The 132887-nt window shown below is 44.6% G+C and overlaps 1 protein-coding gene across 1 annotated transcript; it reads right to left on the bottom strand.

Annotated features, from left to right (window-relative positions):
* Window positions 1-25821: 25821 nt before the first annotated feature.
* SPAST (spastin) lies at window positions 25822-96613 on the bottom strand. The gene is made up of 16 exons (XM_078785109.1): window positions 96256-96613; window positions 85008-85091; window positions 63915-63998; window positions 61458-61786; window positions 61198-61343; window positions 60987-61080; window positions 43811-43885; window positions 43371-43442; window positions 39516-39591; window positions 37538-37629; window positions 36383-36462; window positions 36162-36204; window positions 33682-33761; window positions 28628-28698; window positions 26468-26508; window positions 25822-25950 (listed from the first exon to the last, which is right to left on the bottom strand). The coding sequence occupies exons 1-16, from the start codon at window positions 96611-96613 to the stop codon at window positions 25822-25824; spliced, it is 1854 nt and encodes a 617-aa protein (XP_078641235.1).
* Window positions 96614-132887: the final 36274 nt, after the last annotated feature.

Here is a 132887-nt window from a genome sequence, read left to right as displayed (position 1 = left end):
GTTCAAGTACTGTTGTTGCCTGGGCTGGATTAGCAGAACTGGCTTTTTCTGACCTTCGGTGAACCGAACTGCAAAGCACCCACTAGGCATAACAGCCAGGACCTTTGACAACATGAAAGTAATTCAAACAGTATAAATGCTTTATTAACAAAGTCACCAGTGCATCATAGCCCCAAGTATAGTAGTATGGATAATGCACAGTAATTACATGACAAACATGCACCGATTCAAGTGTACTTTCCTTATTACTATCCAGATGAACACTACTTTAAAACATGTACCGCATTCACAGCTGAAGCACCTTTTTAAATTCAAATTCACAAACATACTTTACATCATTTTACAAAAATAAATTAAAGCCAGTTTCCAAAAAAAACTAGGTCGAACACATACAGTAACCCCTTTTCACAACTTATAAACATCATGTGAAGTGACGTCGGCCTACAAGTAGACATATTGCCCAATCGTGTGAACATCATGTCAACTTCACATATAATTGAGTTCCTCGCTGTGCTCGTTTTTTTTTTTTTTTTGGAAAACTACATATAGAGAATATGAATTGCATTTGTGATGTCACAGTTTGAGATTTGCCCGTGATTCGTCAGCTAAGATGGCCAAAAAAATTGTATTTCCCTCCACCGCCAATCCTACAATATATGCTCCATACATACCCCTTCCTTCCACTTAATCCAATCTATAAAAAAATTCCTTATACGTCAAAAAAAAATCTAGTATCTCTCCAAAACCTGTTTATTGAAGATCTCAATAACACTCGTTAAGACAAATTTGTGCAAAATGTAATTAACATTTGTTATTAATTGCAGAAACAATGTGAATATGTGTAAAAGCAGCAAATGTGCCAGCCACTCAAGATGTCCATTAATTCGCAAAAAATATTGATGAATGCAAAAGCCGGTTTAAAAAAACTCGAAATGGCCTTTCAATTTCCATGTGTCAAGATGGTCATGGACTGATGGCCACCAGACGTTGGCCATCGGAAACCAGATCACTTTGTTGTTTGTAATACTTGATGTAAACAAAGAACCTGTGTGAGCACTTAAGGTATGGCTGTAAGTATCATGGGTATCCTGAAGGTGTATAAAATGTGACGGAAACATCAAGCATCATCTTGCGGCCAGCTTGAATGGTGGCAGATACCATGTTCAACCTGCCAGAGTATACCCAAATTATTATATTAATATATGGGGTTGGCAGGATAGTGTCGGCCCTAGAGGTATGTAAACACTCCCTCTGAGCACTCTAGCCTGGGCTGGAATCTCACCCCAGCTATAAACTACCATCCTGGTGTTTTGCATGCAGGGCGAGGCATCGATGTGTGTGCGTCCATCAGGTGGATGTCAAGCCAGAGGACACATCTGCTAGTAATGGTCGCTGATGGATGTTATGGATCCCACGGTGTCTTTCACGCAAGAGTAGGTGAGTTATCACCGGAATCCTGAACAAATTGCTAATTCCTGCCATAATTCTCTCATCCCGCCACACTTGACAAGTCTGGCGATTAGGTCAATACCCCCAATGTTAATTGTGGGAGGCCTTCATCCTGCAGTGTACTGAAAACAGGCTGAGAATGATGATGATGAAAAAATATTTCTCTGCCACAACTGTCCTTGGCTTTGAACAAAAAAAAAAAAAATTGATGAAAAAATAATCAGATGCCAAATAATCCTGCTTTAGCCTTTTCAGGCCAAATCATTTGATCAATGGAAAACATGGATACAATTTGTTTTCCATCTGAAAGTATTTACAGCAGTTAGAAACATCTTAACTAACTGACTACAAAGGTATAAATTGACCTTTTTAAAAGATTCTTTAAACATCTTGCTATAATTCAACAAATGTCCGTCTGTCCATCCGTTCCCAGGTACCGCAAAAACGGCTGAACCGATCGCAACGAAATTTTGGGTGGGTAATCCTGGGACCCCCTGGAGTAAAATTGTTTTTCCCCTGGAGTAAAATGAAAAGGCTACATTGTTTTTCAAAATTTTCCCCAATTTTCCAGTTTTTCAAACACTATGGAATAATATTTACCGATATGAACAGTGATGTGGCTTTTATTGAAATTCTACAAATACTGTTAAGATTTTGATGATTTGCGTGTGATATGATTTAACGGATGTTTATATAAATCGTTTAAAATAAAAAAGCCTTCAATTTCTGATATTTTGCCTTTTCATTTGGGCCTCCCAATTGAAGCCCCGCCCATCGGGTGGGTACCGTTGCTGGTGTGATAATGACTCAGGTTCATCATCATCATCATCATCTACATACTATACTCTTTACAGGGCATCGATGCTGCTGAAGCAGTATCTTAGAAAGGGTTATGATAGGTGGTTTTGTCATTCTTTTCCCAGTTAGGACAGGAATCTGGAATTTATCCACATTGCCAGTGATAATTTGCCTACTTTTTGCAAAAGACACCAAGGAATCGTTGTGATTCACCAACTAGCGCGAGCACGGGGGTAGTCCGGCTTAACACCTCTCCGGTGAAGGGCACACACACTGATGTCTCGCCCTGCCTGCGAAACACCAGGGTGGCAGTTTGTAGCTGGATCGAGATTTGACCTCAGGTTAGACAGCTCAGAGGTGAGTGCTCATACATCAATGCTATCTGGTCACGCCCTTCTTTGTTATTACAATGTCAATTACAAATTCTAAATTATATTTTGACTTTTTTGACAAATTTAGTGATTTAATATAACAAATAACCAGCACAATGAAGTAACACACAAAACGTATTTGTGATAATGTAATACGAGTAACAATATATGAATTATAAGTTATAACATAATACAATAACATGCAATAAAAAACAAGTTATATGATTTTCAAACAACCTGTTAGTATCAATGTCATCATTCCAATGAAGTTCATGACTACCTACCTGTACAATAAACAGCTTTAAAAATCGATCCATTTGTTGATGAAATAATTTAGTGCTTCTGTCTGTTTGTGAACAGGATATCTCAAAAAGTTGATAAACGAAATTTGGTGGAGAGGACGAAATGAGTAGATTTTGGTGAAGATCCGGATGCAGATCTGAGAATTTTTATAGCGATTCTTCACCATTGAGAGATGAAGCTAAAAACGATACATAACATGATATCTCTAACATTTGTGCTCGGATTCGGGCAAAACTTTGGTGGATGAATTTGTTAGGTGACCAGAACAAGTCGATTCGATTTTGGTTCAGGTCCAGATCCGGCCTATCAGTGGGATACAAAACATAAACAGCCTGGTGGAGGTATGTGCTCTACCAAATGGCGTCATAGTTTTGATTTGTATTCTATTTATTGACACAAGCTTGCACTACTTGTTTTATGACACGATATTTGGAAATGTTGCAGAATTATGCAGTGCGATCCTGGTGTTTATGTCTGTCTGAATAAAATGAACACTCATTGTAAACAAACTTTATTTTAACAATCTGTGAAACAAACACAATCAAATGGAATACATATATTATTATCGAGTATCATGCCATTTGGCAGCTCACAGTACTTGAACCTGTGAAGTCATCAAATCAATAATATTCTGAATGTCACCCTGATCCAGATTTTTCCAAATGTGGAGTACATTTTCTTGCAGCTCTTGCATATTACTTTGGCTTAGCGGTTAGGGTGCCGGCTTGGGATCATAGGATCCTGGGTTCAAATCCCGGGGGGTGCCGGCTTGGGATCCTAGGATCCTGGGTTCAAATCCCGGGGGGTGCCGGCTTGGGATCCTAGCATCTTGAGTTTGAATCCCGGTCGATCGCTGAATTAACGCCAGGGGGGTTGACTCAGCCTGTCATCCTTCCGAGGTCGGCAAATTGAGTACCAGTTCACCGGTATTTCCCTGTGTGTCTCAAGAGGCGACTAACAGGGTTGGCGGCAGGAAGGGCATCTGGCCATAAAACATTGCTTCAAAAAGGGGACCACGGCGCCCGGAAAAGGCCAACCCCCGCCCTGCGGGGAAAAATGGCCTCTAAAGGTGCTTCTTCTTGCATATTACTTGCGGGATGTTGGCTTTTCCATGGCTTCTGAACCATGTTCCCAGGTGTGTTTGATGGTGTTCATATCAGGACTCTGTTGTGCCAGGTTAAGAATCTGCAGCACACTCTGTATCTTCCAGGTAGCGGTGGTTCTGCACATGTGGTATGTGACCCCATCTCCCTGGAGTAAATGTATTCCATTCAGCAAAATTCCTTGCTCATATAGTGGTAAGATATTGGTTCGACACCTTCCCTGGTTCAAGCACTGTCTTGCCAAAGGACATGGCACAAGATACTCATGTATTCTTATTTAAAATGACAGGGGTTAATTAGTTAATTCATAGTAAATGTTAGAATAAGTATTTACCCCTATTATTGCTGTCAGGATCGAGCATATAGATAGATCCTTGTTTTCCCATAGTCCTTTGTATTTTTCCTCGACTTATATGTGCTTTTGTAGCCCTTCCCTTTATTTCATTCCCAAGCTTTTGCACCTGGGGGTAATGGCATCTGAGTGGGTGGGGCCTGTGGTATTTGGTATTGTGACGTCTGGAGCTCCGTGCCCGGGAGACAATGTGGATGGTAATGTGGCCAAAAAAGAGTGGTAGTGACGTCAGGCATGGCGTTAATGAAAGCCGCCGCAAGAACATGGTCCGTCAGTCCAGTTGAGGACAAGGCCAGTCCGAGTTGGCATGAGTCGGCAGACAGAAACAGTCGACGTGCCAGTCTGGGTGTGAGTCATGATACTGGTCAAGGTTCTTCTACCTACCCCATGTTTTCTCTCTCCCTCTCGTGTCCTGTGTTTCCTAAATGAGGCTGTGTGCCTAAGAATATTGAGATGGTATTTGTCTCGGATAAGCGGTATCGACGGGTTCATCTCTATCCCTCATTGCGCTCTTATTTTAGGTCTTTTATTGTGTGTCCCGCCCTCCCCTCACCCCTATGTTTAAATCCCATATTTTTTATTTACCCCCTTGTGTGTTTTTTGCGGTCACAACCGGGTTCTCCAGTGTGATTAAATTACTGACTGGGTGCACCAACCACCATAAATTAAGCAAACTACCTCACACCCCACCTTACCGCATTTACACAGTGGCGTCTCGGCTCGGCATCTTGGGAGATCATCTATGGCGAGACTGGATATGGTTCCTTCGGGAAAGACCAGATTCACTATAATATTCAGTCCATTTAATTGAATTAATATCACAGTCCGTTCAAATTAAGTTTGTTTCCAATCGGGGGTGTTCACTTTATTCTGGTGGGGCACAACTGTACTTGTACTATAAATGTGTACACCTGATATCAATTAAACGTTAAAATGAACAGCACACATAATTCCAGCACGTCGGGATATATTGAAAGGAAATAAAATGACCAAATCTGAAATATATGAAACCACGAGAAAGTTATTTGCATGTTCTTCAATAATTGCATTGAGAAGGTTTTAAAATATTCCGTATCTTAAAGTACGCGTACGTACTACTTCCTGGAACTCTTGCATTGTGAGGCCAGGAGTGAGGTTTGCACTTGTGGCAATGTCTAACAGACCAGGGATGATTAATGAGCACCAAGTCGGTTACACTGTGAAGCTGGAGGAGAAGCCAGCTTGATTTCTCGACAAAACAATACAAGCAATGCTTTGTGGGACAGAGAAAACAACTTCGACAGATTTTACTGAAATCGTTCTATACATGGATGTTTTATCAAAAATAATGTAGATCTGCTAAATGTTTGCCTCCGCCGACAAGGTCTCCGGAGGCATTATGTTTTCGGGTTGTCCGTCCGTCCATCCTTTCGTCCGTCCGTACGTCTGGGCTAAACCTCGTTTTTCTCAGCAACCATATGTCCGATTGAGACGAAACTTTCAGGGTAGGAGTGACACCCATGCAGAATGTTTTTAATGATAATTATGACGTCATAGGTCACGTGGTATGGCAGCCATCTTGGATTAAAAGCAAATAATTAAAATAAATTTCTCGGAAACCGCTGAATGGAAAAATTTGAAACTTGGCACATTGTAAAGTACTTCCAATAGGGAACAAAAGCATGATAATGATGACATCATAGGTGAAGTGGTATACCAGCCAAAAATGTTTTAATCAAATTCCTTATCCTAAAAATCTGAAATTGCATGCACATTATCTATGACCCATTTGTATTGAAATATTAAATTGATGACATCATAGGTCACATGGTTTGGCAGCCATTTTGGATTGAAGGAAAGTATGAAATAATTATATCTCTGAAACCGCTCACCCTATTGTTGCGAAATTTTACAAATATCATGCAACAGCAATGTTGCATGTAGTTTGAAAATGATGATGTCATAGGTCACGTGGTTTGGCAGCCATCTTGGATAGAAAAACGAACCTTATCCGATCAACACAAAACTTCACAAACGTGATCCCATACCCATACATATGCAGAGTGATGGCATCTACCCGTTATGGGACTATGCGGAGGCATATTGGCGACACAGTCGCATTGTTGTAGTTATTCTTGAAATCTCCGATGGCTGGGATTTCTTGAAAATCACACTTCACTTGAAATTAACATTAGTTAATTAAAATAAATATTTTATATGCATGTTTATTGTGAAATGATCAGAAAGTGCATGTTTCAATTACAAACCATCTATTTATAATGTATGCATCTATGGCAGAATTACTGAGCACCCTTCCCCCTCTACCCTTTTATTGCATTTATTTCTTATTTCATTTTTTTTTTTTCGATACCAGATCGAGGCTCAACGATGAGCAAGGTGACAACAAATTGATAGCGGGGCAACAGTTGGACACAATAAGCAAGGGAATGAACAAACAAGAAAAGAAGAGAGAGAGAGGAGGAAACAGCAACTTGCAAGCAAGAGTTGTGGTAGGTAGTGTTTGTGGGGGTAGAAAATGTGAGAATGGATTGGGAATGGCAGGTTGTATACCATTTCCTTGAAGCCCTAGATAAAAGATTGAGATTGTGAATGAACAAAGGAGTTGAGGTGTGCAGTAAGTCTAGATTTTGGGGGTTTAACTAGAATGCGGTTACTAGAAGGATCGGGAAGTTGCTGGGGAGAGACAGATGGTTGCGAAAGGAGAGGGAGCTAGACCGGAGGAAAGGTATTAAAAGAGACAGCAGAGAGAGCATCGGCTTGTCTGCGATGTGGGAGTAAAAGGCCTCATTGTGAGAGATTCCAATCATGTTGAGGGCTATAGATTGTACAGATTCCTGGAAAGATGAATGCATTGCTGGAACACCAGCACATAGGGGAGAGCAATACTCCATTGAGGTATGTATTATGTATGAAGGCCTTCTCGGTTGTGTGTAGTTCTGATTTGTTAAGGAAAGACTTGGAATAATCCCCCCAGCCTCCCCCCCCCCCCCCCCCACCCTCCCTTTGCACAATGTTGTCACTGTAAGTTATTACAGTGCTATTGACGTTAACAAAATATTAACTTACAATTAAAAATGGGATTAATATATGTAGAAAAAAACCTGATAGATCACATTAGTGAATGACTATGCAGCACAGGCATGGTAGGCCAAAAGATCGCACTAACTGGAAACAAAATATAAATTTACCCTTTTGAGATTAATTACAATTTAACTTAATATGAATAATAATTTTGCACATACTTTAGACATTCAATAACAAGAATGACCACACTGTGGTCACAATCTGCGACAAAATCCAGTAATGGGCCGATTGGGAACGCGCATTTAAATCCCTCTTAAAATATGAACAGCATGATTGGGAAACACATTTAATGTGCTATTAAAATATTTAATCGAAACCTCTCAGTTATGTCAGCCTCCACACGGTTATATCAGAACGAGCATATTCGTCACATGGTCACGGATTGCTTAACCCCAATATATGGCTGTTAAAAAATTATGAAACGTTATTTTTAAACTACACATTATGGCCATGACAGTGTAGTTGGCACGAGTTTTTTTTTTGGTAATTTGCGTAACATAACGCTTATTTACGTAACATAATGCTTCAATACTGTCATTTTGTCTCAGTGCTATGGTGGGTGGAGTCAAGCGACAGATGTGGGTGTGGTTTGGCAGCTGTCTGACCAATGGGTGCACATTTAAAAAAATGACCCCCAGCACGAACCCCAACAACAACACCGTGAACCTCTGACATACACCTGCGATATGTCGCAGGTAGAAACAATATAATAGAAGGACATAAAATAAACCAAATAACTTTGTCAATAATTTTAATTTGGGAAAGAAAATCAGGAATAATATTTTGTAAATCTTAATTATGATAAAATATTAATGACAAATAAATTGAAAATCATACCAATTCAAGTGACCCCTTCTTCCCCTACACAGCAACTTTGCCAAATATGGAAGCACATATCCATATAATCAAACCCCGTTTCCCCTTTCCCAAGTATACATAACAAAAGTGAGAATTGCTTCGCAATAAATGTCCCCTACCGAGTGATAAGTTGATAAGTGATAATGTGATAAGTTCAAAGCCCAAAAAGGGGATATCTGTGGAAAAATTGATGAAACGCCCAGAAACTCGAATTGTTTCATAATTTATCATAATAAAGCCATGTTCCAAGTTTCAGTTGAATATGTTAAAAGGTATGGGGAAAAGTCTGAAAAACCATAGGTGGGACAGACAGACAGACGGACGGGCAGAGAGCAAACCTATAGTCCTCTCTGGTGAAACTGGTAGGAGACTAATAAGCATGTGAGCCTTAAGCTAACTTCTCTACCTTACCATGGCATTAAGATTTTGATATGAATTACCACAGTGTTTTAAGGATCATTAGTGGTGGGGTTTTTTTGTTTGGACGTGCTCAAGTTGTTATATTTCTCTTTAATGTCTTTGATGGTTTTTTTGAGGGAATGATATTTGTGTGTTTTCAGAAATCAAATCTGTTCTGTATATCGTGGGTATTCGTTGGTGATTTTTTTTGCATGTGGTGGTCTCGAGGCTATTGAAAAGCAAGGTAGTTAGTTATATGTACCATTTACCTGGCCCATTATAGGTTAGCTTCACAAGTGCATTTCATTGTGTGAAGTATCTTATTGTGAATGCCTTAAACCATATTGGTTTGAGGGATTCAGAACAAGATATTTTTGGGTGAACAAGTATATAGGAATATGAATCATGTGTAAATAATAGTTGTGGCCAAAAATATTGGCACCCTTGCACGTTTTTCAAAGAATACAGCATTTCTTCCAGAAAATTGTTGAAATTGAAAAATCTTTTGGTATCCACAGATGTATTTCTTTGGTTTGCAGTGGAACAAAACAAAAAAAGATGAAAAAATTCCTAAACCTTAGCTTATTCCACACAGAAATCCTAAAATGGCCCAGACAATATAATTGGCACCTTTTAGAAGTTGTTAGAAATAATTAGATTTCAAGCAGGTGATTCTCCTTTACTTTGAAATTGAACTCACCGATAGTGAGTTGCAGGTGCTTGCAATATAAAAATCACTCATTCAACCAGTTTGAAGAGAGAAAAGGAGTCATTCTGCTATTTTGTGTCACCGTGTGAACCACAATGAGCATGGAGAAAAGAAAGAAAACCACAGATTTGTCTGAGGAGGTCAGACACAATATTGTAGCCAAGCATGGACAATCTCAAGGCTGCAAGTCCATCTCCAGAGACCTTGATGTTTCTGTGTCTACCGTACACAATGCTATCAGGACGTTTAAGGCCCAAGGCATGGTAGCCTACCTCCCTGAACGTGAGCGCAAGAGAAAACTTGATCAAAGATTGCAGCGAAGGATTGTTTGAATGGTGGAGAAAGCACCTCAATCAACTGCCAAACAGATTCAAGCTGACCTTCAGACACTAGGTACGACCGTTTCAACTCGCACCATCCGTCGCCAACTCAATGAAAGGGGGTTCTATGGTAGGAGACCCAGGAGGACCCCACTGCTGAGAGAGAGACATAAGAAAGGCTGACTTGAGTTTTCCAAAACACACCTGAACAAGCCAAAATCCTTCTGGCAGAATTTCCTGTGGCCAGATGAGACCAAATTAGAGCTTTTTTGGAAAGCACATCATCTCTATGTTTACAGAAAACAAATTGATGCTTTCAAAGAAAAGAACATCCTCCCTACAGTCAAACATGGAGAAGGTTCAGTGATGTTTTGGGGTTGTTGTGCTGCCTCTGGCATTGCGTGCCTTGAATGTGTGCATGGCATCATTAAATCAGGAGATTACCAAGGCATTTTGGAGCACAATGTTAAACCCAGAATCAGAAAGCTGGGTCTCCGTCGAAGGTCATGGGTATTGCAGCAGGACAATGACCCCAAACACACTTCAAAAAGAACCCAGGAATGGTTCAAGACAAAACGCTGGACTGTTCCGAAGTGGCCAACAATGCGTCCAGATCTAAATCCGATTGAACACCTGTGGGGAGATCTGAAAACAGCAGTTGCGAGAAGGCACCCTTCAAATCTGGGAGAACTGGTGCAGTTTGCATAAGAAGAGTGGGCCAAACTGCCAGTAGAGAGGTGTTGGAAGCTCATTCATGGCTACAGGAAGCGCTTGACTGCAGTTGTTTTGTCCAAAGGCTGTGCTACCAAATATTAAGTCTAGAGTGTCAATAATTTTGTCAATGCCATTTCTTTTCATTTTCTGATTTTAAAGGTTATATTAAGTTCTGAATGAAAAACAAAGGTTCTGTAATATTAACAGTGAAATAAAGAATTGTGGAGACCAAATACTTTAGTCAATTTCAATTTATTTTTAGAGAAAATTGTGAGTTATTTGAAAAAAGTGCAAGGGTGCCAATATTTTTGGCCACGACTGTATAATATCTACACTATATGAGAGCCATTTGTGTGTTTGTCTGTCTGTATGTGTGTTTGTGTGTCACCATTTTTGTCCGAAATGTTCAAAGTCTTTGTCAAACTTTCAGAGGTTCCTCAATTAGTGCCAGCGAGTGTTTTAGGCAAAAACAAAATTGGAAACAAAAGTTGGATTTCTTTTTTAATCGCTCGATAGTGCCTAAATCTTTGTAGCTACCGTACGTGAAAGGTAATATTAAATGATTCCAGACCCCATTCCTTAGTGGGTGCCGGGAAGTGTTTCGGCCGCCGCAAAAAAAGATTTCTTCAAAATGTCAACAGGAGTAGAACAGCACAGAGCATTCCCGGATACCCATGCAAATAAATTATATACAAAACAAAATAGAACTAAAATAATTGTGTGTGGATACAATTCAACGATATGTACAATATATATACATATATATATATATATATATATATGTATACGTATGTATGTGTATGTATGTATGTATGTATATATATGTATGTATGTATGTATATATATGTATGTATGTATATGTATATATGTATGTATGTATATGTAAAGACTTGGCATTTAATATGGAATTTTTTTTTCTTCTTGACTTGGGTTTACTTTCTGAACTCGGTATATCAATCTGGTGAGTTTATTTTACGCTTCGGTGATTTCTTTGTTGAAAGAACCATGTCACTGATTGTCTTTCGCAGCAAGAAGTCAATAACAGGATTATATCACAGGTGGCGTGACAAAATGTAAGGACAGGTACATTTGACGATTGGCTTCACAATCGTGTATATAAGGGTTGTTGCGTTCTGTATTAGTGGAAAACAACTGCTGCACGTCTACAAAAGTTATTGCCGCTTCCTCTGGAGATGGTCCGTCAACTCGACAATGCTGTTTGTCATGGAGTGGTGGCTTTACGAAATTCTGGCATGAAACAGCGTGCTATTGCTCGGCAGTATGGCATCACTCAAAGTCAGGTGTCAAATATCCTGAAACGAAATGCTCAGAGGGGTGTTCCTACTCCAATACCGAGGCCAGGACGTCCCCGCAGAACCACAAGTAGAGATGATCGCCAGCTGCACCGGTTAGTCTGCAATGGCCGTACCAAGTCAGCTAATCGGCTTCGGACTGAGTGGCAGCAACTGACAAATGTGCTTGTATCCAGAAGGCTAGTCAACCAACGACTGGTTCAAGCAGGCTATCATGCCAGGTGTCCCCTGAGAAAGCCACGCCTGACCAGACAACACCGCCAGCGTCGATTGCAGTGGGCCAGAGAGCACCGTCAATGGCAGCCAGGACACTGGAATCACGTGACCTTCAGTGACAAGTCTAGATTTCTGGTCTATCGTCAAGATGGCCGCAACCGAGTGCGCAGACAAGTGCATGAAGCCTACAACGAAGATTGTATTGTGCCAAGAGTCCAAGCTGGAGGTGGTGGGGTGACCGTTTGGGCTGCTTTTCATGCAGGGGGCAAAACTGATCTGGTTGTTCTGAATGGAAACCTGAACCAGTTCAAGTACAGGGCCATTCTGGAAGAAACATTGCTTCCATTTGCTCGTGCAGCCTTTCAAGGAAACTTTGTCTTCCAAGATGACAATGCACGGCCTCATCGTGCTCGCATGATCCAACATTTTCTTGCTGACCGTGGTGTCGAGCATATGGAGTGGCCTGCCATGTCCCCGGATATGAATCCGATAGAGAACTTGTGGGCAGAATTAACGCATCAAATCGACAACTTGGACCAGCAGCCGACCTCTGTGCGTGAATTGCAGCAGGCTATTTTCACTGCATGGCAAGCGATTCCTGTCCAAACCTCGGCAAATCTCGTGAACAGCATGCCTCGACGTGTACGTGCTCTCCTGAATGCTCGTGGGGGTTACACGAAGTACTGAACTGTAATTTTACTGTCCGTAATCCCAGTCATAACTTAACTTTTTCTTGTTGAAATTTTTTTTGGCTAATGTGCAAAATAAAGAGATACTTCTGGAAAACGTACAGAAGTTTAACACAGTACTGTCCATGAATTGAGTTTGATATCAGTTTACATCACTTTCAAGGATCAATTTATTTACTTCAAAATGTCAAATGTGGTTTTTGTTTCTTTTAAAGGTCACATTAACATTATCGAGAATAATTTCAACATAATTCAAATGAACTTTTGATTCTAAGTCATCTTGAAAAGTAAGTTCACCCCCACAAAAAAAATATTCCATATTAGATGCCAAATCTGTATATATGTATGTATGTATATGTATGTATGTATATGTATATGTATATATGTATGTATGTATATGTATATATTGTTGCGGATATGAGGATTGCATTTTTTTGATTGTGTGTATTGTATTGTGGTAAATTGTTGTGTAACATTGTTGATTATGGTCCCTCCTGCCTCCGGAGTTGTGTAAAGGTAAAAAGGGCATCCCGGTAGTTAATTCCATGAAACACCACATTGAAGGACACGATAAAACCCTTGTTCAGTAGTTTATATCCTTATTATGTGTTTTAGAGTAAGGCCTTGTCTTCCATTAGAATGACACTCCATTGCACCAAGTAAAAGAGATAGATTCCCTTCATTGCCATTCCCAAAAACCTCCATTTCCCCCTTTCGTCATTGCCAAGCCTCGATTGCCAATTACATCCCCTCCAATTGCCGCCATTGACCACGAGGCAGGGTTGGGGAAGAAAGGCGGGTCCCCACCTCGTCAGAGAGGGGAGGAGTGAGTCAGCCCCACTCAACCAACCACGAACAAGGGGTTGGACTTGGAGAGGGTGTGGAAAGTAACAGCAAGGAGGTTCGCGAAGGTTGAGGGGCGGGGCCTATATAAGCCTCCGCGGGACGTTCCCGAAAGAGACATGAGATGGGCTGAGAAAGGAGAGGAGCTTTTACGAGAGATGAGCTGAGATCTGAGATGAGCTATGACAAGAGCTGAGTTGTGAGGTCCCAAAAGCAGAGGTCATCCAGGGAAGCGCAAAAGCCTGCTATTCGTCACCTTGCTCGCCAGCGGCAGCGTCTACAGCAGCAGAAGCAGCAGCGTCCCCAGCAGCCACCACGCTCGCCAGCCATTTGGGGCCTGGACGGCGGTTTGGAGCAGGGCCGCGGAGGAACGGCGGCTGCCCAACGCGCCGATTCGTGCTGCCGAACCAATTGGACTTTCCTCTCCTTCCAGCCAATTCCTATCATCATTCCCCGTGTGAGTCGTCTTTGTTTGTTCTGTCCGGGGTAGGTAATTAAGTCTGTATAAGCTAGTAATTTGCACTGTGTTACCTGTTTTTTTCATGTCCGCTGTAAATACCCGTGACTGCTCTTTTTGCTTATGTGTGTGTAAATAATAATAAACCCCGTTACTCTTCTGTACGTCTTCTTCTTCTTCCTCTTTGCATTCGTCGTCTTAGTCTTTTCCATATTGAGTAGCTGTGGCGCGATACGGCCAACGTCTGGGTGAATCGGGTTTAGTCGGGGAAACTGTTAGGTCGCGGTGCCTTCGCTCGGCAAACAACATCCTTAACCGCGGACCGTAACAATATGTATGTATGTATAATGTATATGTATGTATGTTTATATGTATATTTATATGTGTATGTATGTATATGTATATATGTATGTATGTTTATATGTATATTTATATGTGTATGTATATGTGTATATATATATATATATATATATATATATATATATATATATATATATATATATATATATATATATATATATATATGATTATATATATATATATATGATTATATATATATATATATATATATATATATATATATATATATATATATATATATAAATAAATATATATATATATATATAAATAGTTACGTTTGTCGGGGTTGGGATACTTTTGTACAGGTAGATTTGTATAGGTAGGTGCTCCGAATGTCGTGTAGAAACCTTGATGTAATAAGTACTTGTTTCGACCGTGTGTTCGGATTAAGCTTGTACAATCGTCCCAATCACGGGGGTGGGGTGCGAGTTAATTAGCTCAGGGATTATGTAATTCAGTCATTGTATGTTGTTCCCTCTGTGATTTATCCCTATGTCCCTTATGGCACCGCATTAGACACGAGTTAGAATCGCGCAGTTAGAATCGAGTTAGAACTCTGCGAGTTAGAATCTCACATTTAATGGCACAACAATAAAACATACCGGAAGCCGGGACGTTGAGCCCTGCCGCTGACAACCCTGACTTGGGAGGCACACACAGGACGGGCAGGCCGAGGCCACGCCCCGAGGAGCCGTGGTTGCTCAGGGTTCTTGATTGACAGGAGGACTGGTAAGAAGCAACTCACTGATTGGCGAGGAGGCCAAATGACGTAAGAGCCTGGGTGATAAAAGAACGCGCCAGCGGACATTTCGCTCTCTTCTCTTCTTCTTTGCTCTGCTCTTCGCTTCTCTCTGCTCTCTGCATCTGGTCTGGATCGCGGCTGTCGGAATTTATCTCTCTCATTCTGGACAATAAAGTGAACGATTGTGCTTGGACGATGGGCTCCAGGAAACGATCGGACCGACCGTGTTCGGAGACACCACTGATAGACGTGCAAAGGCAGTGGCAGAGCCGCGGACTGAGGGCTGCAGTTTCCCACCAAAGACGACGAAGACAGGCACGGCTGGAGGAGCGAGCTGGACGTGGCCCGTTCGATTCGTGCGGAAGGCCTGGTGCGTGCCAGCAGGCGCGGCCTAGTGAACGAGGCCGAACGGAGGCCTAGCAGCACGGGAGCGAGCGGTTCCTGCCAACGACCGGGTGGTTCCCACTAATGCCCCGGACAATTTTGACGACCCCTGACGAGACCCCACCAGTGATCAGAGTTAAGTGCACCCACACACACATTATTTTCAGTTATCTTTCCCTGTGTCTGTGCTTCAAGTCTGTTTGTGGGGACGTCCCAATTTAGGAAATAATTTGATCGTGCGTTTCTTTGTTACCGGCATTTCTTTTAATAAACCTGTTTCTTTTTGTACATTTTAAATCCATTTTGTGTGAGTTATTCTCCGCAGGTTTGGGGACTGCCGGTGGGATCCGTTCAGGTAAGTGCTCTTCGGCATCCTCCTCCTCCTCCGTTTTTCAAAAACATTGCGTTTTCGAAAAATTTCAATTGATTTTTAACTCAACTGGACTACCGTCCTATTGAGTTCATCACATACTAAACCCTCCGGCGTCCGTCGTCTGTTGTCGTCGTCTGTCGTCTGTCGTCTGTCGTCCGTTAACTTTTCGACGTTAACACTCCAGCGTCCACAAATATCAACCAATTCTAATCAAACTTGACAAGCAGCATCTTTACCCCAAGGACCAGGTTGGTATTATATTTCAGCCCGATCCGTTGAAAAATGGCGGACTTAGGCGACCATTTTGTTTTTGGTCATGAAAACGACGTTAACACGCTAGCGTCCACAAATATTAACAGATTTTGATCAAACTTAGAATGTTTAACCCTTACCACACAAGGTAGGTTGCTATTGCATTCCAATCCGATCCTTCACAAAATGGCCGCCATAGGCCGCCATATTGTTTTCAGCTCCGAAACAACGTTATGACTTTAACGTCCACAAATATCTATGGATTTTGATCAAACTTGGTGTGTGAGACTCTTACCACACAAGGTAGGTTGCTATCGCATGTCAACCGGATCTGTCACAAAATGGCCGCCTACACAACTATATTTCTGCAACATTGTTGCAAAGTGTAACATTGTATCAATTGTATAACAAGGACAAGTATAAGGATACAAGGACCTTGAAATTATTACACAAGGTTGTTGGCTTTTCATTTAAGTCAAATCTAGTACAGACAACTGACCTACTTTAAAGTTGTCCAGTCAGTTCAGTTGAGTTCTGCTTCCCTGGAAGCTCTAGTTTTTCCTTAGATAAAAATACGCACGTGGGGAACTACTTTCTCAAGTGAGCCGGGGATAGAGGGGTATGAGAGTAGAGTTGGAACTTGGAACTTCCCCCGTTCCGGAGCGATCGAGCCAGGAAACAGACGCGATGGATTTCCAGGCCAGGATAATAAATTTTATGGGTGAATTGAAGGCTAAAATGGATGCCTAAAATGATAAAATGGATACCCAAAGGAATGAATTGAGGGGAATGGAGGAACTAATGGAAAATAATAGGAGGGAAGATATAAAGGGAATGAATAACAAAATGGATGAACAAAAGAAAGAAACGGAGGGAATGAGTGAGAAAATTAATGCTCAGAAGGAGCGTGAGGAACGAATGATAGCCACTATGGATAGAGGAATGAGGGGAGAGAAGGATGGAATGAGTGCCCATAGAGAACAAACGAATGAATTAGGGAAGAACAAAATAATAATACGAATGGGGCACAGGAGCAGCAGGTAATGGCAACAGAATTTCATTCAAAACGGGAAGTAAATGGGTTCTTGTCAAGAGGTAAAAGGGGAAAACTCAAAAGTAAATGGGGAATTTTGGGAAGAAAATTTGGAATGTTTGGAAGTAGATCGGGAATATTTGTTAAATGAAGACCTGGAAGATTATTGGGCTGGTGTGGATGCAACAACAGGGAGAGGAATTTGTAATTGTGCAGCACCCGGGCGGTTGTGCAGAGCAACATGGGGTAAAAATATTGGAGGTCCGTGTAACGGAACTGGACCAGGTATTTTTGGGATGAAGACCTGTTGGGGCCAGGATTTGTTGGGGATGATGAGAGTAATGAATTAGTACCGGAGCGGCTGGACACCTGTGACAATACCATCAGGGAGGACATTGATCAGGTCCAAGAGAGTCTGGGAGTTGAGGTGAGTTGGTCCGTTGATGAGATTAAAGGGACCGAGGGGACCCTCACCACAAACCACAATTGGGCACCAGAGGCTCCGAAATTGGATACCCAGCAGGGCGGGTGTTTTGGCTCCGAGCTGGATTTAGACATGGAAGAGTCGGGAGATAGAGCCTCTGAAGAACTGGTCCCCATAGGGAATTTGGAGCAGCTGCAGGGAGGGGCAGAACAACCCGAGGAAGGCGTTGTCACCTGCATTTGCGGTTATTGGGCACACGAGGCCAAAATCTTTAAAAAAGAAATTTAAAATGAAATTTAAATGGGAAATTGATGTGGAACAGCCTTGGAGGGAATTGGTCCCTGGGCTGCGGAATGGGGACCAGGAGAGGTCAGTGGGAATGGCCTCGGGGAAAAATTGCCCCTTGCAAAATGGGTTTATGCCAGTCTGCTGGGGGGCTGGGCTGGCAGGATGTGGACGTGGGGTCCGACCATGGGTGTCATGGTATGACCTGAGCCCCACGGGGGTATGGTGGAGTGTGGCGTCCCCTGTCCATAGGGGCACCGCCCGAGCGTGTGTCTCAGGCCAACAGGGTCAATGGACCCTGGTGGTGGGCAAGACCTCCGGGGGTCTGAGGTGGTTTCTCACAGGTACCTAGGATGGTGTATGATGAGGACCAATAGGGAGAGGTGTTGTGGTCCGCGCTTTGGTGGTGGCACCACGGACAGGCAACACAGGCCTGATGTGGGGACCGCCCGGGCATGCGGCCTGGCAGCCTGTCCCTGACTCCTCAGTCACATTTGCTCTACGGCTAGGATACGGCGGCCGTACCCCCCCTAAATTGACAGAAACGTGCGGCGGCCGCAGAGTTTCTGAGGTGGCCTCAGGGTAGCCCTAGGGCGTATGGCTATCTTTTACAGGCCGTAGGGGTCGCCGTGGAATTATGGCGTGGAGTTATAACTTTTTTCATTTCTAGGTTGGCCGTAGCAATTCGACAAGCCGTAGCCATGACAACTGTAAGTGCTGTTATACATATGAAAAAGAACTGGTATATATACCCACTCGTTACCGTCCGTCTGGCCGCACGTTCGCCTTAGGGCCCCCCTGCGGTCGCCTTGCGGGCACCTTGAGGCTACCTTGCATCTGCCTTGAAAATTCTATGGCCGCCGCAGGGACGCCCTAAGGTCACCGTGCGACATCAAATCAAAGACCGTACGGCACCCCCACGTTTTCGGTCTCCACAATTTCTAAATACCCCGTGCGGCTACCTGAAAAATAAAAACATATGTGACTGCTACATTGTGTGACCGTGGAAATACTGCGGCCGCCCTATAATTGCTAGTGGCCGTAGATTTTTTAGACCCTACGGCCGCCTAGCCAAATGTGACTGAAGCATGAGACTCTGGGACAGCCAGCATGTGATGACCTGCCATGCTGTGCTGGTCTATGGACACGGCTCGAACCGCATGGACAGGGATGGATTATAGCCCACCGGACAACCATTGCGGCATCTATGGAACATGATGGTGTGAGAATGATCTTCCACAGATATTCCGTTATGATTTGTGGACTCTCGGCTTGGGAAGAGAGCCATGGGTTTGATTAATGGGAAGTTGTAATGAGCCGAGCATACAGGGCCATGCTCGGCTGGCAGGTGTATTGAGAAGCACCCTTCTTTGGTGAAATTAGTGAATTGTGAAGAATATTTGGCATGGGTAATCTGAGGGTTAGATGTAAATTTAAGGGAGACTTTTATGAAGAGGAATGGTGGACACTGCACAGTGGCACCATTATTGATCCAGGTGTGTTAGACCAAAGTGTTGGAAGCTGGGATAAAATTGATAGGTTAGCAGGACACAGCCTTCAACTGGCAACGGGGGCGACGGCGCCAATATTTGGGAAGCAGATTTGTGGTGATGTAGTTGGATAGTCTGGGGGTCGACGTGGTGCTGTGGGTGTCCGAGGTGTGTGGACAATGTCTTCTGGATGAGTCTCCTGGGGGGAGCATGGCTGCACACTAGACCTTTGGCATGGTCAAGTGTGGGTGAGCACTGGGGGCTGCAGTTGTGTGGACTGGGGGATATGAGAGATGCAGGGGACATGGTGTGGATGCCACGCACTGTGACCGTTCCCCCCAGGTCTGAGGTTTTGATTTTTATGAGAAATAGAATTCTATGAAAGCAAGAATTTGTTATTTGAAGTAAGTTTTAAAAGTTGCCCTTGCTGGATGTTCCTGGGAATAATAGCTTCTTGCCTTCGTGATGTCGGAGAGCTACTCTTACAGTGATTCATATGGTTTTTCTAGTGTTTGGCCTCATTAGTTGACTACAAATATGTGAACTGAAGCTACATGCCACTTGTAATCAAAGCAAAGTGTAAACGTCTAACAATTAACAATCTTAGATACTTTGGAACCATTCAGCCGTTTACGATGATGTACAGTCGTGGCCAAAAGTATGGGTACCCTTGCACTTTTTTTCAAATAACTCACAATTTTCTCTAAAAATAAGTTGAAATTGACAAAAGTATTTGGTCTCCACATTCTTTATTTCACTGTTAATATTATAAAACCTTTATTTTTGATTCAGAACTTAATATATCCTTTTAAATCAGAAAATAACAAGTACATATACATTCAAAGTACACCGCCCCCATGCCAAATAATAAATATCCTCCAGTGCGGCATTGGTATTTATGGATGAAGACCAGTTGGGGCCAGGATTGGTTGGGGATGATGAGAGGAATGAATTTGTACCGAAGTGGCTGGACACCGTGGCCAAAGGTGCCTGGCAATACAGCCATGCAGCTCAAAGAGACTGTATTGGGTGGGATAGGTGTACAATAATTGATTGATTAATTGCATAATTGAAATCAATAAATAATCATCATAAAATGTTTTCTTAATCAATTGGCTAATACCATACCTAAACTGAAGCTGTAACTTTTGCCGAAGCTGTAACCGAAGCTGTAACTTTTTCAAAATTAATTAAATCAGCTTCCTAGCTCAAAAGGTGCCTAATATATTGCCCAGATGAGAAAGGAAATAAATAAGTACTTAATTAATCGATAATAATTAAATAACGAATCAATTAATTGATCAATCAAAAAACAAAAATAATGTTTTTGCCAAAGCACGTGCTCTCTATTGTACCAACATTTCAGCCTCCTAGCTCAAAGGGTGGCTGAGATATCACCCAGACAAACATACAAACAAACCATTAAACAAACAAGCACAGATACATTCAAAGTACACCGCCCCCATGCCAAATAATTAAATATCCTCCAGCGCGGCATTGCCGGGGTGCCTCTGGCGCCCGGCAATACCACCGTGCAGCTCATAGAGACTGTATTTGGAGGGAGAGGTGCACACTAATTCATTGATTAATTGCATAATTAAAATCAATAATAGATTATCATAAAATATTTTCTTAATCAATTGGCTAATAGCAGAACTAAAACACTCGTGCTTCATCCGAAGATGTAACTTTTAGAAACGTAATTAAAGAAGTCATTAATAAAAAATTAAATGACTAATTTATTAATTAAAAAATAATTAATCGATTAATTGATTAATCAATAAATCAAAAATACCCTTTACAGCCAAATCACTTTGTCATTGTCATGTCCAAATATCAGCTTCCTCGCTCAAAAGGTGCCTGAGATATTGGCCAGATGAGAAAGAAAATAAATAAATGATTAATAATGGAAATAAATAAATCATAATCGTAAAAAAAAAAAAATTAATCAATTGCCTAATAGAACACATAAACCACCACCATTTCATCCGAATCTGTAACTTAAAAAACAAAATTGTAGTCATTAATCAAATAATCAAATAATTAATCGATGAATTGATTAATCAATTAATCAAAAATAGCCTTGACAGCCCCCTTTGGTGCCCGGCAATGACGTTATGCAGCGCCTGGTGATGGCATAGGAAAGGTGCGGTGTACAACAACCAGAGTGAAAACTGAGTACTCCCTTTCAACGTGCGTCATTGCCGAGCCTGGCAATGATGTTATGCAGCGCCTGGAGATGGCATAGGAAAGGAGCGGTGTACAATATCCTTACAGCCAAATCACTTGGACATAGTGGTGTCCAAATGTCAGCTTCCTAACTCAAAAGGTGCCTGAGATAACGCCCAGAAGAGAAAGGAAATAAATAAGCACCTAATTAATCGATAATAATTAAGTAACAAATCAATTAATTGATTCATCAAAAAACAAAAAATAACGTTTTTGCCAAAGCACTTGCTCACTATTGTGCCGAAATTTCAGCTTCCTAACTCAAAGGATGGCTGATATATCGCCCGGACAAACAAACAAACTAACAAGAAACCTGAGTGAAAACTGAATACTCCCTTTCAGTGTGTGTCATTGCTGGGCCCTCTTCGTTACCTGGCAATGACATTGATGCAGCGCCAGGAGATGGCATAGGAAAGAAGTGGTGCACAAAAAGAAATGGCATTAATAAAATTATTGACACCCAAGACTTAAAATTTGGTAGAACATTTGGTAGCACTTAATATTTGCCTTTGGACAAAATAAATGCCGTCAAGTGCTTCCGATAGCCTGGTGTTGGCTTAGCGGTTAGGGTGCCGGCTTGGGATCCTAGGATCCTGGGTTCGAATCCCGGTCAATTGCTGAATTAACGCCAGGGTGGTTGACTCAGCCTGTCATCCTTCCGAGGTCGGCAAATTGAGTACCAGCTTGCTGGGATGAATGATCACGGTGTGTACCCCGATTTAGAATAGGTACACCGTATCCCTGGGCATCGTAAGAGCATGACCAAGGGTTGGCATCAGGAAGGGCATCTGGCCATAAAAAAAAACATTGCCTCAAACAGGGAACCATGATTGTCATGGGGCCCGCAAGGCTAACCCCCGCTATAGCGGGGAAAAATGGCCTTAAAAGGATCATTCATTCATTCATTCATTCATTCAAGTGCTTCCGATAGCCATGAATGAGCTTCCTACACCTCTCTACTGGCAGTTTGGCCCACTTTTCTTATGCAAACTGCACCAGTTCTCCCAGATTTGAAGGGTGCATTCTCCCAACTGCCTTTTTTCAGATCTCACAACAGGTGTTCAATGGGATTTAGATCTGGACTCATTGCTGGCCACTACAGAACAGTCCAGCGTTTTGTCTTGAACCATTCCTCGGTGCTTTTTGAAGTGTGTTTGGGGTCATTGTCCTTCTGCAAGACCCATGACCTTCGATGTAGATACAGCTTTCTGATTCTGGGTATAACATTGTGCTCCAAATTGCCTTGGTAATCTCCTGATTTCATGATGCCATGCACACATTCAAGGTACCCAGTGCCAGAGGCAGCACAGCAACCCCAAAACATCACTAAACCTCCTCCATGTTTGACCTTAGGGAGGATGTTCTTTTCTTTGAAGGCTTCATTTTGTTTTCTGTGAACATAGAGATGATGTGCTTTACCAAAAAGCTCTAATTTGGTCTCATGTGTCCACAGGACATTCTCCCAGAAGGATTTTGGCTTGTTCAGGTGTGTTTTGGCACACACCTGTCGGGCTTTCTCAGCAGTGGGGTCCTCCTGGGTCTCCTACCATAGAACCCTTTTTCAATGAGTTGGCGGCGGATGGTGTGAGTTGAAACTGTCGTACCTTGTGTCTGAAGGTCAGCTTGAATCTGTTTGGCAGTTGATCGAGGTGCTTTCTCCACCATCGAACAATCATTCACTGCAATCTTCGATCAAGCTTTCTGTTGCGGCCATGTCCAGGGATTGGCTACAGTGCCATGGTCCTTAAACGTCCTGATAACATTGCGTACGGTGGACACAGGAACATCAAGGTATCTGGAGATGGACTTGTAGCCTTGAGATTGTCCATGCTTGGCTACAATATTGTGTCTGACCTCCTCAGACAATTCTCTGGTTTTCTTTCTTTTATCCATGCTCATTGCAGTACACACAGTGACACAAAATAGCAAAATGACTCCTTTTCTCTATTCAAACTGGTTGAATAAGTGATTTTTAGAGTGCAGGCACATGCAACTCACCATAGGTGAGTTCAATTCCAAAGTAAAGGAGAATCACCTGCTCGAAATCTAATTATTTCTTACAACATCTAAAAGGTGCTAATGTCCGGGCCATTTTAGAATTTCTGCGTGGAATAAGCTAATATTTATTAATTTCTTCAGATTTTTTTGTTTTATTCCACTGCAAACCAAAGACATACATACAGTCACGTGGAAAAGTAAGTACACCCCATGTAAAGTTTTGACTTTTTCAACATATTTCAACATACAGCTATTTGATCTTCATTTCAACAATATTGATAGATAAAGGTGATATAATATAACAAATATCATGAAATATTTACATTTTGTAGTTCATTGTATAATTTAAATAAACATAAATGTAAATTTCGCATGTGGAAAAAGTAAGTACACCGCGACATTTATCACTACTTCAAATACCTAAAATTAGAATTGGGTGTACCACCTCAGGTGCAAATGATTAGAACATCGTTAGAGAGGATCTTGGAGGAACCTGTCTTATTTAAACCTCAGACATTTAGTTTGGTTTGCTATTTGTTGTTGAAGTGTGCGGCGTCACCATGCCTACATCAAAAGAGCTCTCTGAGGCCTTCAGAAAGAAGGTTATAGATGCCTACGAGTCTGGGAAGGGATTTCAAAATATCTACAAACAATTTGAAATCAATCATTCGACTGTCCGGAAGATCATCTTCAAGTGGAGCAGATTCCAAACAACTGCCAACTTGTTCAGGCCAGGCCGCCCCTGCAAGTTCAGCCCAAGAGCAGACCGCAAGATGCTGCAAGAAGTCTCTAAGAACCCCAGAATGTCATCACGGCACCTACAGGTAGCTCTTGCCACTGTTGATGTCAAAGTGCACAAGTCTACCATTAGAAAGAGGCTGCACAAATTTGATCTACATGGGAGGTGTGCCAGGAGGAAACCTTTGCTGTCCAGAAAGAACATCAGGGCAAGACTAAAGTTTGCCAATGAACACCTTGGCAAAGACCAGCACTTCTGGAACAATGTGCTCTGGACAGATGAGTCACAGGTAGAGCTATTTGGCCACAGTACCAGAAGACATGTTTGGCGAAAACCAAAGACAGCATTTGACCACAAGAACCTGATACCAACTGTAAAGCATGGTGGTGGAAATATTATGGTTTGGGGCAGCTTTGCTGCATCAGGGCCTGGGCAGCTCACCATCATATAATCCACTATGAATTCTTCATTGTACCAGAGGGTGCTTGAGGGTCCTAAACATACCAGTAAATCCACCAAGGAATGGCTGAAAAGAAAGAAATGGAGGGTTCTGGAATGGCCAAATCAAAGCCTGGATCTAAATCCCATCGAGATGTTGTGGGGGGATTTGAAACGAGCTGTGCATGCAAGAAACCCCTCAAACATCGCACAGCTGAAACAATTCTGCATGGAGGAGTGGGCAAAAATTTCTCCCAGTCGATGTCAGAGACTGGTAGACAGTTATAAGAAACGCCAACTTGAGGTTGTTTCTGCCAAAGGGGGCAATACCACCTATTAGAGCCAAGGGTGTACTTACTTTTTCCATTTGCGAAATTTGCATTATGTTTATTTAAATTATACAATGGACTACAAAATGTAAATGTTTCATGATATTTGTTATGTTATATCACCTTTATCTATCAATATTGTTGAAATGAAGATCAAATAGCTGTCTGTTGAAATATGTTGAAAAAGTCAAAACTTTACATGGGGTGTACTTACTTTTTCACGTGACTGTGTGTAGATACCAAAATATTTTTCAAGTTCAACAATTTTCTGGATGAAATGGTGCATTCTTTTAAAAAAGTGCAAGGGTGCCAATATTTTTGGCCACGACTGTACACATTAATTGTAGATAAATAAAATGAAAACAAATTAAGGGTAGAATTTTTTTTAACGAAAATGGACTCTGCAATTGTCCCCACCATTGCAGACGAACTCATCCTTATGAAGACTAAATTTCTCATTATTAACTTTTTGTGCATTACTGTACTTTGATCTACATATCAAAGTACTGCACAGTGAGTGCTTGGTAAAAATAAAGTCTCATTAGCACAAACCCAAACAAAAGGAAGCCAGATTCTTCAACCAATAAATTTGATTGTAATTGTCAGCTATCTGTGAACAAAGGTTGGCTGGTGTTCGGACATCTCTCAAATGAAAGCAATATGAGACAAAGACAGCAGTGATTACACTCTGTCTCTTGTGCAGCATCCGCTGTGGTTTGATGGTCCATCCGGGCCGAGAAATACAAGCCTTCATTGGTGTTGCCACATCATGCCACAGCAGCTGTATCACCATAGTCACTGTTCCACTTTATGTAAGCTTCCAGAGACTGAATGTTCACGCTTCGTTTGATCTTCTTCAGTGATTCCAGGAAGTCAGACGTGTCTATCTTCCTGACCTGTAAATATGTACATTTAAGTAACCTTTACAGGTGCAATCAGCATTCGGCTTTGTGCCCCACAACCTCTCAATGTTGACTAACATTAATTGCATGTACATTTTAGTAAATACAGTAGATTCGTAGGAAGCTTGGCCCGAGTCTTCACGAACCGCCTGGCCAGACCTGACATTCACCCGGTTCGAGCAGGGTTTTGGAATTTGGCCATGGTGCCGGCGATAGCTCACCTCCTCTTTGCGAAGGACACCATGGGATCTTTGACGTCCACCAACAAATGCTGGCAGACGGAACTCCCAGTTTAACGTCCATCCGAGGGACGGCACACACATTGATGAATCACCATGTCTGTGAAACACCGAACTGGCAGTTTATATCTGGGCCGAGATTCAAACCCAAGCCAGACACCTCAGAGGGGAGTACACATGACTCAAAGCTATTCTACAAGGCCCCAAAACATCAATGATAAGCATCAATAGCACATCTCAAAACACACTTCTGCATACAAGTTGGGACGTACCTCGTGAGCAGACATGTTCTTGACTTGCTCTGTATCTAGTTCTGCCGAAATACCAATTGTAAACCAAATTATCGATTTTAAAAACAATACAACTTCAATTACTTCAACAATAAATCACAATACAACATTATAGCTGACATTGTTTTATAAAACAAAGCAGTGAGCATGTAAAGGAATACTCAATTGATCAAATTAATGCAAAATTCATCAAAAACTATTCCAGTCCATCAAAGCTAAGTTTTCCCAACCAGATCCTGTTGTGTCGTACTGTTATATTTTCATTCCTTGTCGTCCCGGCCCCTCTCAAAGTCCCCTCATTCGGAATCCTCTCAGCTGCTTCCTCGTTCTGCCCCACTCAACTTGCCTCTCCATATTCTCCTGCTGTAACTCCCAAAATCCAAAATCACTGTTCACCTCCCCTGATTCGTTCCTCTTTTTTCCCTCCTGTGGAACCAACCTCAACATTTTCTTCATTCTCATTCTTCCCTCCAGGACGTCCAGACATCTAACCCTAACCCTAACCCTAACCCTAACCCTAACAACTCAAATCATCCCCATCCAAAACCATGATGTCTTATACCCCCATTAGCCCTCTCCAAGCCCACCACCTCTTTAAAGTTTACAGTTTTTCCTTCCTGAGAGCATATTACTTCGCCATTGCTGACAGGTCGGTGATCTCTCTTTCTTCTTCCATCGCCTTTCTTCTTCCATCTCCTTTCTGGTTTTGCATCTTCTGCTCTTTCCGTACTTTTTCTACCCCATTAAACCACCCCACCGAAATTCCCATTTCTCTTTCCTGAGAATTTGCTTCTGCATACATCTTCATCTTGTCCAGCTGTGTGTGTTCCCCACCTTTCTTTTTCCCCACATCGCTTATTTCTCCAAGTCTCCTTCTCTTTTGTCCCTCAACCTGTAGGTGTATTTTCCCCTCTCTTTCTATTGTTCCTTTTGTTCTATTATATCCTGATTTCTTATTGTTCTAGCTCCTATACAAGTCTCAACCAGATATCAATCCTGACAAATCTCACACTCTTACTATGTCTCTCCGAAAAGATTGACTGGACAACCCTCCCATCTACTTTCTCAACATTCCTCTCCAAGAAGTTCTGTCACTCAAGCTTTTGGGTCTCACTATCTGCCATGATCTTTCTTAGGAAAACCACATTTCCAAGCTGGCCTCCAAAGCCAGTCGCCGACTGGGCATCCTCCGTCGTGCGAAGTCCTTCCTCGGCACACCTGAGCTCCTCACCACATACAAGGCTTTCATCCGCAGCTCAATGGAATACTGTTCTCCCCTATGGGCCGGTGCTCCTGCTTCACACCTAGCTCGGCTTCACGCTGTTGAAACCAAAGATTTCATAATTATTGGAATCTCCCGCGATGAAGCTATCTCTGAGGGCCTTTCACTCACTCACCGCAGGCAGGTAGGTGGTCTTTCTGTCTTCTACCGACTCCTCTCCGGCCTTGCACCCCCAGCTCTCTCTGTGCTCTGTCCCCCAAATATTCCTACAGGTCGCACAAGATCTGCCAGCAAGCCTCTGATGGTTAAACTGCCGAAATCTCGGCTATCTGCTCACCTTCACTCTTTCATTCCTCTTTTCTCCCGCCTCTGGAACAAACTCCCTCACTCCCTTCAATCCCACTCCTCCCTCCAGGTCTTTAAAACAGCTGTTCACCACCATCTCTTATCTTCCCCCATCCAAAACCTTGATCTTTTCTACCCCCGCTAATTCACCCCAGATCCACCTTGTTTGAAATTCCAACTTCTTTCCTGGAAGTCCTGGCAGTGTCAATATGTTTTATACCTCTCCCACCGCCCCCTTCTCATGCCCCCCCCCCAAAGCCCTCGCCCTCTCTCAGATCTCTCGATGTCTCCATGTCTCTCGGTCCCTGCTCTCAAATGTTGTGTTTGTGTCCTTCCCCCTCTCTCCCCATCTTGTCTACCGCTCCCGATGTTATATGTTTTATGTGTCGGTTTGTCTTTTTGTGTGATTAATGTTCGCTCTTTCACGAGCCTCGATCTTGTATACAACAAAAAAAAAAAAAAAACCAAAAAAAAAACCATGTATACAAAATAAATGCATGACATCATAAGAGCAGTGATATCATAAATTAAATGTTGACCCAACTACCAATAAATAACACCCTTGTGACTTTTACCTCTGATGGGACCAAGAGCGGCATCTTTGGCAAGAGATGTGAGATCGCTTCCCGAGTATCCTTCCGTTATCCTGCACACAAGTCATCATCAAAACACATGCATTGTGATCATTGAGTATGTGGCATATCATAAAAGTAGGGAAATAAATTAGGGATGGTTGTTTAGTTAAAGATTTCCAATTGAAGACCATAGAATTATAACCAGGCTAAGTCACATTTTATTTTATTTTTCCCGTTTTTCCCGTTTTTCCCGTTTTTCACGTTTTTCAAATTATTTTTCACGTTTTTCTCGAAATGACTATAATGTGACTTAGCCTGGTTATAATTCTATGGTCTTCTATTGATATTAAAGACTGTAAAAAAATATCTCATTCATGATTTTCATTAAATTATTAAGCCAGGCTGGACATTTGATAATTGCTAAACTTATTACGCACTGTTAAAAACACCCTTCTCACAACAGATGTTTGAAAAGTTCAACGAACTAGGTACTCACATTAGTCCAAACCACCCCAATAGGTTTTTATTTCTCAATAAACAGAGTTAAACGAATTTAGCAGGCATTGAAAGTTGTTGAAAAGGTGGTTGAAAGTAGACCAGTAAATGTGGTATCGACAACAACCAGTTTGGTTTTATACTCGGAAGATCAACAACAAAAACGAATTTTATTTTGAGCCAATACCAAAAGAAGTATGTATTTGTACCTAGTCAGATCAAAATGGAAGTACCTATTTAACTGTTGTGGAAGTACCTAGTCAGCCCCCCACCCCCTAGAAAACGGAAGTACCTAGTCAGCCCCCCACCTACTGCAAAACGGAAGTACCTAGTCAGCTCCCCACGCCCTGCAAAGCGCAAGTACCTAGTCAGCCCCCCACCCCCTGCAAAACGGAAGTAACGAGAACCACTCACCCTCTGCAAAGCAGAAGTACCTAGTCAGCCCCCCACCCCCTGCAAAACGGAAGTAACGAGTCAACCACTCACCCTCTGCAAAACGGAAGTACCTAGTCAGCCCCCCACCTCCTGCAAAACGGAAGTACCTAGTCAGCTCCCCACCCCCTGCAAAGCGGAAGTACCTAGTCAGCCCCCCACCCCCTGCAAAACGGAAGTAACGAGTCAACCACTCACCGTCTGCAAAACGGAAGTAACTAGTCAGCCCCCCACCCTCTGTAAAACGGAAGTAGCTATTCAGCCTCCCACCCTCTGCAAAAGGGAAGTACCTAGTCAGCCACTCACCCCCTGCAAAATGGAAGTAACTAGTCAGCCCCCCACCCTCTGTAAAACGGAAGTACCTATTCAGCCTCTCACCCTCTGCAAAACGGAAGTACCTAGTCAGCCCCCCACCCCTCGCATCCCCTGCTCCAACATTCCAAATAATAGTGATATAAGAATTGTCATGGGGTAAAAGGTTGTGATTCCCATGTGAGTTGTTGTATGCTGATGAATTAGTATTGAATGCTGAAAATGCAAAAAAAAAAAAAAGCAAAAGATGTTTAAAAATGGAAAAGTGCAATAGAGAAGAATGCTTTGCCCGTCAACATGAATGAAACGGTTATGATGAACGGCTAAAAAGGAGAAGTATTTAAAAAAGCAGAAAAGGAGTTGGAAAGCCTTGTCCCATATGCGGAAAAGGAGTTTGAAGGAACTTGATTCAATGTAGGCAGTTTAGATGGTGTAAGAAGAGGTAGAGTGGTTAACTAGAAATTTGGAAACAAATTTGGGATTTTTACATGTGAAAGATATGAGGATCAGTAACTTCAATAAAAAGAGGATTAAAAACAAAATGAAATACCCCTGAGCTCAGAATTAAATTTAGAAAGGTCACTTGTTTCTGTTACCTATGAGACATGATAAAGGCATCAGGTGTAGCAAAATTAGCCTTTAGATCAACAATAAAGTCGGCCTGGAATAAGTGGAGCCAACTAGTTGATAGCATGAAGCACAGAAACATTCTATTACCTGTAAAAGTTATAAAAACCCTGGATCAGGTGGAAGCGAAACGTCGGCACTGCGGATCAAATATGTCAAAGGAATGGAAATAACAGAGATGTGAAATGTGAATGGCAAGATGGATTTAATGCATTTCATCGGAGTCATGAAGTCTCTCTTGGTTTCCTTTCAGAATTCGAAATAATGAATAATTGGGGCCCACTTTGTACCCCTCATGCATCACACAACCCCAGCTGCACATCCACCTCTGCCTTCCCCACAACACGCCCCACTTCCCTTCCCTCCCCACTCCACCTCCCCCACCATGGCTCCCACTACCCTCCCCCCACCACACATCTTGTTCCTCCCCCCACCTCGTGTCTTGTCCATCCCTCCCCTATGCATGTCCCTCTCTTTCTCCCACTGCCAAGCATCCTGCTCCCTCTCCCCGTGCCGTGAGTCACCACGGGTCGCACTCCACAACTACTCCCTCTCCCCCCGCACATCCATCTTGCTCCTTCTCCCCGTGCCGTGAGTCACCACGGGTCGCACTCCACAACTACTCCCTCTCCCCCGTCCATCCATCTTGCTCCTACTCCCCATGCCACGTGTCCTGCTCCCTTTACCTCTCCACACGTCTACCTCCAACCATAGTTCTTTATGAGCTTTGTCCCTTCCAGATATCTTCAGAGCGCACGTGGTACACCATCAACCCCCTTTTGGTGAGTCTCCCTAAATCCGGAATCACTGCTTACCTGCATTTTTTTTTTCCTGTCTGTGGAATCAACATCCACAGTCCCTTCAATCTCATTCTTCCCTATGGGTCTTCAAAACAGCTGTTCATCACCATCTCAGATCATCCCCTTTCCAAAATGATGATCTTTTCTACACAATGTTAACCACCCCTCCCTCCCCCCACCATCTTCAAGCACACCTCCTTCCAAATTTCCAGTTTTTCCTTCCTGAGAGTTTGCTTTTGTATCCATCTTGTGCATCCCATATGTCTTTCCCTACCCCTCATTCTTCCCCGCATCCATTATTCATCCGCCTCCCTCTATTTCGTCCTTAAACACTGCTGCTGATGTTTCCCCCTCTCTCTACTGTTGCTTTTGTTCTGTTGCATCCTGATCTGTTCAGTGTTAAAGCTCTTCGAAGAGTCTTGACTCTCTGTATACAAAAAAGGTCATGGAAATCATAATTGCTTCCATAACGTATTCCCTTTTTTTTCAAGCAACCTGATAAGTTTGGATTAGTTCCCAGTCGCTCAACTCCGGTCATGGCTCTGTTCCTCTCTCAGAAATGGTTTGAGGCCCTCAATCTCAAATAAGAGGTTAGGATCATCTCTCTGGACATATATCAGGTATTCAAGATAATCTGGCATCTTTCTTTCCTTGCCAAGCTCTCCATTTGTGGTATAGAAGTCAAAATCATTCCTGGAGTTTTGACATCCTCCATTCATGCAGTCAAGAAGTGGAGGCTGGAGTTCGCCAAGGCAGTGTTTTGGGCCTAGTCTTGTTCCTCATCTATATGAATGACCTCTCCGATGCTCTGGAAAACCCTCTTATTATTGCAGATGACTCCACATTGAGTCATACAGTACACACATCCCTCTATTCTTAGACTGTACTTTGATAAATGGAACAAGTTTTTAGATCCTTGAAAATCTCACAGTCTCACCTTATCGCTTTGGAATGATGGTAAAATGAACACACCTATCTATTTCCTTGGTCATATACTGGAATAACTTATTGGCCTCATTCTGATCCATGAACTTTTCTGGGCTGAGCATATACAAAGTCCAGTCACAGATTGGGCATCCTCTGTCGATCCAAGTCTTTCCTTGGAAAATCAGAGCTACTCAGTCCACAAGGCCCTTGTTCGTAGCTCACTGGAGTACCGCTTTCCACTATGGGCTGGTCTCATATGTCTGTCTTACATTCTGTGGGATTTAAAGCTCTCAAAATTATTGGAAACTCCCGTGATAAGGCGGAAGCATACGATCTGTTGCTCTCAAATCACATGCAGGTCTTGGTCTCTCTGTTTTAAACCGTCATTCTACAACATGGCTCCCTTTGCTTTCCCAGTGCTCAGACCCTCCCCAGAAACACCAGAATGCGCGTTTACTTCCAGGAACTCCCTCCTGGTTAAACTTCCAAAGTTCAGGCTGACTGCACACCTCAATTCTGTTAATTATCACTTCTCCTGTCAATGGAACCACCTTCCAGAGCTGCTCTGCTTCCCTCTTCCCTCTCGGCCTTCAACCTGGTAGTGCACCACCACCTCGTGTCTTCCCTTATCCTGACCCATGATCTTTATTACCGCTATTAACCCAACCCTTTTATTTGTTGATTTTAGTGTTTCCTCTGTCTCTCCCTCTCTCTTTCTCTTTTATTTTCCTGTTTGTTTATCCCCTTGCTGGTTGTGTCAAATTGTTTCCCTGCTATCCCACTGTCAATTTAACCTTGCCTTGTCCATGAGACTTGCTCTTGCAGGAAAAAAAGAATTATCTCTCAAAGAAATAATTGTGTTGTCAGAGATCAGGAGGAAAAAAAAAATCGATGCGTGAAGAAGAAGATTTAGTTTGTATGGTCATGTGTTGCTATGGTCAGAAGATGAAGCTACAAGGACATCCTAAAAAAGGCATGGATTGAAACTGTCAAGAAGGATATGGAATGTTTGGATTTGCACAACGATTCATTGGATATAACCGTACGGAGGAATGACATCATTCGACTAACCCCCTGAAAAAAGGGAAAATGGTCATAAAACATTTGTATTTTGTTGTTGTTGTTGTTGTCACTGTTATAAACTTGCCATCACAAGAAAGATTATTATAATAAGAGAAAATGTATAGAAATACCTCGTTAACACTTTTTGCCATGCCTTGGATTATTGTGAGTATCTCATTTGAAGAATGTTGCGAATGTTCCACATCACTTATTTTCCTGATCTATAAAATATGATGTACAAAATGATCTGGAAACCCAATGAAAAAAGCAAGTTTCTAATTTAAAAATATTTTCTCAGAGTACCAAAAAGAGGTTTCATATCCCTTTGTTAACTTACAAAACTGCCAGCTTTGTAACAGACTTCGAATGTGCAAAGTTTTCAAGATGGTTCTGACTCACCGAGCAAGGTGGGAGAGGTCCTTGCGAGACAATGGATTCCCATGTTTGGCCAGCAAATGGGACAGCAGTTTCAGTCGGGTCTGCAAAGGGTTAAATTTTAAACTTTGAGTTCATTCATGAGCAGTAAAAATGGAATAAAAAAAACCTCAAATTAATATCTAAAACCCATGAAGTTAATGAAACGAGATTTAATCTGACAGGTGATAAATTTGATGTAAGTAGTGGTTTTTTGTATACTGAATCGAGGCTCGTGAAAGAGCTAACATTTATTTCACAAACAAATCAACCAAACAAACAAAATATACAAAAAGAGGGAGCGGAAGACAAGATGGGGAGAGAAGGGGAAGCACACAACCACAACATTTGAGAGCAGGGAGAAGTGTGGGAGGGAGAGGGCTTGGGGGCAGGAGGCGTGGTTTGATCACAGATTCACAGACACAGACAGATCACAGAAGGTTTGAGATCACAATGCCTGTCCTTATACATCTATGGAGAGCATGGAAGGTTCAAAAGAAAAATTCAGCAATCCTCATTTCCAAAAACGATATTTCTAAATCGGAATTGATTATTCGACACCAACTTTAATCAATTTAGAAATTTATATCGAGAGCTCGTACAGAGCAATTAGTGCAAATAACACTTATTCCCTCGGAAAAATGCATTTAAAACAAATCAACAAGAATTGCATGCACCATGACGAAGTGTTTAATACTACAATGGAGGAAATCAACAGATTGAATGGGGGTTACACCCTCTTTTCCCCCTGACGAAGGGTTAGCACCCGAAACGTCAGCTTCTCCTTGCTTTCTATGGTGGTTACTCAATCGATGTTTCATCCGTTGTTCAACCTGACCTGTCCGCCAATGCAGATCAACAACCCTCATCAGAAAGACCACTTCTTAAATTTACATTTAATACTAGAATTTCTTAGTTAGATCTTCAAAGACAAACCAATGTAAACTAGAACAGCACTCGGTAGAGCACATACCTCCGCCAGGATGAACAGTTTGTTTTGTATCCTACTGACAGGCCGGATCTGGATTGGGACCTGAACCAAAATCGAATCGGCTTGTTCTTGCCACCTAACCAACTCGTCCACCAAGTTTATTCATAACTCGTCCATAACTTTTTTAAATATCATGTTATCTATCGCTTTTCGCCCGATCTCTCAATGGTGAAGAATCACTTAAAATTTTAATAATTCTCGTATCCGAATCCATATTCAGATCTTCACCAAAATCGAACCAATTCTTCATTGTAAAAACAAAATGTCCACCAAGTTTTGTCCAAATACGTCCACAACGTTTTGAGATATCTTGCTTTGCATCGTTTTTCTCCCTATCTCCCAATGGTGAAGAATCACATAAAAAATTCTAGTAGCCGGATCCGAATCCGGATCTTCACCAAAATCGAATCCTTTTGTCCTTGTCACATACGATACATCTCTGCTAAATTTCGTCCAAATCCGTCCACAACTTTTTGAGATATCTTGTTCACAGACAGACAGACAGACAGACAGAGGTGAAAACATAACGTCCATCCACCTTCAGGGGCAAAGGTAACAAAGAATTGTGAAAACATGGAAATGATATTGTCCATGCCTTTGTGAAGGAGCCATGCGTTTAAAGTGTGTCCATGATGGAGAAAATGAGGACTTCATGAAATTAGTCACGAGTAGGAAGAGGAGATGAGAGCAGGGAAGAGGGTGGATGAGTGGGTTTAGGGTTAGAAAAAGTTAACAATGCAAAACACATCTTTTTAAGGACTAGTTAGCAACAGCGGAAAAATAAGAACGATTTTTCTCAACCAAATTATGACAGAGGTATGATAATCGTCATAAAAAATAAAGTGGTGACTCCCTGGGCATGTGTAACGATGAAGCTCTTCCTTTGAAGAAGGGTTCATGCCCGAAACATCACGTCACTTTCTTTCCCACAATGGTGAGAATACCTGGTGAGAATTAATGGCAGGCTGAGCAATTTCGTTATCCTGCGATGAAGTTAAGCAGATTGAGAAGACTTAAAAATGAATGGTAGCGGAAGGAAGGCACTTGAAGGGAAGGAGCAGAAAGTAAATAAAGTCTGCCATTTTTGAATATGTCATATATAGACAGCTCATTATTTATGGTTCCAGTCTCTTAGACTTAAATCTTCACAGGCGTTACCACAATGACTTTTTTCAGACACTTTGCTGCTTATTATCGACGTATTGTCGAGTGAAAAATAGATTTTTTTTTAATTAGGAAAAACATGTAATGCAACTTCTTCATTCTCCTAACAATAAGTCAGGGACTCGATCTACATGCTCATTGAAACTGCTTCGTTAAGTGATAACAAACCATCGATGCTGTTCGGTGCAGTATGAAATCTGTGGTACGATGAAAAAAATCAAGATAAATTCTCAGATAAATCTAAATAAATGATGTCTGGTGTTCTCAGATGAACGTAGAAGACGATGAAAAAGCTGGGGATTTCACTTACTTCTTCCTCGGGAAGTGACACATAGATCCTCTTGGAAAATCTCCTGGTTGGGATAATAGGGAAATTAAAATGAAGAATATCCCATTGAATATTCACTTGCTCTTCCATGAACCGTAGATATTATGTAAAAGGAATGAACTGCATCACTTAATCAAAGAGAGTGATGAGGAATTAACTCCAGTTTCTGCAACACAAGAAACAAAATCAACCTGGAATCTTACCTCAACACTGCTTCGTCCAACTCCTGGGGCCTGTTAGTTGCACCCATTACCAGCATTCTCTCATCACTATCGAGCTGCATCTGCAGGTGAATTATCAAAACATGAAAGGCACTGCCATACATTGATGTCATTTTCTACTAGGGCCTAGAATGAATGATTACCATAGCGACACTTTCCTACAGCAACAGTCATTCAACAGCACTATGTTTAGCCCCCCCCCCTCGCCCTCCTTCCATATGTCCCCCCATTCTGCAAGCATCCTTCCTGCTAAGTACATGTTGCCAAGTACCTCTACATCCAACCCATTACATTATAAACAATAAAAAGAGCAATCAGAGATTGCAAACCCTCGCCAGGATGTATTTTCAGTGGTTTTTAAGGCTTTCGTGTTAAAACAAATATGGCGGCCGAACCACGTGACCGATGACGTCATCATTATTTTTTTCTCCACTAAATTATTCCTAGATTATGCTCAATAAATTTCATCTTGATCGGATGACATTTTTTACTTGTCAAATTATGACGTCATAATGGAGGCACCTATGACATCATTATGACGTCATAATGGAGGCACCATCTCACCAGATGTTATTCCACATGGAGAGTTCTTTACAATGAGCCATGTCTCAATTTTTTCTATTCAGCACTTTCGGAGATATAGAGGTGCAAAGTTTTTCGTTTTTCCCAAGATGGCGGCCGAACCACGTGACCTATGACGTCATAATTATCATTAAAAATTCTACAGGTGGAGTTTCACCTATGGTGAAAATTTCCTGTCAATCGGACCAACAGTTGCAGAGAAAAATCATACTTATTCTGTGCAAACAGACAAACAAACAGACTCTAATGCAATACCCTCTCCTCAGGCGAGGGTAATGAATTACTTTCCAGATTAGTATACCGAAGATATCACTTTGAGGCATTGTTTTCAATAACGCAAGCAACGTTCTTTCTTCCTCACCAGTTAATGAACAATTAGAAACTGTCTGTAATGTAATGAAAATATTGTACCAAAACTGACTGGACGTGCCACTTCAACATGATCACAAACTATGTTAAAGTTCATAACTCTCATTAAAGTCAGAGTTCCACCATCCAAGATACTCATTCAAGGACATCATGCATTATCCCACTTCTGAAACCAAAATTTCTCACCCCATCAAACTCCAGTAAGAATTCGGTCTTGAGCCGCCGGCTCGCCTCATGCTCACCCTCACGCCGCTCACAAAGCACACTGTCGATCTCGTCTGCACAACATACAATTCTAGAAGATGCACAACAGCTTTACAATGCATATAAAACTGGAGCAACCTCAGCATTACTGCAGCGGTTCAAATGAAATACAGTACTGGATGCGCTTTAAGATAACAATGAAAATGAATGTTATGTGTTGTACAAATTTCAAACTTGTCTCTCTCTTCTAAAACCTGGTGGCACCTTGTTAAATCTGCCTCTGAAGTAGTGCGCTCCCTTCGCATCCCTTCCTCTGGAAGCCTTCAAATGGCACCACACAGCTGACTTCGCTCGTGAGAAGCCTGAATGACTCAATTCTGTGTTTACTTCCAAATATTGTATATCGTCCCATCCCCTCACTCTCGGTACCTATCCTTCCCTGTCAAACCCAACAGCTCTTTTGCACCGGAGAAGGTGGAGAAGGTTCTTTTAACCCTCGACACTGACTCTGCTACTGGACCAGAAGGCATCCGCTAATGTGTCCTAAAAACCTGCTCTGCTGCTCTTGCACTTCCTCTCTCTGCCCTTTTCATCCTGTCATTTGCACGAGGTCATCTTACATCTGCTTGGAAATCTGCCAACATCACTGCACTACATAAAAGTTGCAAAAACCGATCGCCTTAACTACAGACCTATTACTTTACTACCAATCATCATCAAGATCATGGAATCCATCATCACAGTTGATATGAAATCCTTCATTTTCTCCAACAACTTCATTTCACATCACAAATTTGGTTTCAGACCAGGTCACTCCACCTTCGACATGCTGCTTCTACTCTCACAACGATGTACAGAGGCCCTCAATGTCAGCAATGAGATCAGGGCCTTCTCTCTGGACATATTTCGTGTTTTTGATACAGTCTGGCATCCCGCCTTGCTCTCCAAAGCCTCTGCCTGTAGCATCCAAAGCCAACCCCACACATGTCTCAATGACCTCCTTTACTCTCTTAGCTAATGTGTGGCTCTCAACGGAAGCCTTTCATATCCTTTCCCTGTCAAGGCTGGAGTGCCTCAAGGCAGTGTTCTAGGCCCAGTCATATTCCTGACCTTCATTAATTATCTTTCTGATTCTGTGGAAAAACCCTCTTTATCTATTTGCTGATGATTCCACCCTCTGCCATGACACCCGTCATCCTTCAGACAGGCAGGCTGCAGTGTCTTCCCTCTCTCCAGACCTTGAAAAAAATCACCAGCTGGTCAAACACTTAGAAGATATATTTCTATCCTGACAAATCTCACACTCTCATTCTCTCTCCGAGATAACTACTTAGCAACCCCCCCATCTACCTTCTTAACAATCCTCTTGAGGAGGTTCAGCCATTCAAACTTCTGGATCTCACGATCAGCCATGATTTGTCTTAGGCAAACCAAATATCCAAGTTGGCACCCAAAGCCAGTCACTAACTCAGCATCCCCTGTCAAAAAACCCTTCCTTGGCACACCTGAACTCCTATCCACCTACAAGGCCTCCATCCGCAACTTGATGGAGTACTGCTCTCCCCTCTAAGCTGGCTCCCTTGCCTCATATCTTGCTCACCTTGATTCTGTGGAAGCCAAGGACTTTAAGATCATTGAAATTTCCCGTGCTGAAGCTGAGTCTATGGGCTTATCATCGCAGACAGTTCGGTGGTCTCTATATCTTCTACCGCCTTCTTTCTTTTCTTGCACGCTCTGCCCTTTCCATGCTTTGTCCCCCTCAGGTGTATGCAGGGCTCACATGGTCCACCATCAACCTCCTTCTGGTGAAACTACCTAAATCCAGCGTCACTGCTCCAATCATTGCACCATTCCACTCATGTGTTCCTCTTTTTTTCCCTCATATCTACCCCTCACCTTTATCCACCTACTCCTTACATTCTACAAAGAAAGAGCACAACATCAGAATTAAATAACTCACCAATGAAAACAATTGAAGGCTGAAGCTCTCGAGCCACAGCAAACATCGCACGAACGAGCTTCTCACCTTCCCCAACCTGCAAAATAATCATTACCGCAAGCGTGTGAACGAACACCGAGGAGATCAAACGATAAATGTTTCGTACATTGTCTGGAGTCACAAAACTTCATAGAACGCTCAGTATCTCAGCTTCTACTTTCCACACATTGATGTAACAATTAAACCGTTTAATCAGCACAGGTAGCGCAATTATCTTTAATTCCTGACCCAACTACAACCTGTCAGATTGGTGCTGAGCATGCAGTGCGTTGCCTCACAAAGTGTGTGATCCCTCAGATGGCGTCAATCCGGAATTCCTGTCTAAGCATTAGTTGGCGGACGTTTTAAAAATCACACGGTGTCTTTTTCATAAAATAGGCAAAGTTATCGCTGGGACCCTGAACAAGTTACAAATTCCTGCTCAAATCAGTTGTCGTCAAAAGTCAGGATTGGCCAGCCGGTTTATAAAAGACTTGGATAAAACCTCACCCTCGGTCGACCACACCAAAATGTGGGATGAATTGGGGCAGGTAAGGTAATAGTAGTAATGTCAAGGCTTGAAGCACAAATGTGCCCGTGAGTGGTCAATGGAGTGGTTGCACTCAACTACCTTTTGTCTCCTGGAAGGTCCATGTATGTTTCCAATGATTAAAACAGAAAATAAAACAACACAGTCGGACTGAATGATTATTTTGGTCTGTTGGTTGCATTGTTACTGAGGCCCAGCAGTGCTGCAGATGCAGCTCACCTCGTTATAATGGCAGGAATTTGGAATTTGATCAGGGTGTTGGCACACAATGGCCTACTCTTCAAAAACGGGTAGTCGGCGACTAAACTGACTACCCTCACTGGCTCGCCAGTGGGGAGGGTGACTAACACCCTGCAGGCCTAAAAACAATACCTGTCAAAGGGAGGATGAGCTCCCTTCGGGAGCAAACATCCATCCAGTAAGGAGATGGTGTCTCCAAAAAAACATCCAGTTGGACCGGTTTCTTAGGTAGTAGGTTGTAGACAGCAACCGCTCAGAGTGGTACTACCGTTCTGACCGAGGAGCATCAAAGTGGTGCCCAGAACCATCTTACAGTCTCCTTGTCAGGATTGCTGAACTTTCTTTCTGTCTCATTCAAACTATAGCTACCAGGCTAGCTTCAATCTCTTTCTCTTGCAAACAAACATCACACACTTTTCATCAAACACTTTTCTTACTCATTTTCACTCCTCACCTTTACATTCTCTCTTCTTTACTTCTCTTTCCTCTAATCTCCTCACATCAGCCACAATTAAATATGAAAAAGTCTGAAAGTTAATGGCCCCTAGTTCCCGGCATTATGGGGTGCGAAGAATCTCCGATGACCTGCCTGGCTCAGCTGCCAACGAGAGGGGGGGGGGGGGAGAGGGGGAGGGCTCAGGCAGTAGTTGTATCGGTCCCTCCCAAGACCCTTGCCTGTTGAATCAATGTGACTTTTTCAATGAATTTCACCAACATTCGTGGTCTTTCTTCAAATGTTTCCTCTGTTGAACATCTGGCATGTTCTCTCCTAATATATTGCTTCTCTCAGAGATCAAATTGTCACATGACGTTCTTCTTAACTTCTTTAACATTTAAAACTACAACTTTTACTCACGAATCTGCTTCAAAGGAGGAGTGTGTATCTACTCCAACATCAACACACCTGCTGTACGCCTTGTGGACCTCGAATCTCCAAACTTTGATGCCAACTGGCTTAATATTTGTCTCCCGACCATCACTATTTTTCTCTGTTTCACTTACTGCTCTCCCAACTCTACAAACTCACAGCTTTCGTTGACTATCTTAATTCCTGCCATGAGGCCATGACATCCGAACCCCCTCAAGCATAATTCCTCTATCTAGGAGACTTCAATGTGCACCACAGGGAGTGGTTGGAATCATCCCACATGGATGTTGGGGGAGTTGAAGCTCTTACAATTTCCATTCTCAATGATTTGGAACAAATTATCACCCACCCTACCCATATCCCAAATCGTCATGACCACTCTTCCAATACTCTGGTTTGTTCCTCACCTCCAATCCGTTGTGTTACAGCTACACAATTTCACGTCCAATTGGATCTTCTGACCACAATCTTGTGAATACCACTTTACTTACCACTCCTTCTCCTCCGACTGCTCTGACTAAACGCCAGTATTGGCATTTCAATAGCGCTGACTGGACTGGTTTACGAAACTTCTTCTCTGAATTTCCCTGGAAAGACTACTGCCTCTACTCGGGCGATGCCTCTACTCGGGCGATGCCTCTACTCGGGCGATGCCTCTATGTCTGCTGAACGTATAGCTGACGTTATTGTTGCAGGAATGGAGGCTTATATCCCCTTATCTTTCAAGTCTATCTCACCAACCAACTCGAGGTTCAATAATTCCTGCTCTGCGGCCATTCGTGCAAGAGATGCAGCATATCGGACATGGAAAAACTCTTCCTCCGACTCACATTCAGCTTTCATATCTGCTATAAATCATTGCAAACATTTTATTTGTGAGGCAAACCATTCCTTTATCCAAAATAAATGTGACAACCTCTCATCTTCTTCCACTAGTAGATCTTTCTGGTCTGCAGCTAAAAGTATCTCCAACAACTTCTGTCGCTCTTCCTTTCCTTCGCTGTTCCGTTCTGATGATACTATCGCTGTCTCTCTGAATGATAAAGCAACTCTTTTTGGTTCTCTTTTTCTCCTCAAATTCCACACTGGATGACTAACATTCCACCTCCCTCCGATGCACCGCATACCAATCATATGTCCATCCCTATAATCTCTTTTCATGCAGTCAAAAACGTACTCCTCTCTCTGGACACAAGCAAGGCATACGGACAAGATGGCATTCCTCCTCGTGTCTTGAAGGAGTGTGCTTCAGAACTTGCTCCCATGCATGCTCGTTTGTTTCACTTTTGTTTAAAAACCCAAACTTTTCCTCTTTCCTGGAAACATTCCTTAGTGCAGCCTATGTTAAAGAAGGGTGATCATTCAAACCCTTCCAATTACCGTCCTATTGCTCTGACCTCTACTATTTCCAGTGTTTGAATATCTTCTCAATTCCCATTTCCTCAAGCATCTTACATCTCACAGTCTTCTATCTGACCATCAATATGGCTTTCGCAAGGCAAGATCTACTGGTGATATCCTTTCTTACATTACAAATGTCTGGGCCTCTTCTCTGAGAGACTTTGCGGAATCCTTTGTTGTAGGCCTTGATATCTCAAAAGCTTTTGACAGAGTTTGGCATCGGGGTCTGATATCCAAGCTTCCCTCTTTTGGCTTTCCTCCTTCATTCTGCTCTCTCGTATCGAGCTTTCTCTCCGACCGCTCTATCTCTGTAATTGTCCATGAATCAACTCCCTCCTTCCCTATCAACAGCGGTGTCCCTCAGGGTCAGGGATGATCTCAGGGTTAAAGGTCTAACAAGAGAGCTACCAGCAGATCCTACAGCCTGGAAAGCCGCCATTAGGTGAATCATGGCCGACACATGCAAGCATGGAAATGGCTGTAAAACGATGACGATGAAGTTTAACTTGCATAGGATGATTCCTTCATGGTTTGGGGGAAAACCTTTTGACTCCTCGTATTCAAGAATATCCACGAGGGGTAACAATAAGTTTTCAAGGAAGCTAACATGAGGAAAAGTTGTCGGAATCTGCCATTGAAAATAACACTTCAAGTGATCTCTTACTTACACCAGAAATGCGTCATCGGTGCGATAGAAAGTCAAATGCATCAAATGCCCAAACTACTGCAAGCATTCCATGGAAAAGCTGAATAAATCCAGTGCAGCTCCTGTACTTACATATTTTGACGTCAGGCTGGCAGCACTTATGCTGAAAAATGTCGCGTTCGACTCATTTGCAACAGCTTTAGCCTATGGGGTCATGATGAACAGAATAAACATCATCAAACAAAATCAGATACTTCCTTACTTGAAGGAAAACTGCAAGGACGTAGACAAAACTCTCATTCATCTCTACTTCACCTCCACAGTTTGGAACATTGTCAAATACTAACACAAAATAACATCGCCCGGCATTTAAGGTGACATTATGAAATGGCACTCACTAAATTTACAATGTTGAGTAGATTGCCATGAGTGTCGTTTTGCAGTATGTTGATGTAAATGCAAAGATTCATGTTGATTTTACAACAAATTTTGAAAAAGGATAATATATATAACAGCTCAATGCTAAATTACAAGTTCTGTGACTGTGGCATTTGATGTCTGCACGTCCATACCAGCATGGTTTTTCCATTTCCTGGAGGTCCAAAAAGTAGCAACCCTCTGGCAGGTGCTCGTAGGCCCGTGAAGAGCTGTACGGATAGGCACAAGTAATTTCACTCATATGTGACTTGGGATAAAGTGAAGCTGTTCCTGGGTCCAAGTACACACATTTATGAGTTGCAGTTGGTTTATGATTAAAATCAAGGTATCTTCAGCATGAAGCAAATACCTGGTAGACAGTATTTGAACCGGTACCATGAGCTCACCAAACCGGTGCCTGCCTTGCTTTACACGTGTGGACTTGTCGCATGAAAACAAATGGATGCGGTTAATTTGACAAGGTGGTGGAGCTTATAACGCGTCTTCAGGTATTTCATGCTCTTGGACAGCGAACCCAACAACATGGAGGATGGACCAAAAACTGCTAGGATAGATTAGAGGTATGTGAAAAACCAGGACTTAGGAATTAAATGATACATTTACTTCATGCCACAAGTACATTAGGTACATCAAAATGCAACAAATAAATTTCTCTGAAAGTATATACTTACTTCATAGAGAATTAAAAACGGATTAAACGTGGCCGATACATTGATTACACATTAATCATCGTTCCTTACGTCATAGTTCATTACCTACTGATAAGTAACATGAAATACCTATCAGAGTGTTGTCTCCTTCTACTATATAAGAGAGCTGTTGGTCTGTCTTTCTGTCTGTGTGTGTCGCATTTTTCTCAGAGATCGCTGAACAGATATTCGTCAAACTTTCAGAGGTTCATCAGTGCCTGGGAGTGTATTAGACAAAAAAAAAAAAAAAATTAAGTTTTATTGATTTTTTGGACTTTAAAAAAAAATTGCTTGATAGTGCCTAAGCCTTTTTGATTAATAACAGTTGTATACAAGTACACATTCTAATAAATATATATAAAACAATCACCAGACATTTGTCCACAGATAAATCAAACATATCCGGAAGTGTACGAAGTTGGTGGTAAGGCGGCTTCTTCTTCCTATCCGGCATCACACTTAACGCAGAAACGTGATGAACGACACATACACCAGCATATATTCAACAAAGATGAAATTCTGATTTGACATTTGTGGTGTATTCTGATTTGGATCGAATTGCTTTACCATTATATTTGCCTTCATTTCAAATATGTTAATGTTTCTTTTTCTCTTGAGCAATGCTGGGAACTCCAGCTATAAACACTTCTATACTTTACTCGGTGTACAAATACAAATACAAATACAACTTTGGCTGGGAGGGGGGTGGGTGGGGGGGGCGGGGGGGGAGTTAACATAGGCTATGTGGCCGCGGCCTCATGCTTGTCCCTTCAATGGCACAGGGTGTGGGGGGCCAGGAGAGGCGCATAAATTATTTATGTAAATATGTACGGTGTAGCGCCACCTGGTGATGGTGGCAGACGATATTACAATTTCCTTTTTTTTACCTGGGCAACACTGAGGTTAAAGCACTCTTTGCACGGGTAAATTTTTTCTCCTTCTCATCCCCCCTCCCCCAAAACGGAGGGGCCTGTCAAAGCCACCCCCCCCCCAAAAGATGTATATGTAGTATATCTTTCCCCTCCCTCTCCCCTCACCTCTCGCATCCCTCCCCCTTCCACCCTTCACACTCCCTTCCTCACCCCTCCCTCTCCTGCCTCCTGCCTCCTCCCTCTCCCCCCCACCCCCCCAGGCAATGCCGGGTACTCCTGATTGTATTAAATAACTAAATAAAAATTCACAATTTATGTTATTCCTACATAACGACAACACTGTTTCGCATGATCTGACAGAAAGGAAGGCCAATGACTATAAAGAGCCAGTTGTGTACTTATAATTTTTTTTCTTTTCTACCCTCATAGTTTCATTCATTCAAATGCCTACTACTACTACTACTACTACTACTACTACTACTACTACTACTACTACTACTACTACTACTACTACGACTACTATTTCAATGGCCCAAATTATTCCGACCTTCTTGTGGGATCGGCTGAGGAATGGAGTAGCACCACCAAGATTATTGCTTACATATGAATTGCATGCATGTGCCTTCTATCGCCAATGGCCACCAGAAGCGTCTATGGTATGAATAATAATTAAAATGTTGAGAGAAATGAGGATGTCGGAGCACCTGATATGTCTGATAAGAAGTCTGTACACTAAACAGGAAGCTACAGTAAGAACAGAGTATGGAGATAAATAATGATTTGGAATTAGAAAAGGGATCAGACAAGGACACATCCTCTCCCCTTACTTGTTCAATCTGTATAGTGAGGACATCATGAAGAAATCAAACTATGATGACATCGAGATTGGAGTCAGGATTGGAGGAAGATGGATCAATAGTCTAAGGTATTCTGATGACACCACTCGGTTGGCGGAAAGTAAAGAGGACTTGATGAAATTGCTGCAGAAAGTGAAAAGGCTCATCATTATTTAAATCTAAAAAAGACAAATCTTGTCAACTGAGAAGATCAATGTGTTCGGATTGGGAACCAATAATGTGGAACTAGTGGAAAGTGTCATCTTACTGGGATCCAAGATTGAAGTGAGTGGAAAATGCGAAGGAGAAATCAATAGATGGTTAGTGTTGGGGAGAACAGCAATGTCAGGATTGAAAGAGATATGGAAAGAGGAAATTTGTGACAAAACAAACCAAGAGGAGGTTGGTGAATGCTTTGTTACTTCTAGTGACAATGGATGGATGTGAGTCTTGGACAATGAAAAAGAAAGAAAGGAAAAAGATTGACAATTTTGAGATATGGTGATGGAGATGAATGTTAAAAATTTCATTGACTGCAAGAAGAACAAACAAATCGGTGATTGAAGAAATTAGACCACAATGTATATTTGATGTGCTGTTGGTAAAACAGAAACTGTCATACTCTAGACACATCATGCATGCAGAAAACGAAAATCTGGAGGAGTCAACCATGCTGTGTATGGGTAATAATAATAATAATAATAATAATAATAATAATGCATTTATTTTATATAGCGCTTTTCAGGAAGCCCAAAGACGCTTTGACAGAGTGCAAAACATAATGCATAGCAAAACATAAAAACAATTGCAAAAAAAGAAGAATCAATAGGGAAATATTCAAAGCACAAAGGAGGGAGAAGGAGAGGAGATAGTCAGGGGTTAGATGCTGTGGGTTAAATGTTGAATGCAGTGTTGAACAGGTGGGTCTTGAGTGATGTTTTGAATGTGGTGAGTGAGGAGGAGTCTCTGATGGTGTGAGGTAGCGAGTTCCAGAGGGTGGGAGCAGCGATGGAGAAGGCCCTGTCCCCCCAGGATCTAAATTTGGTCCGGATGGGGGGGGGGGGGGGGGGTCAGGAGGTTGGTACCAGCAGAGCGGAGGTTGCGGGTGGGAGTGTGTCTGGAGAGGAGGTCAGCCAGGTAGGATGGGGCCAGGTTATGGAGGGCTTTGTAGGTCAAGAGGAGGATTTTGTACTGGATTCTCTGGGAGATGGGGAGCCAGTGAAGCTTGTAAAGGACGGGGGTGATGTGGTCACGGGTCCGGGAATGGGTGAGTAGACGGGCAGCGGAGTTCTGAATGTATTGGAGTTTATTGGTGATTGTTGAGGGTGAACCATAAAGGAGGCTATTGCAGTAGTCCAGACGGGAAGTGATGAAGGCGTGGATGAGGGTTTCTGCAGCCACGGAGGAGAGGGATGGACGGAGACGGGCGATGTTTTTCAGGTGAAAGAAGGCTGTCTTTGTGATCTGTTTAGTGTATTTGTCGAAGGAGAGGGTTTGGTCAAAGATGATGCCAAGATTCCGGATGTGAGGGGAGGTGGATACTGGGAAACCGTCGATGTTGAGGGCAAAGTTATGGAAAGTTAAGGGAAGAAGAAGAGGCCGACTGTGCATGCGCTGGATGGATGGGGTAAAGGCTGCAACGAAGCTGTCTCTGCTGCAGAAAAGCTTGGAGAAATGTTTAAGGATGTTTGGAAAAACTGATCATGAATGTCACCAGAAGTTGGATACAACTTGACGGAAATGGATTACTAGATGGTATTCATAGACTACTTACCCCACACAGTCAAGTTGGTGTGAGCCAACTCTTCTGTTTTTGTAAGGGTTTTTTCTGTGATCCAACATGGCTGCCAGACAACGTGACCGATGACATTATAAATTTACATTCTTTAATGTAATTGTTGCGTATATCACACTCAATAAATTTCAAACTGATCGGACAAAGGGTTGTACTTGTCGAATTATGACGTCATAATGAAGGCACTGATGACATCATTAACACATCTTATTCCCCATGGGGAGTAATTTACAATGAGCTAGGTTTAAATTTTTTCCCATTGAGTGGTTTCGGATATATAGAGGAGCAACGTTTTTCCAAGATGGCGTCCATACCATGTGATCCATGACGTCATAATTATGACTGAAACATTATACAGGCAGAGTCGAACCTATGGTGAAAATTTTGTGTCAAACCGACCAACAGTTGCCGAGAAAACGAGTTTTAAAAACTCAGACATGCACTTACGCACGTATGACATACGTACTGTGGAAGTGTAACTCAGTGTAACTTATTAATTGGCACTGGTAACTTATTAATTAACACTGGTAACGAAGCAGATACATTTTACCTGCAAACTCTGTGAAAGACGAGTTCGTAAATGAGTGTCAGGAATGTGCCCGAACATGATAATCTCTTGTCCACCTGGTCACAGCCCCTGGCTGGAGCACCCCCCTATCATTTGGTAAACGGAACTCACAGCAGGAGGGGAGCGAGCTGATGCCAGGACTTGGTGCATGCATGACCTCGGGGCATTAGCGGAGAAAGGATTAACGTTCAGCGGACAGGGGATTAAGTCCAGTTTGTCCATATAAACGAGAGCAAACGTTGAGTCGAGAGGACTTGTCACCAGGAGCTCTGACCGACGGAACGGACGAGCACTCCTCATCATCAGACCCACTGCCCGACGGGAGTGGCGGAGGAACATCGGCCGAACGAGAAGGACCATGCGAAAAGAGTTAACCTGGTCCATTGAATGAAGCGGTATTATTTGGTAATTGGAATGAAGTGAATAACCAGTTAATAAACCAGACCTTTTGTAAAACCTGTGTCCGGTCATTGGAGTCTTGAGTCTCCCGAATACTTCCCCTACAATTTGGAGGCACCGCTGACATCAATTGTACAAACAAGTCTTTAAAAGGTGAGTGTGGCTTGTTTTTGTCCAATATGATTTACGAACTTGGAAATAGTTTTGTACATACATGGGGGAGAAGGTGGTTCTGGGGGTTCCGTGCGCACCGATGCCGCGATAGGTGGCGTGACCCATCACGAATGGTACTTCGATAAACGACTGTAGCTATTATTCGTGTTTTCCTAAATGATTTCTGTAAATACGTATTTTTTGCGCTGTCTAAATAAAATGCACAAGGTCGGCGCTGGTCATTAAAGGCCTTACTGTGACCTGGGAGCAAACAGAGCATGCGTGCACCATGCGACCATTTGCTTCCAAGACGTGTAAGGCCGGTACACTCGTAAAGTAGTTTTTTTTTTTTTTGCACTTGTTCAAAGCACGCGACTTGCTCGGCGTGCGACAGGGAACCGGGAAATGGAATTATATTTATATATATATATTTTTACCTCATTCCAATTTATGGTATTGCGACAAAACGGCTTATATCTTTGGAACGACTCTTTTGTGGAAGAGCAATGGCAGACCACCCATTGTCACCACTTTCATGAGCTCAGCGAAATAAAACAGCTAGTGTAAATCGGCAGCAGAGTGGGAATCGGCAGACAATGGAACAGCTAGCGACGAGTGTTTGTGAGTAACAACCACCCTCTGGTCGAGGCTCATAGGAGGGGTGATGCTTACTGATTCGGCACGCTTACAATAGGTGTTAATGGTGGGATGTCAGAGGTTTTGGTGTGGTTTAATGTTCACACTGTTTTGGAAAATAATGCTCGATGCAACATGATCCTAAAAAGAACCCATCCCTACATCGAAGGATCAGGAAGGGAAGGAATGGAAAATTTGAAGTATTAAAGTTACGGAACTCAAAATGTCTGGGTTTGGATGTAGTCATTAAAGGATTGAGTCATTCATTGGTGTGATGATGGTCCTAATATTTTGATAAATGTTTGATAATGGTCCTGGTAATTTTAGTCCTAGGAATAATATTGCTAGTGGTTTGTCTGAAGGTTTTAATGGGATCGGATTTTTATCTATCTATAATTCCAGTAATCTCGGTGTGTGTGTCGGTCTGTCTGTATGCGACCGCTGTTTCTCGACAAACTACCGGTCCGATATACTTGAAACTTGCCAGGTATATTGCTGGGGACCCGAGGATGTGCCTTTTCAAGGTTTGAAATTAATCGGACAAGTGGGTCCCAAGGTATGGTCACCGTACTCGCAAGCCGTTCGCTTTGGCTTTGCGAATGGACCAAACCATTTCATGTAAATAGAGGGGGGGGGGGGGGGTTCTGTGGTCGTTCGCTTTGGCTTTGCGAATGGACCAAACCATTTCATGTAAATAGAGGGGGGGGGGGGGGTTCTGTGGTCGTTACTGCCACGTGGTTTCAAAGTTTTTTTGTTGTTGTTGTTCGCACGCATGTTTTTTTGCAAGCACGTACGGGCAAGCACGTACGTGCGGGCACGCCCTAGTATATATAAATTGAGGTAATATTGAGTTATGGAATTAATTGCTTTCAACAATGCAAAGGGTGACAAGATATGGGATTTTAATGGGTTTTTTATGGGATTTTAATGGGATATTGGTTTAGGAATGTTTAGAGGTCATTGCAATGTGATAAATACCAACGTTTCACTTTCGTTGTTGCAACGTTTTGCTCCAACGTTTTGTGAACATTTAAATGTTGGGTTTTGCTGACGTTTCCACAACGTCGCCACAACGTTTCACTTTCGTTGTTGCAACGTTTTGCTCCAACGTTTTGTGAACATTTAAATGTTGGGTTTTGCTGACGTTTCCACAACGTCGCCACAACGTTTCACTTTCGTTGTTGCAACGTTTTGCTCCAACGTTTTGTGAACATTTAAATGTTGGGTTTTGCTGACGTTTCCACAACGTCGCCACAACGTTTCACTTTCGTTGTTGCAACGTTTTGCTCCAACGTTTTGTGAACATTTAAATGTTGGGTTTTGCTGACGTTTCCACAACGTCGCCACAACGTTTCACTTTCGTTGTTGCAACGTTTTGCTCCAACGTTTTGTGAACATTTAAATGTTGGGTTTTGCTGACGTTTCCACAACGTCGCTACAACGTTTCACTTTCGTTGTTGCAACATTTTGCTCCAACGTTTTGGGAACATTCAAATGTTGAGTTTTGCTAACGTTTCCACAACGTCGCTACAACGTTTCACTTTCGTTGTTGCAACGTTTTGCTCCAACGTTTTGGGAACATTCAAATGTTGGGTTGTGCTAACGTTTCCACAACGTCGCTGCAACGTTTCACTTTCGTTGTTGCAACGTTTTGCTCCAACGTTTTGGGAACATTCAAATGTTGAGTTTTGCTAACGTTTCCACAACGTCGCTACAACGTTTCACTTTCGTTGTTGCAACGTTTTGCTCCAACGTTTTGGGAACATTCAAATGTTGGGTTGTGCTAACGTTTCCACAATGTCGCTACAACGTTTCACTTTCGTTGTTGCAACGTTTTGCTCCAACGTTTTGGGAACATTCAAATGTTGAGTTTTGCTAACGTTTCCACAACGTCGCTACAACGTTTCACTTTCGTTGTTGCAACGTTTTGCTCCAACGTTTTGGGAACATTCAAATGTTGAGTTTTGCTAACGTTTCCACAACGTCGCTACAACGTTTCACTTTCGTTGTTGCAACGTTTTGCTCCAACGTTTTGGGAACATTCAAATGTTGAGTTTTGCTAACGTTTCCACAACGTCGCTACAACGTTTCACTTTCGTTGTTGCAACGTTTTGCTCCAACGTTTTGGGAACATTCAAATGTTGAGTTTTGCTAACGTTTCCACAACGTCGCTACAACGTTTCACTTTCGTTGTTGCAACGTTTTGCTCCAACGTTTTGGGGACACTCAAATGTTAAGTAAATCGGATAAGAATTCACGAGTTATTTAATTATGAGCGATTAATGAAGTACTTATTTAATTATTTACATTTCTTATTAAATTACAGTAATTACATTACAGTAATTACCTGAGGTAATTACAGTAATTACAGTTCCGGTAATTACAGTAATTACAGTAATCATTACAGTAATTGCAGTAATCTTATTACAGTAATTACATTACATTAACTCAGGCACCTTTTGAGTAAGGAAGCTGATATTTGGACATGACACTGACCAAGTGATGTGGCTGTCAAGGAAAATATTGATTTATTGATTAATCATTTAATAAATTAACTCGTTGATTTATAAATGACTTATTTAATTAAAAGTCCTCAGAGATACATCTTCGGATGAAATACTTACAGATTGGTTATGCTATGAGCCAATTGATTAAGGAAAATATTTTGTGATGGCCATATTGGCAATTTCGTGGCCATATTCGTGGCAACTCAGTTAGTGCCACTGCACCTTTAAAATGCATCCCTGCGTTCATTTTTCGATCGATTGAGTTGAAATTTTGAACAATCGGATCTGGACTGTCGTTGTTAACGACTCTAGCACGCACTCGTCCAATCAGGATGGAGCGGTATGGTCCCCGGATTATCACTGCCCGCAGTTTTAATTAGTTTTACTTTTTCTCTTGGTCATATAATTTTGAAGACATGCATGTCATGATAGAGGAAATGTTTGTTCTGTTAAACGGAATAAATGTTGTTTATTTGTGTGGGTGTGTATTTTTGTGTATTTTGGATATATTTTCACGACTAATTCCAGTTATCGTCCTGCAAAATGTCTGCTCGTTCTTTTTCCTTTGAGTCGTAAATTCCTGTTGAATTCTCATTAAAATGCGGAATTAAGTACGCTGTGTGATGATGGAGATCCTTGATGACGAATCAGGAATAGTGAATGAGCAAACAAATATCACGGATGGTACACCGGATAAGGAAAATGTAGATGAAACCCCTTTTGCTCAGGTGCTGTGCAGCGCTGCACAAAGATCCATATGAGCGGGGCCTGGGTGCTGTGTAATTAGTACACAAAGAACCAATTACTAGGGTGCTGAATAAACACAAAGATCCATTTTTTGGAGCTGGTTCTCCCGGTGCTGTGATTTATTCAAAGAACCAAATTTTGTAAGAATTAAGCTATGATTTGTCGACATTATAAATACTTTAATATATGTAACGATTTTGTAACGATCGTCCTGCAAAAGGTCTGCTCGTTCTTTTTCCTTTGAGTCGTAAATTCCTGTTGAATTCTCATTAAAATGCGGAATTAAGTACGCTGTCTGATGATGGAGATCCTTGATGCGAATCAGGAAAAGTGAATGAGCGGACAAAATTTGGGAGAGGTCTTACACACGGTTTTATCTATTATTCGTGTTTTTTTTTTTTTTCTCTAGCGATCTGTAAATACGGTTTTTTTTGATATTCTTCACACTCAGGAAGAAGTTGAATGATATGACTGGATATTCTTCACACTCAGGAAGAGGTTGAATGATATGATTGGATATTCTTCACACTCAGGAAGAGGTTGAATGATATGATTGGATATTCTTCACACTCAGGAAGAAGTTGAATGATATGATTGGATATTCTTCACACTCAGGAAGAGGTTGAATGATATGATTAGATATTCTTCACACTCAGGAAGAGGTTGAATGATATGATTGGATATTCTTCACACTTATGGAAGAAGTTGAATGATATGATTGGATATTCTTCACACTCAGGAAGAAGTTGAATGATATGATTGGATATTCTTCACACTTATGGAAGAAGTTGAATGATATGATTGGATATTCTTCACACTCAGGAAGAAGTTGAATGATATGATTGGATATTCTTCACACTCAGGAAGAAGTTGAATGATATGATTGGATATTCTTCACACTTATGGAAGAAGTTGAATGATATGATTGGATATTCTTCACACTCACGAAGAGGTTGAATGATATGATTGGATATTCTTCACACTTATGGAAGAAGTTGAATGATATGATTGGATATTCTTCACACTCAGGAACAAGTTGAATGATATGATTGGATATTCTTCACACTCAGGAAGAAGTTGAATGATATGATTGGATATTCTTGACAATCATGGAAGAAGTTGAATGATATGATTGGATATTCTTGATTGATTGAATCTAATTGATTGAATTTAATTGAATAAATTTAACTGAATAAATTGAACTGAATAAATTGAATTGAATATATTGATTGTTTGATTGATGAAAATGCGGTCTCAAGAAAGAAGCTTTGATATCTTTGCGAGATATTATCAATGTGGAGACAACCTGGGAAAATTGAGCAAGGTGGTGAGTTTATATACAGATATATATGTGCGGTTACCATTGTGTGATTTCCCCGTCAACAGAGCGGACACCTGAGGATTCACCCATTTCATACTGGCCCTCCGGCTCATCTGCAAATACTGATCTGTCAGATTGGATTGTGCAAAAGCCACAACTGAGGGAGACTCTTTGGAAATCACCGTGTGAACAGGTGGAGAGATCCTTCCTGGAGGTACGAGTGAAGCTTTAGAGGAACCTGGAACAAGCTACAACACATCCAACGCTACTTTGATAAAAGGCAGAATGGGAAATGGAGCCTGCAAGAATACACAAGGACAACCAGAGATTCCACAAAAAGGTACTTGTACACATCATATGTACGACCGTTATGGTGCCGAAGCTATAAGGCAGGTCGAGAATTGGTATTTGTGGACAAAGGGACATGATGAGGAGTTTCCAAGAGATGGTACATTTGAGCGAAGTCGATTGGAAAGATTGGAACAAAGATTGAAAGCCAGGAAGAGACAGAATCTAACGGTAGACTGGCTTGCATTCCATCTTTGGGATGGTGAATCCAGACAACGGGAACAGCAAGAACGGATAACGGATCTAGAACTTAAAATAAAAAGGATACAGGATACAATGGAGGAGACAAATGCACAACTGCCCTCGAAATTAGGAATGAAAGTGACAGTTGTCCCATCTGATTTCCAGTTGTCTCCCCAAAAAGGACGGTACAGAGAATTTTTTCGTGTTTCAGGAGACAACGAGAGATTGCAGTGGCAACTCAGGGATGTAGAGATGCAGCCCAGCAATACAAATGCACAGGTGCACAGACCAGGAAACGACAGAAACCGGTGTTTCGAGTGTGGAAAGATGGGACATTGGAGAAGAAGATGTCCGTATGTCAACAGGAGGACAAGGTCATGGGGCAAACCAAGATCAAGGGTACCAGTGCGTACCGGTACCTCAGACAATGATTAGGCCTTCATTGCTGCAAATCCCAAATGATGATTGGCCTCAACAGATTCGATTACTGGACAAACATGAATAACTGTCGATGATTCTTGGGTCTGAAAAGTTTTCGGAGCAAGAATTATTCATTTTTTCTTTTGCTTGTAAGCAAATTAGTAATTAATTGATCACATGCCGAAATTGGATCTTTTATGTTGGGCACACAATTTTAAATTTACAAAGTTGGAACAATTGCTTTGCAAATTTTAAACCAAGGGACAAGGGTCACATGATGATCAGGTGGGAATGTCAGACTATTGTTTCGCATGATTGATAGGTCAGTGGTCGACTGACATGTAAATGGGTGTGTAGTCAAATTTGGATAAATTATTGTGGGAACTGAAAGGGTAATTTCAATGTGACATCATAGGGGTTTTCTAAGAATAAACTTTTTGGTCCATTTGTGTATTAGCATTTCTAAAATTGAAGGACAAATTTTATGAAATTGAAATAAAATTGACACCCATCTTGATCTGTAAATAATAGTTCCAACGCAAACAAATACGCATAATGCATGTGTGTGTGTATTTTTGTGTGTCAATGTTAGTGTTTTTTATTGTTTTGTGTATCAATCTTACAAGATTGTTGACACCGACAGTGTGCCTGTCTGGAAATGGATAGTTTTATGTGGATAGGATTGAATATGCAGAGAATCCGTAAAATAAAATAGAAATATAATTTGATTATGAACATTATCTCTTTTGTCAAGGGAGATGGAATATAAAGATTTGATGTGCTGGGTTATGAGCAGCCATTAATTAATAGTAAAATTGTGAGTAATTTGGGGATTCCATTTTTGATAGAATTTATATGAGAATAACAGCTATTTATGGATATGAGCTTCATAAAAAGAAATGAGGGAGTACAAAATTAGCCAAATTTGGGAGAGGTCTTACACTGACTTCCCAGAATACTCTGCTCACGGATTTTTATATATATATATATATATATATATATATATATATATATATATATATATATATATATATAAACTTGAATTTTATCAGCATATAAATTGTGCTGCATGTATGGTTGTGTATTAGGCATAGATGATATGGGAAAATAGTAAAGAATATCTTGCTGGTTGGAACTATTGTGAGTTTTAAAACGGAATGCATTGTGAATCTTAAACCAAGGGGCAGACATGAACGCGCTGTTACGTTATTTATACTCAGAACGCGATGTCACGTGTACCTGCAACATATTTGTTAAACTCGCACACCTATATTGGCATACTGGTGTCAGTAGTACTCACTGGGTGCATAGAAATGGATGAGCAACAGTTAAGGGGGTTTAAAATAAAAACACTTACTTGGATATTTTCTACAAAAGTATGGGTTTCAATAAGTGGTAACTGTACACATGGGATTCATCAAATTAAGTTTTGGAGTTCAAACAAAGTCACTGGTTAACAGATGGGAATGGATAGTAAATAAATTCTTCAATGCTGGGTAAATGAAGTGAGATATTACAAAGACTTATTAGAGCTATTGTTCTTCCTTGCAGCAGTGGGAGAAAATTTAGATCCAACATAATGAATCTATAAATGAATGTGATAGGGATAATATCCTCAATTTGTACTAATTATTTGATTGTGGGTAAAGGAATTAATTTATCGTAGTGGATTGTTAACAAGCAGCCTGAAATGTCCTGAGAGTGTGCATCCATGTAATCAGAAATCCCAGATTTGTTTTTTACAAACAACATTTTGGTAGAGATCTTATGTGGACGAATACTTGCTTGATAGATAAAAACGGTACTGCATGTTGGCAGCCACTTCGGTGGCCATTTAGGCCGAACAAATAGGAAAAAACTGTAATTGAATATGTAATTTACAGATGAGTATTTGGGAAGTAAAAAGGGAATTTATTGATTTGGGAGACATTTTTCGAAGGTTTATTAAAGTGTTGCAATATGACATTTGGCAAGGAAAATTATTGGATGGGAAAATTAGATCTGTTTATAAAATGAGTTTGTTGACCCATTGAAGTTAATTCTTTGAATTGTTGTTTAATTAGCATTTTGAGTTCAAATTGGAAATAGTTTGGTAGAGCTTTGGTTAAAACCTTTGGTTGCAGTGTTTTGGAACAAATTGATAAACCGTAGGAGGTTGATAAGAATAGAAACAAATATGGACCTAAAATAGAAAGATTGTTATGATGATATGAATAATACCGAGATTAAAAGAATGAATCAAGTGATGTTGCAAATGAATAGTGAATACAGTAGAATTAAGATAATGGCATAACGACAATGTTATGAGTTGTGTCAATTACAATATCAGTGAACTCATATCACCACGAGTGACACACTGTTAGGAAAAAAAGAGGGAAAAGAAAAAGTGGAGAGGAATTATGGTAATAATACATTATGTTTAATTTGTTGGTTTGGGAAAATTGTTGTTGGGAATTAGGTATTCCCGTTTGTGATTGTAATCATATACAATGCTATTCTTAGTTTAGTAATAAAATACATACCTGATTGAATATTATTTGTGTGACGCATATAAATGAATATAACTTTTGTGTTAAGGAAAAACAACAAATTGTTGAATGTGAAACTGTCGGAAGATATACATGATTATGCTGATTTCATGGTAAGATGTACCCTATCTGATTCAGTGTGTGCGGAAAGCAGATTCAGATGTGACTGAGCATAAGGATAAGACGAGATCACATTTTGGAGGGATTGCTAACGGAATTGGGAAGAAGTTCGAGAAAGAAAATTTGTGGCTAAAAAATGAAGTTAATCATGGCATACACCCTCTTTCTCAAAGAATGATGAAGACATTCTCCCGTGTAACTTGGAGATGAATGCTTACCTTCACCAAGGAAATTTATGTGACCATTTGCCTGGATCACACTGCAACATATGAAAGAAAGGCGATCACTTACTCTTGTTCGAAGGCTTCGAACATTCACCACATCAGAAGTTGCAGGATAACGACATTTTACCTGCAACCTCTGTGAAATGCGGGGACATATGTTATTACTTCACCAACGTCCGGGGAACCAGCATGGAGCTGCAAAAAACGGCTGTGCCCTTGTCACAACAGCTGTGCACGATTCTGCTGGTTGCTCCTGGTAAGGACCATGAATGACCTGAACACCATGGTCCCAACATCATTGTGGATGCATCCGGCATCCCTGTTCCACATCTTGCTGGCCAATCAACGTCACACCAATACTTGCTGCCCACTCACAATGAGGGAGGAGGCAAGTCGACTACAACTGGGTGAAGGCCTTGTTCAGGAATTACTATGGTTTACAGCAAAAAGTGGCAAGAATGCTACAAGGAGAGCAGGGTCAGTCTATGACTCCGCAATGTTACCACAACAGCGAAATCCTACACGAAGTAGTGCAGGAGCTATGAAGACATTAGGAGAAAATGTTTCATACCAGGATTCAAACACAAGTGATCAGCCCTTCCTTTCAAACAAAGTCAACATTTGTGTGGAGGCAAACGTTTTTGCCAGATGGTGCAGATGCTTTACAAAACTTGAAAATGAAGTGAAATTGTTGTATCTTGGTGATGGTGAAGTGTTGTTTTGAAAATATATTTGTGATGCAAATGCAATAGATTGAACGATATGGAAGGAGTCAATGACCAACGAAATGTTTTGTGATTCTTGCAGGATGATGGTGTATGCCCAAGGGAATTTGATTACCAAAGTGATTGATTATTTACTTATACTTGTAATGATGTTTACTTGTAGTGATTGATTGTTTACTTATATTGATGTTTAGATTAATGGTTAATATAAACAAAAACAAAAAGATGAGGGAATTGTGGAAGTGTAACTCAGTGTAACTTATTAATTGGCACTGGTAACTTATTAATTAACACTGGTAACGAAGCAGATACATTTTACCTGCAAACTCTGTGAAAGACGAGTTCGTAAATGAGTGTCAGGAATGTGCCCGAACATGATAATCTCTTGTCCACCTGGTCACAGCCCCTGGCTGGAGCACCCCCCTATCGTTTGGTAAACGGAACCCACAGCAGGAGGGGAGCGAGCTGATGCCAGGACTTGGTGCATGCATGACCTCGGGGCATTAGCGGAGAAAGGATTAACGTTCAGCGGACAGGGGATTAAGTCCAGTTTGTCCATATAAACGAGAGCAAACGTTGAGTCGAGAGGACTTGTCACCAGGAGCTCTGACCGACGGAACGGACGAGCACTCCTCATCATCAGACCCACTGCCCGACGGGAGTGGCGGAGGAACATCGGCCGAACGAGAAGGACCATGCGAAAAGAGTTAACCTGGTCCATTGAATGAAGCGGTATTATTTGGTAATTGGAATGAAGTGAATAACCAGTTAATAAACCAGACCTTTTGTAAAACCTGTGTCCGGTCATTGGAGTCTTGAGTCTCCCGAATACTTCCCCTACAGTACGTATGGATACAACAGATAGCTTAACCCCGCATTTTTGCTTCGCGAGTGCAGGGTGTTACGGATCAATCACTTCTGCCTTTGTTGTTATTATATACTTGTAGGATTTTTAGTTTCAGGTAATATTGTTGTTAAGATTTTTTGTGTGAAATGGAAATGACTTTAGTAAAAGGTAAAAATAAATGTTTGTGAAGGGAAAAGGAAAACACGGCAAAGGAACCAGAAGTGAAGGGAGATCGAGATTGGCAGAGAGAGGCGGAGAGAGACAGCTGTGAGTCGCATCGAGGCTGCGAGCGGACCTTTTTTATATTGGTCGTGAATGAGTTGAGGCTTCCCGGGAAAGGGATTGCCCGTGACATCGTCCTATATTGCGATTGCAATTAAACCTGCGTCAGGTTTTATCACTAAGTATGAGTGATTGTTGGTGGGGGAGCAAGCGCCTCCAACACAGGCCGATACACCATTTTGTCCTCGAAGAGGCCATCTGCTTGGTGCATCTTGTTTTGTCATTGGGATTCCCATATCGACAACATTGTGTTGATCGCTGTTGGTTTTCCATATCGGCTTAATCGTTGGTGGACATGAGGCATGGATTACACTCACGTTTTGGGGGATTGTTATCCCGTTCTGCCAGCTGCCCGACCTCCAACCTCGTAACTCTTCATCTGCACTCGCGCTGAAACCTGCCTATTTCTTGCTGTCCTGCACGACTTAGAACTTTACCCAGCGTGGGGATCCGTGCACGGACTTTGGGGAATGTTATATTCCACTCACGTTTGGCATATCGTGAGTTTGTTGCTTTGAGAGCATTGGGGAATGATTGTACCATCATATGTATTGTTCATTTGATGCAAGTGACATTTCCATTGTACTTTCTTTAATAGTGTTATTATTGTGTATGTGAGATTTCTTAATACAATTACTTGTTTTGTTCTACAATTACATTGGTGTGGTTTTGCTATGGTTTATTAGAACACTCAAAATAACAAATCTTTCTGCCGTGTTCCCTCTCGAGACTCTGAGGTGCACCGCAACCGGGGTTTGGGGAGGAAATACGTAACAAGGGTAATAACGACAAGTGCTGGCAGATGGGTCTTCCTGCTTAAAGTCATTCTGATGGGTACCACACACATTGATGCATCAATCACCATGCATGTGAAACACTGCAAAGGTGATATTTTATTGCTATGTCGACATTGAAACCAAGGCTAGATACCTTAAAGACGAGTTTAAACCAAGGCACATGCCTCTAATCTATCCTAGCAGCCTTTGATTCGTTCAAACGTATGACAGCATAAACATGTTCGCCCAAATTACCTACATAATTATGAGCACATGAAGTCAAAGAAGCAGAAATTATCATCATCACAACACTGTTACTAATCCGAGGTGGTACCTCTGGTCGGAGAGATGGGAGGATGACAATCTCCTGGAGAGCTTGTTTGGCCAGTTCCTGCCCAGCAATGTCTTCCCAATGGACTGATGGTGCACTGGACACAAATATCGACCTCCGTGTCTCCTCCACCATTCATCGATATTATTACTGAAAGTACCAAATAACACCGAACTACTCATTAATTCTGCAGATGAAGAGCCAAGAACCTTACTTGTCCACTATTTCATTAAGGATGAGTGAGGCAAGCTTGCTATCAACATTGCGCAGATTCTTGAGTTCGGTCTTTCGTGCAGGGGAGGCTGTTGGTGTGCTTCCACGACTCCCAGCTCTAGATCCACCTCCCTTAGAGTGAAGGGTCTTTTCAAGCAGAAGATTCCAGATTAGAAAACTTTGCTTCATTAAAGTACACAGATAATTTTCTTCACATCCTTCAACAAATTTCATCATAAATACATCATAAATACACCTCACCTTCCCTGCAGACACAGAGGCCTGGCCTATAAGTCTGCGCCCAGATGCCGTAGGTGAGCCCTGTCGTGGCGAACTGGAACCCGTATTGGGTGGAGATGCTCTTCGGCTACCCACAGGTGAGCAGCGCCCGGGGGGTGTGCTAGCCCCTCCAGAGGGGTGAGATGATGACCGGCTGATGCCTGAGACGTTGAAGGGATTTCCAACACTGGGGTAACGCAGGTGAGTGGGCGACACTGCTGGTGATGTACGGCTTGGCACGGGAACAGCACGAGGAAGCGAATTACTCTTGTGCACCAGAGAATCTCGACGCTTTGGTGCATTCGCCATATCTGCATTGGCAAAGTACAGAGGGATACTAGTGTCATTTCGATTCAATATCTATTCATATCTTTCTTTTTAAGAAAAGTCCCGTTCAACATCATCGTGAAGCACTTTGAAAAATATGTTGGCTGGAAGAGTGGTCAGGGTTTCTCTGCCACCATTTGGCAATGCACGAGGGCTTTGGGGTGCACTCAATAACTACGATACAATTGTGCACTTCTTCAATTGGAGAGCAGCATTGGAAGAAATGAGTGACCTGGATCGGGTACGGAGTGCCAACAATACTCTCAAGCATGAAAGGCTCTCGCCGACTCTGCGAAACAACCTGTGTCCAGCCAGCCGTAGGTATAACCTGTTACCGATGAGCATAATGGACTAGTTTATCATTGCATATGAAAGTGCTGAATGTGTAGTTTACATTGCCAATTGGGATAAGGAATATGACATTGTGTTCATGCTTGAGCAACCATACAAGTACCAGTAGTGTAGTGCTTTGAAGAGAGCGCAGTGTTGCTGTTAGGAACTATCATTACAGCACCCCATGTCTAAGGACACTTTTTCATCAAGATATGTTAGGTTGGCTATCATATCTCATTTTTCTCATTTGTGGAAGTGAAATAACTCAATGTAAATCATGTGTGTCGGGACATTTGCAAACTCTTTATGAGCCATTTGATTTGGCATTTGGAGTGGAAAGTATCGGTAATGAAAATAATCATGTCTACCCTTATTAGGCCTTCCTCATCAAACCCTCTTGCAGGTTAGAGTGTATCCTCTCTCTCTGTCGCCCTCTCCTGTTCATTCATTTATTTACCTCTTGTGTCCAACTGTGGTCCCATTACCCCCCAACACTACCCCCACGGTCAGGAGATTTCCGATTTACACTCTGTCACCTCAATGTTTCATGAGACTAGATCTGGTAGAAAAAACATTTAAAAAGGAAAGAAGAGAAAGGTCAACATTAATTTATTTGTTGGTGTACTTCGACGACTGCACAAACTCCACTTCTTAAGGAACATACGCAAGATTGTTGAAACAAAATTCACACTTTATCCGTTGACAACGGGGTCATAACGAGCATGAAGTAAATTTTCAGTTTATGAAAGAAGCGTCCAAATTTAGCAATATTTTTAGCTCACCTGGAACAAAGTTCAGGGGAGCTTATGCGATGGCGCGCCGTCCGTCAGGCCGTCCGTCCATCTGTCAGTCTGTCTGTCCGTCTGTCAGTCCGTCCGTCCTTCCGTCTGTCTGTCCGTCAGTCCGTAAACACTTGAAACTTCTTCTCCGAAACCGCTGATGGGATTGTGACCAAACTTGGCCCAAATGATATTTGTTGTGTTGTGACTAAACTTTGTTCACGGTATTTAAAAAAAATCTGGGTCTAAGGGAGTCCAACGGGGGTCAAAGTGGATCCAGGTTTGATGCCCCCCCCCCCTCCCCCGAAATAGGAATTTGCTTTTTCCTCTGAAACTACACACACTATTTCGATGAAACTTGACCCCAACCTTCATCACCCGTGATGTACCGAAGTTTGTTCATGGCATTAAGAAAATCGGGGTCTAAGGGGGTCTATGGGGGATCAAAGTGGATCCAGGTTTGACCCCCCCAAAATAGATATTTGATTTCTTCTCTGAAACCACACACACAATTTCGATGTAACTTGACCACAACCTTCATCACCCGTGATGTACCAAAGTTTGTTCACAGCATAAAAAAAATCGAGGTCTAAGGTGGTCTATGAGGGGGAGTGAACCCCAAAATAGGTATTTGCTTTTTTCTCAGAAACTACACGCACAATTTCGATGAAACCTGACCACAACCTTCAACACCCTTGATGTGCCAAAAGTTTTTTCACGGCATAAGAAAACTGGCCCTAAGGGGAGGTGCAGGGGGGGACATTGCCCCCCAACATAGCTATTTATTTGTTTGTTTGTTTAAAATCTTATGATTATGTTAGTATGATTCTACATGCTGCCCTGTCTTCTAGCAACCATTGAAATTGGTTTAAAATACCTTTAGTCAGTGGAGTATACTGTTTATTCTACCAGGTGAGCACCAGGGGTATTCCCCCTATGTTTATTTATTTACTAGAAACACAAGTGACAGTGAAGTTACGTGTCTGTTCATTTCACCGACCAAGCAAATCGAGTCGATCCTTTGCCATCACTAGGTTGGTCTTCATCTTGGCCTGCAGACGCCGTGCTCTCTCAAACTGTTCACCTGAAAGAAAATGACAAATCTCAAAACCTGAAATCATCTGTTTTAAGCCTCTTTGAGAATAATATTTACTGACAAATTAATATGAACAGAAATCTGCAGTTTTTAAAAATTACTCATCTTGTTTGTTAGATCTTGTATACAAAATTGATTTTTCCAAGTAATGTAGATATTTAAGTCAGTATGGTCGGGTATTAAATGGTAAAAATGGGATTACAGGAAAGATTTTGTTTTTTTAATCCATAACTGAGTCATCCTCCTTATTGCCCGCAATAACCGAAGACGGTTGTTCACATGTGACATGAGAACAATTTTTAGATGTGAATTTGCTTGTAGTGTAGGAGCTTCTCTGACCAGACAAAAACTACTCTGAGATAGCAAGTGGTGTAACCTGGTGTCAAGGGTTGCCAAAAAGACCAGACCAAAATTCATGGAATTTATAATCTCTATAGGTTGCCTACTATTCATGAGGGACACCATGAGGGACACCACCAAATAACGCCGGCAGACGAAATGCCCAGTTTAACCCTTAGATGCACTCATGGGTCATTTTTGCCCCAGAATGATTTTTGTTTTGCGATAGCTTTGTTATACAAAGGTTTATATGCATAACCTTTCATGAATGCTTCGAAATGAAGTGTACTAAATGGTTGTGCATATGTTTTTGGTTTTTTTGGTATTTCAGGATTTTGGTAATTTCTTTTTTTTACAAAAAAAGTCACGTTGACGTCCACCCCTGCCTGCTAAACACCCCCCCCCCCCTTTATTCATTCAAAAACACTATGCAGGAAAGATCGCTGGTTGGGAAAGAAAAATAGGGTACTGGAGGAACAGCCGACCCCAGGGGTGAACCGGACCTTTGGAATGATTGGTGTTGCGGGGGCAATGGCTATTAAGCATGGCTAATGAGGTTGCGGCATGCCAAGTCAAAGGGCATGTCACGACCTCAGTTCCCGGAAACTCCAACTCCCACAAACTTTGCTCCTTCAGATCTACACCAAGCCCAAGCTTCATAAAAGCCGGAGCTTCAGAGCATTTGCTGCTGTTGGCATGTGCTAGGGATCGTGCTGTTGGAACAAGCTGGGGACCCGAGGAGACGCTGCCTGCCTGCTTGTGCAGTGGAGAAATCGCCTGCCAAGATGAATTGCGCTGGAGTCAGGACAAGCTGTGCTATAGCTGGGATGAGCACTGGTCGGATTGCACTGTTCCGAGTCAAGCACGGAGCCGAGGCATGAGAACAAGAGAGCCACATGGTCCATAGTGCGGGAAGATAGCTCCACTACTGATATACACGATCTTTCTCTTCCTTTCCCCTAAGAACCGCTAATTTGTCTACTTGATATGCATAAGGAGTATCATGATTGAAAGAGCTATGAATGGTTGGCCTCTTGACCCATCTGGGTGTGGTTTACACTCTTCATACTCTTCCTCAAAAACACTTATACTGCACACACTCTTCTAATTCGCATTCACTCACTTCTGATCTCATTACCCCTCCTTATCTTCCCATTGTGGGATTGGCATTGTTGTGGGGTTGGCATTGTCGATGCATGCCGAGGGTGAGTCAGACGCCGACAATATACCTCACCCTACCTCTTTATCCTCTATACTTCCTCTTTAAATTTCCCAGGAATGATTCTGTTGGTGCCATGTCCTGATGTCCTGTGTATGAACAAAAATCTAAGACTGCTTCAGGGGGAAATAAGTACTACGGGTAAGATCTGCTCTTCTGTGCCTTTGTTGATGTTTGCTTATTGTGTGATGTGCTTGTAAATACGCGCCTTTCTTTGGTAAATGGTTTTCCATCCTGTCCATTTTTGTCTCATTCGCTCCAATGGCTCGATTTAGTGTGTACAAATAGATAGATGGCATGTTTTATCCCACCGATCGCTCATACCACTAGCCAGCGTGCACTCATGGTTCCGCTCGGATGTACGTAATAAATACATAAATAGGTGCGCATCGAGGGTACATAACCTAATTGGTACCGCCACACCACCGGAAAGGTAACACATTTGTAAAAGAGAGAGAACCCTTCCAGATTTGACTGTTTCAATCGGCACCTGTAGTTGCTTAACATAACCTGTTGGGCCGCGTACTTAATCGCGGCGAAGTAGCCTGCAGATCCGGAGGCTGCGGAGTGTCCCATAAGTCTCCCTTGTGGTGAATCCCAGATCCCGGTTCCATAACAATATCGATATATAGCATGAGAGGAAGTGGCATGTGGGAATGTACATATTGAGTAAAGGAGAGCCCACCAATATGGCGATGTACGATGCCGACGCAATGTTAATGAGGATTTATTCACCTAATTAATTAACATGGGCCACTGACAAATTTATCATCTCAAACCCTCCAACATCATCATCTTACTATAATTCACCAAATGTCCATCTGTCTGTCTGTCTGTCTGTCTGTTCAAAGGTACCGTAAAAACTGCTGAACCGATCGCAAAGATATTTTGGGTGGATAATCCTGGGATCTCCAGGAGTAAAATAGACTATTTAGTTTTCCCAATTTCAGCTCTAGTCTCCAGCATTCTCAGGTTTGGACTCCCGCATAACATTCGCGTTTGCATAACGTTCATTGTTCTCATTGTGACGATGTTGCTTTCCCGGGTGCCGCGCGATCGGTGCAGCCGTTTGTGCGGCACCCGGGAAAGCAACATGTCTCCATCGATCGCCAACAGATCGCTGTCTCCATCGATCTTGCCAAGGCCGTAACAGCTATCGGCTCAAAAATCCTTTTAACTGTTGATTTGGTACAGTTACACGTATCGGGAATTTGGTACACGTATCGGGAGTACATACGACATAGCGATTGTGAACACGATTATCGATCACGATTCACGATCACGATCATCACGATCATAGTGTATCGATCACGATTTGAAACACGATGGAATAATATTTACCGATATGAACAGTGATGTGGCTTTTATTGAAATTCTAAAGATACTGTTTAGATTTTGATGATTTGCGTGTGATATGATTCAACGGATGTTTATATGAATCGTTAAAAATAAAAAAAACCTTCAATTTCTGATATTTTGCCTTTTCATTTGGGCCTCCCAATTGAAGCCCCGCCCATAGGGAGGGTACCGTTGCTCGTATCCATTAACCCGTCTTCCCCGAGCTCACAACTGTCACAATATATTGCGTTATTATCTCTTCCACCGAAGATGAATGGAGGTTTTGTTTTTGCCTTTGTCTGTTTGTCTGTCTCTCAGCAAGATATCTCAAAAAGTTATGGACGGATTTTGGTGAAGATCTGAATCTGCATCGGATATGAGAAATTTTATCCCGTTCACTGCACAGCAGGAGACGGGGTTTTGTAATCACTTTTGTGTGTCTGTCTGTCTGTGTGTATGTGTGTGTCTGTCCAATTTTAAGAATATGCATATTGGGTCACTGAATTGGTTCACCAATCAAAAGCTAGAAGCTGATTGTTTTTTTTTTTAGATCAAAAGGTCAAAGGTCAAGATTGTGTAAAATTGCCAATTTAAACCCAATTGACCTGAAATTTTAAGAATTTGCATATTGGGTCGCTAAATTGGTTCACCAATCAAAAGCTAGAAGCTGATCTTTTTTTAATCAAAAGGTCAAGGCTGCATAAAACCAATTTTCATTTTGTTTTTTGTTTTTGTATCAATTTTCTTTAGGAAGACGAAGAAGAAGACATCTGAATACAAACGGACACAGACGGGATTTGCACTTTCAGACGCTTTCCAGTTTGATTTGAAGTGATTTTTCACCATTACGATATGGGCCAAAATCGATATGTAGCATGATATTTCAAAAAGGGGACGAGTTATGACAAAACTCGGTGGATGAGTTGGGTACATGACAAGAACATGGCGATTAGATTTTGTTTAAGGTCCGGATGCAGATGTTATCTACCAAGTACCACTCGAGTTTACACTGCAAGCTGATAGTTCAACTACAGCTGGTTATTATTTTACAAAAATAAAATACAATTAAAATGCAAATACATGTTTTTTTTCAAGTGGGTGGTGGTTCGTGTGCAGCCACCCGGCTGCTGGTTGCATCATTTTCGGTGGGCACATCTGCCGCTGATCCAGTGCCTGCCTCTCTATAACCAGTCATCTGGTACTTATTTTGCAAGCCTCGGAAGGATGACAGGCTGAGTCAGCCCCACCTGGTGTTAATCCGGGATTACAAACTCAGGACTTTAGGATCCCAAGCCCACCGCCCTAACCATTAGGCCAACACCAGGTAATTTCTTTCAAGGCAGCAGTGATTTAAACAAAGCAGAATGAACAAGCCCTGAAATCGCATCATTAATTGTAAATGCTGTGCTGTCCTTAATTCATCATCGATGGGGAATCATTTATCTCATGCAATCACCAGCTGACCTTCTAACTGGAGGGAAAGCCTTCTAGCGCCAGGTAATCAGATGAGGGCAGCGGGAAGGCAGAGCACAGCATATGGGACCCCGTCCTCAAGGGTGTGATTATAGGGACACCAATAAAGGCAAAATTACTTCGTGCCAAAATAAATTATGATAAAACTGCATCAAAGTCTCATGGTAAGCTCCACATAAAATCCACAAACGGTTTGTAAAAAAGAAAATATATATAATATAATGATTGGGGAAAAATGATATTCAAAACACATTACCTTTGAGATTCTGCAAATTTCAATACTTTATTTCAACTCCACTAGAGAAGAATCGAGTTATCATTGTTATAATTCCATGCAGACGGAAATGCAATCGAGATTGCACGGTGGAAGCGCATTTGCCTTTGGGCTGTCTAGTCTGGCTTAGATTCCTGACTCGACTATAAACTGTAAGATTGGTGCTTTTCAGCCAGGGGTCTCCCCGTCTACTAGTTTTAGCTGGTGAACCTTTAAATATCCCACGATGTCTTTCACAACAAGTAGACACAGTTATCACCAGCATCCTGAACAAATTACAAAGTCCTACCTAAATCACCTTCAGTCGAAAAACAGGCCTGGCAAGCTGGTTCATGAAAGACTTGGGCCAAAAACATGCAAACAGTGCTGTACTGAAATTTTTACAAAATAAAAGTATAGCGGTGGAGGGTTAAAGATACCTCAGTGTCTTTTGACCAAGAGCCTGTAACTTAGCAGCTGCATCCTGTCCAAATCCATGCCTTTACTAGTTCAACAAAATCAAAGCCCCAAGTAGAGGTTCTCACAGCACATCACCAATAGTCTGGCACAGAACTAGAAATATGGCCTGCAAAGTAACAACAACAACAGCAACAACAACAAACAAAAAGGCACTCAGCAGAATGCATAACACTCCGCCAGGCTGAACAGTTTACGTTTTGTATTTTATCAATAGGATGGAACCAAAATCGAATCGGTTTGTTCTTGTCACCTACCTAACTCATCCACCAACTTTTGTCATAACTCATCCACAACTTTTTGAGATATCGTGCTATGTATCATATTCATCCGAATCCATCCACAATGTTTTGAGATATCCTGTTCACAGACAAACAAAATAGACAAACAGACAGATAGGGGTGAAAACATAACTTTCGTCCACCTTTGGTGGAGGAGGTAACAACGACAAACATTCAGCTGGCAATCATCAATGATAGTTGAATTGCAAAGGAAATAGGAATGAGCAGGATAACAAATGTATCGAAAAAGAGATGTGCGATAATTAGGTATCTCCATCAGTGGGCAAAAATAACAAGTTCAAGTGGGTAGAAGAGGAGGTGCATTGATAAGATATGAAATAAAATCACCCACAACTTAGCCCTCACCACACGCCCTTCCCATTTATATTGTTGCTGGGAGCCACAGAGAGCTGCAGTTTCCATTTTGGTGGCTGGTGGTGATGATGGTGGCTTTCCATTTTGCTTAACTCACAAGTCACAACTACAGCGAAGAGGCTGCTGAAAGATCTGGATTGTTTTGTGAGGTATTAACCCAAGCACCACGATTTGACTTTCAATTTCAAAAGCATTAATCATACTATAATGGAGCTGTATGTATGTATTGTCGCGTGATTCCCCAGGTGAACAACACAGGGATCACGAATAGACAAAGCAAGCTTTAACTCCAAGGCGACAATCAAATGCGGACTTTATATATATGCGCTGGAGGAAGAAAGGGGAGGGGAGGAAGCTGAAGAGCTTACTTGTGGTCCCGCCGGTGGTTCCCGAACCTGCGGAAAATAACTCAAACATAACGGATTTATAAATGTACAGAAAATAATGAAAGGGTATATTAAATGAGAAATACCGATAACAAGAAAATGCGCGCTAACTATAATCCTAAACGGGACATCCCCCACACCAGACTTACACACAGACGAAGGATGAAAATAAACTGGAAAATAAAATACGTGTGGGTTATCGTGCACTTTGCTCAATTGGCTGTCCAGGCACCTCGCCAAGACCCATCTCAGGCCCCCTGGTTCCTGGTTTTTGGCCCCTCAGGTTCCTGCGCGGGAATCCGGACGTGGTCCCTGCCTTGGTGGGAAGTAGGCCTCAGTCCGCTTCACTCGTGCGCTGCTAGGCCTCACCAGGCATCTCGCTCACCCTGGCCTCGTGGTGTTCCAGCGGCAAGCCGCCCTCGTCCACGCGGAGAACCACAGCTCTCAGTCTGCGGCTCTTTCTGCTGCCTCTGCACGTCTCCCGATGGCGTCTCTGAACTCGGTAGGGCTGATTGCTTCCTGGAGCCCGTCACCCACGCACAATCGCTCACGAGGTCCGGAAAGTGAACAGGCACAAGAGCGCGAGGAAGAAGAAGCAAGGGAGCAAGAGGTCATCGAGGGCAAAAGGCAAGATAGAGAGAAGGCAAGAGCAAGAGACAAAATGTCGGTCCGAGAGTTCTTTTATTGAACGTCTCGTGATGTCATCTGTGCCTCTCCACCAATGCCCAAAGGCCACCACTACATTGTCCAGCTCTTCACCAAATCAGCGCACCACTTCTTGCTCGCCCTTCTCTCTGCCAATCAGTGAGTGCCTTCTTGCTCTGCCCTGGCCAATCACGGCTCCACGGGTGTACCCTCTGCCTGCCCGAGCTATGTGTACTTCCCAATGGTGTAATTAGCGGCAGCGCTCAATGTCCTGGCTTCCTGGTGGTTTTTAAATTGTTATTTAGTGAGTTGGAATGCGGCCGATTGCATGGCTTGGCTATGTGTCTATGGTGTGGTGCCAAAAAGGATAAAGGATAGATCACTGAAGTTTGACGAACAGGGTAATTAACATAATCCCTACAACTAGTTAACACAAGGGCCATCCTCGTATGGCCACAATTATTCACTCTTACGCGACAACTGGCAAAACAAAACTTACTACATTTGTCCTGTCAGCCCAAATAGTTAACACCGCAGGATGACGAATGGCCGTTATGGTTTTAAATTTTGAGGCGCGTAGCCGAAACTGGCAGTTGGCTTGTCGTGCATGAGTTAAGGAACCAAAATGCTTACCTGCATGAAGCTTACCGGGTTTTAATCGAAACCCACAGAACAAATAAACAACACAACAAATGAAATGCACAATAATGAATTTAATGAAAGTAAATGTAATGAATGAAAAAATGAACGGTGAGGTAAGTCTAATATTTCCGACTTGAGGATCCTCCATTCAGACACAGAGACAAACAAGGGGAAAGATAAAATAAATTGTTTTAAGCCGGCTGGCACTCAGCTTGGCGTCCAGACTACACCTGGGAGCTTTATCGTCGCAGAAGTCCGTGCAGCCAACCGCGTGGTAAACACTCCAACAAATGGCGCTGAAAATGCCCAGGCGTGAGCAAGAAGCCAACCCGCCCTTCCTCGCTTCAACCGCCAAGTGAGACGCGGCTCTCTCCTCCACAAAAAGCACCACAGTCAACACCCCCCCCCTCCTCCAACGTTGCAAAAGTTCCAACGCTCCGAAAAGTTCGCTTCACGAGCGCACCCGAGACCAAAAGTGACCACCTCCAAACCAAACCAAACCTCAACCAACCAATCAAATCAAAGAGCAAAAGAACCAAAGCCAGAAAGAGAGAGACTGTCGGCATGATTCTTCTTACTCCTAGCTCTCGAACCTTCTCACTCTGACGTCACACTGTCCAATCATGCACTTCGGGGGAGGGGCCTCATGGGCCTCTTGACCGCCCACCGATTCTCCGCCTTTACTGGGCAGGGCCTTTTTCCTATCGTGTTCATGTGGGCGGGCTCACTTGTCGATTGCTCTGCGCGGGTACTGTCGGCGAGCATGCCGGTTATTCTGGATTATTGGAGCGCTCATTGTTATTGTTGTTGTTGTGATTGAAAAAAAAACAGAGGGAAAAATCACAGGAGGCAATCACATACTGGGAGAAACTAATCTTAACCCTACCTAGTTAACACAAGCTCCAGCCCCACCTCCCCAACGCCCCCCCCACCCCCCTGTGAGAAGGCACGTAAATGATATTAAGTTCACAGTTTTTCTACTTAAATACATCGAGATTGGCTTCCTACTCGCACACGGTCCATGCTACCCGACACAGTTCTATCTCCATGATGGTATTTCATCACCTACCCCCACAAATGTAACAGTATGTATGTATGTACAGTCACGTGAAAAGGTAAGTACACCCCATGTAAAGTTTTGACTTTTTCAACACTAGGACGTGCCCGTACGTGGGTGCCCGTTCCTTGCCAAAAAAAAAAAAAAAAATGTCTTCGCCCATGCATGCATGGGCGTGCCCATGGGCCCATGGGCGTGCCCGTAAGTGCGTGATGTGACCGTACAATGAATGTATCGTCCCGACGCCGCAGCTCGGATGGCGCTGCAGTTAATCGGGCCTGTATCGGCAGAGTTATTATAAACGTGTACTACAATCGATCGTACCTTACAACAATCAACACAGATTGCAACGTCAAATAAATGAATACGCTCTCAAATGTTCCGTCCGAGGCAGCGTCTGCTCGCCAAGTTCAGCATCAGTACGTCGTCACTATGACTATCCGTAAGTCCGGAAGTGACGTCCTCATTTGACTGTCCGGAAGGTCGCATATCGCAGTTACGATGAATCGCAAATTAGTTTTAATTAGTTTTAAAACATAGTTTAACGCCAACATAGCGCCAACATAGTTTGCCAACGTGAAATAAATGAATACGCTCTCAAATGTGCCGTCCGAGGCAGAGTCTGTTCGCCACGTTCGGCACACGTGATAGCTCGCTGCTCTCTGATTGGTTGAATCGTTTTTTGGACATAGCTCGGTAACTACTTCTCCGATTAATATGAAACCTTGAAAAGGCACATCCTCAGGTCCCCAGCAATATACCTGGCAAGTTTCAAGTATATCGGACCCGTGGTTGTCGAGAAACAGCGGTCACAGACACACAGACACACACACATACACACACACATACACACACACATACACACACACATACACACAGAGATTACTGGAATTATAGATAGATGTTTCAACATACAGCTATTTGATCTTCATTTCAACAATATTGATAGATAAAGGTGATATAATATAACAAATATCATGAAACATTTACATTTTGTAGTCCATTGTATAATTTAAATAAACATAAATGTAAATTTCGCATATGGAAAAAGTAAGTACACCCCGACATTTATCACTACTTCAAATACCTAAAATTAGAATCAGGGGCACCAGCTCAGGTGCAAATGGTTAGAACATTGCTAGAGAGGATCTTGGAGGAACCTGTCTTATTTAAACCTCAGACATTTCGTTTGGTTTGCCCTTTGTTGTTGAAGTGTGCGGCGTCACCATGTCTAGATCAAAAGAGCTCTCTGAGGCCTTCAGAAAGAAGGTTATAGATGCCTACGAGTCTGGGAAGGGATTTAAAAAGATCTCCAAACAATTTGAAATCAATCATTCGACTGCCGGAAGATCATCTACAAGTGGAGAAGATTCCAAACAATTGCCAACTTTTTCAGGCCAGGCCGCCCCAGCAAGTTCAGCCCGAGAGCAGACCGCAAGATGCTGAAAGAAGTCTCTCAGAACCCCAAAATGTCATCGTGGGATCTACAGGTAGCTCTTGCCACTGTTGATGTCAAAGTGCACGAGTCTACCATTAGAAAGAGGCTGCACAAAATTGATCTACATGGGAGGTGTGCCATGAGGAAACCTTTGCTGTCCAGAAAGAACATCAGGGCAAGACTAAAGTTTGCCAATGAACACCTAGGCAAAGACCCGCACTTCTAGAATAATGTGCTCTGGACAGATGAGTCAAAGGTAGAGCTATTTGGCCACAGTACCAGAAGACTTGTTTGGCGAAAACCAAAGACAGCATTTGACCACAAGAACCTGATACCATCTGTAAAGCATGGTGGTGGAAATATTATGGTTTGGGGCAGCTTTGCTGCATCAGGGCCTGGGCAGCTCACCATCATAGAATCCACTATGAATTCTTCATTGTACCAGAGGGTGCTTGAGGATAACGTGAGGCCATCTGTCAGAAAGTTGAAGCTCAACTGCAGGTGGACCTTGCAACATGACATTGACCCTAACATACCAGTAAATCCACCAAGGAATGGCTGAAAAGAAAGAAATGGAGGGTTCTGGAATGGCCAAGTCAAAGCCCAGGTCTAAATCCCATTGAGATGTTGTGGGGGGATTTGAAATGAGCTGTGCATGCTTGAAACCTCTCTAACACCGCACAGCTGAAAGAATTCTGCATGGAGGAGTGGGCAAAAATTTCTCCCAGTCGATGCCAGAGACTGGTAGACAGTTATAAGAAATGCCTACTTGAGGTTGTTTCTGCCAAAGGGGGCAATACCACCTATTAGAGCCAAGGGTGTACTTACTTTTTTCCACATGCGAAATTTGCATTTATGTTTATTTAAATTATACAATGGACTACAAAATGTAAATGTTTCATGATATTTGTTATATTATATCACCTTTATCTGTCAATATTGTTGAAATGAAGATCAAATAGCTGTATGTTGAAACATGTTGAAAAAGTCAAAACTTTACATGGGGTGTACTTACTTTACGTGATTGTATGGATGTATGCAAGTATGTATGTAGCTGAAACTCCAAGGATTGCACTTTTTATAAATTAAAATGAGTGCATTACTTTTTTGTGGAAACTGAAGTTTATATATATATATATATATATATATATATATATATATATATATATATATATATACATACATATATATACACACACACACATGTAACACTTTAATTTGAAACACTTGAAAACACTTGAAAACACACTTGAATTTGAGATTTGCATTTATGTTTATTTAAATTATACAATGGACTACAAAATGTAAATGTTTCATGATATTTGTTATATTATATTACATTTATCTCTCAATATTGTTGAAATGAAGATCAAATATCTGTAGTATGTTGAAACATGTTGAAAAAGTCAAAACTTTACATGGGGTGTACTTACTTCACGTGATTGTATGGATGTATGCAAGTATGTATGTAGCTGAAACTCCAAGGATTGCACTTTTTATAAATTAAAATGAGTGCATTACTTTTTTGTGGAAACTGAAGTTATATATATATATATATATATATATATATATATATACATACATATATATATATATATACATATATATATATATATATATATATATATATATATATATATATATATATATATATATATATATATATATATATACATATATATACACACACACACACGTAACACTTTAATTTGAAACTAATTAAATCATGCAACTATCACAGAACATGGTTTCTGTGCTGTTTGAGAATATTTATGGTATTTACGGGGACTTCCTATCTAATTTTGTCCGACGATCAGTTGCTATCTATACCTATAAAAGACAAAAATCTATCTCTCTATCTCTGTCTCTCTGTCTCTCTCTCTCTCTCTGTACGTGTTATATGCACTGCCATATATTTTAAGTTACAAACTCCAAATTCGGGGTACAAATACAACTTTGTGTGGGGGATAACAAAGGCATGTGGGAGCTGTTTGTTGCCTCACACGGGGGAGTGGGGGTGGGGGAAGGCATAAATTATCTTTGTAAATGTGTATGGTGTCGTGCCACCAGGTGGTGGTGCCACCTGGTGGTATTACAATTCCATTTTTTACCTGGGCAATGCTGAGGTTAAAGCATTCTTCACAGGGGTATATTTATTCTGACAAACAGGACAACTAATTGGTCCATCAGCAAAGCAAGGGGTATAGGCTCCACTAGTCTACAATGCTTCTGGACACAAGGACTGGATATACATTGCTGTCAATGTTTATCATGGAGAAGGGAATGATTATTACGAACCCGAATTTCCATGAATTAATCAAACTTGAGAAGAACAGTACTTAAGTGTTATTACTGTCCGTCGTAAACAGCAACTTCAGCTAGTACCTCCAAAAATCTGAAAAAAGAAAAAAGTTTGTTATCTGGATACATTTTTCTATCACCATGTCAGATAACCCCAACATGTTACCTTTCATGGTAAGAAGGATGCTCTTCTTATGAGGTTATTCTAAAGCATTGGCGCTTCAGTATGGCTTCCTTGTTGACCTGGATTGATGAATGGACGGTATGGATAGAGTACAGTGCTATATAATTTCTGAGTGTAGTTTTGTCCACAGCCAATTTCGATGTATCCAACTCCTCTCATCTTCCTTCCAACCCCCTCTCATTCCATTGATCCCACCCCTCCCCCTAATAGAGTCCGACACTGAACGTTTCATCAAAAGACGCCATTTAAAATATGAATATTTTCAGAAGAAACCACGCTGATGAAACCAAAATCATGCAGATCATTTTCAATACGAGCTGGGCCAATCACCAGATATCTTACTATAATTCACCAAATGTCTGTCCGTCTGTCTGTCTGTCTGTCTGCCTGTGTGTTCGAAGGTACCGTAAAAACTGCTGAACCGATCGCAACGATATTTTGGGTGGATAATCCTGGGATCTCCAGGAGTAAAATAGGGTATTTAGTTTTCCCAATTTCAGCTTTGGTCTCCAGCATTCTCAGGTTTGGACTCCCGCATAACATTCGCGTTCGCATAACGTTCATTGTTCTCATTGTGACGATGCTGCTTTCCCGGGTGCCGCGCGATCGGTGCAGCCGTTTGTGCGGCACCCAGGAAAGCAACATGTCTCCATCGATCGCTAACAGATCGCGGTCTCCATCGATCTTGCCAAGGCCGTAACAGCTATCGGCTCAAAATCCTTTCAACTGTTGATTTGGTACAGTTACACGTATCGGGAATTTGGTACACGTATCGGGAGTACATACGACATAGCGATTGTGAACACGATTATCGATCACGATTTACGATCATCACGATCATAGTGTATCGATCACGATTTGAAACACGATGGAATAATATTTACCGATATGAACAGTGATGTGGCTTTTATTGAAATTCTAAAGATACTGTTTAGATTTTGATGATTTGCGTGTGATATGATTCAACGGATGTTTATATGAATCGTTTAAAATAAAAAAGCATTCAATTTCTGATATTTTGCCTTTTCATTTGGGCCTCCCAATTGAAGCCCCACCCATAGGGAGGGTACCGTTGCTAGTTTATTTAATTGATGTTTCGCCCGTTTCTGTGATTAAACGGAACTTGAAGCATTTTCAAACATCAATTGTATATTCTTTAACATTACCTAGCAGTCGAAAGCACTTCCCACAAGAAGACCGATTATAAAACTCTCTAATGCATCACCCATAGTGGTATGTCCTCGACAGGGTGCCCGAGGGATAAATTGAATTTGGCACCGAAATCATAACCTTGGTGAAAGGTTTCTAGGCAAAGGTCACGACTTGCATCACATCAGCAAATGGGGGATATTCCAATGGCTTTTCTGCATGTGAAACAATCCAATTTGAACCCATCACTCATGATGCTGGGAACCCATATGAGAATCCTATGTACTGCGCTGATGTGCAGCATTGTGTCCGAATGTCTTTGTGTTTGAGTATAAAAGGACACCGACATCTCATCTACTCTGTAGTCCATTCCAACAACCAATACATTCCAACTGCAATCTCTTTGTCTCAACATATTCAGGAGAAAAACATAATAGGTACATAAGGATGCAAAAACCCTGGAATATTGGTACAATTCTGATTTAGTCGGGAAATGCTAAATAGAAGCAGGAAATCAAAGCAGGAAAATGAGGGTTGGTGCTTATGTGGGGAAAACAGATAAAAAGGAGAACCTTTGTCTGGAGCAATGGAATATCATTAATGGAAGCAGATTCAGCGATTCTCTACATCAGGAAGGAATGGTCAAATTTACATAATTCCACATAAAATTGAACATGAAAGAATGGAAAACAAGACAATGATGAAGAATGATGCAGAAATTGCTTGAAACCTATCAGGTATGCTTGTAGTCAACGAAGCATTGCTGGATATGAATTCACAGTTTTGTGTTCCCATCCCCACTAAGCTTAAATGGATTCAGCAGCTCATTACACTGTATGTGTTCAGTGCACATGGGGCCTGACCTTGGATACCCGTATCGCAGGCTGTCTACGCATGCATCGTGCTGTTCCAGGAGGAAAAAAGATTCAGCAAACTGATATAAACAGACAAAACCTACGTGTGGGATGTGAGTACACACTCGGATGGATGTGAGCTGAATGAGCATATGGCAGCAGTTAGATTTAATTAATTGGCAATTCCTTATAAAATCTATACTATACGAGGGCTGCTTGTCTGTCTGTGTGTTTTTGGCTGTGTCGCCATTTTTCTCAGATATGGCTGAACGGATTTTCGGCAAACTTTCAGAGGTTCATCAGTGAGTGCCTGGGAGTGTTAAGGCCAACAACACAACAACAACATGCATTTTAAGGCCATTTTTACTGCGAGAGCGGGGGTTAGCCTTGCGGACCCCATGACAATCTTCTCCATATTGCCCTATTTTCTGCATCTCTCCTTGTTAACCCCCTTGCCCGCATTTATTCTTCCACCATCTTTAGCCAAGTCTTTCTCGGTCTTCCCCATCCTCTACTTCCTTCTACATTCATTTCTATCACGCTTCTCAACCAGTCACTTTCATCCTTCCTCAACACATGACCAAACCATCTCAACCTGTTTCTCTTCACAGCATCAATCACAGGCTCTATTCCCATCATCTTTCGCAATTCATCATTTGTCTTCCTCTCTCTCAACGATACTCCGCACATCCACCGAACCATTCGCATTTCCACCCTGTCCAGCCTTCATTGCTGCTCTACGTTCATTACCCATGTCTCGCTCCCATAAATCATAACACTTCTCACACATGCAGCATACACCTTTCCCTTCAGCTTCAACGACACTCCCCTCCTCATCAGCATGCCACTCAGTTCCCGAAACTTCTTCCATGCACATCTCACTCCAGCAACCGTTGCCGAGTCTGATCCACCTTCTCCATTCAGCATGTCTCCGAGATAGCAAAATGTTTTCACACCTTCCAGCTTCACGCCATCTCCAAGATCCAAATCAACATTTCCTCCATCTGCAGCTCCCTCTGTGCACACCTTACATTTGAATGTTGCTGCCACACTTGTTAATGACCCTCTCAAACCACTACTTTTTGATGAACCCACTCAGCACACATTGTACATTGAATGGAATTCACTCCGACACCCTTCCTGCACACACAGCACATGGCCACTTCCCAGTTCTTTCCACCTCACCACATGCTTTACCACTAGCCATCACCTTCGTCTTTCCGATATTCACCTTCAGACCTTTTGTCTCCATACATTCCTTCCACTTGTTCATCTTTTCCTTCAGTCCATCCATACTTTCCGCTATCAACACCAGATCATCTGCACACAACAACTCCCACGGTAAACCCTCCTTTACGTTCTGAGCCAGCACCTCCATCACAGCTACAAATAGTAGTGGACTTAGTAATGACCCCTGATGCACTCCCACCTTCACCTCAAACTCACCACTGTTCCCGTCCTTCGTCCTTACAGCTGTGCGTGCTCTTTTGTACATTGCCATCACTACTCTGATCAACCATTCCTCCACTCCGAACTTCCTCAATGCCCATGTCAATACTTCGCGTGGAACCCCATCGAATGCGTTCTCCAGATCAACAAACCCAAGAAACAACTTCTTCCTCTTCTCCATGTACTTCTCCTGCAACTGCCTCACAATAAAAAGCGTGTCTGTCATTCCTCTTCCTGGCATAAATCCAAACTGCATTTCGTCGATCTTCACTTTCTTCCTTAGCCTCCTCTCCAACACCCTTTCCAATACCTTCATTCCATGCTCTAATAACTTTATCGCTCGGTACGAGCCACACTCCAGAGGGTCACCTTTCCCCTTGTATAGAGGGACGAGGGTACTCAGTTCCCAATCCACTGGAATGCGGCCTTCTTTCACCACCAGATTACAGATCTCTGTCATTCTCTTCACACCCCAACTTCCTGCTGCCTTCAACATATCTCCCACATCTCCCGTCGCCACAACGCTTTTCTACTCTTCATTGCTTTTATCGCTTCCTCAACTTCCTTCTCAGTTATATTCTCTGCCAGTCCTAAAACTGGGTTACTCTCTATGTTGCCATCCCATTCATTCTCTGTATTCAACAGCATTTCCATATATCTTTTCCATCTTCCTTTAATTCCATCTCGGTCCACAACGATTTGTCCCACTTCATCCTTCAAGCAACTCACCCCCATCACATCACACCTCTCTTTCGCTATCTGCTTTGCATTCCTGAATACCGCTCTCTGACCCTCTTCCAAATCTAAGCGTTCTCCGAACATTTTCCTACATGCCTCCTGCGCCTTTGCTACCTCTTTCTTTGCAGCCTTCTTGGCTGCCTTATAACTTTCATGCTCTGCTTTTTCTGCTCTCGTACCCTTCACCTTCTGCCACTCCTTGAACTTCTTCCTCTTCTCGTCAATCCTCTTTCCAACTTCATCATCCCACCACCATGTTTCCGAGTGCCTCAGTGGTCCTTTTGTCCATCCACATACCTCCCCAATGGCTCCCAACAGACTATCTCTCATTGACATCCAACCACTTTCAAGCTCAACCACATCATCCTCTACCCTACTCAGCCTCTCTTTTAATGCCTCCCTTACTGTCACCTCTTTCAACCTCCACACCTTAATTCTCGGTTCGTACTTCACCCGCCGAGCTCTCCTCGCACCTTTCACCCTTATGTCGCAGACAACCAAGTGGTGCTGTGAAACAGCCTCCTCCCCCGGGATCACCTTTGTGTCCCGGAGGTGCTCCCTATTTTGCCTACGCGCACCATCAGGTAGTCAACGGTTGTCGTCGACCCACCTGACGTGTATGTGACAAGCTTATTATCCTCTTTCTGGAACTGAGTATTACAAATCAACAAATCAGCTCCATCAGCAAACTCCAAAATCCTTTCACCTTCTCCATTTCTCACACCATATCCGTAACCCACATGAACTCCCTCAAAACCATCCATACTCCTTCCCACATGTCCATTTAGGTCTCCTCCTACCACAACAACTTCCTCATCTTTCACGTTTTCCATCAGCTTCTCTATCGCACACCAGAACTTGTCCTTCTCTTCATCGTTCCGACCAACCTGCGGAGCATATCCCGAGATGACGTTCACCAAGAGCTTTCCAATCATCATTTTCACCATCATCAACCTATCACTCACTCTAGTCACACTCACCACACTGTCTACAAACTCCTCAGAAAACAGGACACCAACACCATTCACGCCCTCCAGGCACCCTTGCCACACAAACTTGTATTTCTGTCCCTGCCTACCCTTCACCATTCTCACACCACTTCCCTTCCATCTCGTCTCTTGCACACAACATATGTCCACTCTTCTGACCAATACTTCCACCACTTCTCCTGATCTCCCTGTCATTGTCCCTACATTCCATGTCCCAAACATCAGAAACCGATCTCCACTTCCGGCTGTACCCTGCCCATATGTAGTTGCAATTGTCATGGTTCTCTTTTTGAGGCAATGTTTTTAATGGCCGGATGCCCTTCCTGACGTCAACCTTCTTAGTCGCCTCTTACGACACGCAGGGATACGGTGTACCTATTCTAAACCGGGGTACACACCGGGAAAGTGTTAAGGCCCCCAAAAAAAGAAGACATTTTGAAAAAGAAATTGGATTTTTTTTTTTTTTTTTTTTTACCATTCTATAGTGTCCGAGCCTTTGTGGCTATATGAAAGGTAATAGCAAATTATCCCGATTTGTGTGAAAGGTAATAGTAAATAACATCACCGGGCAACGCCGGGCACTCCTGCCAGTTATTGATAAATGATCCATCAATATGATCACATTTCACCACCTAATTCTGTTTCATTAAAACTAAAACAACTTTGACATTATCCAAAACATCCTTTCGAGAATCCAGTAAGAGTTCAGGTTGAAATATAGTTTTGTTCATGTTTTCATGGTAATGACGTCACACATCGAAATTAATGAAGGGACCAAATCAACATCACAAATACCAATAATTAAGATTATATATATATATATATATATATATATATATATATATATATATATATATATATATATAGTATCTGTAATCTGGTTCTCCAACCTAATGAGCGGACAGCATGACGTCATCGCCATGCATGTCCGCATTGCCTGCAAAGCTCCAGAGGAACCATCTAGCAGTGCGTCATTACGGATTATAAATTCAGATACTGTCACAAGTGCATGCAAAACTCACAGTTACCCACCTGGTTAGGTTGGAGAACCTAACCTAGGTTAAGTTAGGTCGGAGGTTAGGTTGGTTAGTTACCGACCATCGGACATGCATGGTGATGACGTCATGCTGTCCGCTCATTAGGTTGGAGAACCAGATTACAGATACCATTATTAGTAACTCCCAACCGCAACCAGGTCGACTCCATATGATGAGTGGATACCAGAGATAACGTTACCGTGTGGCAGGCGGTGCTTATCGCTCCCAGCAAGGTGCAGCAGCAGCTGTATGGGACACCTTGCTGGCGGTTCTCCACTGATGATATGAAGGTCGCATAGTGACTGATATAAAAACCGAAAGGTTCACAGAGCTACAAGTGTATGGAAAGCCTCACTGCGTTGCCCTGATGAAGCCCCAACAAGGGCGAAACCAGGTCAGTAACTGTGAGTTTTGCATGCACTTGTGACAGTATCTGTATTTATAATCCGTAATGACGCACTGCTAGATGGTTCCTCTGGAGCTTTGCAGGCAATGCGGACATGCATGGCGATGACGTCATGCTGTCCGCTCATTCGGTTGGAGAACCAGATTACAGATACCATTATTAGTAACTCCCAACCGCAACCAGGTCGACTCCATATGATGAGTGGATACCAGAGATAACGTTACCGTGTGGCAGGCGGTGCTTATCGCTCCCAGCAAGGTGCAGCAGCAGCTGTATGGGACACCTTGCTGGCGGTTCTCCACTGATGATATGGGGGTCGCATAGTGACTGATATATATATATATATATATATATATATTTTTTTTTTAACTGATCTCAGGATCATGATGGAGCTTATACATAAATCAAACGCAGAACAAAGGCATTATGATGCATCAGTACACGTTCTTTTGTATGCAGCCTATGGCTGCTGGTTGCATCATTATCTGAATGGGTGGCTGTGCCGCTGATGCAGTGCCCCTATTACCAGTAAGCCGGTACTCATTTTGCTAACCTCAGAAGGATGACAGGCAGAGTCAATCTACCTGGTGTTATTTCAATGGCACAACAGGGGCTCAAACACAAGACCCGAATATCTGAAGCCTTGTCCATTAAGCCAACACTTGAATTGCATCAGTACACTTTAGACTGGCAGGATAGCCTAAATATATGTACCGAGATTCTGAGCTGTCTATCCTGGGTTTGAATATCGGACAAGCTATAAACTGTCACCCTGATGTTTCACATTGATGTGTGTTGTCCCTCAGATGGATGTTAAACCTGGCGTCCTGTCTGCCGGCGTTAGTTGGTGAAAGTGTAATACCCCACAGTGTGCTTCGTGAAGGGTAGGTGTCGAGCTATCGCCGGAACCCTGGCCAAATGCCAAATCCTGCTCTAAACCTACAAGGGGCATTGCATCAGTGGCACAGCTGTACTCTCCAGAAATGATGCCAATCAGCAACCCGTGCTGCTTTGACATTAATTACCAGGATATTGGTAAACAATGGACAAATCAATGCAGTTTACAGATTTTGAACCTGATATAACAGCATCATGAGCAATGGGTTCAGATGGGAACACAAATGAGAACAACCTCAGTTGTTGTGTGCGTAATCCTATATTTTTTGTTGTGGGTGTAATTGATTGGTGTGAAAAATAGTTGTTTTTTACTGATACATCGAATCTACGTGCTCACTGCAAATCAATATTGACTCAAAACCATCTTCTAGCTCCCATTTAAGTTTGAAGGTGAATTCTCATCCATCTTATCGTAGTGTCGGATGTTCTCACATCGTTTTATTTTTGATATGTTGTAAGTTTAGGAGAAGGTTCACACCTAGAGTAATTCAGAATGACCTTCTATAACAAAGGTACACGGTGAGGTAACGAACACCAAATGTAGATCAAACCAGGTGGGGCAGGTATAATCCTGAAGGTAGTTACTGAGCCAGCTGGGTTTTTACCGACAATCGAGTATCGATGTGGCAATTCTCCTGAAACAAACTCAACTTCATGAATCTGTAATATTGCTGCCTTCAGCTGGATGTGAACTCATACCCTCTACTCTCTCATTCAAGTGTCCTATTCAATAGCCACCACTGTGTGATTTATATCAGTTGTTTCACATCAGTATCATCAGTATGAATAAAGCTGCTCTATGGTAACTATCAGGCGTGCTACACTACAAGCTCTTTCTCTTACGTTGTTATACGTTCTTCTTCGATTACGTCATCTTACCTCTGTGATAGAAAGCTCATATAGAAGTTTTCCTTCATAAACTTCTCTAAAAATGCTCAATGGTAATCCATGAAATGTTTCAGCAATTTGTGGCCACATAAAATATTTTGCAACTTATTCATTCATTGGTACGATAGTAGATGGCAGATCAATGAGAGGACACACTCATTCAAACATTGTGGCATTCTTACCTTCTCCATCAATCTGTACTGCTATCCCCTTCTCCAGTTCTGAAATTCCCTTCTTGTACCAATCCACAGCCTCCTCCTTGCGGCCTGCGGACATTGATAACGATGACATGGCTATAAATAATCTCATTCCATCTGGCTGCTGTCTCTTTCATTGACAATTACTTTTTATTTAATGCCACTGTGGGTTTTTTCTGAGTTATTTCCATTATAAATGTTATTCAGTCAGAGTTTGATTCCTGGTGGAAAAGGATCTGAATATAAACGACTGCTCTGATGTTTCTTTTTGAGATGGCTTCGAGTCAGCTCAATGGTATTCTACAATTCACGAGTTGGGTTAAAGATCCCATGTTGCCTTACAAAATCAGCTGGCCAATGTGTGCTGATACCATTGTCGAATTCCAGCCTCAGCTCTATCTGGAGGTGGGCACCACTGCATTGCAATACGCACTGAAAGGTCAGGAGGGGAATTGCCTTTAAAGTTCGGCCACAACTGTTATGGTTGAGAGACTGACAGACAAACAAATCTCCCCTTACGCCTCAGATTACCAAAGACAACAACCCATATCGGTAAGCATGCAAACTTGCATTTTAAGGATCAGTCTTGGATATGCGTTATTCTTTGGAGAAACGCCTTTATAAAGACATGGATTTGTTTTAAACATTGGGACAAAGCTCAACACATTATTTTAGTCTGAAGAGTAAAGTATGTACATGGGAATGTAAATCGAAAAAAAGGGTTGTCATTGAGAAAATCCATATTCAAAAATGAAGGCACCACTAACTCACACTATTGCCCAGCAAGGCAAGTCGAAGGTCAGGACCAGAAAGACTCAGCTCAGGACAAGAAATATTCAGTTGAGAATGAGAAATGCACAGTTTAGGACCAGAAATGCTCAGTTTAGGATCAGAAATGCTCAATTTAGGATCAGAAATGCTCAGTTTAGGACCAGAAATGCTCAGTTTAGGATCAGAAATGCTCAGTTTTGGACCAGAAATGCTCAGTTTAGGACCAGAAGTGCTTAGCTTAGGATCACAAAGACTCGATTTAGGACCAGAAATGCTCAGTTTAGGACCAGAAATGCCCGTTTAGGACCAGAAGTGCTTAGTTTAGGACTAGAAATGCTCAGTTTAGGATGAGAAATGCTCGGTTTAGGACCAGAAATGCTCAGTTTTTGACGAGCAGTGCTTAGTTCATGCCCAGAAATGCTCAGTTTAGGATGATAAATGCTCAGATTAGGACCAGAAATGCTCAGATTAGGACCAGAAATGCTAAGTTTTGGACCAAAAAGTGCTTAGTTCATGACCAGAAATGCTTAGTTTAGGACCAGAAATGCTCAGTTTAGCACCAGAAATGCTCAGTTTTGGACCAGAAGTGCTTAGTTCATGACCAGAAATGCTCAGTTTAGGACCAGAAATGCTCAGTTTAGCACCAGAAGTGCTCCGTTTAGGACCAGAAATGCTCAGTTTAGGTTAAGAAGTGCTTAGGTTAGGTCCAGAAATGCTCAGTTTCGGACCAGAAAGACTCGATTTAGGACCAGAAATGCTCAGTTTAGGACCAGAAGTGCTTAGTTCAGGACTAGAAATGCTCAGTTAAGGAACAGAAATGCTCAGTTTAGGACCATAATGCCAGTTTAGAACCAGAAGTGCTTCGTTTAGGACAGGAAATGCTCAGTTTAGGACAAGAAATGCTCGGTTTAGGACCAGAAATGCCCAGTTTTGGACCAGAAGTGCTTAGTTCATGACCAGAAATGCTCAGTTTAGGACCAGAAATGCTCAGTTTAGCACCAGAAGTGCTCCGTTTAGGACCAGAAATGCTCAGTTTAGGTTAAGAAGTGCTTAGGTTAGGTCCAGAAATGCTCAGTTTCGGACCAGAAAGACTCGATTTAGGACCAGAAATGCTCAGTTTAGGACCAGAAGTGCTTAGTTCAGGACTAGAAATGCTCAGTTAAGGAACAGAAATGCTCAGTTTAGGACGAGAAATGTTCCGTTTATGACCAGATATGCTCCGTTTAGGACCAGAAATGCTCAGTTTAGGACCAGAAGTGCTCCGTTTAGGACCAGAAGTGCTCAGTTTATGACCAGAAATGCTCTGTGTAGGACCAGAAATGCTCAGTTTAGGACCACAAATGCTCAGTTTAGGCCCAGAAGTGCTTAGTTTACGACCAGATATGCTTAGTTTAGGACCAGAAGAAATGCTCAGTTTAGGACGAGAAATGCTCTGTTTAGGACGAGAAATGCTCAGTTTAGGATCAGAAATTCTCAGTTTAAGAACAGAAATGCTCAGTTTAGGATCAGAAATTCTCATTTTAAGAACAGAGATGCTTAGTTTAGGACCAGAAGAAATGCTCAGTTTAGGAAGAGAAATGCTCAGTTTAGGATGAGAAATGCTCAGTTTAGGATCAGAAATTCTCAGTTTAAGAAAAGAAATGCTCAGTTTAGGATCAGAAATGCTCAGTTTAGGACTAGAAATGCTCAGGTTAGGACCAGAAATGCTTCGTTTAGGATCAGAAATGGTCAGTTTAGGAACATAAATAAATAGTCAGTTTATGATTCAGAAATGCTCAGTTTAGGACCAGAACTGCGCAGTTTAGGATGAGGAGTGATCCGTTTAGGACCAGAACTGCTCAGTTTAGGACGAGAAATGCTCAGTTTAGGACCAGACTGCTCAGTTTAAGATCAGGAATGGTCAGTTTAGGATCAGAAAGACTCAATTTAGGACCAGTAATGCTCAGTTTAAGATGAGAAATGCTCAATTTAGTCAAGCTAAACTAAATTGCAGTCTGAACTTCAAATGGCTCGACTCAGGATCTGAAGGACCGACGCAGGACCTTGGTGCAAAGCCAGAATGCATACAGTCATACAAGAAGCTGATGTTTCTGCATTCAGGCATTATTAGCAGAAGGAAATGTAATACTGTGACACAGTAATCAACTAGATGGTATTCATAGAATACTTACCCTGCACAGTCAACTTGTTGCGAGCCAACTCTTCTATTTTTTAACATTAAAAAAATTTGATCCAACATGGCTGCCAGACCACGTGAGCGATTACATCATAAATTTATATTCTCTAATATAATTGTTGCATATATCACGCTCAATACATTTCAAACTGGTCAGACTAAGCGTTGTCCCTGTCGAATTATGACGTCATACAAATGGCACCAATGACGTCATCGTTAACAACACCTATTCCCCATATGGAGTTTTTTTTCAATGAGCCATGTTTAAATTTTTTCCATGCAGCGGTTATGGAGATATAGAGGTGCAACATTTTTCGGTTTTTCCAAGATGGCGCCAGTACCACATGACCTATGACGTATGACGTCATGATTATCATTAAAATATTATACAAGAGGAGGCGTTCCTATGATGAAAATTTCGTGCCCATCAGACCAACAGTTGCTGAGAAAAAGAATTCACAATGATCGGATAAGTGTTGTACTTGTCGAATTACGACGTCAAAACGAAGGCACCGATGACATCATCATTAACATATCTTATTTCCCAAGGGGAGTACTTGACAATGAGCCATGTTTCAATTTTTTCCATGGAGCACTTTGGGAGATATGGAGGTGTAAAGTTTTTCCAATATGGCGTCCATACCACGTGGCCTATGACGTCATAATTATGAATAAAAAATTATACAGGCGGAGGCGCTTCTACGGTAAAATTTAGTGTCAATCAGACCAACAGTTGCCGAGAAAATGAATTTTTAAAATGCAGACATGTACGGCACACGTACACAACTGAATGCTTAACCCCGCGTTTCGCTTCGCGAGCGCAGTGTAATAAACTGTAACAATAAACTGTCATCTTGGTGCTTTGCACTGGGGTGTTGCATCAAAGAGTAAGCTTTACATTGGCCGGAATGTTCAGCCAACTGTCCTGAGTGATAGATGCATGTTAAAGATCACACTGTACCTTTTGAAAGAGATACGCCATTATGTGCTTGGTCCGTGGATAAATTTTAGGAACTTTTGCATTTCTGACACAACACACTGGAATGTTCCTTCAAAACACCATAACTTTAAAAAACTAAATCCGATTACACTAAACAAACCAAAAACGACCAAGAGCAATCAGGATCATTTTCTGTCAAAGGCCCCTGAAATCAACCAGACATGAAACTTCAAAATGCCACAGACATATCGTTTGAGATAAGTCATCACACTCTAGTATTACAACAATAAATCGTTTATCATCGTAGCTTTCATTTCACTTTATTAGCACTTAAATCCATTTATTTGCAGCTAACATTTATTCTGGCAGTGCTTTACAAGTCCATATCAAATGTGGATGGAAGCCATTGATTTGAATTAAAATCCAATGAAAAGGTTGGTTCAGAGGCCAATAAGGCAAGTAATAAAAACACTATCTTAAATGTAAAAAGGATGTAGGGATGGTATCCCAAAAAGTATGTAAATAAGGTAGGGATGGTTACAATAAATTATCATGTGAAACCATCCCTCCATCTTTCTTGAAATAATGGTTGTTGCCTGTTCATTCCGACATCCATCTGCAACGACAGTGTACGTTGATTGCTTTCTATGCATTAATTTGACCAGTGAAATATCAAACCGTTAACACACACACACACACACACACACACACACACACACACACACACACACACACACACACACACACACACACACACACACACACAGAGACAGACAAACATGCAGACACGTGCAGACACACGAAAACACACATACAGGAACACACGCAGACACACAAGCCCGGCTACGCCGTTTTTTGACTTTCGGTCTTGTTTGGTGTAACATAATTTTGGGGGATTTGCATATTTGTTGTGACTTACAGGTTGTTTTGTGGCTAACAAGATTTGTGTGGCTTAATATGGGGGCTCCTAAATTTGGGCTAACAAGGTTCCGCAAAACGTGCTCAATATATCTTTAGTTACTACCTAAAGATACTACCACGCGTCGGTGGTTACTGAAGGATGTGATCCCTTCTATAGAGTTTGGGCATTATCCTCTTGTATTCAAAACTTCATCAAGTGAATAGTAATCTGTCCTATGATGGCTGGGTAAATAAAATTTAATGTGAACTTATTTTTTTAAACATTGCAAGAATTTTTGGCATTTATTCATGGCAGTAAATCCTTAAATCTAAATATTGAGCTTGCTATAACCAGTCACATTGAAGACGAACTACTGCATTGGGGTCATCAGAAGGAGGATTCGGGTTTCAGCCGCTACTCCTCTACCCTAAAACCCATCCAAGCACAGCCAAATGAGCCTCACAGAAAACTTTCTGCAAGAATTCACTTCTTCTTCGTGACATAGATAAGGAAAGAGAGAAACAAAGGAAAAGCGAGAATTGGAATGAATAAAGAGAAACGTGAAAAGGTAGAAATAAGTGCGACTGCGTGAGATTCGCAGCGGCAGTTTTATACATCTTGTCTCATGAGAAAATCAAAGATTAAATGAAGTTATCATATATATCGTGCGTTTCACAATAATAGGGTGACACAGGAACATTGAAGGTATTTAAATGTTTCATTACCAGAGAAAATATGTTCATCATTACCTCCGCCCACAAAGGTGGATGGAAGTTATGTTTTCACCCCTGTCTGTCTGTCTGTTTGTGAACAAGATATCTCAAAAAGTTGTCGACGGATTCGGACGCAATTTTGCGGAGATGTAGCGTATGTGACAACGAGGAAATGATTCGATTTTGGTGAAGATCCGGATTCGTATCCGGCTCGTATAATTTTTAAAGTGATTCTTCACCATTGGGACATAGGGCCAAAAACGATACATAGCAGGATATCTCAAAACGTTGTGGACGGATTTGGACGAAACTTGGCGGACTGGTTGAGTGTGTGACAAGCACTAATCGATTCGATTTTGATGAAGATCTGAATATGGATTCGGATATTAGAATTATTTAATTTTTCAAGTGATTCTTCACTATTGAGAGATAGGGCTAAAACCAACATATAGCAGGATATCTCAAAAAGTTATGGATGGATTTGGACGAAACTAGGTGGAGAAGTTAGGTGTTAGACAAGGAAGAATCGATTCGATTTTGATGAAGATCTGAATATGGATTCGGATATTAGAATTATTTAATTTTTCAAGTGATTCTTCACTATTGAGAGATAGGGCTAAAACCAACATATAGCAGGATATCTCAAAAAGTTATGGATGGATTTGGACGAAACTAGGTGGAGAGGTTAGGTGTTAGACAAGGAAGAATCGATTCGATTTTGATGAAGATCTGAATATGGATTCGGATATTAGAATTATTTAATTTTTCAAGTGATTCTTCACTATTGAGAGATAGGGCTAAAACCAACATATAGCAGGATATCTCAAAAAGTTATGGATGGATTTGGACGAAACTAGGTGGAGAGGTTAGGTGTTAGACAAGGAAGAATCGATTCGATTTTGATGAAGATCTGAATATGGATTCGGATATTAGAATTATTTAATTTTTCAAGTGATTCTTCACCATTGAGAGATAGGGTTAAAACCGACATACTGTATAGCAAGATATCTCAAAAAGTTATGGATGGATTTGGACGAAACTTGGTGGAGAGGTTAGGTGTTAGACAAGGAAGAATCGATTCAATTTTGGAGAAGATCCAGATCCGGATCCGGCTAGTAGAATTTTTAAAGTAATTCTTCACCATTGGGAGATAGAACTAAAAACGATACATAGCAGGATATCTCAAAAAGTTGTGGGCGGATGATTTTGATTAAATGTGATTCTGTATTGTGATTTTCTGGTCTACTCTGGGATACAAAACGTAAACTGTTCACCTGGCGAAGGTATGCTCTCTACTGAGTGCCGTTCTAGTTTCTTTATCAGATTATGGGTTAATATTTTGAAGATATGGATCGTTGGACTATCAGAGAATGGTCTGAAGTTGTGGAGCTGTTCTTTGCCCTGGCTCAATTGTTCAAGCTCAGAGAGCATCGAAACTTTGAATCTGAATGAATGATGCACCATCAGCAAATACTATTTGTCGTTATGTGAATACATTTGGAAGTAAAGTTACAGGGTACAAGACACACGACCATGTGGTACTGTGGTAGGCCACACAATGTCAAAGAATTGTAGAAGCAAATGAGAATAAGCACAGAGCAGTGATGAGGAGCCTTGGTAGATCAGTATACCGACTCTCATCCACACTTCGCATGAACAGGGAATCTGTAGGAATACGAAAAAAAGGGATATTGAGTTGTATCTGTTGTGTTTGTAAACCGAAATGGTGAATCAACATAGAGGGCTTTGTTTCTGATTGATGAAAGAATCGATTGAGCGAAGGGAACTATCATGAAATAAGTGGAGCATACATGGCGATGGATTGTGTTTAAGTTGGTCCTTGTTGAACCTTGTTGTTACGGAGTAAATACAAGGAGACCAACAAATGAACTGAGAGGAGACCAATTGAAAACCAGAGTGGAAGAAGTACCTAAGTCACAAAGTAACACGACAAAAAATTATTACAGAAATGGATCGTTACTATACTGTAGATAGCTCCTGGAGCCAACTCACCTTGCCCAAGAATGTGACTTAAGAACATAACTCTGGACATGCTGCTTCTACAGTCTCAACAATGGATGAAGGCCCTCAACACCAAACAGGAAATCAGAGCCGTCTCCCTTAACATATCTCATGCCTTCGATACGGTCTGGCACCCTGCCCTGCTCACCAAACTCTCCTCTAATGGTATCTATGGTAACCACCATGCATGGCTTGCGGACTTCCTCTCCGGTCACAGTCAACGCGTGGCCCGATATGAAATTCTCTCATCTCCCCTTCTTGTCCAGGATGTAGTTCGTCAAGGCAGTGTTCAGGGCCCTGTGCTTTTTCTGGTCATCATTAATGATCTCTCCGACTCTCTGGAAAATCCTCTCTATCTCTTTGCTGATGACTCCACTATATGCCGCTCCATATCTCAACCCTCACATCGGCAGGCAGCAGCCTCCTCACTCTCTGCAGACCTGGACAAAATCACAAACTGGTCAAACAAGTGGATCATGTCTTTCAATTCTGACAAATCTCACACTCTCACTTTGTTTCTCCGAAAAGAGAATCTGGAAAACTCTCTCATCTACTTTCTCAACAATCCTCTCGAAGAAGTTCTGTCATTCAAGCTTTTGGGTCTCACTATCTGCCATGATCTTTCCTGGGAAACCACATTTCCAAGCTGGCCTCCAAAGCCAGTCACTGACTGGGCATCCTCCGTCGTGCTAAGTCCTTCCTTGGCACACCTGAGCTCCTCACCACATACAAAGCTTTCATCCACAGCTCAATGGAATACTGCTCTCCCCTCTGGGGTGGTGTTCCCGCCTCACAACTAGCTCGGCTTCACGCTGTTGAAACCAAAGCATTCAGAATCATTGTTATCTCCCCCGATGAACGTGATTCTGAGGGCCTTTCTCTCTCTCACAGCAGGCAGGCTGGCGGTCTTTCTGTCTTCTACCGACTCCTCTCCACCCTAGCTCCCCCTGCTCTGTCTGTGCTCTGTCCCCCAAATATTCCTTGAGGACGCACAAGATGTTCCAGAAACCCTCTGGTGAAACTGCCAAAATCAAGAATCTCTGCGGTGCTCACCTTCACTCTTTCATTCCTCTTTTTTCCTGCCTCTGTAACAAACTCCCACATGCTCTTCAATCCCTCTCCTCCCTCCAGGTCTTTAAAACAGCTGTTCACCACCATCTCTTGTCCATCCTTGATCCACCCCAATCCAAAACCTTGATATTTTCTATCCCCATTAAAACACCCTAAATCCACCTCTTTCAATCTCCAATTTCTTTCCTGAAATTCCAAGTAGTGTCCATTTATTTTATACCATGTAACACCCACCCACCCCCCTCCCCTCCATTCTGCAGCCCTCTCACATCCACAGATCTACCAACATCCCTGTCCTCCACTGTTGTTGTACTTGTATGTTTTCCTCTCCCTCGCCTTCTTGTCTCCCGCTACCTTTATTGTATGATTTATGTGTCCGTGCATGTTTTCGCGTTTAATGTGTTAGCTCATACATGAGCCTCGACTCTGTTAAAAAAAAAATTAAGGATATAAAAATAGAGTTTTGTGTTGTTTTAGAGGGGCGGGGGTGAGGCATATTGATTTTTTTTTTTATGTTGAAGGCTCCAGTCACAGACTATATAGTCCTCATTGAGGAAAGGCCTTAAATAAAAGAGCTGTATTGATAGAAAAGTGAAGAAAGAGAGAATAGTCTGAGAGTTCTTGAGGAAGTAAAACATCTGCTTTTTGAAAAGGAGAAGATCATAAGTGTTTGGAAAGACATGAGAAGGTAAAAAGTTCGCGCAAATAAAAATTTTTAAAGAGACATGAGAAGGTAACCGCGCACATAAGTTCCCCATTCTTCGAGGCAGACGTAGCTATTTGTGTAATGTGTGGATTCCAGGATAATTTTGATGTTAAGGTAATACCTAGTAGGTTTGTTGAATCACATGGTGCAATTGTGGAGCTTTCAATGGAGATTGGAGAGTTGAGAGGAGTTTTAGAGAGAGAGATGGGAAGAAATTGAGTTTTTAGAAGCATTAAACTTAATCTGATTACATTTGCCCCACTGGGAAATCTTGTGCAAATCCGAATTGAAAGAGGTGGCTGTGATCAAATGAGATGTAGAGTGAGGAAAGATGGGGCAGATGGGAAAAACATGGAGGAATGTAATGTCAAGTCATCAGCATACGAGTGCATTTCGTTATTTGTAGAAGAAAGAAGGGCAATGATAAAAGATGGAAGAGTGTTGGAGACAGGATGGGAATTTGGGGGAATCTGGATTCGGATCTTCACCAAAATTGAGTGAATTCGTCCTTGTCACACACCCACCCTCTCCACCAAATTTAGTCCATCTGCAACTTTTTGAGATACCCTGTTCACAGACAAACAAACAGACAGGGGTAAAAACATAACCTCCGTCCATCTTTGGTGATGAAAGCAACTAAACTTTTTCAAAACTTCAATGTTTTTGTGTCACAATGTATTCCAGTACATATGGTTCTCTTCATCATGACATCATTCTCTTTATCATTACAATCAGTTTGCTATTCCAATGGCTTTTGAGTTTCCTTTTGATCCAAACATTGAGTGAGTCTTTGAAAATAGTACACTGGAACGAGATGTTGTGAAAGCAATTATAAAAATTGTTCATGCTGCATCTAGAAAATGTATTATTACCACTAGCAACGGTACCCACCCTACGGGCGGGGCTTCAATTGGGAGGCCCAAATGAAAAGGCAAAATATCAGAAATTGAAGGCTTTTTTATTTTAAACGATTTATATAAACATCCCTCAAATCATATCACACGCAAATCATCAAAATCTAAACAGTATTTGTAGAATTTCAATTAAAGCCACATCACTGTTCATATCGGTAAATATTATTCCATCGTGTTTGGAAAAACTGGAAAGTTTGAAATTGGAAATTGGAAAAATTGGAAAAACAATTGGAAAAACAATATAGCCTATTTTACTCCAGGGGGTCCCAGGATTACCCACCCAAAATTTCGTTGCGATCGGTTCAGCCGTTTTTGCGGTACCTGGGAACAGACGGACGGACAGACGGACAGACATTTGGTGAATTATAGTAAGATGCCAACGCACTCCACGTCACCTGTGGGCTGTGGCCACTAAAATGTATCAGTGACGTCATGTCGTGTGACCCACACCGAGGGTATGTAAGCAAACAAGAGAGACCCAAGTTTCACCAGAAAGTGCTTCTTGCCCCTGAAGGTCCACTTGTACAATACCTACTCTATCGCTGGTATGACGTGTACTGGAATCATGACGTCATGCTTACTCTACACCCGTTCTGGTACCTCCGCTATTTTCAGCACGTGATCAGTACGGTACATATACATGCTTTTCAGTTTGAACAACATGGGAGGGGATTTTAAAACCCGATATATTGTGAAAATGTGTAGAATTAGCCATGATAAACTCAAACCGAGCATGTTTTAAAGCTGACCATCGGGAATGGTTCTTCCTTTAGCTTACGGGGAATCGATTTGTTATTATCATCCTGCTCATCGCCAGGATCGCTATTAGGACTTACAGGTAATTATTATACAGGTGCGTAATGAGCACGACACAGCGGAACGTCATTGTTTAATAAAATGGATGAAAATGGTAAATATGTGGAGGAAGCGTCGGTTTGTGTGTTCTTTAAAAAGGTATAAACATATAACGGTGGAAGCCGAAGTCAAATGGAAAAGGTGCAAGCACAAAGAGTACACACCTTTGTCATCCTCGTCGATCTTGAGCGCGGACGAGATGAACTCGAAGGCTTGCTTGTGCGCAGCCTTGACCTGCTCGGTCCGCGGGAGCTCGTCCTCTCCGGCCATGGGCGCCTCTTCCCAGGTCCGCTCGTTGGGCTCGGCGCGTCGGGCCGACGCCAGCTCGGAGAGCCGTTCGTACACATAGGCGATGAAGAGCCAAAGGTGGAAGGCGAGGAAGCGCAGGAGGCTGAAGATGGCAATGAGCGGGTACGAGAAGGTGTAAATATTGCGCTTGTGCAGGGACAGATTGTCCGTCTTGTCTTTTCCCGGGCGCTGCGGACCTTTCCGTTTCTTGCCTTTTCCGCCCGGGGGATTCATTCGAGCCTCTGGAAGAGCTCCCGGCCGCCGATCGGCATAACAATGGTGCGGGGAAGATGCGCGCGCTTGCGGCGAGGGGAGGCGAGCGGCGGAGCTGCGTGACACGATGACGTCACTGCGAGAGCCCGCGCGCCACGCGCTCGCGCGCTCCGTACGTACGTCGCGCGTGATGCGCTTTCACGTACACGTAACGGCCACCGGCTCGTTTCGACACCACGTGTAACCGTCTCTGCGTCGACAGATCGAATTATACCGTTATTACGTTCCGGTTATAATGACGTCGGCACGTTTACCTGGGTGTATTTAATTACGAGGGCGAAGGGACGTTCAAGAAGTTATCGGAACAATAATCGAAGAACATGCATCCGTTTTAACATCTGAATATCTGGAACAGCAACATCTTTCGACAGCAACTTGCCATTCAATTTCAATGAAATATTGCGTAAATATTATGTGAACGAATCGAGGAGTAAAATTCGTTACAAAACAATTATATTTGTAAGAAACATTCCAGAAGAAAACTTAATCAAGGTATGTCCCAGCAATAATGTTGTTAAAACATCATAAAAACAAGAAAAAGAGCAATCAGAGATTGCAAACCCTCGTCATCGGTCACGAACCACGTGACCAATGACGTCTTCATCCTTTTTTTCTCCACTAATTTATTCCTAGATTATGCTCAAGTAATTTCATCTTGATCGGATGAAGTTTTGTGCTTGTCAAATTATGACGTCATAATGGAGGCACCTATGACATCATCATTCACAGATGTTATTCCACATGGAGAGTACTTTACAATGAGCCATGTCTCAATTTTTTATATTCAGTGGTTTTGAAGATATAGAGGTGCAAAGTTTTTCGGTTTTTCCAAGATGGCGACCGAACCACGTGACCGATGACGTCATCATTATTTTTCTCCCCACCAATTTATGTCTACATGACGCTCAATAAATTTCATCTTGATAGGATGAAGTTTTGTACTTATCGAAATATGACGTCATAATGGAGGCACTTATGACATCATCATTAACATGTTTAATTCCCCATGGAGAGCTCTTTACAATGAGCCATGTCTTAATTTTTTCCTTTTCAGCGCTTTCGAAGATATAGAGGTGCAATTTTCGGTTTTTCCCAGATGGCGCCCGAACCATGTGACCTATGACGTCATAATTATCATTAAAAAATTATACAGGTGGAGTTGCACCTATGGTGAAAATTTCCTGTCAAACGGACCAACTATTGCAGAGAAAATCATATTTATTCTGTGCGGACAAACAGACAAACAAACAGAGAGTCAAACAGACTCAAACGCAATACCCTCGCCTCTTTACCCCCGGTAAAAGTCTATGAACTGTTTAGTTACCCTCTGCTGAGGGTAACTAAACACTTCATAGAACACCTTACCCCACACAGTGTTCAGGTGTATAATTATAATGAAATAAATAATTTAATAATTAAATCATGATTAAACGTCGTATAAATTCCTTTTCACTACTCTCTTTGTTTACACTTTTACGGGGGTGAAAACGGGTTTCCGTTTTGGGTTCTTCTTCGTTTTCTGTACATTCTTTAGTTTTAGTAAATGCGACACTGCCCCCTAGTGCACCTATGCAGACGTCTGCGGGCGACACCCATGCATGTTCCCAGACTCGCACACGCGGAAGCATAACTCCAGCTTTATACACCACTGAAGGAGCTGCGCTCCAACGCGAGTCGAAAGAATTGACGCGACCAAAGACGGAATTCGTCCGAGTTGCTTTATTGAAACAAAACAGCTCAGGTATTCTGACAAGCCCGTTTATCAGGCAGCAATATATATACACATTTATGCCGGGCCGTTTGCCCGGGAAAACCGAGACCGGGCATGCCCGGGTGTCAAGGGCGAGACCTGGAAAGGCGAGTCTGGACATGCCTGGGCGTCCTGGACGCGGCCTGGCAAGTCGAGGCTGGGCGTGCCCGAGCGCTCTGGGCGAGCCCTGGAAAGGCGAGAGCGGGCATGCCCGGACGCTCTGGGCGAGCCCTGGAAAGGCGAGTCTGGACATGCCCGGGCGTCCTGGATGCGGCCTGGCAAGTCGAGGCTGGGCGTGCCCGGGCGCTCTGGGCGAGCCCTGGAAAGGCGAGAGCGGGCATGCCCGGGAAAGACGAGACCGGGCGTGCCCGGGAGGTTCGGGCGTGCCCAGGAGAGGTGCGTCTGGGCCCGTCCGGACGAGCCCGGCATGGCGATCGCCGATCGCGCCCTGGCCGCGTCCTGGCAGGTGCAAGGCGATTGTGTACATTCAGCGGGAACCGCTACACACGCCCCTCCAGAATCGACCTGCACCGGCAGGGTCAATTTAAGGGGGGTCCGGATGACCCGGCCGAAGCGACCCCTGGAGGGTCGTGGGGGGGGGGGGGGGGTCCGATCTGGTGGTGGGTGGTCGAGCGGGGGGAACTGTGGACGGGGGGCGGCCTCGCCGCGGAGGAAGGGCCAACCGTGGTGGTCGGTCGACGTCCACGTGCGCCGGTTTGAGGCGGTCCACAGAGATCCGGTCCGACCGGCCGCCGACGTTGACGACTAAGGACTTGTCGCCCCGTCGCAGGACCCGGAAGGACCCGTCGTACGGCGGCCGGAGTGGCCCCCGGTGCGCGTCATGACGCACAAAGACGTACTCCGCTGTGCGAAGCGCCGGGGGGACGTAGGACTGGGGGCCACCGTGGCGGGACGTTGGTACGGGGGCAAATCGTCGGGCGGCCTCCTGGAGGTCCGAGCGCTGGTGTGCGGCGGACCAGGGACTGGTAGCGTCGGGCACGAACTCGCCCGGGACGCGGAGCGGCTGGCCGTAGACGAGCTCGGCGGCGGACGCCCGGAGGTCCTCCTTGGGGGCCGTGCGGAGGCCCAAAAGGACCCACGGCAGCCGGTCGGTCCAACCATCGTCCTGAAGGCCGGCCATGAGTGCGGCCTTCATGGAGTGGTGAAACCGCTCGCACAACCCGTTGGCTTGGGGGTGGTAGGCTGTGGTGTGGTGCAGCGTGACCCCCAACGAGCGGGCGACCGCGCCCCAAAGTTCGGACGTGAACTGTGGGCCGCGGTCGGACGAGATGTCGGCCGGTGCACCGAAGCACGCGACCCATGTGGCGATGAACGCCTGCGCCACGTCGGCGGTGGTGGTGGAGGTGAGGGGCACGGCCTCCGGCCACCTGGTGGTCCTGTCCACCATGGTGAGCAGGTGGGTGTACCCCCGCGATGGGGGCAGGGGACCCACCAGGTCCACGTGGACGTGGTCGAAACGCCGTGCAGGCACGGTGAAAGGTGCTAGCGGGGCCTGGGTGTGGCGGTGGACCTTGGCCCGCTGGCAGGCCGTGCAGGCGTTGGCCCAGTCGCGGACGTTCCGTCGAAGGCCGTGCCAGACGAAACGCGCCGACACCAGCTTCTGAGAAGCTTTCCCGCCCAGGTGAGAAAGGCCGTGGATGGAGGCGAAGATGCGGCGATGCCAGGAAACGGGCACGATGGGGCGAGGCTGGCCCTGGGAGACGTCACAGAGCAGGACGGTGCCCGCGAAGGGGATGTCGGCCAGGCGGAGGCGCGTGTCCGCCGCCCGGAGGGCCTGCACCGAGGTGTCGGTGGTCTGGTCGGCCGCCATGAGCACGAAGTCCACGCCGAGGTGGACCGCGTTCGCGCTGGCCCGAGAAAGACAGTCGGCCACGGCGTTGTCTTTGCCGGCGACGTGCCGGATGTCCGTGGTGAATTCCGACATGGCGGAGAGGTGGCGCTGCTGGCGGGCCGACCACGGCTCCGTGACTTTGGCCATTGCGTAGACCAACGGCTTGTGGTCGACGAAAGCCGTGAACGGGCGGCCCTCCAGGAGGTGTCGGAAATGGCGAACGGCCAGGAATAGACCGAGCAGCTCGCGGTCGAACGTGCTGTATTTTAACTCGTTCGGCCCGAGTTGCCGGCTGAAAAAAGCGAGTGGCTGCCAAACCCCGTCCACCCATTGTTCATGGACGGCGCCCACCGCGTAGTTGGAGGCGTCCGTAGTGAGGGCGATGGGCGCGTTGAGCACCGGGTGAGCCAGCAGCGTTGCGTCGGCGAGGGCCCGTTTTGCGCTCACGAAGGCCGCGTCCATGGCCGCGGACCAAACGCTGTCATGCTTGGCCGGCTTGCCCCGGAGGGCCTCGTAAAGGGGCCGCATGAGCTGAGCAGCGCGGGGCACGAATCGGTGATAAAAATTCACCATGCCGAGGAACTCTTGTAGGGCCTTGATGGAACAGGCACGCGGGAACGTGGTGATGGCCTCGACCTTGGTCGGCAGCGGCACGGCCCCGGTCTTGGTGATGTGGTGGCCCAAAAAGTCAACGGTTGTCGTGCCGAAGTGGCATTTGGCCGGGTTGACAATTAAGCCGTGCTCGCTGAGGCGACCGAACAGTGTTCGGAGATGGAGGAGGTGCTCGGTGCGGGATGTGCTGGCGACGAGGATGTCGTCCAGATAGACGAAAAGAAATGGCAGGTCGCGCAGCACGCCGTCCATTAAGCGCTGGAACGCCTGGGCCGCGTTCTTGAGGCCAAACGGCATCCTCAAAAATTCGAACAGGCCGAACGGCGTGATGACGGCCGTCTTCGGGATGTCGGCCGCCCGGACAGGTACCTGGTGGTATCCCCGTATCAGGTCAATTTTGGAAAATATGACCCGTCCCGCCAAACGGGCGGAAAAGTCCTGGATGTGCGGGATCGGGTACCTGTCGGGGGTGGTAGCGTCGTTGAGGCGGCGGTAGTCGCCACACGGGCGCCATCCGCCCCCCGGCTTTGGCACGATGTGCAGTGGTGAGGCCCACGCGCTATTGGAGCGCCGCACAATGCCGAGGTGCTCCAATGCGTCGAACTCGGCCTTTGCCATGGCGAGCTTGGCCGGGTCGAGGCGGCGGGCCTTGGTGTAGACCGGCGGGCCCGTAGTGGGTATGTGGTGCTCGATCCCATGCCGCACTGCGACGGCCGAAAACGTCGGCCGCGTGAGGGCCGGGAATTCCGCGAGCAGGCGAGCGAACTCGTTCGCCGTCGGGAGGGCGCACGCCAGTTCGGTCGGCGCGGAGCTGCTCATCGTGCACGCCAGGGAGCTGAAGGTCTCGGCGTTGACAAGGCAACGTCGTTTGACGTCGACCAGCAGCCCGTGCGCGCAGAGGAAGTCGGCGCCCAGCAAAGCCATGGGGACGCAGGCGGTCACAAAGGTCCACTGAAAGCGCTGGCTGCCGAAGCAGAGGGTGACGTCGCGCGGGCCGAAAGTGCGTATGGCCGAGCCATTAGCAGCGACCAAAGAGGGGCCGCAAACGGCGTCCCGCCTGTCCTGCTCGGAGGCGGGTATGACGCTCAGTTGGGCGCCGGTGTCACAAAGGAAACGCCGCCCGGACGCCTTGTCCTGAATAAAAAGCAAGTTGCCCGAGTGGCCGTCGCTCATGGCTGGGAATGAACGCCGGCCCGGCCGTTTCCTGACTTGCCGAAAGTGCACGGGGGTCGGCACGTCCGTGCCTCGTGTCCGAACCTGGCGTGGTAATAACACCACGCCTGGTCAGGTGGAGGCCCCGGCCGTCGTGTTGGAAGCGGTTGGCGCGGCGGCCGCCAGTTGCACCGGCAGTTCGGCCTCCAACCGCGCAGGGCACTCGGGCGTCGTGGGCGTCGCCTCGGACGGCGGCAGGCTCCAGGTAGCCGTGCCGATGTGTTGGCCCGCCGAGGAGATCTTATCGGCTTCCCTGGCGAGGGCGCGGGGATCGGTGATCGACGTGCCAGCCAGGGCGAGGCGTACTGGGTGAGGCAGCTGGCGAAGGAACAGCTCGTGGAACAGAAAATCCGGAGAGTGCTCACCGAGCAACGAGAGCATATAGTCCATGCGCTCGGACGGGCGCGTGTCGCCGAGCTCGGGCAGGTCGAGCAGGCGCCGTGTGCGTGCCGCCGGTGAGAGGGTGAAAGCGTCGAGGAGGAGCGTCTTCAGCGCGTCATACTTGTCAGCAGCCGGCGGGTGCTCGAGGAGGCTCAGGGCGCGGGCCGCGGTGGCGGAACCGAGCGCTGCCACAACGTGGTGGAAGCGGGTGTCGTCCGCGGTGATGCCTCGCAGGGCGAACTGGGAGTCCGCCTGGGTGAACCAAACAGCCGCGTGAGCCTCCCAGAAGGTAGGCAGTTTAAGAGTCACTGCCGTGTCCATGTCGGTAGGTCACCAGTGAAGGAGCTACGCTCCAACGCGAGTCGAAAGAATTGACGCGACCAAAGACGGAATTCGTCCGAGTTGCTTTATTGAAACAAAACAGCTCAGGTATTCTGACAAGCCCGTTTATCGGGCAGCAATATATATACACATTTATGCCAGGCCGTTTGCCCGGGAAAACCGAGACCGGGCATGCCCGGGTGTCAAGGGCGAGACCTGGAAAGGCGAGTCTGGACATGCCCGGGCGTCCTGGACGTGGCCTGGCAAGTCGAGGCTGGGCGTGCCCGAGCGCTCTGGGCGAGCCCTGGAAAGGCGAGAGCGGGCATGCCCGGACGCTCTGGGCGAGCCCTGGAAAGGCGAGTCTGGACATGCCCGGGCGTCCTGGATGCGGCCTGGCAAGTCGAGGCTGGGCGTGCCCGGGCGCTCTGGGCGAGCCCTGGAAAGGCGAGAGCAGGCATGCCCGGGAAAGACGAGACCGGGCATGCCCGGGAGGTTCGGGCGTGCCCGGGAACAGCGAGTCCGAGCATGCCCAGGAGAGGTGCGTCTGGGCCCGTCCGGACGAGCCCGGCATGGCGATCGCGCCCTGGCCGCGTCCTGGCAGGTGCAAGGCGATTGTGTACATTCAGCGGGAACCGCTACACCACCATATTTAACGTGTCCAAGTACTGCAAAACTGGGGGTTTCAGAAGCAATAATAAGGCGATTTGTGTTCCACATGTTCAAGTAAATATTTAAATTGAAATAAAATAAAGGTTGTAAATGTTGTATAAAATTTTAATTCCGGAAGTGCAACAAAATTGACGCAGTGTCTATTGCACCCCCCTATCTAAAACGTCACATTAGTTATTCGTGCCTGTTGTTTGTGTCCTTTATGATGTCCTCAAAAACAACAAGTTTCTTGTTTTGGAATGATTTAAAATTTTGTTTAAATTTTTGCTTTTTATTTCATTAAATTTTGTTTTAAATTTTGTTTAAATTTAGTTTTACATTTAGTTTAAATTTAGTTTTACATTTAGTTTAAATGTAGTTTTACATTTAGTTTAAATGTTGTTTTAAATTTAGTTTAAATGTAGTTTTAAATTTAGTTAAAATTTTGTTTTACATTTAGTTTAAAATTTGTTTTACATTTAGTTCAAATTTTGTTTTACATTTAGTTTAAATTTTGTTTTACATTTAGTTTAAATTTTGTGTTGAATTTAGTTTAAATTTTGTTTTACATTTAGTTTAAATTTTGTTTTACATTTAGTTTAAATTTTGTTTTACATTTAGTTTAAATTTAGTTTAAAATTTAGTTTAAATATAGTTTTAAATTCAATTTAAATTTAGTTTTACATTTAGTTTAAATTTAGTTTTACATTTAGTTTAAATTTTGTTTTACATTTACTTTAAATTTTGTTTTACATTTACTTCAAATTTTGTTTTACATTTCCTTTAAATTTTGTTTGACTGCCAGGCAGAGTAAAAATATTACCTCGCTCCTCTCTGCATATGTACGATCATCGGGACAATTTCCGAGCCAAAGTACTGCTGATCAACAGGTTCGTTTTCTAATTCATGTTCCGATTTGTGTTCAAGATATAACAATCGATTGAAATTAAGTTGTTCCTCGATCATAAACTGACGTATGTGGACGGACGGACAGACAGAAGTGAACGAATTGCTTAACCCCGCCTTTCACTTCACTTGGGTGGCGTAACAATACGTCAGACACTGTGAAAACATAATTATGTAGGGTTTTTAAAACTTCATTAAAACGTTATAAAAAAAGCACTATTTATTTATTTATTTACTTATTTATTTTAAAAGATTGGCCGTTAAAACCTTCTATATACACATATACATGACATATTACCCATACTATATACACACATATGACATATCGATGTGTGATGAAACATATTATATTGTTACGCTCCCGGGTTATGGGGTATCCTACGAGGGGAGGGGTGTTGCCTCAGGACCTGTGTGTTAGTTGCTATTGCTTCTGGAGAGTGATGGTTCATAGAACCGTAACAATATTCACACATATTACGTTGGTGGATACTTTGAGACCTGTTAGCTCTCCGTTCCATCTCCTGAAACCTACATATACACAAACACCCACACCAAGGTGGGTGCTTTGAGACCTGGGAGGGCTCCACTCCATCTTCTAAAACCCGCATGTTGAGATAACAACCAATGATACACACACAACCACGCACACCCACAAACACACACACCCACACAAACACACACAGGCAGGTAACCAATGACACAAGAGGGGGGGGGGGGGCTGAGATTTGGAAGACCCAAGTGAAAGGGGAGGAAAACTGAGCTGTAGTGGACCTGAGTGGGAGGGGGGCCTGAGATTTGGCAGACCCGAGTGGAAGGGGAGCATGAGCGATGGTGGACCCGAGTGGGAGGGGGTGACCTGAGATTTGGCAGACCTGAGCTTTGGCAGATCCGAGTGTTGGTGGACCTGAGTGGGAGGGGGGGGGGTCCTAAAAGGGGCCTTTCTGTGAGAAAGTGACCGAGTGGGAGGGGGCCTTTCAGGGGGGGGGGGGGGAGGCCCTGAAATTTGGCAGACCTGAGTGGAAGGGGAAGCTGAGCTTTGGCAGACCCGAGTGGGAGAGTAGCCTGAGATTTGGCAGACCCAAGTGCATGGAAGGTGGGCCTGAGAAAAATGAGGAGCAGTGGTCATAACGCATACATACTGTTACGGATCGCGGTTTAGATGTTATGATGGGCCGAGCGGATGGTCCAACCACGACCGTTACAGGATCCCCGACTCACCCGATTCACCCAGAACTTTGGCCGTATCGCACCGCAGCTGCCCAATCTGGGAAAAGACTAAAACGACGAAATGCAAAGAGGAAAAGGAATAAGACGAGAAGACGGACAGAAGAGTAATTGGATTTATTGTACACACAAGCAAAAAGAAAGCAGTCACGTTTATTTACAACACATAAGACGCAGGTGACACAGTGCAAATACTAGCTTATACAGACTTAATTAACCCAGGGACAGAACAAACAAAACAAACTCACGTACACAAGAAGGGTGGAAAGGCAGGAGGTGGATGGCTGGAGGGAGAGGAAGGTCCAAGGGGGTCCTGCAGCACGATCGGCGCGTTTAGCAGCCGCCGTTCCTTCACGGCCTTGCTCAAAACCGCCGTCCAGGCCCCAAGTGGCTGTTGGGTGTTGTTGCTGCTGTGGCCGCCGCTGCTTTCCCAGGACTTGTCTGACTCGTCTGGTCCAAACCCTCAACTCAACAACACTCTTGCACGTCTCCCTGTCCAACCACTCTTTCTCTCTTGGTCCAACCACTCTTTCTCTTTCTTGGTCCACTCACTCCTCACCACCGACTCTTTCACCACCGACTTTTCACCACCGACTCCTCACCACCGACTCCTTCACCACCGACTCCTTTCACCTGTTCAGTTGCACACCTGTGCAATCACACCTGTTCAATCCTCAAACACACGGCATCATCTCATCTAACTACTCCCCTCTGAACTTGCGCTTCCCAGTCACCCCTTTAAACTATTGCGCTCCCACGTCATTATCATCCACACTAAACTACCTGCGTCCCCACTACAGGTATCATTGTCACTAACTAATCTTAACGTCACCTAATGTCATCTTCGCTAGATCCCTACACACAATATCCTAACCCACCCGGGCTAGTTTTCACTGCCATCAACCCCATAAACTATAGCGCATTTGCCCCCCCTCGTTGTGAGGGATGACAGATTTGCCATCCCACCACATCGGGGAGGTCCTACTATCAATTTCGCTCGTCCAAATTCAACAAATCAAAAATTTTCCAATTACTGCCAATTCTATTCACTATTATAAATTTCGTATCAAATCACGATCACTATCACTATCACCATCATCACAGTCCACTATATCCTCGCCTCGGTGCGTCGTGACATCATTAAACTCGGTTCGTAAAGCCGAGCAATGAATTCGGGTGGTTTGGTCACCTGCAGGTTGAATCCGTCCGGCTTTCGGTTCAAGGGAGGTGGTTTGGTTGGGCCGAGATTCCACGCACCATCTCGGCGCGGCACCTTGCGGTCCCGGGCCCGATGGCTCAATCTCCCCTGGTCGGAACCCCCCCGTCCCCTCGAGGGGGCACCGTTCCGCTTCCTCCCACTCGCCCTTGAACCGGACCGGTCGCCTGGCCCGACAAGGCCCGGACTCGACCGTGCGGGGCGGGGCCAAGCCCGAATCGGCAACGACACTTCGAAGAGAAGCGACGCAGCATCGATCCGCGCCGGGCCTCGCACCCAACAAAGCACACCGCGCCCCGAGTGCTCGCATCGGCTATCCGTCGCCCTAACCGCTAACCCGGTTACCGTCGATGCTTCACTTGCATGCTCACACGCATACGCTACCCCTTTCACCCTCACAAAACCTGGCGTTCCAACACCGTCCGTACATTCCACCAACGCTCTCCCTGTTACACACCACACCTCTCGCGCACACTCTTGCGCACACTTTGGTCCACACCTCTCCTCCGTTACGTCCTCCGTAACACTCACCATGGGCGTGCACTCTGGCATCCACCCACTAACGCGCTCAGATGGGCTCTCCCACACCCGCGCTACCACTAACTCAGGTGTGCTTCCTCGCACACCCTCGACCATTCCAAGCGTGCCTTCTCGCACCCGCTCCACCACCAACTCACTCCTCGTGTCACACTCCATACACCCCGACGTGCATTCTCGCTCGCACTCGGTTTCACTCCCACACTTTATAACACACCCATTCGCCGACGCACACTTTTTCCTCACACGCGTGCCATTTTTACTCACACGGGACCCTTCACCAACGCCCGGATGCCATATCGATCCCAATCGCACGACAATTCTTTTGTCGCCAAACATCCTCCTGCAAAATCTACCCGCACAATACACAACAGCACGACTCACCTGGAGGATCCTTTTCTCCACGCGAACCTGCAAACTTCCATTTGGATTAAGCACAGCATCGTGATGTGAGCAGGGACTTTGCACATTTAGACTTTGAGCAATTTCCATTCCTTCCTCCGATTGTTGCTCTTTTAACTTTAAGTCCCCGGTCTCTCCAATTTCAACTATACCCATAATTTCTTTGTTCCCCTCAACGACCGCTGGCTTTAATAAAATTCCCTCTACCTCATCGGTCGCCGGCTTTTCCAAACCCCGTGTCGCGATTTCTACCCCCGTCATTGTACCCGTGCTTTCCTCCGCTTCGCTCAACCGGCGCTTCTCGACCTGCATTACCTCGTCGTGCACCCCTGGGACCCTTTCGCCCAACTTGCGGTCTCTGTCCCTCTGCTCCCTTTTCTCCCTATCGGCCCTCATTTCTTTCGTTGTTGCTTCAATTTGCTCAGTCTGAGCCCTAATTTGCTCACTCTGAGCATCCATTTTTGCTTCTAGCCTGTTCATAAGGGCCCTCATTTGTATCATCATAAAAAGGTCCGAATCCACCAGCGGCGCTGCTACGGTCGCGGGCGCGGTCGCCGTGGCCATGTGCGAGGCGCCATTTTGCGCGCCCGTAACCTCGTGCGCGAGAGCGCCATTTTGTGCGCCTGATACCCCCTCAACCACATTGCCAATGTTCTCCTCCTCCCTTTCCTCCACATACATTTCCCCGAGGTCCTGGGTTACCCCTAACCCGTCTATCTCCCCCACCGACATCCGATCGCCTTGATTGTCCATGGCGCGATCTCAAAATTCGGGTTTTATAAAACAAAATTTCGGCAGCTCGTATTTTTGACCAAAATTTTTTTTCTACACGTTTTAAAAATTTGGTTCGGGCCTCGAATCCCACTCCCAGACACCAATTGTTACTGCCAATAGTACAATTGGTGTCCAAAATTTGGGCTAAATAAATTTAGTCCCAGGTTCGAATCCCAACTCCTGACACCAATTGTTGCTGATCGCGGTTTAGATGTTATGATGGGCCGAGCGGATGGTCCAACCGCGACCGTGTTTTAGCCGCGACCGCGAACCGCGAACGCGTTTTAGGGAACAAGAAAAAAGAAATTCCTGTTGGGAGGGAGGAGACAGCACGCATTGCATCGATGCACCAGTACCAATACCACCAAAGCACCCAAAAGCACCACAAGCACCACAAAGCACCAAAAGCACCACTCGGTGCACAGTCACCATGGTTCATAATAAACACAACAAAACAACTGGTGGTGGTCTTCTCTTTCTCTGCTGGGCCGATGTTCTTCCCGACGTCTTCTGGCTTCATGCGGCCTACTTGGAAATATAAAAAGCACAAACCGTGTCCATTTTTATTTAGGGCAACAGGGGCCAACTAAGGGTGGTCCACCTGTTTGGCATAGGTGCCACCTTACCGAGGTCCGCAAGCAAGATTCCCTGGCCACTATGGCCGGTCTCCAACAGAGGTGCCCTGCCCCAGAACCTGGGGTCCATCAAGTGGTACTTGGCCGCAGAACAGCGGTCCATAAAGTGGTACATCAATGCAATGCATGCTGGTTCTGGGAATCTCGTGCGCACAATGGCCACCTCACGCACGCTCCCCTCGGCGCCCAATGGCGCACAGGTCCTCAAGTGGGAGACAAAAGGGGGGAAGACAAATGAGCGAGGGGTAAGGTCACAAGGGTACACGTCAATAAAGGCAATGCAGGGTGAAGTGCGTACGGAGAGCGAAGTGAGAAAAACTCGTCCCTACCGTACGTCACCCCCCCCCTGTCACCTACACTACCCTTGCCCTTACCCCATATTTACAAGAATTTACACCTTTACAAATTCGTCACTACGTCTTGTCTTCCCCATCTTTCCCTTCTACACCAAATTCGTCTCCAATCCCTCTACTTCAAAATTTGCCATCACCAATTCATCATCAATCCTCATAAGGAGGGAGAGATGGAATTACGCACAATGTCACACCCACGTCATGATGCGTCTCACAATCCAAAACATTTGCATTAATGAAAAATAATAAAACATGGCATGGTGTGGAGTTACCTCATCGCAGGTGTATGGAGCAGTGTATGAGTGAGTGATGATGATGTGTATTGTGATGACCAAATGGTCCAGGAAGAAAGGAGGGTGCAGGTGGCACCAGGTGTGAGGGCACAGGTGTGCAACAGCAGGTATGGAGAATGGTAGTGTGGAATAAACGGAGTATTGGAATGGATGGTCGTGGAGTGAGTATGGTGGAAATTGTGGAGTGGAGTGGATGGTGCGAAGGTGTGAATGGGGGAAGAGTGGACCCCCATCACGGATACCCGGGGCGGGTAGAGTAAGTGTTAGGTAGAGGGTATAGGTAAATTGTGGTTGGATATTGGCATCTGTGGTGCGAGTGGAAGAATGATGTTTGGATGGGTGCATTAGTGTTGTGGAAATGGCTGGGCGTGTAGCCTGTTAGTGTGTGTAGTTGGTTGGGTGCTCCACCACTGTGAGGATGTCGGCCAGGTGAGGCCGCAGGTGGGCTCTGGGAGCTGGTAGTTGTGGATGGGGCCCGAGGATCCGGAGGACGGACCCGGGTGGCCCAGTGCCAGAGGGCACCAAGGGGTGACAGAGCCAGGAGGGGCTTTCCCCAGTTAGTTAGGTTAGGGTGAGGAGCTAGGTAAGCTCGGGTGGCAACTGCAGTGGTGGAGGTGTGCAGGTGGGTAGACCTGCTGGGAGAGCTACACGTCGCAGCCCAGAAATTGTGCGAGGGCAACGGGAGATGAATCGGGGGAGTGAGACCCCAAATTGAGAAGCACCACAGTTTGGTCAATGGGAATTGGTTTTTAGAACCCATAGTGTAAGTTGGCCAATGGATTGGCAGGGAGAGACCCCGGGTAGTGTAAAGTGTGTTAAGGTCATTTAGAGGATAGTTAGGATTGGAGTCTCCTCGCACCATCTGCATCCACTCACCTGAGATGAGGTAACTCCACACCATGCCATGTTTTATTATTTTTCATTAATGCAAATGTTTTGGATTGTGAGACGCATCATGACGTGGGTGTGACATTGTGCGTAATTCCATCTCTCCCTCCTTATGAGGATTGATGATGAATTGGTGATGGCAAATTTTGAAGTAGAGGGATTGGAGACGAATTTGGTGTAGAAGGGAAAGATGGGGAAGACAAGACGTAGTGACGAATTTGTAAAGGTGTAAATTCTTGTAAATATGGGGTAAGGGCAAGGGTAGTGTAGGTGACAGGGGGGGGGGGGGGGGGGGGGTGACGTACGGTAGGGACGAGTTTTTCTCACTTCGCTCTCCGTACGCACTTCACCCTGCATTGCCTTTATTGACGTGTACCCTTGTGACCTTACCCCTCGCTCATTTGTCTTCCCCCCTTTTGTCTCCCACTTGAGGACCTGTGCGCCATTGGGCGCCGAGGGGAGCATGCGTGAGGTGGCCATTGTGCGCACGAGATTCCCAGAACCAGCATGCATTGCGTTGATGTACCACTTTATGGACCGCTGTTCTGCGGCCAAGTACCACTTGATGGACCCCAGGTTCTGGGGCAGGGAACCTCTGTTGGAGACCGGCCATAGTGGCTAGGGGGAATCTTGCTTGCAGACCTCGGTAAGGTGGCACCTATGCCAAACAGGTGGACCAGCCTTAGTTGGCCCCTGTTGCCCTAAATAAAAATGGACACGGTTTGTGCTTTTTATATTTCCAAGTAGGCCGCATGAAGCCAGAAGCCGTCGGGAAGAACATCGGCCCAGCAGAGAAAGAGAAGACCACCACCAGTTGTTTTGTTGTGTTTATTATGAACCATGGTGACTGTGCACCGAGTGGTGCTTTTGGTGCTTTGTGGTGCTTGTGGTGCTTTTGGTGCTTGTGGGTGCTTTGGTGGTATTGGTACTGGTGCATCGATGCAATGCGTGCTGTCTCCTCCCTCCCAACAGGAATTTCTTTTTTCTTGTTCCCTAAAAAGAAAAAAAAAACACAGGTCCTGGGTTGCGTTGTAAATAAGAAATAACGTCATTGTAAATAATGCTCCCCACCGTAAATGTATAGTTTGAGAACAATCCCGTAATTCGGTTAGCTGTGGGCTTGAGTCTGTTAGACAGGGTGCAATGCAATAGAGGGACATACTTATTTGTGTTTTAAGATTGTCACACTCAGGGTCAGGTTAATTGTAGAGGGAATTACACCTACGTGTCACACTAAGTTAAAGTTTTGTAGGCCCGAGTACGGGCCTGAAGAAAGGAGGGTGCAGTGTAACGAATTTGAGAAGTGTAACGGTTTTGAAGAGTGTAACAATTTTGGAGGAAGTGTAACGAATGTGAAAAGTATGGTTTTGTTGTGTGTAACACCCTCGTAATGTAAATAATGGTCGCAGCCGTCCTCCTAGTTAATTCCATGAAACTTACACACAGGCCACGATATATCTTTTTAAATAGTTTATTTCCTTATTCCATGTAGGCTAAATATGTGTTTCCCACTAGATTGACTCTGCATTGTATCAAACGAAATAAGCGTAGGCCCCTTTCAATTTCCCCAATCATCTCCGCTCTCCAAAGTTCCTTTCAAAAGCGGTGCGAGTGGTGTTCAATCCCGCAAGCCGCCATTGCCCATGTGCTCATCCCGGAGAAGAGGGGGGTAGGAGCCGCCAACTCACAGGCGTGGCACGTCGTCATGATCAAAGGAGGAATCGGACAGCCCTAACAGCCAACCAGCACCGCGGTTAGCGACCCGGTAGGCGTGCCCTCGCAGCCGGCGGCTTGATTCCGCCCCGAGTAATAAAAGCGACTGGAAGGGACTGCTTCGGGAGATGAGAGAAGAGGTGACATGCGAGAGGAGCTGTGAGCTGAGCTGTGAGCGGTGAGATGAGAGACGCTCCAAGCCAAAAAGGAGAGGTACTTGGAGAGGAAACCAGCTTTGGAGAGACGCGCTGAGAGGAGGGAGACGGCTCCACCAGAAGGAGAGGAGCAGGTGTGACCGAGCCAGCGCGTGACGTCTACAGCATCAGCAGCGTCGACGCGACCGAGGGTTTTCCCGCCAAAAACGCGAAGAATTGGGAGCTGCTACCTCCAGCCCTGCCGGTTGCAGGGACCTGACCCTGCCTCCCTCTCCAGCAACCCACCTCCGCCATCCCTGCCTGCAATTTCCCCCGTGTAAGTGTGAACGTCGTCTGTCTTGAATGTTGTCCTGGGGTTAAGTAAATTGAATAGTATAAGTTAACGATTCACTGTGTGACTGCTTCTTCCATCCATTGCTTGTGTGTGTATAATAAATCTGTTCTTCCTCCGTACTCTGTCTTCTTCTCTTTTCCTTCTCTTTCGGTCGCTTTAGAGGTTTCCCGATTGAATATCTGTGGTGCGATCTGGTCAACGTCGGGTGGAATCGGGCCAATTGGGGATCCTGTAACGGTCGCGGTTGGACCATCCGCTCGGCCCATCATAACATCTAAACCGCGATCCGTAACAATACACACACACACACACACACACACACACACACACACACACACACACACACACACACATACACACACACACACACACACACACACACACACACACACAAACATGTACATGGGTTGTGATTTGCATGTAAACATGCACGATTATGGTTTATACACATTTGGCTTAGGTTCGTTTTTGGTTTTGCATTGGCATGTTTTGTTTTGCTTTCCATGACATCATATGCTGTGTATTGTATGCACATATATTATTTTAATGCGTCATATACACTTTTTTTTTACTATACTCAGTCGAGGCTCGTGCAAATGCTAACAAATCTATATTATATTCTCCGTAGGTGATTCCGTGAGTCTGTGAGTCTGTCCAGGGGAGTGGCTATACCCGGTCTTGGAAGAGCTTCAAAAACAAATATCCACCATTTTGTTGACTCACATAGCTTTGAGGCCTCTTTTGTTAGGCCCGTGGTGTCTTGCTCTCTCTCACAATTTTATTTCAACTCTAATTCGATATCTCATTTCATTTTTCACAGTTGCTAACATTGTTTTAGACTTGGTTGAAAAAAAACGGGAAGAAAATTAGATGAAAGTTACCGTTTATAGAACGAAATTAATTTTCAAAGGCCAGTAACATAAAGTTCATTGAGTCTCCCTCACAGCTTTATCTCCACTCGAATTCACCATCTGATTTCATTTTTATCGATGGTTTTAGACTCGGTGTCAGCAATAATTGAGAAAATTCATGCACACACGGGAAAATATTTAAAAATTGCGGCACGATGGCACGCCATATCATACACCGCCCAAATCATTCAGACCTGAAAATGTCGAGATATATTAAAAATTCGCTTTTTCTTTTCCGTTTTAAGATATATTACTTTTCCGTTTTGGTGACAGTTGTCACAAAAAAGTCAACAATGTGGGAGAGGGACAGAGATTCGTTCGAAATTGCCGACAGATATTTCTTCGTTCCAATTTCATTCATATAAAGGTAATCCTGTTTGAACACGCCATTCATTCCATCGATGCAATTCACATCTGTAAAATAAATAAATAAACACAGACGGGAGATTGCAGAGAGTTATTTTTTCAATCGGCAAAATGTATTCCAACAGCCATTTTGAATGTGTTGACTGTTATGTGGGCATGGGGAAGGAGAGAGGAGAATGAAAGAGGGGAATGAGAGAGGGAGAGGAGAGAGGAGAGAGGAAAGAGGAGAAGGAGAGGAGAGAAGGAGAGGAGAGAAGGAGAGGAGACAAGGAGAGGAGAGAAGGAGAGGAGACAAGGAGAGGAGAGAAGGAGAGGAGAGAAGGAGAGGAGAGATGGAGAGGAGAGAAGGAGAGGAGAGAAGGAGAGGAGAGAAGGAGAGGGGAGAAGGAGAGGAGAGGAGGAGAGAATGACTTTTTCGTATACAGGATCGAGGCTCATGAAAGAGCTAACATTTATCGCACAAAAAATCAAACAGACACACAAAACATATAATAAGGGTAGCGGTAGACAAGATGGGGAGAAAAGGGGAAGCACAAACACAACATTTGAGAGCAGGGACATCGGGAGATCTGTGGGAGGGAGAGGGCTTGATGGGAGGAGGCGTGGGAAGGGGGGGGGGGGGGGGGGGAGAAGTATAAAACACAAGGACACTACAAGGACTTCCAGGAAAGAAGTCGGTATTTCAAAAAAGTGGATCTGGGGTGAAATTAGCGGGGGTAGAAAAGATCAAGGTTTTGGATGCGGGAAGATAAGAGATGTTGGTGTGGTGATAAGAGATGGTGGACTTCGTTATTTATATTGTTACAGTTTTTAGAACCTTCACTAGTAAATTTTAGTAAATGTTTCCCTTATAAATGTTCCCCTGTAAATATCCCCATCAATTGGCTTGTTAAAGATCGCACCCTAGTTAGTCCATTTACAACACATAGCGAACCATAGGACCTCTCCGTAGTTATTTCATTATTATGTGTTTCAGTTAAGGATCTGTTCCCAATAGTTGAATCTGCGTTGCATTAATCAAATAAGATAGGCCCCTTTCAATTTCGCCAATCGTCTCACCCGCGCTTCAAAGTAGCAGTCGGGCGGCGTTCGCTGCTCCTTGCCTTGATTCGGTTGTTGGCCCCAAACCGCCATTGCGCACGCGGTCTTAAAGCCGAGGAAGAAGGGGGTGGGACCACAAGAACAAGGTGTGGCACGTCGACGCACCATCAGAGGTAGAGCCAGCGAGCCCTTACCAGCCAACCAGGGCTGACGAAATACCATCACGGGCATGGCTCTATGAAGCGCGCATTGATCTGGAAGCGAGTAATATAAGCGCCAGCGCGAGCCTTTTGAGAGAGTCGACTTGGGTTGGAGATGGTGCTTGGTGGGGTCTGGCTGTGAGAGACGAAGCTGCGCAGAGCTCTCTGACGAGCTGCTTCGAAAAGCCCCTACCGCGTGAACAAATACGTGCAGCTGCCGCCGGGTTTTCGCCTCGAGCCCGGAGCGTGGACTGGAGCCACCCTCGACGCTGCGCACCGGCCCGGACCTTCCTACCCAGTCACCTGCATGGACCCTTCTCCTCTTCCAGTCATTCCTGCCTGCCATTCCCTGTCGTGTGAGTCTGTTTGTCTGTCTTGGGCGTTGACAATATAAGACTGTTTAAGGCTGCCCTGTGTATCTTCTTCTTCTTCGTCCTGTATATTACTTTCGTTTCTTCTTTGGTTTTGGTTTTGTATATAGTTAATAAATATCTGGTATTCCTTTACTTTGGTTTCTTCTTTCCCCCGGTTGCTTTAATAATAATAATAATTCATTTATTTTGTATAGCGCTTTTCATGAAGCCCAAAGGCGCTTTGACAGAGTGCAAAACATAATGCATAACAAAACATGAAAACAACAATTGCAAAAAGACAAGAATCAATAGGGAAATATTTAAAGCAAAAGGAGGGAGAAGGAGAAGTGATAGTCAGGGGTTAAATGCTGTGGGTTGAATGTTGAATGCAGTGCTGAATAGGTGGGTCTTGAGTGATGTTTTGAATGTGGTGAGTGAGGAGGAGTCTCTGATGGTGTGAGGTCGTGAGTTCCAGAGGGTGGGGAGCAGCGATGGAGAAGGCCCTGTCCCCCCAGGATCTGAATTTGGTCCGGATGGGGGGGGGGGGGGGGGGGTCAGGAGGTTGGTACCAGCAGAGCGGAGGTTGCGGGTGGGAGTGTGTCTGGAGAGGAGGTCAGCCAGGTAGGATGGGGCCAGGTTATGGAGGGCTTTGTAGGTCAAGAGGAGGATTTTGTACTGGATTCTCTGGGAGATGGGGAGCCAGTGAAGCTTGTAAAGGACGGGGGTGATGTGGTCACGGGTCCGGGAATGGGTGAGTAGACGGGCAGCGGAGTTCTGAATGTATTGGGGTTTATTGTCCTCTTGGAGCTTTAGTCCCTTCTTTCCATTGAATACCTGTGGCGCGATTTTGGTCAAATGCTTTATAGTCGGGTTTAGTCTCTTGATAACGGCCCGAGTCGCAGCTCGCTTCGCTCGGCGCAATCCAATCACGCTGCGGCTCGGGTGGGAGTATTTCCTCGCTTATGGTCGGACGGCCAGCTTAACAGGACAAGGGGATTAACCCCCCCCCCCTTGCTAACGGGAGTGCCGTCCCCCGGATCCGTAACAATTGGTGTTGGGGAGTGGGATTTGAGGCCCGAACCAAATTTTTAAAAACATCCAAAAATTTGGTCAACATTTAGGAGCGGCCGAAATTTTATTATAACACCCAAATTGAAATCGTGCCATGGATGATCAAGGCGATCGGATGCCGGTAGGGGAGAATGAGGAGTTAGAGGCAACCCAGGACCACAGGGAGGAAGTGGGAATAATGGAAGAGGAGAGCAATGAGGATGCGGTAGAGGGGGTTGCAGGCGCACAAGATGGCGGCGCCTCGCACGAGGTCACAGGGGCACAAGATGGCGGCGCCGCACATGTGGCCGCGGTAGCTGAGCCCGCAGCACTAGTGAATCTGGACCTCTTTATGGCGCAAATGAGGGGGTATATGGAAAAGATAGCAGACAAATCCAGCAGGGAAATGAATAAAATGGGAGAGCGATTAGAAAACCAAATTGGGGGCCTAGGAAGCAAAATATAGGGGTTAGACAACAAATTTAAGGGGTTAGACAATAAATTTGAGGGCTTAGACAATAAATTTGAGGGGTTAGACAATAAATTTGAGGGGTTAGACAATAAATTTGAGGGGTTAGACAACAAATTTGAGGGGTTAGACAACCAGATGGAAGGGGTGAAGAATGGGTTATCGGGGCTAGAAGACAAGATGGGAGGCAAATTGAGGGAGATGGGGGAGCAATCCGCCCGGGAAATCAAACAAATGGAGGAGCAGATAGAGGAGGTAAAAATCGGGCTAGAAATCAAATTGGACACCCACAAGGAGGAGCTGGAACAGATGAGGGCGGCATCCACCAAGGAAATAGGAGAGATGGGGGAGGATATAAGGCGCGGAGTGAGCGAAGAGGTCGCGGGGGTGCGCGACGAGGTAAAGTGGGGTGAGGAGCGCATGGAGAAAGAGGTGAGGAACAGCAAGGCTAGGTTACAGGGGGGCATAGAGGATCTGACGTGAGGAGTAGAGCAGCTGACAGTGGGACAAAAGGAGCTTGGGGAGCAGGTGGAAAAGAACACGGCGGTGATAGGAGGGTTGAAAGCGACCCAGAAGGAAATAAAGAAAGAATTAATAGCGACGAAGAAGGAATGTCAGACGGTACATGAGGGACTGACGAAGAGGTTAGAGGAGGTGGTAGAGGCAATGGAGACGAAAGAACGAGAAGTCAGGACGCACATAGAAACGAACAAGGTGGCCTTAGAGGGAGAAATTGAAGGGGCGCACCGGGAAATAAAGGAGGTGAAGCAGAAGCTAGAGGAAGTGGAAGAGGGGGTAAGTGAAATTAAGAAGAGACAGAGGGAGACGAAGAAAGAGATAAAGGAGGTGATGGAATTGGTGCAAGGTCTGTGCTCACATCGTGATGATGTGCTTACTGACAAAATAAAGAGTTTGCAGGTGGCGGAGGAGGAGCGAAGGAGAAGAGGCGCCGAGGTGAGTGGCGATATGCTCGGGAATGTATATGGTGTGAGGGGAGATTCAGCGAGCTTGGGTGTTGGTCTAGACCCGGGCGTTCGTGAGAGGCCGCTGGTGAGGTGTGCGACTGGTCCGGAGTGTATGTGTGATGAGCGTGACACGGCGAGTGAGATGGATGGAGAGAGTGTGCGAGGAGGCACACCTGGGTTGGTTGTGGCGCATGTGCGGGAGGGCACATCGGAGCGCGTGATTGGGTGTGTGCAAGAATGCACCCCCATGAGTGGTGCGGAGTATGTACCGGGAGAGGGTGCGCGAGAAAGGTGTGTAACAGAGGAGTGCATGATAACAGAGTGTGCTGTCGAGAGTGAGAGTGAACGCACGACAGAGTGTGGTGGTGAGAGTGGCACGGAGTGCGAGTTGGTTGTGACAAGTGAGAAAGAATGCACACCTGGAATGGTTGAGCAGGTGCGGGAATGCACACCTGAGTTGGTGGGGAAGCGCGTGATTGGGTGTGCAAAAGAGTGCACACCCATGGTTGTCACAGAGGATGTGACCGAGGAGTGGGCACGAGGAGGTGTGTTGATGAAGTGTGCGAACGACGAGTGTGTGAGGAGGTGTGCGGTGGTCAGATGTGTAATGAAGTCTGTGAGCGGAATGAGTGTACCTGGGTGGTGTGTAAGAGAAAGTGCAATAACAAAGTGTATGGAGACACCTGGATGTGTGAGTATGGGAAGAGTCGCGTGGTGGTGAGCACGTACGGGGAGCATCGACGTTAAACGGGACAGCGTTTAGGCTGACGGATAGTCGACGCGAGCCCTCGGTCCGTGCCAGGCTTTGGGTATTGCGGGAACCGGCGAGGATCATAATCACGGCGGTTTCAAAAGAACCGCCGTGCGCGATCCGCGCCGGGCCCCGCCCTGCACGGTCGCGTCCGCGCTTTGCCGGGCAAGGCGACCGGCCCGGTTCGAGGGAAAGTAGGAAGGGTTGGAACGGCGCCCCCTTGTGGTTGCGGCGTTCCGACCGAGCAAGATTGGGCCATCGGGCAGGAGACCGAAAGGCTCCGCGCCGAGGTGGGCCTTGGAATCTCGGCCTGAGTAAACCTCCTCCCCTGAACCGAATGCCGGATGGACCCAACCGCAGTAGACAAACCACCCGCATTCATTGCTCGGCTTTGCGAAGCCGCGCTTTGAGAATGTAATTTCCCGCACCGAGGCTCGAAGTTTAATGGACGATGGTAGGGGTAGGAAATTAGATTGGCAAATTGGATTGGCAAATTGGATGGGCAATTTGATTGGCAAAATTGAAATTTGATTGGAAAAAAATTGGATGGGCAAAATTGATAGTGAGAGATGCCCGATGTAGAGGGATGGTAAATCCACCATCCCGCACGTCCTCCAGGGCACATGAGCAATAGTTTATGGGGTTATGGCAGTGAAAACCAAGCCAGGGAGGGTTTGGATAATTGTTTGGGACTTAGAGATGATAATAGGTAACTGTAGAGTTGAGTAGCGACATTGTACCTGTAGAGGGGACGTAGCAGATTAGTTGGATGAAAACGACGTGGGAGCGCCTAGTATAAGGGAAGACGGGGGCGCGAGTTTCAGAAGGGAGTAGTCAGCTTAGATGATGCAGTGTGTGTGCATGAAGTTCTTTGTGGTGAGCATGATGATTGGCATGATTGTGCATTGAGCAGTGTATGGTGAAAGGTGTGATTGGGTATTGCATTGAATGAATGAGCCTGGGAGGAAAGACGGGTACACATGCCACCAGGTGTACAGATGACACCAGGTGTGTGGGCACAGGTGTGCAGGTGAAGCCCAGGTGTATGGAGAATGGTTGTGTGAAATAGCTGGTATGGAATAAATGGAGTATGGAATGGATGGTGTGGAGTGAGTCGTGTGGAATATGTGGAGTGGAGTGGTTGGTGTGAAAGGAGTGGATGGGGAAGATGGACCCCCTTCACGAATACCCGGGGAGGGTAGTTTAAAAGTAGGTAGAGGGAGTAGGTAAATTGTGGTTGGATATTGGCATCTGTCGTGCGTGTGGTAGAATGGTGTTTGGATGGGTGCATTAGTGAAGTGGAAATGGCTGGGCATGTGGCCTGTTAGTGTGTGTATGGTTAAATGGGCACTCCACCACTGTTAGGATGTCGGCCAGGTGAGGCCGCAGGTGGGCTATGGGAGCCAGTAGAGTTGTTCAGTGGGGCCCGAGGATCCGGAGGACGGACCCGGGTAGCCCAGTGCCAGAGAGGGCACCGAGTGGGGAGAGCGCCAGAATGCCTTCCCCAGGTAGATAGGTTAGGGTAAGGAGCAGGTAAGCTCGGAGGCAACTGCAGTGGCGGAGGTGTGCAGGTGAGTAGACCTGCTGGTGAGCCACATGACCCAGCCCGGAAATTGTGCGAAGGCACAGGGAGTTGAATCGGGGGAGTGAGACCCCAAATTGGTGAGCACCACAGTTTGGTCAATGGGAGTTCGGTTCTTAGAACCACATAGTGTAAGATGGCCAATGGTTTTGCAGGGAAAGACCCCGGGTAGTGTAAAAGTGTTAAAGTCATTTAGAGGATAGTTAGGAGAAAATCTCTTCACACCATCTACATCCACTCACCAGGGTGACAGGACTCCACACCACCGGTTTGTGCAAATGTTTGGAATGGTGAGACGCATCATGATGTGGGGGTGACATTGTGCTTGTTGTTCCATCGCTTCCTCCTTATGAGGAATTGATGAGAAATTGGGCTTGATGGCAAATTTGGTTCGAGGGATTGATAACGAATTCGGTATTAGGGGAGATATGGGGAAGACGAGACGATAGCGACGAATTTGTAAATGTGTCGAGTTTTGTAAATACGGGGTAAGGGCAAGGGTAGGGTAAGGTGACAGGGGGGTGACGTACGGTAGGGACGAGCTTTCTCCGCTCACTCCCATGCGCACCTCACCTTGCATTGCCTTGTTTTTATGTGTACCCTTGTGACCTTGCTCCGATGCTTGCTTTGTCCCTTCCTTCCCCACTCACGGCTTGTTTCTTTTGGGTCCGGGAGGGAGTGCGCAGGTAGCCGCACTTGTGTGCCTGAGCCGCCGCTGCACAGCCTGCCTGGACCGATACACCACCTTATGGACCGCACGACTTGCGGCCGAGCACCACTTTATGGACCACACGTTTCTGTGGCCAAGCAGCACACACTGATGGACCCCACGTGTTTGGGCCTGGCCCCTCTGCTGGGACCGGCCATGATGGCCAGAGAGAGTTGCTTGCGGACCACGGAGAGGTGGCCCCCATTTTGCCATACAGGTGGACCACCCTTAGTTGGCCCCTGTTGGCCCTAAATAAAAATGGACGCGTTGTGTGCCTTTTTATTATTTTCAAAGAGGCAGCAAGCCACAAGACCAAGAACAACAGGAAGAAACATCGGACCAGCAGAGCAGAGGAAGCAGGAGCTGACAACCAGGTCAACACTTTGTGTTTTTTTATTGAAATGTGTGAAATGAGCACTGGATGGTGCTTTGGTGCTTATTGGTGCTGATTGGTGCTTTGGTACTTTGTAATGCTCTTGTGCTCGGGGGTGCACTGCAATATCAAATGTGCATCCCCGGGCATTTCAGTATGGTGTATCGGTGCAGTGCAGTGCATGCTCCTTCCTCTTCGCAAAACATCTTTCTTTTTGGCTCCCAAAATGACAGGTCCTGGGTTCACATTGTAAATACAAATTAGTGTTTTGTAAATAATGCTCCCCACCATAAATGTATAGTTTGAAGACCATTCCGCAATTCGGTTATTCTGTGGGCGTGAGTCTGTTAGGTAGGATGCAACGTAGCAGGCGGGACATACGTAGTTGTTTTAAAACTGTCGCACTCAAGGGTAAGGTTAATAGTAGAGGGCTACTACACCTGAGTGTCACATTAAGTAAAGTTATTTCAGGCCGGGACGGCCCTAGAGGAAAAGACGGGTGCTGTGTTATGGTTTTTAGAACCTTCACTAGTAAATTTTAGTAAATGTTTCCCTTATAAATGTTCCCCTGTAAATATCCCCATCAATTGGCTTGTTAAAGATCGCACCCTAGTTAGTCCATGTACAACACATAGCGAACCATAGGACCTCTCCGTAGTTATTTCATTATTATGTGTTTCAGTTAAGGATCTGTTCCCAATAGTTGAATCTGCATTGCATTAATCAAATAAGATAGGCCCCTTTCAATTTCCCCAATCGTCTCACCCGCGCTTCAAAGTAGCAGTCGGGCAGCGTTCGCTGCTCCTTGCCTTGATTCGGTTGTTGGCCCCAAACCGCCATTGCGCACGCGGTCTCAAAGCCGAGGAAGAAGGGGGCGGGACCACAAGAACAAGGTGTGGCATGTCGACGCACCATCAGAGGTGGAGCCAGCGAGCCCTTACCAGTCAACCAGGGCTGACGAAATACCATCACGGGCGTGGCTCTATGAAGCGCGCATTGATCTGGAAGCACGTAACATAAGCGCCAGCGCGAGCCTTTTGAGAGAGTCGACTTGGGTTGGAGACGGCGCTTGGTGGGGTCTGGCTGTGAGAGATGAAGCTGCGCGGAGCTCTCTGACGAGCTGCTTCGAAAAGCCCCTACCGCGTGAACGAATACGTGCAGCTGCCGCCGGGTTTTCGCCTCGAGCCCGGAGCGAGGACTGGAGCCACCCTCGATGCTGCGCACCGGCCCGGACCTTCCTACCCAGTCACCTGCATGGACCCTTCTCCTTCTTCCAGTCATTCCTGCCTGCCATTCCCTGTTGTGTGAGTCTGTTTGTCTGTCTTGGGCGTTGATAATATAAGACTGTTTAAGGCTGCCCTGTGTATCTTCTTCTTCTTCGTCCTGTAATTACTTTCGTTTCTTCTTGGTTTTGGTTTTGTATATAGTTAATAAATATCTGGTATTCCTTTACTTTGGTTTCTTCTTTCCCCCGATCGCTTTAGTCCCTTCTTTCCATTGAATACCTGAGGCGCGATTTTGGCGAAACGCTTTATAGTCGGGTTTAGTCTCTTGATAACGGCCCGAGTCGCAGCTCGCTTCGCTCGGCGCAATCCAATCACGCTGCGGCCCGGGTCGGAGTATTTCCTCACTTACGGCCGGTGGTAGTACTTAGGTATTAAGACAAACTAGCCGAAACCCGTGGAACATCCACGGAAGGGAGTATGTGGTGTATGGATAGAGTGTACCATTATGGATGGCATAGGGGAGCGCTCATGGGATCTTCTTCTTCCGTTAAGCTCCAATTTTTTCTCTTTAAGTTAAGTCCAATCAGTCGTCTCTGCTCGAAGTGCTCAGGCCATGCCTTCCCGCTCTCATACTTTTATTGCCGTTCGGTGTAGAAAGGGATTGACATATCGTTCGTCTGTTTCAGCTCGTTATCTTTAAGCTTCCTTACGTCTCACCACCTGCTACACCTCTCTGAGTTACGAGGATTTATGCAACGCACCCCGAGTATCGCAACGTCACTCCATTTAACTTTATTAAAATGACGATAAAGACGTTTCCTTATATATCCTAATTTAAAATGTTCAAGGGAATAAAAAGACCATTTGGTTCACACCACCCATGTTCACACCACTCGACTGTCCAATCAGCGGACGGCTCGCTTCGCCTTCGCCCAGCAGACGCCAATACGATGGCGTCGTAAGACGGCGTCGTATCGGCAGTTAATCGGATGCTTTTGGGCCCCAACGTCGGCTAATTCAGATTTTTCGAGTATGGCTGTACGTGATAAACAAAAAGTGCGGTTCGTAGATCGTAAATCCATGATTGCCGTGGGCATCGGGTCACTGGGTGCGGCGTAAAAGGGATAACAAAGTCGAGTCCTTACGCTATTATTATATAGATTGGGCTTACAACCCTACTTACCATCGACGGGAAGTGACGTCATACCCCCAGGACCGGTCGGACGGCCAGCTTAACAGGACAAGGGGATTAACCCCCCCTTGCTAACGGGAGTGCCATCCCCCGGATCTGTAACAATATTAATACAGGGGTAAAAGTACAACGACTGAATACTGAATTTTGGGATCGAACTGAAGTCTAATTATATTGTTACGGCCCGCGGATAAGGATGTTGGTTTGCCGAGCGGATGGCACCGCGGCCTAACAGTTACCCCGATTAACCCGATCCCCGAACGTTGGCCGGATCACGCCACAGATATTCAATATGGAAAAGACAAAAGCGACACGGATGTGAAGAAGAAGAAGAAGACGAAAAAAAGGTTGAAAATACTACTAAATTTATTCCTATTATTTACATGCTCAAAGTAACCAAGGAAGAAGGAAAGATAAGAAAATAATTTACAGAAGATTTTAGACACAGTGCAACCTAGCTTATACAACTTAATTAAATACCCCGGACAGAACAAACAAAGACAGACTCACGCGGGGAATAATGATAGGACTGGCAGGAGGTGGATGGCTGGAGGGAGAGGAAAGTCCAAGGGGTCCTGCAGCACGATCGGCGCGTTTAGCAGCCGCCGTTCCTTCGCGGCCCTGCTCAAAACCGCCGTCCAGGCCCCAAGCGGCTGTTGAGTGTTGTTGCTGCTGTGGCCGCCGCTGCTGCTGCTGCTGTGGACGTCGCGTGCTTTGCCAGGACTACAACAGGCTTTGTCCTTCCCTGGATGATGATCTCCTTTATGTTCTCTCGCAGTTGGTTCTCTCTGTTCTCCTGGATCATCTTACGCAGTACCTTGCACGCGCGCTTTTATAACGCCTCCGGCGATCAAGCCGCCGGCCTTCAGGACATGCCCATCGGTGTGCTCACCTCGGCCCTGGTTGGTCACGCGACCCTCTGGCTCCGCCCTTGATGATGACGGGCGGGCACGCCTTTCTTCCCCGACCCGAGCACATGTTCAATGGTGGTTTTGGAGGGGATGTAATTGGCAATCGAGGCTTGGCCATGATGAAAGGGGGAATGTGAATGAAAGGGGATCTACTCTTATTTAATGCAGTGCAATGGAGTGTCATCTTAATGGAAGACAAGGCCTTACCCTAATACACATAATAAGATATAACTATCAACCAGGGGGAAATCTATGATTGGCTGACGTGTATGCTTTATGGAATTAACTATGGGAACGCCCTTTGACTTTTATACAACACTGGAGGCAGGAGGGTCCAGACTAAAGCACTATTCACAACAATTGGTATACAATACAACACAATCAAAAAAAAACTCAATCCTCATATCCGCAACACTGCACCCTCCTCCTCTTAGGCACGACCCGGGCCTATAACTTTAATTTAGTGTGACACGTAGGTGTAGTTCCCTCTACTTTTAACCTGACCCTGAGTGCGACAGTTTTAAAACATAAATACAGATGTCCCGCTGCTCCATTGCACCCTACCTAACAGACTCACGCCCACAGCTAACCGAATTGCGGAATGGTCTTCAAACTATACATTTACGGTGGGGAGCATTATTTACAATGACTCTGCTTTATTTACAAAACTAACCCAGGACCTGTGATTGTTCTTTCTGGGGGGAGACAGTCTGCTCTGCATCAATGCACCATGAAAGCACCCAAAATGCACCAATACACCCTCAAGCACCAATCGGTGCACAGTCATCACTGTTCATGAATAAAAAATAAAAACAACAACCCCTAACCCTGCAGGTGGTCTCTTGCTCTTCGGCTCCCTCTGCTGGCTATTACTATGTTCCTGATGTTGTCATCTTCTTGGTGGCGGCCTATTTGCAATAAAATGAAATGCACCCAACGTGTCCATTTTTATTTATTTTATTTATGGCCCACAGGGCCGACTAGTGTGGTTCACCTGTGGGGCATCGGTGCCCTGTGATCAAGGTCCGCCAGCAAGATTTCGGGCCTTCATGGCCAGTTCCAGCAGAGGGGCCATGCCCCAACCCATGGGGTCCATAAGTGGTGCTCCGCCACAGACATGTGGTCCATAATGTGGTGCATCGATGCAGACAGCTGGTTCTGGGAGTTCCGGGCGCACAATGGCGGACTCACGCACGCTCCCCTCGGCGCCCAGTGGCGCTCAGGTCCTCATGTGGGAGACAAAGGGGGGGGAGAGACAGATGAGCGAGGGGTAAGGTCACAAGGGTACACATCAATAAGGCAATGCAAGGTGAAGTGCGTACGGAGAGCGAAGTGAGAAAGCTCGTCCCTACCGTACGTCACCCCCCCTGTCACCTACACTACCCTTGCCCTTACCCAATATGTACAAAATCTACACATTACAAATTAGTCGCTACTGTCACGTCTTCCCCATATTTCCCCTATACCAAATTCGTCTTCACTCCCTCTACTTCAAAATTTGCCATCACCCAATTCATCATCAATCCTCATAAGGAGGAAGAGACGGAACAACAAAGCACAGTGTCACACCCACGTCATGATGCGTCTCACAATCCAAACATTTGCACAATAAAAATAATAAAACATGGCATGGTGTGGAGTTACGTCACCTCAGGTGAGTGGATGCAGATGGTGCGAGGAGATCTTCATCCTAACTACTTTCTAAATGACTTTAATACACTTTACACTACCCGGGGTCTTTCCCTGCCAATCCATTGGCCATCTTACACTATGGGTTCTAAAAACCAATTCCCATTGACCAAACTGTGGTGCTTCTCAATTTGGGGTCTCACTCCCCCGATTCATCTCCCTGTGCCCTTGCACAATTTCAGGACTGGGGCATGTAGCTCTCCCAGCAGGTCTACCCACCTGCACACCTCCACCACTGCAGTTGCCACCCGAGCTTACCTAGCTCCTCACCCTAACCTATCTAATTGGGGAAGGCCCCTCCTGGCTCTGTCACCCCTCGGTGCCCTCTGGCACTGGGCTACCCGGGTCCGTCCTCCGGATCCTCGGGCCCCATCCACAACAACTCTACCGGCTCCCAGAGCCCACCTGCGGCCTCACCTGGCCGACATCCTCACAGTGGTGGAGTGCCCAAACCAACTACACACACTAACAGGCTACATGCCCAGCCATTTCCACAACACTAATGCACCCATCCAAATACCATTCTTTCACCCGCACCACAGATGCCAATATCCAACCACAATTTACCTATACCCTCTACCTAACACTTACACTACCCTCCCCGGGTATTCGTGATGGGGGTCCATCCTTCCCCCATTCACACCTTCGCACCATCCACTCCACTCCATAGTTTCCACCATGCTCACTCCACGACCATTCATTCCAATACTCCATATATTCCACACTCCATGTATTCCACACTCCATGTATTTCACACAACCATTCTCCATACACCTGTTGTTGCACACCTGTGCAATCTTACCTGGTGCCACCTGCACCCTCCTTCCTTCCTGGACCATTTGGTCAACACAACACACATCACCATCACTCCCTCATACACTGCTCCACACACCTGTTCAGTTGCACACCTGTGCAATCACACCTGTTCCTTACACACGGCATCATCTAATCTACCTGTTGCCCTGCTAACTTAGTGCTCCCTGTCTTCCCTTTAAACTAAGCACATGCCACGTCATTATCATCCACTCTAATCTACCTGCGTCCCCACTACAGGTATCATTGTCACTACCTAATCTTAACGTTACCTAAGGTCAATCTTCTCTAGATCCCTATCATTATATCCTAACCCTCCCGGGCTAGTTTTCACTGCCATAAACCCCATAAGACTAGTGCTCCTTTGCCCCCGCTGTGAGGGATGACAGAGTTGCCATCCCACCACATCGGGCATCTTCCACTACCAATTTTGCTCGTCCAAATTCAACAAATCAAAAATTTGCCAATCACTACCCATTATCTGCCAATCCATAGTCTGCCAATCCTTTGCCAATCATTACTCTGCCAATCATTCTACTAATCATCAAATTTTGCTTTGCAATTTCGGGTCCAGACCACTATCCTCGTCATCACAGTCTACTCACCAGTGCCTCTCGGTGCGCCAATTCATCTCCAAAGCTCGGCTTCGTAAAGCCGAGCAATGAATGCGGGCTGCTTGGTGCCGGCGGCTGGATGCGTCCGGCATTCGTTGCAAGGACGGGGGCTTACCCGGGCCGAGATCCCACGCACCACCTCGGCACAGAGCCGTCCAATGGCCCGATCTCGACCTGCCGGAACGCCTCAACAAAAAGGGGTCGCCATGACGACCCTTCCTATTGGGCTGCCCGCTCCGCCTAGTGGAGCACGGACGCGGCCGTTCAAAGCGAGGCCCAGCGTGGATCGCGTACGGCGGTTCTTTCGAAACCACCGTGGTTCGGATCCCCGCTGGTCCTCGCGGCACGCAAAGCTGCTCGGTGCGCACCGAGGGCCCGATTCGGCTAAATGTCGTTCTAACCGCTAACCCGGTTACCGTCGATGCTTCACCTGCATGCTCACACGCATACGCTACCCCTTTCACCCTCACCGAGCTCGGTGCTCCAACGCCGCCCGTACACCCCGCGTACTTCGTTATTGCACTCGTTCTTTCGCTCCCAGACTTGGTCACACACCTGACCACCGCACACCTTTGCACACACTCGTCGTTCGCACACCTCACCAACACACCTCTTCGCGCCCCCTTCTCGGTCACCTCCTCTGTGACAATCACAGGTGTGCTCTCACTCGCACACCCAACCATGTGCCTTACTACCAGTTCCAGCGTGCATTCCCATACGCGCTCTACCATTCCAGGTGTGCATCCCTCCATTCCAGGTGTACATCCTCTCTCACCTGCCACAACCAACTTACGCTCCGTGTCACTCTTACTACTTTTACCACCACACTCGGTCGCGCATTCACCCTCACTCTTGACCGCGCACTCTGTCCTCATGCCCCCGTCCGTTACACACCTTTCTCGCACACACTCTTGTGCACACTCTCCCGTTACACCCTCTGTAACACTCACCACAGGTCTACACTCTCTCATTACATCATCTGTAACACTCACCACAGGTGTGCATTCTTCCTTACTTTTGACAGCACACTCTTTCCTCATGCACCTGTCCGTTACACACCTTTCTCGCGCATCCTCTTGTGCACACTCTCTCGTTACCCCTTCCGTAACACTCACCACAGGTGTACACTCTCTCGTTACATCCTCTGTAACACTCCCCACTACGCGCTTCCATGTGCTCCCTCGCACACGCGCTACGACCGACTCACTCTCGACAGCACACTCACTCCTCGGCGCGCACTTTTTCCTCACACACCCCAGAGTCGGACATTCTCGCACACCTCCTCCTTCGCACACCGTACCTGTCGCACACTTCACCAACGGCCTCTCACGAACACCCGGGTCCACACCAACCCCCAAGCCGACTGAAGCTCCCCTCACATCATATACATTTCCTCGTATATCGCCACTCACCTTGGCACCTCGTCTCCGCACCTCCTTCACCACCTGCAAACTCTTTATTTGGTTAGCGAGCACATCATCACGATTTGAGCACCGACCTTGCACATATTCCATCACCTCCTCCTGTATTTCTCTCTTAGTTTCTGTCCGTCTCTTCTTAATTTCACTCACCCCCTCTTCCACCTCCTTTAACTTTTGCTTCACCTCTTTTATCTCCCGGTGCGTCTCTTCAATCTCGTCCTCTAAGGCTACCTTGACCGTCTCTATGTGCGTCCTCACCTCCCGGTCCTTCGTCTCCATTACTTCTGTCACCTCGTCCAACCTCGTTGTCAGTCCCTCACGTACCATCTGACATTGCCTCTGTGTCGCTATTAAGTCATTTTTAATGTCGTTTTGTGTCGCTTTTAACCCTCCTAGTACCGCAGTGTTCCTTTGAACCTGCTCCACTAACTCCGTCTGTCCCACCGTCAGCTGTTCCACCTCCTCCGTCAGGTCCTCTATGCCCCCTTGTAACTTTGCCGTCCCATTTCTCACCTCTTTTTCTATACGCTTTTCACCTCGCTTTACCTCCTCGCGTACCCCCGAGACCTCCTCGCTTACACGTCGTCGTATCTCCTCCTTCATCTCCTCCCTCTCTTTTGTAGATGCCACCCTCATCTGTCCCAATTCATCCCTCTGAGCATCCAATTTGGTTTCTACCCCGATTTTCACCTCCTCTATCTGCTCTCCCATTTGTTTAATTCCTCGGGCGGATTGCTCCCCTATTTCCCGCAATTTGCCTTCCATTCTATCTTCTAGCCCCCTAAACCCATTTTTCACCCCTTCTATCTGATTCTCCTGGGCAGCCATTCTATTTTCCACGCCCGTTAACCCATTTTTCACCTCTTTTATCCCGTTGTCTAACCCCTCAAATTTAGCTTCTAGCCCGCAATTTGATTTCCTAGTCGCTCCCCCATTGCTCCCATTTTGGCTTCTAGCCCCATATTTGCCATTAGTATGGCTGCATTAATCTGCGCCATGAGGTCCCGCACATCAATTCCCCCTATTTGCGCAGCGGGCGCGGCTACCCCGCGCTCGTGCGAGCTGCCACTTTGTGCGTCTGATACCACGTGCGCAAGAACGCCATTTTGCACGCTTGAAACCTCCTCAACCACATTGCCAATGTTATCCTCCTCTCTTTCCTCCACATACATTTCCCCGAGGTCCTGGGTCGATTCTACTCCGTCTATCTCTCCCACCGACATCCCGTCGCCTTGACCAGCCATGGCGCGATTTCAAAATTCGGGTTTTGTCTTTAAAACAATTTCAGCAGCCTGTAATTTTGAGCGCGTTAAGCGCGCTTCGGGTCCGTTCCCGCTCCCGACACCAATTGTTACCGCCAATAGTACAATTGGTGTTCCAAAATTTGGGCTAAATTAATTTAGTCCCAGGTCCGATTCCGACACTCCTGACACCAATTGTTACTGCCAATAGTACAATTGGTGTTCCAAAATTTGGGCTAAATAAATTTAGTCCCAGGTCCGAATCCGACACTCCTGACACCAATTGTTACGGCCCGCGGATAAGGATGTTGGTTTGCCGAGCGGATGGCACCGCGGCCTAACAGTTACCCCGATTAACCCGATCCCCGAATGTTGGCCGGATCGCGCCACAGATATTCAATATGGAAAAGACAAAAGCGACACGGATGTGAAGAAGAAGAAGAAGACGAAAAAAAGGTTGAAAATACTACTAAATTTATTCCTATTATTTACATGCTCAAAGTAACCAAGGAAGAAGGAAAGATAAGAAAATAATTTACAGAAGATTTTAGACACAGTGCAACCTAGCTTATACAACTTAATTAAATACCCCGGACAGAACAAACAAAGACAGACTCACGCGGGGAATGATGATAGGACTGGCGGGAGGTGGATGGTTGGAGGGAGAGGAAAGTCCAAGGGGTCCTGCAGCACGATCGGCGCGTTTAGCAGCCGCCGTTCCTTCGCTCCTGCTCAAAACCACCGTCCAGGCCCCAAGCGGCTGTTGAGTGTTGTTGCTGCTGTGGCCGCCGCTGCTGCTGCTGCTGTGGACGTTGCGTGCTTTGCCAGGACTACAACAGGCTTTGTCCTTCCCTGGATGATGATCTCCTTTATGTTCTCTCGCAGTTGGTTCTCTCTGTTCTCCTGGATCATCTTACGCAGTACCTTGCGCGCGCGCTTTTATAACGCCTCCGGCGATCAAGCCGCCGGCCTTCAGGACACGCCCATCGGTGTGCTCACCTCGGCCCTGGTTGGTCGCGCGACCTCTGGCTCCGCCCTTGATGACGACGGGTGGGCACGCCTTTCTTCCCCGACCCGAGCACATGTTCAATGGTGGTTTTGGAGGGGATGTAATTGGCAATCGAGGTTTGGCCATGATGAAAGGGGGAATGTGAATGAAAGGGGATCTACTCTTATTTAATGCAGTGCAATGGAGTGTCATCTTAATGGAAGACAAGGCCTTACCCTAATACACATAATAAGATATAACTATCAACCAGGGGGAAATCTATGATTGGCTGATGTGTATGCTTTATGGAATTAACTACGGGAACGCCCTTTGACCTTTATACAACACTGGAGGCAGGAGGGTCCAGACTAAAGCACTATTCACAACAATTAGTATACAATACAACACAATCAAAAAAAAACTCAATCCTCATATCCGCAACAATATTTTTCCATGTTCCTCGGGGTGGAAATACAGTGTTTGTTTAAAGCGAGTCCACTCTTTTCCAACCATGGATTGAAACAATACAGTACTTCAAAAATGTACATAATAATATTAACTAACTATGGAATACAATATTTATTAATAATGTTTGGTTTTAATCTATTTTTACTTTGTAACCAGATAATGCCTGTTTTGTGCGGAGTGATTATACACCGCCCAAAGAAAATGCGTTTCATAGCTGCAGGAAATAAAATCGTGAAATCTTTATTAATTTTTGTTTGTTTTCGCACTAGTTTCCGTGTGTGTGTGTGTGTGTGTGTGTGTGTGTGTGTGTGATGCACTCCTGTGTGTGTGTGTGTGTGTGTGTGTGTGTGTGTGTGTCCCACTACCGCGCGTGTGTGTGTGTGTGACCCACTCCCCCGTGTGTGTGTGTGTGTGTGTGTGTGTGCGTGTCCCACTACCGTGTGTGTGTGTGTGTGTGTGTGTGTGTGTGTGTGTGTGTGTGTGTGTGTGTGTGTGTCTGTCAATAAGAGAGAGACAGAATTGTGAGGAACAGAAATGAAAAAAACGAGATGTGTGTGACCCACTCCCGGGTGTGAGTGTGTATGTGTGACGTACTCGTGTGTGTGTGTGTGCGTGTGTGTGTGTGACCCACTCCCCTGTGGGTGATCCACTCCCTGGTGCAGTGTGCGTGATGTGGGAGGGATGGGGGCTGGGAGG

The sequence above is a fragment of the Myxine glutinosa genome, chromosome 9 (assembly GCF_964187855.1).
Source record: "Myxine glutinosa chromosome 9, kmMyxGlut1.1, whole genome shotgun sequence".
NCBI classification, from domain to species: Eukaryota; Metazoa; Chordata; class Myxini; order Myxiniformes; family Myxinidae; genus Myxine; species Myxine glutinosa.
The sequence above is the reverse complement of the archived record's forward strand: the minus strand, read 5'-3'. Positions and strand labels throughout refer to the sequence as shown.

Excerpts from the sequence above, each read along its gene's own strand:
- SPAST (XM_078785109.1), bottom strand. The coding sequence starts at position 96,613 with ATGAATCCCCCGGGCGGAAAAGGCAAGAAACGGAAAGGTCCGCAGCGC. Across the intron at positions 43,443-43,810 it reads GAAATGGAAAAACCATGCTG|GCTAAAGCTGTTGCAAATGA; the intron begins GTATGGACGTGC and ends ATGACCCCATAG. Across the intron at positions 37,630-39,515 it reads GCCTTCAATTGTTTTCATTG|ACGAGATCGACAGTGTGCTT; the intron begins GTGAGTTATTTA and ends TATGTTGTGCAG.